Source organism: Hibiscus syriacus, unplaced genomic scaffold, assembly GCF_006381635.1.
Source record: "Hibiscus syriacus cultivar Baekdansim isolate YM2019G1 unplaced genomic scaffold, ASM638163v2 tig00110332_pilon, whole genome shotgun sequence".
NCBI classification, from domain to species: Eukaryota; Viridiplantae; Streptophyta; class Magnoliopsida; order Malvales; family Malvaceae; genus Hibiscus; species Hibiscus syriacus.
Genome location: NW_024062688.1, coordinates 5,666,167 through 5,810,345, shown reverse-complemented (window position 1 = coordinate 5,810,345; position 144,179 = coordinate 5,666,167). Strand labels below are relative to the sequence as shown.

Genomic DNA, 144,179 nt, shown 5'->3' with positions numbered 1-144,179 from the left:
TGACATATCATTTGTCACATGATGTGTAGCACTAGTGTCAGGATACTACAAGGAGTCAGTCAATGCTGATGAACTGGCCCTAGAGTTCGTTGGAACAGTGGACACATATGCTGCTGAACTGGGTGTCAAAATAGAAGGAGATGTGCCATGAGGACCATAAGAAGCATTAGAAGCAAATCCAAGAGAGAAGCCAGGAAAAGATTAATATCCAGGAGCATATGGGGAGGTAAAGTAAACTGGAGGGGGAACAAAGTTTGAACGAGAAGGCATGGAGGTTATGGTGTGAGCATAGGGTTGTCCACCAGATTGCACATGTTTAGCAGAGTTCCCTACACCAGTGGACTTCGAGCCATTCTCAGTCAACGATTCAGATCCAGCCACACCAGTGTAGTCTCTATCAAAACGATGATAACACTTTTGGACCACATGTCCAAAACGGCCACACAGCTGACATTGAGGACGATTATTATTACGCCCTCGACCTCGACCACGATAACCATTCGATTGACCACGAGATAAATGATTCTGTGATGACCCAGTATTAGCATCCTGATTTCCACAAGAATCAGTTTCAACAACAGCACCTTTCGAGAGTGAATAACAAGATTTGCAGAAAAACCTTCACTCAAGAACACCTTCTGTCGAGCCTCGCAGTCTAACAACATTTAAGTAAGAACATCAAGAGAAAAAATTTCTCGTGACGCAATTGCAATAATGGACTCAAATTCCATTGTAAGTCCAGCTAACACAACATTAACATGTTCTTGCTCAGTAACCACACTACCTGAAGCGTTTAGCAAATCACAAATGGATTTGACCTTAGCAAGATACTCCCTAATCGTCAAACCAGTCTTTCGCTGGGAATAAAGACTATACCGGAGAGAAGAAACCTTGGCACTAGAACGAGCACCAAACAGACGAGATATAGTGTTCCAAATTGACATCGCAGTTGTAAGTCTAGTAAGGTGAGGCAGAACCTCTGTACTCACAGTAGTTAAAAGCCAGGAAGCAAGCGGTTTATCTTGCTGACAATGAGCTGCAAACACTGGATTCTCTTCAAGTTGTCCTGACGCATTAGTGATGAACTCATCTGGTGTAACAGAACCGACCGAGATGAACCTCAACAACCTATAACAATCAATTATCAAAGCCACTTGATGCTTCCAAAGAATGTATGTAGATTCAGTGAGTTTAGCAGTGTCATGCTTTGGTATGTGTTGAACGCCAAACAAACCTCGAGAAGTTCCCGGATTCAGGGAAGAAGAGTTTGGAGACACATCCTCGGGATCAACCGTCAAATCAACCATGATGCCAAGAATACGCAATGTGAGAACTTAATCTCGTGCAGCTACTGGAAAAAAGAAGAAACAGCGAAAGAAAACACCCAGGAATTGGCGAAAGATACCATGATAAAATAGCACTTCAGCTGTCTAAGAAAGCAAGAAAGAAACTGAAATACTCTGTAATCTTTATTAACAAGAAGCTGAACTCTCTTGAGTTAGAGAACAATATTTATACAAGCAAAGAGATGAGCATCAACTGCTATAACAAACTATTAACAGCTCTAACAAATTAACTGTTTAAAACAACTAACAAACTATTCTAGAACTCATGCATAGGCACGTGTTCATAACACTAACACCCAATATCCCATATAAATGATGCAAGTATATTTCAGAAATACTTTGAGCCAGAAACATAATTTTGGTTCTACTAATTGTTCATGAATGAAAACTTGGTCTACCCTATGTTACTGAAGACGGCTATCGGATAGAGCAAAATCGCAACTGATAATTTGAGAAAATAAAAATGAAGATAAAAGAGACACAAAATTTACGTAGAAAACCCCTGAATAATATAAGGTAAAAACCACGGGCACCGGTAGAAGAATTTCACTATGAGAAAATAGGAATTACAACTTCTCTCAATCGACTAAGGAGAAAACAATAATAATTCTCTCTTGATAAAAAAGAAGAAAACAACTCTCAAGAAACTCTCTAAATTCTCTCTAGTATTGGAAGAAAGCTAGAATGCTTTAGGATGATTTTGAAGCTAAATGAGCTAGGGTATTTATAGTTGAAACCTAAGGACTAATTTGTAAATACCCTAAAGTTTAATGACTAAATTATGATTTAGCCATTATCCAAAAATCAACAATTTGGTGCCAATTAATGCACATGCACCGAAAGATTTTTTGTCCACCGAAAGGTTGCCATCAACTTGCATGTTAAGTTGAATTTTCAACAATCTCACACTTGAAGATTTAATTGGAACAATCATATCTTCACACCATTCTTTCTACCTTGTACCTTCATGTTGCTTACATTTCTGACAGGCCACAAGAGGATCGACATCAAGTAAATTTATCAGAATTGATTGCCTTCGTCATGAAATCTGCTATGTTGTCTTTGGTATGGATCTTCTGCATATCTACAAATCTTTTTCTGCCTTCCACGGTGGTTGACGCTTCACAGCATAGAGCATCTCCATCATCTGAAGTGTTTGCGGTATTACCTTGTGGTTTGGAGTTTTTATTTAGACTCCAACAATCCTTCTTCAATTGACCCTTTTTTCCACAATTATAGCACTTTAAATTCTTCTTGTTTCTCAACTTTGATCTACCATGTTTGTGACTGTTGCTTTGGTCACGTTCTGTTGATCTCCCTCTCATCGTTGTCATCGTTGTTAACGCTTTTGCTTGTTGCAGATTTACTTGTCTGTATTCTTTGTTCTTGCGCTGATTTTCTTCTTGTAGAACAGCAGCTGCAACGTCATCGAAGACTAGACTGGTGACATTACTGTTTGTCAAGTTGATGATGAGTTGATCAGACGAATCTGGTAGACTTTGAAGTAGAAGTTCAGCACGTTCTTGTTCTCCTATTTTACAGCTTAAAGATGTAAGCTGAGAAAATAAAGTGTTCAGTGTATTTAAGTGCTCTGTCACTGAAGTATATTCTGGCATACGGAGAGTGTACAATTTTCTCTTAAGGGAAATTTTATTGTGCAGCGATGTGGCCTCGTACAGTTTGGTGAGATGATCTCATATCTCCTTAGCTGTCTTTTTCTCCTCGATGCTTGACAATACTTCATCTGCTAATGTTAGATGAAAGTTTGTCATAGCATTTCCGTCCATTTCGATCCATTTGCTGTCATCTGTAAAATCCATCGGCCTTTCACTGATAGCCGCTAGACACACGTCTTTCCTCAGGATGGCCTTCATCTTTAATTTCCATAATGAGAAATTTCTCCCATTAAACTTTTCAATATCGAATTTCGTTGCCATAGCTTCTTTTACAGATACCTCCTACTATTTCACTATCGTGAATAATTCTCTAGAACCTTCAAAGAATGTGTAATAACTTCTTACTTTCTTATGTTTGAGGATCCACCTTTTGGTGGCAACCACAAAGACAATAAGCAGATATTACACACTCTAATCTAGCTCTGATATCAATTGTTGCTGAAGACGACTATCGGATAGAGCAAAATCGTAATTGATAATTTGAGAAAATAAAAATGAAGATAAAAGAGACACAAAATTTACGTGGAAAACCCCTGAATAATATAGGGTAAAAACCACGGGCACCGGTAGAATAATTTCACTATGAGAAAATAAGAATTACAACTTCTCTCAATCGACCAAGGAAAAAATAATGATAATTCTCTCTTGATAAAAAAGGAGAAAACAACTCTCAAGGAACTCTCTCTAGTATTGGAAGAAAACTAGAATGCTTTGGGATGATTTTGAAGCTAAATGAGCTAGGGTATTTATAGTTGAAACCTAAAGACTAATTTGTAAATACCCTAAAGTTTAATGACTAAATTATGATTTAGCCATTGTCCAAAAATCAACAATTTGGTGCCAATTAATGCACATGCACCGAAAGATTTTTTGTCCACCGAAAGGTTGCCATCAACTTGCATGTTAAGTTAAATTTTCAACAATCTCACACTTGAAGATTTAATTGGAACAATCATATATTCACACCATTCTTTCTACCTTGTACCTTCATGTTGCTTACATTTCTGACAGGCCACAAGAGGATCGACACCAAGTAAATTTATCAGAATTGATTGCCTTCGTCATGAAATCTGCTATGTTGTCTTTAGTATGGATCTTCTGCATATCTACAAATCTTTTTCTTCCTTCCACGGTGGTTGACGCTTCACAGCATAGAGCATCTCCATCATCTGAAGTGTTTGCGGTATTGCCTTATGGTTTGGAGTTTTTTATTTAGACTCCAACAATCCTTCTTCAATTGACCCTTTTTTCCACAATTGTAGCACTTTAAATTCTTCTTGTTTCTCGACTTCGATCTACCATGTTTGTGACTGTTGCTTTGGTCACGTTCTGTTGATCTCACTCTCATCGTTGTCATCGTTGTTAACGCTTCTGCTTGTTGCAAATTTACTTGTCTGTCTTCTTTGTTCTTGCACCGATTTTCTTCTTGTAGAACAGCAGCTGCAACGTCATCGAAGAATAGACTGGTGACATTACTGTTTGTCAAGTTGATGATGAGTTGATCATACGAATCCGGTAGACTTTGAAGTAGAAGTTCAGCACGTTCTTGTTCTCCTATTTTACAGCTTAAAGATGTAAGCTGAGAAAATAAAGTGTTCAGTGTATTTAAGTGCTCTGTCACTGAAGTAGATTCTGGCATACGGAGAGTGTACAATTTTCTCTTAAGGGAAATTTTATTGTGCAGCGATGTGGCCTCGTACAGTTTGGTGAGATGATATCATATCTCCTTAGCTGTCTTTTTCTCCTCGATGCTTGACAATACTTCATCTGCTAATGCTAGATGAAAGTTTGTCATAGCATTTCCGTCCATTTCGATCCATTTGCTGTCATCTGCAAAATCCATCGGCCTTTCACTGATAGCCGCTAGACACCCGTCTTTCCTCAGGATGGCCTTCATCTTTAATTTCCACAATGAGAAATTTCTCCCATTAAACTTTTCAATATCAAATTTCGTTGCCATAGCTTCTTTTACAGATACCTCCCACTATTTCACTATCGTGAATAATTCTCTGGAACCTTCAAAGAATATGTAATAACTTCTTACTTTCTTATGTTTGAGGATCCACCTTTTGGTGGCAACCACAAAGACAATAAGCAGATATTACACACTCTAATCTAGCTCTGATACCAATTGTTGCTGAAGACGACTATCGGATAGAGTAAAATCGTAACTGATAATTTGAGAAAATAAAAATGAAGATAAAAGAGACACAAAATTTACGTGGAAAACCCCTGAATAATATAGGGTAAAAATCACGGGCACCGGTAGAATAATTTCACTATGAGAAAATAGGAATTACAACTTCTCTCAATCAACCAAGGAAAAAACAATGATAATTCTCTCTTGATAAAAAAGGAGAAAACAACTCTCAAGAAACTCTCTAAATTCTCTCTAGTATTGGAAGAAAGCTAGAATGTTTTGGGATGATTTTGAAGCTAAATGAACTAGGGTATTTATAGTTGAAACCTAAAGACTAATTTGTAAATACCCTAAAGTTTAATGACTAAATTATGATTTAGTCATTGTCCAAAAATCAACAATTTGGTGCCAATTAATACACATACACCGAAAGATTTTTTGTCCACCGAAAGGTTGCCATCAACTTGCATGTTAAGTTGAATTTTCAACACCCTAAACTCAATACATATTTAAAGTATTAATATTTCCACTTCGTTGTTTCTCAAAACAAATCAGGAAAGAATAGCAAGAGGCTTCAAAGAGAAAATAACCTCAGTGACCAAAAATCTCAGATAATATACGATTTTGATCAACTTTTTTTGGATTTGCGAAAATGACCAACAAAATCGCAATGCGATCTCTAATTCGCATTGCGATCTCAACTATCGCAAATTCGCGTTGCATTTCGCGTTGCGATAATTGAAAATCGCGTTGCGATAGTTGAAAATCGCGTTGCGATTTTCCATTTCGCGTTGCGATAGTTGAAAATCGCGTTGCGATTTTCCAGTTCACGTTGTGATAGTCTACAGTTGTCGTTGCGATTTTCCAAATTCGTTGCGATAGTCTACAGTTGTCGTTGCGATTTTCCAAATTCGTTCGATTTTCCATTTCGCGTTGCGATTTTCCAGTTCGCGTTGGGATAGTTGAAAATCGCGTTGCGATTTTTCATTTCGGGTTGCGATAGTTGAAAATCGCGTTGCGATAATCTACAGTTGTCATTGCGATTTTCCAAATTCGTTGCGATAGTCTACAGTTATCGTTGCGATTTTCCAAATTCGTTGCGAAAAGTCGTTGTGATAGTTAAAAAAAAGATTTTGTTTCTTAAGAATTTTCTCTAAAAAGATAGTATCCGCGCGTACGTGTCGAAGACACGTATTACCACGACCACGACCACGACCACGACCACGACCACGACCACGACCACGACACGACGACACGACACGACACGACACGACACGACACGACACGACACGACACGACACGACACGACACGACACGACACGACACGACCCGACCCGACCCGAGACGAGACGGACGGCGGCGGCGGCGCGCGAGAGTCCCCCTTGTTCTCTATCACTCAACAAGGAAGTGGGAAAGCCAAGCCTTAAATACCATTCTCAATAGTGTTTCCAATACTATGTGGGATTGAGCATTACCAACACTTGTTTCCAATACAATGTGATTATTCAGGAAACAATTAACAATCATGCAACTTAAAACAACTGAATCAGCAACCAATTGCATTAGTATTATACGATTAAATATGTCATAATTAAAAGTCAATCTACAATCAATCGCGATTATTGCAATTTTAAGCAAAACATTCAAAAATAATATCACTATTTAAGGCTCAATCCCACATAGTATTGGGAATAAGTGTTGGTAATGCTCAAATCCCACATAGTATTGGAAACACTATTGGGAATGGTATTTAAGGCTTGGCTTTCCCACTTCCTTGTTGAGTGATAGAGAATAAGGGGGACTCTTGCGCGCCGCCGCCGCCGTCCGTCCGTCTCGGGTCGGGTCGTGGTCGTGGTCGTGGTCGTGGTCGTGGTCGTGGTCGTGGTCGTGGTAATACGTGTCTTCGACACGTCCGCGCGGATACTATCTTTTTAGAGAAAATTCTTAAAAACAAAATCTTTTTTTAACTATCGCAACGAATTTGGAAAATCGCAACGACAACTGTAGACTTTCGCAACAACAACTGTACACTATCGCAACGAATTTGGAAAATCGCAACGCGAAATGGAAAATCGCAACGCGATTTTCAACTATCGCAACGCGAAATGGAAAATCGCAACGCGATTTCCAACTATCGCAACGCGAATTTGCGATAGTGGAGATCGCAATGCGAATTAGAGATCGCATTGCGATTTTGTTGGTCATTTTCGCAAATCCAAAAAAAGTTGGTCAAAATCGTATATTATCTGGGATTTTTGGTCACTGAAGTTATTTTCTCGACTTCAAATGTCCAGAAGATCTGTGACCATCAATGAATGGAAAAATTAAATAATTCATTGGGAAAGGAAACGCTAAAGTTTAAGGGTAAGAAGAGGAGGATCATTCTTTTGTGATAGGATGCTTAGTATAGACATGCATTGCAAATTTAAACCGCACCTTCATGCAGAAATCACTCATTTTTTTGCCAAGGAACTTATCACGCAAATTACCAGCTGATCTACAACTTGGTAAAGTAAATCTGGTAAACCAAGACTGATATTTAATTAGTAGGTTAGTTTTAAGTTAGTTAGAACCTGTTAAGGGTTAACAGTTAGAATCTGTTAAGGTTAACAGCTTATATATATAGGAAGTTGTATCCTCGATTATTAATCAATTCAGTTCTTTGTAAACACTTACGTTTGAGTAATAAACAAGTATTCATTTCACTTCTTTTTCTACATTGTATCAGTGGTTTTATTCTTTTCGCTTCCGTGTTTCTGAAACAAGTTCTTTCTTTTTACATGCAAATCCAGATCCGGAAACGAAAATCATTCTCCAAGGAAAATAAATTTCTCAAAAAATATAAATAGAAAGATAAGAAAAGAAAAAACAAAAAAATACTTGAAACTGAAATAGAAAGATTGGAGATATACGATTACGATCAGTGAGCAGATATCGATCCAAAACCTTGTTAGAAATTTAAAACCGTAATTATCAATTAATTAAATTATATGAATCAATATTAGAAATCAAAATTTCTAACATTCTCCCACTTGATTCATATATGACAAGTATATAACATATTAACATAATTTGTGTTCACTTGGATAATGTATTATACAAATCTCAACTTCGTAAGAACTAAACCGACTGAATCATGGCGGTCACGGGCTGGCAAACGTCTCAATTCCTTCCATATATTACAGGTCAATCCAATTCAAACAGACACAATTTAATAAGTAGACACTCGAAAATATCTTATCCGACAATGTCTTAAAATAAGATCCAATATCTATAATCATAACAAAATATGCATAACTCAAATATGATTCATAGATAAGCAAAATCCAAACAAACATCGATATTTAGAGTATCAAACAAACATAAACGTGCAAGATATATATTCATACATGTATGACTAATCATCCGCTATAGAAGGAATTCGCGACTACTCCCATTTCACTAATATGGCCAATAAATGTCTTAGGAGCTAGTCATTTAGTTAACGGATCCGCAATCATATCATTGGTGCCAATGTGTACTATTTGAACTCTTTGATTTTGCACCTCTTCTTTGACAGATAGATACTTTAAATCCATATGTTTGGCACCCTTGGAGTATCTATCGTTCTTAGAGTAATACAGCTGCCGCATTATCATAATAAATCCTCATCGATTTAGTAATGGTACCAACGATGCCTAAACCATTAACAAAATTGCGCAACCATAACAATTGAACTGTAACTTCAAAGTATACTACAAATTCAACCTCCATAGTGGAAGTAGCAATGACAGACTGCTTACCACTCTTCCATGAAACAACTCCATTAGCTAGAAGGAATACATAGCTAAATGTGGACTTCCTGGTATCCAAACATCTGGCATAGTCCGAGTAACCAACAACCTCAAGGTTACTTGTTAGAATACATAATTAAGTTATATAGAAATTTTAAGATATGACTCATAAATATACCGGTAAAGGTACAAGGTTAATTTTTGTAATTATGTACCTGGTTTTCTATTATAAATAGAGATGTAACCTAAACCTATGAGACATTGAATAAAATTTCTAGCGCCGCCTAGGCACCGAAGACGTAAGCACATTATTGAACCTCGTTAAAATTCTTATATTCTTTCATTTTCTTTGCCCGATTCTTCAACAGAAATTAAACCATATAAAGGTAAATTATACCATTATTCTTAGGTCGAGTCAAGTATTTTCACCTCTAATCACATGAATCTAAATTTTCAAAATAATAAAAAAATATGACCTATAGAGTCGAGTTAAATCCATAATTCGTCACGTCAAATGCAAACCTGTAACTCCAACCCTTCGAACAATTGTTTTAATTTTTCCACCCAATTAAGAGGTGATATGTGTCTTCGTACTAATGGAATTAAATAAAGGCGGTCAAAATGAAATCAAAAACAAACTTTGGTAATTTGTTCATAATTTTTCGGTAACCAAAATGATTTTTTTTATAATCGAGTGATTATATGTACAAGTTTCTAGTACTTAATAGAACTTAAACCAAATTGAACTGGATTAAACTTGAATACTGCAAATTGGCCGCAAAGTAGTGCATTGGCATGTGATTGAGCTACTAATCGTCTCTGTTGAGAAGTATGCAATAAGAAACTGTTCCCAATGAAACGAATGCTTCTTAATTTTTATTTTATTTTTTAAGTTCATAAAAGATAGAAAAGAAAAAAGGCGATGAATCTAAGTCATCAACAAGGTCAGTCTGCATATGGTGATAATCATGTTAAAGTGGATGATAAAGGTAGTCAAAGATTTGGGCACCATTAACCAAGTATATTTTATTCTTGACTAATACTAAAAAAAAGTAATGGCATCATTTCAACCTCTAATCAATATCAAAATACACAATTGATTGAATTAAAATTAACAATTCAACATGTTCAATCAAAAATATAAATTTGATAAAAATATAATGTCAAAATTATCTTACTATGATACATCGATATTACTGTTAATTTTTTAATAATAGGTGATCAAAATCTAATTAAAATATAATTTTCTAAAAAATGAATGAATGATTAAAACAACATCACAAAAGTAATTAAATGATTAAATATGTAATTTGCCCAAAAATTATGACTTCTCTGATTTCGAACTCATCATATATATGTAGTACACCATTTTTCAAAATCATTTAATCTAAATTTTCAAAAGAGAAAATCGCCTCAGTGACCAAAAAAAAGTTATAATATACGATTTTAACCAACTTTTTTTGGATTTGCCAAAATGACCAACAAATTCGCAACGCGAAATAAAAATCGCAACGCGATCCCCAGAATCGCAAATCAGTTTCCAAAATCGCAACGCGATTCTTGAAAATCGCGATGTGATAGTACAAATTCGCATTGCGATTTTCCATAATCGCAACGCGAATATGAAAATCGCAACGCGAACACATAAATCGCAACGCGTATCCGTAAATCGCAACGTGTATCCGTAAATCGCAACGCGTATGGGTAAATCGCAATGCGTATCCGTATATCGCAACGCGTATCCGTAAATCGCAACGCGTATCCGTAAACCGCAACGTGTATCCGTAAATCGCAACGCGTATCCGTAAATCGCAATGCGTATCCGTAAATCGCAACGCGTATCCGTAAATCGCAACGATAATCCGTAAATCGCAACGCGTATCCGTAAATCGCAACGATAATCCGTAAATCGCAACGAGAATCTGTAAATCGCAACGATAATCCGTAAATCGCAACGAGAATCTGTAAATCACAACACTGAAATTTTGGGTATATAACACTGAAATCATAAACTAAATCCCTAAATCGCAACTCATTCCATCTCCATCTATCACTCTCTCCGGCGACATCCGTTCCTATATCCAACGACATCCTTCCCAATCCGGCAACAGGTTTTAGTTTCGCAGCTCGTCTGTTTAGTAAATTAATTTACAACCATGAAATCATCTAATGTTGATCATGTTTGGATAGATTTGTGTTTTGGAGGGTCATGGGATAATGTTCATGGTGTTTTACAATATATGCCTTTACCCATGAATCTTCAACTAAAATTGTCTTTACAAAAGTTAACTTATGAAACTCTAATGCTACGTGTTTCAAATAAATTGAATTTAGAGCCCCTAAGTGGATTTAGGCTATCTTATCAGAGAAATGGTAAAGTTTATTTGTTAACCGACAATGAAGATGTTGAACGATTCATTGCTTACATTAGTGTTTCACAAGATGATGTTACATTGTATGTTGTTGAACCTAGAAGTAGTATTGTTGGGTCAGTAGCGGGTAGTAATCAACTAAGTTTTTCTCAAAACCCACAACCTTTCTCTAATCCAAATCCCAATCAACTTTCAGCACCAAATTCCGGTTTTCGTATTGACCAGTTAGACGATGATGAGCCAACAGAAAAAATTGTGAGTACTAGTCAGTATTCGAAATTTGGTCTTGGTCAATATCCGGACTTTGATATTGGTCAATACACGGATTTTGATGATGTTTCAGAAGAAGAAACAGACCATGCGTGTAATGATATTGATATTGGTCAATACCCGAATTTTGATGATGAAACAGCCGTTGCCGAAGAATGTAATGTTGATGATAATGAGGAGGAAGTTACGACTGTGAATGAACATGTTGAACATCCATTCTGTAATTCATATAATCCTGAAGAAGAAAAAGAAGAAGAAAAAGTCCCCGAAGAAAAGAAAATGCCACGGGCGTATAACTGGAATATGCCAGAATTACTTCAGATACCGGAAGAAGAGTTGATAAAGAAAGCAGTTGATTGTTACACAAAAGTTATTCGTATCAAGAAAGATGATTGTTTTGATACAAAGGAAGACTTGAAGATAGCTTTATATACGAAATGTGTGGAAGATGGCTATCAACTAAAAGTTAACAAATCAAGCAAAGATCGTTTCGAAACAAGGTGTATGATTGACAAAAACTGTACGTGGCGTATGATTGCAAAGAGAATAAAAGATTGCAAAATGTTTCAAGTTAGGACTTTTATTGATAAACATACATGTTCAAGAACCCAAGTTTTTCCTCACCATAGACAGGCAAACAAAAAGGTGTTGGGTGGTTTTCTGGCTGAGTTAATGTTTTTGAATGGCAGGGTATATCGGGGACATGAAATTATGACTGACATGAATGCTCGGTTCAAGATTAGTATATCATATTCTCAAGCTTGGAGAGCCAAATGTTATGCCTTGGAATTGTTGAGGGGGTCGCTAGAAGCATCGTTTGCCCAACTGCCGGCTTATTGTCACAATTTAAAGCTGAAAAATCCTGGGTCGGTAACTCATATCAAAACAGATAGAGATGGACGCTTTGAGTTGCTGTTTATCGCCATTGGTGCTACGGTTAGTAAATCAATATAATTTTGTTGACTCATTTTTGTTAGTTACATGCATTTCACATTTAAATGATTATATTTCTTGTGTATATTATTTGTAGATTCGTTCGTTTATTACTTGCATGCGCCCAGTTATTATAGTTGACGGAGCACATTTGAAAGGTCGATACCTTGGAGTAAACTTATTAGCAGTAGCCATGGATGCTAACAATGGGATATTGCCAATAGCTTACGGGGTTGGCAAATCTGAAACCTCTGATTCATGGACATGGTTTATGGGGCATCTTAGGGATTGCATAGGTCCTATTAGCAATCTGACAATCATATCCGATAGGGCAAACTCAATTGACAACGCTGTTAGAAGGTGTTTCCCAGATGCTTTTCATGGACTTTGTGGTGTTCATTTGTATAGAAATCTAAAATCAAGGTCTGCTGGTATAAAAAAGCACAAATGGACATACTGGAAGGCTGTAAAAGCTTATCGGGAAGTGGATTTCAATAAGCATATAAATTGTTTAAGACGTGTTTTGCCTCAGTGTGCTCAAACACTAGAAGATGTCGGGTTTGAAAGATGGTCAAGAGTACATCAACTTGGAGCAAGATATGGTTTCATGACGTCTAATAGTGCAGAATCAATCAACGCTCTAAGTCGTCATTCCCGGAAATTACCCATTACTATGTTAATGGAGTTTTTTCGAGCCTCTATTCAACAGTGGTACTACAAGAAAAGAAACCATGCAGGTATTATTTCTTTGAATTCGTAACTTATCATATTTATATATTTTACTAAGTATTGTTTATTTAAATTTACAGGAACATTGGAACATCGTGTTACACCATGGACTGAAAAAAAGATAACGAAACGTGTTGTGAAGTCAACGTCATGGAGAGTTGAACCATGTTCAAACACTTTGTTTCAAGTACTGGATAATAACTTAAATGGGCTAGTCGATCTAAATGCAAAGACGTGTAGTTGTATGAAATGGCAAACATCTGGTTATCCGTGTGGCCATGTTATAAAAGTTGCTCTTCATTTAAACCAAGATGATTCAAGCGCATACGCTATGGATTGCTACACTACAGAAGTTTATCGACAGACTTATGCCGAGATTGTCTACCCTATTCCACATCCTTCTGAGTGGGACATACCAGATGACTTACAAACAGTTTTGCCACCAGCCATGGACAGAAGGCTACCTGGCCGACCAAAAAGTCACGATCGTATACCGTCTAAGGGTGAAGAGAAGAAGAGATCGACATGTAGTCGGTGCAAGGAAAGTGGTCATACAAGGTTGACATGTGGATCACCAGTGCCATCAAAATCATCTTTTCCTCTACCAAAATATGGATCCTCATCAAAATCCAAAGCTCATATGGTGTCAAGCAAAAGGCAATCATCTTTAAAATCCCAATCACGATTGGCTTCACCTTTTGAGACTGTTAACTTAGGTGATTTTTAAATGCAAACGTTGTATTATGTGGATTTTATGTGTGAACTTTTAACATTTTCAGTTGAATTAATGACTCAGGCCAACCATTTTGACTTAACCAACTCTTGTTATTCAGTTGTTATCACTATTAGGCATGCATTTGACTATCGCAACACGGAAAATACAATCGCAACGCGAAATGAAAATCCCAACATGAAAATCGCAATGCGGAAATGAAAATCGCAACGAGAGAATCGCAATGCGAAATGAAAATCGCAATGCGAAATGAAAATCGCAACGAGAGAATCGCAATGCGAAATGAAAATCGCAATGCGAAATGAAAATCGCAACGACAGAATCGCAATGCGAAATTAAAATCGCAATGCGAAATGAAAATCGCAACGAAAGAATCGCAATGCGAAATGAAAATCGCAACGAAAGAATCGCAATGCGAAATGAAAATCGCAATGCGAAATGAAAATCGCAACGAGATAATCGCAATGCGAAATTATAAACGCATTGCGATTTTCATTTCCGCATTGCGATTTTCATTTCGCATTGCGATTCTCTCGTTGCGATTTTCATTTCGCATTGCGATTTTCATTTCGCATTGCGATAGTCATTTTTGCCTTCAACATAATGCAGATTGAAATCAACAAAATCAACCATTACATTTCAATCAATTAAACAAGCACAAATAAGAATTATGTTCGCATCAATTACACAAATCAACTTTTACAAATCATCTTTTACAAATCAATTAAACAATCAAAAAATAAGCAATAATTCTTATTTCCGATCATCTACTATTGAATCAACTTTTACAAATCAATTAAACAATCAAAAAACAATCAATTAAACTATTGAATCAACTTTTGCAGCTCGACATCATTTTCACGCAGTTCACTTCTGAGATTAACCTGCAGAAACCAAACATTTGTTCAAACAACACTTTCTACACATCTAAAACCTACAACAGCAAATTATTGAATTCTAGTTACTTAACCAAACATTTTCAAACCAAAAGTATATAAACTTACCAATTGTTTATGGACATTTTTATAACGCGGATGCAGGTAGGCAGCGTCTCGTATATATCGATTTAGCCATATAATGCCGAAACCACAAGCCTACTGCAGCTTTATCTCTATCGGTGGGAGGTAGATACTTGATGCTTCCCGTCGTCAAACGCTCCAACGCCAAGCATACGAGAGGACCACAATCTCCTCTGGCTCCGCTCGTTGTTGTGGCGCGGTCTCGTCTCTAATAACTGTAATATTGAGCTTCTTTGGCTTCTTGTTTCCAGAACGAGTCCAATAATTGATCGCATCCAAGAATTTAGCCAAATGAGAGCTCCATCCCTTAATAACATCTCTTAAATCAGCCAATGATATGTAATTTATCATGCTGTCATACACTATTGTCTTAAGGGATGGGAGCTGAAGCTCGACGAGAATCCAATGTTTACGTTCCAAAACAGGGATAAACACCTGCAATCATAAGTAATAATTCATTCATTTGCGCACTTATTTCATAAAACCTTTAAACTCAATCTAAAATAAATACTAACCTTATCGACCTCCCACCATGCAGGATAAAGTTTAGCTTGTCCATTGCCCAAATCAAATGATTCATCTCGTGCATTCTTCAAGTGAACGGCGTGAAAAGACGTCGGCATTATTGTATATCGTATATTTTTATTTTTCTTAAGTTTTCTTATTATTAGAAGACGTGTCACCCACGCATCGATATGCTGTTTTACAAAAAAAGACATATATTAGTGACTTACATAAATTTAAAAAAAAAATTAATCAAATTGAAATATAAGAAAAATATAAGACTTACCCCCCCATCGAAATAGCCATTGTCTTCGACCCCTAATAATACGCCCCACCAAGGCCGTTCAAGCAACAAAAAGATATCATCGGTGAGCTTGCATATGTCAGTGAAACACCCCTTGCTCCGCTCATGTAGATAAAAATCAACTGCGGTCTTAGCCCAAAGGGTGTTATCCAAATTGTGTCCGGTAGTTGTTCCCTCTCCTCTTCAGATACCGGTATGGTACTGGCCGGTAACTCATACGAGAGCCAACTTGAATCCATCATGTCCGGCACGTCAGAGGGTTTCTCAAGAAGCCTACATATGACGCCATGTGAATCGGGCTCTTGAATGGTGGGAGGGACCTCTTCAATGATGACAGTGGCCTCTTGAACGGTGGGAGGGGACTCTCGAGGAATGATATGGGGGGCCTCTTCAACGATAGGAGTGGACTCTTGAGGGATGACAGGCGAGTCGGGCTTCTTCTTGCGGTGTCTTCGCACTATTGGGGTGTACGGAGACTTAATAGCACGTGCACGCTGTCTGATGCGTGAACTCCGTCGTGCAAGCATAACCCGACGTAAAGCATCCACTCTATCAGGCCGCTAAATAATTAAATACAAAAATCAGTAAATAAACAGACATGATATTTAAACAGTGAAAACAAAGACAAATATGTTTCAAACTTGCATTGTATTCACCCAAGTCATTATTCTATCATAGTTCACAAAATGCATCAGATAACAAAGAAAAATATGTTTCAAACTAATACCCTGAAGTTAGTATTTGTCTTTGTTTTGTCTATTGGTTGAAGTAATGCAATCCATTCAAGTTTCAATTTGCAGAAGAAGAAATAGTTTACTTTCGCAACACGAAACTTAAAATCGCAACGCGAAACCAAAATCGCAACGCGAAATGAAAATCGCAACGACAGAATCGCAATGCGAAATGAAAATCGCAACGAAAGAATCGCAACGCGAAATGAAAATCGCATTGCGATTTTCATTTCGCGTTGCGATTCTTTCGTTGCGATTTTCATTTCGCATTGCGATTCTGTCGTTGCGATTTTCATTTCGCGTTGCGATTTTGGTTTCGTGTTGCGATTTTAAGTTTCGTGTTGCGAAAGTAAACTATTTCTTCTTCTGCAAATTGAAACTTGAATGGATAAATTTACTTTCAACCAAAAGACAAAACAAAGACAAATACTATTTCACAGTGTTAAAGAATACACAGTTTAGCAGAATTGGCAGCAACCGAACAAATTTACTTTCAACCAAAAGACAAACAAAGACAAATACTATTTCACAGTGTTAAAGAATACACAGTTTAGCAGAATTGGCAGCAACCGAACAAATTTACTTTCAACCAAAAGACAAAACAAAGACAAATACTATTTCACAGTGTTAAAGAATACACAGTTTAGCAGAATTGGCAGCAACCGAACAAATTTACTTTCAACCAAAAGACAAAACAAAGACAAATATATTTCACAGTGTTAAAGAATACACAGTTTAGCAGAATTGGCAGCAACCGAACAAATTTACTTTCAACCAAAAGACAAAACAAAGACAAATACTATTTCACAGTGTTAAAGAATACACAGTTTAGCAGAATTGGCAGCAACCGAATAAATTTACTAAGCAATCTAAGTGAAATGGCTAATCTAAGTGAAATTACGAGTAAATTTATCATTAAGTTAAATATGGAAAATCTTAAACTTACCTCGTTGCGTAGAGTATGAACCTCATTCTGCAACGATACTATCATCTCACGTAGAGCGGCAACCTCACCACGTAAAGTTGACACCTCCACACGCCATGCACCATCGTTATCGCGTAGAGTACCGATCTCCTCACGCAAGGCATTGACCTCATCACGTAACTCCCTTGACTCATCCCGTTGAGGTGGAGGTGGAGAACAGGGAGATAGGAGTCGTGGCATCTTTGCCGGTCGCCTATCATGAGGTGATGGTGGAGAAGAGGCTCGATGATGTGACGGGATAGGTGATGGCTCTCGTTCTAGAGGTGTATAGTCGGGTCGATCGGGTGATGGCTCTAGGTGAGGTGATGGCTCTCGAATTGGAGGAAGTGGATGCTGCTCATCATCCGTGCCATCAAAAAAATTCTGACTAGCTTGCCACCAATCAGTGGCAAGCTCTTCCTCCGTGGGTGTCAGTCTTTGTAATGGAATGTTGGCCTCCTAAAATATAAAAACTCAAACAAAGTTAAACGTCTACTATTAATAACTTGTTTATATATTATATGAAAGTATTTGTGTTAACTTACATTATTTATTGTGGCATATGGTATTAAGTCTTCCCAATCCAACAGAGTTTTCCTCTTCCAGGAAATAGCCCTGGGAATATCATTTGACGTTTTTATTGCATATGTACGCATGCTGGGGAAAGCCTCGAATATCCAAATCTACAAACAATATAATAACAAAATTAGTAATTGTTAAATAATTAATTATAATTTTAGAAACATTATATAGAAATTCTTACCTTAAAGGCCCAAACAAAGCCTGACAAAGTGTATTTGGACCCATCGCCCCGCAAACTTTTGCGGTCATCAAAGGCAGACGACAACTTAGTCCAGGTAGCTTTCCATATATACGAACCCCACGGAAACAGATTCCATGCATTCAGGTCCTCTACCAATATTATTAGCTCCCGATGAATAGGTTGTCTGGCCTCTCTGCCTAAAAAGCCGGCATACACAAGTAGTAGAAGGCATACTCGGACAACATCGACGTCTTCCATCCGAGTGAAACCAGCTTTCTTATTAAATAATTTCTTCAGGTCGTCAACATGTAGGTTCGGCTTCTCCATTGACTCATCCGGAAAAACCCGGGATAACCATGATGGGCGGGCGATATGACGAGTGTACCGGCCTACATCATCGTGTCCGAATCGTAGACCAGTGATTAAGCAGAACTCCTTCCGCCCAAAGCAAGTATACGCTGGTGGAAAATGAAACCATATCTCTTCCTCACCACGTTGTATACTGTCGGGTAGATTTGATGTCATGGTCTGAAGCCACAAATGGGTCAAATTAGCATCTCCACCCGGATGCTGTACTCTCAGCCATGGCCCGAAGCAGGTTTCCTCAAACAATTGTCTTTGAGCAGGTGAAAGCTTCTTTGCAATTGTAGTGGCCAGGCTGACTTTATTTCTCAAGGTCAATTGAGCCGAAAAAAATTTCTACAAAAACAATAAACATACCAAGTTAGATATACCAAAAACTACACTGTGAAGATATACCAAAAACAATAAACATAAAAAGTAGTAGTTTATTCTTGAAACTAAAATTTGCAACACTGTTTTGTCTTTTGGTTGAAATGAAAATCGCAACGAGAGAATCGCAACGCGAGATGACAATCGCAACGAGAGAATCGCAACGCGAAATGAAAATCGCAACGAGAGAATCGCAACGCGAAATGAAAATCGCAATGCGATTTTGGTTTCGCGTTGCGATTCTCTCGTTGCGATTTTCATTTCGCGTTGCGATTCTCTCGTTGCGACAGTCATTCTCTCGTTGCGATTTTCATTTATCTCGTTGCGACTCTTCTGCAAATTGAAACTTGAATGGATTGCATTACTTCAACCAAAAGACAGAACAAAGACAAAGACAAATACTAACTTGAAAATCGCAACGAGAGAATAGCAACGCGAAATGAAAATCGCAACGACAGAATCGTAACGCGAAATGAAATCTAAGTGAAATGGTTAATCTATTATTGAAATGACCAGTAAACTTATCATCAGTTTCAATATGAAAAACCTACAATAATGCAAACATTTCAAAATAAAATAAAAAAAAACTAACCCTCGGAGGTTGATTTTCCATTTCTGAATATTGTGAGGGATTTCTGACCGTGAATGGTTGTGAGGGATTTCGCCGGAGATGGGATGGAAATCTTCGGAGATGGGGACGGATTTCTTCGCCGTAGAGAGTGAGAGATGGAGATGGGACTGAGTTGTGATTTTAGGTTTTAGGTTATGAGTTGCGATTACGGGATTTTGTCTTAATATTCTTTTTGTAATTTGAAAATAAAATACGCGTAGCGATTATAATGGCGCTTTAAATATCGCGTTGCGATTTACGGATACGCGTTGCGATTTTATGTATTATCGTTGCGATTTACGGATACGCGTTGCGATATACGGATACGCATTGCGATTTACCCATACGCGTTGCGATTTACGGATACACGTTGCGATTTACGGATACGCGTTGCGATTTATGTGTTCGCGTTGCGATTTTCATATTCGCGTTGCGATTATGGAAAATCGCAATGCGAATTTGTACTATCGCATCGCGATTTTCAAGAATCGCGTTGCGATTTTGGAAACTGATTTGCGATTCTGGAAACTGATTTGCGATTCTGGGGATCGCGTTGCGATTTTTATTTCGCGTTGCGATTTTGTTGGTCATTTTGGCAAATCCAAAAAAAGTTGGTTAAAATCGTATATTATAATTTTTTTTTAGTCACTGAGGCGATTTTCTCTTTTCAAAAAGGGAAAAGGAAATAGAAAGGCCAAAGTGGCAGCTATTGGACAAATTCTTAAGGTCCTCTCTATACACTACACAAATAAATAAAAAGTGGGGTAGGTATAGTTCTCACCCTCTTAGCCATAATCGGGGGGACACACTAAAAAAAACAGTTAATACGGCGTCGTTTAATGCTATAGATTTATAACCTAGCTAATCTAGATGACAATTTTGGTTTTGGTCACAAGAAATTAGGTCCACTACAAATAACTATCTGAATTCTTTTGGGAAAAGGGTTGTTGAGGGGTTGAATACGAGTTTAATGCTAATCGGCTACTCATTTTAACGTAAACTTTCAATTCACATCTAATCTCGAATTCAAATTCTGGGCAACTATCCCTCTCCTATACTGTGCCATATAGCTGGAAGAAAACCCTAAAGGCCGCACAATGAGACGCTCATTATTAATATCTGTTCTGAGCTTGAAACTGATGGCACAACCTGCTGCAAATTATTCTTTCTCTGTGGAGCATTAATTAGGCAACAAAATGTTTAGGTGGTCCATCTGCTCTTGCACTTTATTTAATCCCTCGTTTCGACCATCCAAAGCAACTATCCACATGGAAATGGACTGACCTTGCCTGTGGTATGCACCCACTGTTTTCTAATCTATGTTTTTCTTCATAATATCTCGTTTAGGTTTTTGATCTAGATTACTCGACCAATGAATTAAATACGAATAATTATGTCAAAAAGAAGTTAACATCAATAATTAACCCTAGTAATAATATGGCCCCTAATGATATTACCTACTTATTTTCGACTTTAAATGTACATTGTTGGCTTTTCACCTTCTTGTTGTTTTGTCATAAATGAAGCTTTCGTATATGCAGATTCATGAATCAACTATTTGATAAAACAATGTATACTTTTTTGCATTATAGCATCCATATTTGTTTCGCCATTAATATTTGATTCTAAATTATGTAGACTACCATCTACAAAGGACATCAAGTCATATATAAATACAATTATGTCCCCCAAGAAATCATCTAATTATTTCTTAGGTTCCTGTTAATTTCAGAATCATGTAAATCAAATCTCACTCTTCATTTCTTTTCATTTAAATACTTCTTCGGTCGTTGATAATATTGAAATAGATTAAACTTGAACCACGCTACTTTGATTTATATATGGTTTTGGCCCTTTCAATTCTGGAATTAAACAAATTAGACTCAATCCCTCATATTTTAAATTGATAATTTAATAATTAAAGTTTGACCCTTAATTTACTATGATATATTTATCCCTAATATTTCATCCTGATATACGCTAGTAAAATTGAAAACTCGACGATGATTTTATCGGTATACAGAAAAATGCTGAGCTAAAAAATATATATCAAATACTAGTGGATATATAAATTATGCAATTGAGACATGATTTTATTTTTTATTTCACTGCTTGCGTATAAAATATTAGATAATTTATACGAGCGATTTTAGTGGACAGAGATATAATTATTATCTCTAAAAGTTCTAGGTTCGAGCACCAGCGAATGCAAGGTATTGGAGCATTCATTGTCAAATGGTTGAGAGTATTTATAACAGATACTACCACGTATAATCATCTTATAGTAACAAAAAATAGATAACCTATATTTTTATCGTTTAATTATAAGAAATTTTAATCTGATCGTCAATCTTTTAATTTAGTAATCAGACCACTTAATTATTTAAATAATACTAATTCATCTATATTTTGTTAGACAGAGGAGTCAATATAGTGCTTGACAAAATTAATACAATTATACATTTAATTTCATTGTTTACAAATTTTATCAATTTGATCTTGAATTTAAACATAATACCAAAAACAGCTCCTAATGTATATCAAAATGATCATTTTGACCATTATTTTTCTAGAACATTTTAACCCCTAGCATTTCACTTTGAAAGAGAGTTTATGGTTTTCACCTTTTACCCCTACACCCTTAGACCAATGATCTTTTACCCTACATCCGACAACTATCCAAAAACTAACTTCTCGTATTCAAAAAATGATGACGAACAATCATTGACCTGACTTTTCACCTTCTTGTTGGTTTTCCATAAGAAGAGCGGAAGCATTTTGTATCAAGCAAGCCAGATCAATGATTGTTCTATCATCATTTTTCGAAATGAGAAGTTAGTTTTTGGATAGTTGCCGAGTGTAGGGGTAAAAGGTCACAGGTTTAAGGGAGTTTGCGGTGGTGTTGATCATACGCGTGAATGCTGTGTGAGTTTCAGGTTTGGTACACTACTGAATTGGTTATCTAGCAGTGATGAGTAGAGTGTTGATTATGGTGCTGTAACAGTTTGTTTAAGTTGTTTTGGTGTACTTTTTTTTCTCCAATTAAGATTAGAGAGTTTTTTAACGAGGCCTCAATCTAAGTCGTATGTTTGTGTATGTTTGCTGTTGAAAAAAAACATACAAAACACTCATTTTTTTAAAAAAAAAGGCTCTCCCTATAGATGAAAAAAATTAGTTAACACATGATTAATTCTCCAAAATATGAGCCTTTTTTAAATTAAAATGAAACATTGAGGGCTAAAATGCCCAAGAAAAAAAATAAGGGACAAAGTAATTATTTTATCAATGTTAGAGACCTTTTACCCTAAAATGAAAAGTTGAGGTTAAAATGCTCCAAAAAAATAGGGGGTAAAATTACCATTTTGGTAAATATTGGGGGCTAATTTTGATATTATACCTTTAATTTAATCCTAAAATTTAATCTCTCATCATTATTTTGATTAATCTACGGTGATTATAAGTGATAATATATGTTTTAAAAAAATTTAATCATTTGACAATAAACGTTCAAATATTGAACAATCATTAGTGTTCTAAGAACCTATTAAGAGTAACAATTATCTTTTAACTACTGAAATCACTTGGTTTGTACTCATTGTTTAAATGTTACCGTCAAATATCAATTTAATCCTTATAATTTTTTTTGACAAAATTAAATCCTTAAAATTAAGTATTCACATATGTATAAAATAATTGTCATATATAAGAAAAGTAAGATTTGAAACATTAATTATTTCCTTTAAGAGAAAAGAAGTAATTTAATTTCAGAAAATAGACCGGTCCACTAAATCTTAATGGTTTTTCTTGTATCCTTAAAAAAATGACTTTTCTTGTAACCAAAAAAAAAAAAGTCATTTCTTACAACTATATCACACCTACCGTACAGAAAAAAGAATTCAACAAATTAGTTACTTTTTGGTCCCCCTTTTATAAAACACACATCGCCATCAAAATCTTCTACTGGATAATGGGGACCAAATAAAATAAAATCAAAAATATATTTTTTAAATATATATTAATATATAAAAATACAAATGAAATTGCATGTTGAAACAAATGGACACACCGTTTTTATAGGCACAAATCAATGTCCTGTCTTTAAGATGTGTCTCCGAGTTCCGGTCCGGAACATATTTACTCTTTTTCTTTCTATCTTTTGATATATTTTTTTCATATAATCTTCGATATTAGATTATAATCTTTCGCATTCTTTAGATTTATTAAATTTAATCATTTTATATTAACATTTTATCCGAAAAAACTTTTAAATTTGATTTTTATCATATATATAGCTTGTGTGATTTTTACTCCATATTGTATTGAGGTTTTTCTATTATATAAATTATATCGATTTTATTTTTGTTGATTATAATAATACTTATTCGAATATGATATATAACTTCATTATTATATAAATAACATTTCACTCGAATTTATCTAAAAAGATAATTATAATAAAAATATATAATACAATCAATAAAAACATAAGAGTTGAACTTGACATGACATAGATAATATTATTATGTGATATGTTATTATCAACTATTTTACTGGGATACCTAGAGTGAAATTAAACCATTCTTCATCTCTTTCTCTTACTGTTTTGACTGGGATTCTTTCATTTTTTTTACGACTGTCATTTTCTTCTAAAAGATAGAGCAAATGTATTGAGAAAACATGTGAAGTGAGGTGGCAAACAAACAACGAGAGAGATCTACGAAGGTGTTTTAATGATGGGAACGGTTCAGTTTTACTTTTTGGGATTTATCATATGAATGTAGTTCTTTTCTTAGCTTATTTTCTCTTTTTCGTGACGTTGAAATCATGGGGTTTTAGCTTCAGCTCCTTCGTCCCCCCCCCCCCAAATCAAAAGCTATGATTTTTGAGGGATTTAAAACTTGAAACTCGTGTTCTTTGCATGTTTCAAGCTCTGGGTTTTTTGCCTTCAATCTCATGCATTTGGTGTTAGATCCTGTCAGTACAAAAGAACTCCTTTTCAAGCTTGAATTTATTTGTTTTCAAGTTTTGCATGCTTTCTGTTTGAAGAAAGATCCGTGAGAGCTTCAGGTACGGTGTGGTTTAGCTTCGAACACATTTTAATTTCTGTTGAATAATTTAAGGGGGGAATGCGTGTGATTTTGGCGCGTTTTGTGTAGTCATAACTGATTAGATAGAGATTTGGGGTTTGCTAGATTTAATGAGTTCGATATGTTTTTGAGATTCTGGTTCCAAAAAATGGGAATCATAAATGCTTTTGAATCATGATCAGAGCTGTTAGTATAGATAGAGTACTAAAGGAGGAGGATAGTGATATTAGTGATCATCTACGGAATCATATTCATTTAACTAATTGTATTCACTTGAAGAACCATATGCATAAGCTTAGCCCTTTAATGTCTGACCGATCGCTCGTGAGGGACCTTATGGTTCTTCAACGCTCCCGGTCACTCAGGGATCCTTCTGCTAGTCCCCCTTGTTGCCATTTGCCTTCTGTTGCTGATTTTCTTTCGAAGAAGGATGGTTTTCGGGAGGGGAGAAGGTCTGTCAGTGTCGAGAGGCCGAGGAATGGGAGGAGGCGTTCGATAAGTTCACCGGTTTTAGCTAATTTTCAGACTTCGAAAGTTGCTCCGGGCGGAGAAGGTAGTGTTAGTGACCGTAGTAGTAAGAGTGGGGATAGAGATAGTAGAAGAATTAGGACTGCTATCTCGGGCGAAAATAATGAGCCTGCACCAGAGCAAGATGGTAAGTTTTTGTCTCCTGATGGGAGTAAAAACCGAAAGGGGAAGCAAACACAAGGGATTCGAACGAAGACTTTATCCGAGCAATTGAATGACCTCTCCTTGGATAGTGATGATGTAGCATCTTCCAATGTCCAGGTTTGTGGAAGGCATGAGAAACATCCTGGTGAGGAACGTGAAGTCAGCGTTCGTGGCTATTCAAGTGGGTTAAACAGGGTGCACAGACGCAAGTTTCAAAGGGCAAGAAGATCTCGGGCTGTTCCTCGAGAGGTTGGAGGTTGGAATGAGTTGTCTGTGGATTCTAATTCATTTGGTAAAAGTTCGACGCATCCCAAGTATGATACAGAAGATGAAGAAAACGTATATGATGCGCGAGATGTAACGAGGGCACCTAGAAATGGATGTGGGATCCCTTTAAATTGGTCGAGAATTCATCACAGGGGTAAAACTTTCCTTGACATTGCAGGAAGGAGTTTTTCCTGTGGTTTATCGGACTGTAGATTACGTAAACGTGGTGAAGGTTTCCATGGAAGAAATGCTCCAGAAATACCTGTGGAATCCGATCAGTCGAGCTCATCCACGAAATTCAACACAGAGGCACTGCCTCTTCTAATTGAGGCATCTGGATCTCAGAACAGCACAGACAAGGCTCGTTGGATGAATGACTATTCAGGAGAGTTAGGAATATTTTCCGATAATTTATTGAAGCGCAATGTTGATTCCGACCTTGTTTCCGAAGATAGATCCAGTGACCAAAGCAAGTTAGTTGGGAACCACCAGGGTAGGCACCAAAGTATCACACAAAAGTACATGCCAAGAACTTTTAGAGACCTTGTCGGACAAAATTTGGTATCACAAGCCCTTTCGAATGCCGTTACGAAACAGAAGGTCGGATTGATATATGTCTTCTATGGACCTCATGGAACAGGAAAATCTTCTTGTAGTTGGATATTTGCTCGAGCTTTGAATTGTCAGTCACTTGAACATCCCAAACCTTGCGGCTTTTGTGATTCTTGTATTTCAACTGACATGGGGAAGAATCGAAATATAAGGGAGGTTGGACCAGTCGGTAACTTTGACTTCGAGAGTATCATGGACCTTCTTGATAATATGAACATATCCAAGCTGCCTTCACAGTACCGAGTTTTCATATTTGATGACTGTGATACTTTATCCCCGGATTGTTGGAGTGCCATATCAAAGGTCATTGATCGATCTCCGAGGCGTGTGGTCCTTATTCTTGTATGTCCGAATCTTGATATTTTGCCTCATATAATCATGTCGAGGTGCCAGAAATTCTTTTTCCAGAAACTGAAGGATGCAGATATCATTTATACCCTGCAGTGGATTGCATCCAGAGAGAACATTGAAATCGAGAAAGATGCGCTTAAACTAATCACATCTCGATCTGACGGATCACTAAGGGATGCAGAGATGACACTTGAGCAGCTGAGTTTGCTTGGGCAAAAAATCTCTGTTCAGTTGGTTCAAGAACTGGTATGTTTTCGTAACCGAATTCGAATATCGCTATAATGAGGCAAAATAACGAAAGGAGCTAAGCATTTAAGTTGATTAGCTGATATTTCTATAATTGCTCTAAACTTTACGGATCTGATTCACAGGTTGGGCTTATCTCCGATGAAAAGCTCGTGGATCTTCTAGATCTAGCATTATCTGCAGACACGGTAAACACTGTAAAGAGTTTGAGGCTGATAATCGAAACTGGTGTGGAGCCTTTAGCTTTGATGTCACAGCTTGCTACTGTGATAACCGATATTCTTGCTAGCAGTTACGAGTTCACTAAAGGAAGGCATCGAAGGAAGTTCTTCCGAAGACAACCATGTGAGTCTTAAACGAGTACATTTCATATTATGTTTACATTTATATTAAGTAATTGCCTAAACCACCCGTTTCCTGTCGTGCTCCGGTAATAACTGTCTATCTGCTCCAGTGTCGAAAGAAGATATGGAGAAACTACGCCAAGCTTTGAAAACGTTATCTGAAGCGGAAAAACAGTTGAGGCTATCAAATGACAAACTAACATGGTTAACTGCCGCCTTGCTTCAGCTTGGTCCCAGTCAGCAATATATATTGCCAATTTCTTCCGCTGACACTAGCTCTCGTCATAGTCCGTTGCCTCAAAGTGATGCGGGTGGAACAGATATTCCCCGGGAACGTGGTGAGCTTGTTATGCAGCATGATAACACTAGAGGCTTGTCAATGAATGCCAGGTCGGAAAATCTCCCTGCTGGAAGTCCAGAGGAATTCAAAGCTGATACCATGAATGGCAGGCAGAAATTAGTCAAAAACCGTAAGAGAATCGAAGAAATCTGGTTGGAGGTGCTCGAGAATATTCAAGTTAATAGTCTAAAAGAGTTTTTGTTTAAAGAAGGAAAGCTGATATCGGTCAGCTTCGGTTTAGGTATGTCCTAGTGCGCATATTCTCGTTTTTGCATTATATCATAAGACTGATGCAGCATACATTTAGACTAGAAATGGTATCGTTTTTCGAATATTTCTTTTTGTCAGTGTCATTTTAGCTGACAAAATTAGAAATGGTATGATAATTTTACTCGATACAGTCAATAATGATATACTTTCTTTATGCTCGGTAATTATCGGAATCTCCTTCACCCTTTTGATTGACGTTTCTGTTTTTCCAGCCCCAACTGTACAGCTAATGTTCAGTTCGCATATGACCAGATCTAAAGCCGATGTATTTAGGGGGCATATTTCACAGGCATTCGAATCTGTTGTCGGTTCTCCCCTGACAATTGAAATTAGATGTGAAACAAACAAAGACGCCGCCCCAGCTGGCTTTCGTGGACTTCTCGTCTTACCATCTTCCAGGGATGGTCCATCTCCGGTGGTCATGAATCCGGAGTCCAATTCTCGAAATAGGATGCACGAGGTTGGTTCTGATGATACTAACAAAAGAGTTATGGGAGATAGAGATTCAGGAGTGCATGCGATATCTCCCGAAGCAGGAAGGGGTGGAATTGTCGAAATAGCAACTCCCCCAAGACAAGCCAATGACAATGAACATGATGATGAGGTAAAATCTAACATAAGAGGATCAAAGGTGGCTGACGCTGCAGCTTATCGGAAACCACCATTGGCATGCACCTCAGAGAGACAAAAACCCGGGGAACTAACTCCGAGTCAGAGCATTGTTAGAAGAAAAGTGCCCCTTGCACAGGTAATTCATCACGGAGAAGGATCTACACAGCTGAATGGGCGGCCGGAGCGCAAAGTGGTTTCCATTGCTGAAAAGCTCGAACAAGAGAACCTGTATGTATATCTGTTGCCATTCATTGTCTGCTATACTGTTATTTCGTATTGTTGATAACCTTCCATACAGGAACCTATGCAAATTCATATCTTTATATTTCAGGAAACTTGAACCAAGATCAAGAAGCTTGCTTTGCCTGAAAGCATCTCGAGTAACTCATCGGAAGGTATCTTATATCTAATCTTCTGAAGTTCGCATTATTCCAATGAACTATCGATTGTTCCAATCTTCTTAACTTCTTATTACGGTTTTAACATCGCTCGGTTATCTTTACAGCTCTCCCGCTTGAAGATAGGAACCCGAGGACCACATTCATTATTGAAGCTCGTCTCTTGCGGACATTGTCTTTCTTCTCCGACGATTTCAAACGGTCAGTGCACGAGTTAACTGAATTAGTATTACATTTGTAATTAGCTATTTTTCTCGCCATTTACGAGCCGTAAAATCGTTTTCCTCGAATAAATGTTCAACTTCTTTGGAATGAGAAAATGCAGGCAGGGAACTAATTGATATTCTAGCCATAGTTTTATTGAGATATCATGTTCATGCAATCATCAATCTTGTTGGGCTGTTAGGAGCGCCGGATGCGTGTTATTCTGATGTATAACATATTCATATATTTTTGTTATTTCGCAAATGCAAAATGGCAACAAATAAAAAGATCACTGTATTGAAGCCTAAAATGAAATAGGCATATGAATAACTATAGCTGTATAGTACCTAAAGCTATGGCCGTACTCTATATTTTCACATCAATCTATGATACTTATGTATAATACATCTGAAATCCGGGCAAGAAAGTATTAGTGTCTGACACGTGTATTCGACATATAAGAACACAAACACACAAAACATCATACTCGTATCCTATAGTCGTAACCGAGTCCAAAACATCGAGGCATATCAAGTACTCTCAGCAGGAGTAAGATGCCCCATCTGTTCTGTAAGGCTATTGACGTTCTTCATGTTCCACCAAAATCTGCCGTGATTGGAATCTTTTCCTTCAGACTGACCATCCCGAGTATCGGTTGAACCTGGATGTTCGGTCAAAAATTGTTCCCAGAATACATCATTAACCCCAGCCGGTGCAGGTTGTTCCTTTGCTGTAAGAGGCTCAGAGGCAACCGCAGTTGCGGGCTCGGAGTTCATGTCAATTGGAGAGGATGTTACTAGAGCATCGATGTTAAGTTGCCTGCAAGTTATGGATGGGCTTTCCAGACAACTTGTTAATTCATCCAGGTTCAAACTAAGTTGAATGTTAGTTCGATCGAAATTGTGCACAGCATTCTCCCAAAACACCATGGATGAGTCTAATTGTTCAAGTGGCTGCTCAATGTGGAACAATGATGTGTTATCTGGATTTTCTCCTGTGGTAAGGGAATTTCCTGTCGGATTGTCTTCAACCTCAGATTCATCGTATAAGTAAGCAATGCTTGGAAGTCTTCTCTTTCTGTCATTATCCTCGAATTTTAGAGTTGGACCAATGGGAAACCCTGGTTTCTGCAAGGCTCGAGCCACAGAAGACACCATTACATGCTGCCGCCGCTCCATAGTTCGCATACGCTCCCTCAAAACCCGCATTTGCATCTTGAATCCTTGCCGCTCCTGCTCATGCCTCTCTAACTCTAAAATGAGCGAATTCTTTTCATTCTTAAGTCTCTCGATCTCATCCCTCAAACTCTGTCTCTCTGAATCTGTTATCGGAGAAGCTCCTTGACCTAGAAGATTCTGCATCGAATGGCTATGAACCGGTTTCCTTCTATGTATGTTCTTCAAAAGATTAGGCTGACCTCTTATAAAATCCTCGTTTGCAAACTCCCACTGATCGGGATCGATTTTCCTGAAACCCTGTCGAAATATGGAAACAAATTCAATTCAAGACGCAGCAATAAGCAAACAGGAAAGGTAAACATATGAAAAAGTTGATCAATGCTCACATATGTATTAAGTTGTCTGATAAAGCTAGAAAAGTTGTTGTGCTTGAAGAATCTCGGAAGCAAATCCCTCGCGAATTCCAGCGGATTCCACACAACAAAACTTCTATTACTTGCACTCCAAGACACGATAGAATCCGTCGAACGATCATCCACCATCTCATACGTCTTCGTAAGGAACGGAGGGAGAGAACTCGAGCTACTCGGAGCATCATCCATACTGAAAAATTCCTCTATATGTACACCTAAAACACCCTAACCTCAATCCCCAGCAAGCACATATCAACCAACCCCAATAATCCACCTGAAACTCGAACTCGGATACCTTAACAGACTAATTTCCTCACTCGAAACATCGACCTCAATCATAAGAACAAACCATTGAAGATCTAATAACTAGCAGCCACTAATTCACCCGAAACACAAGCTCGTTAAGAGACTAATTTCCTCACTCGAAAATCGACCTCAATCATAAGAACAAACCATTGAAGATCAAATAACTAGCCACCCCTAATTCAGGACTGAACTTCCCAAAGACTACAAGTTTCAATCTAGCTAGCTAAAAAATCCCTAAAAACTCAATCAAAATCCCATATTTCTCCTCTAAATTTCAATGAAAGCAAAAACCCTTTTGTCTTCCAATTGTTTCCGGAAACTGTGTTGCATTGAAATCGAGGCCAAACATTAAAAACTATAAAAATGAAAAGAAAATGAACTCCTTGATTCTTTTTACGAGCTGGAAACTATCAATTCTAGAACCATAACTGTAACTTTCTTGATTTTCCCAGAAAACAAATGGAAATGGAAAATTTGAAGCAAAAACAACAACAGAAATATGAAAATTGATGAAATGATTCAAAAGCAGTAGTTGAGTTATTGTTTTACCTCAGAGAGGCAGAGACTACGATATATATATATATATATAAGAAAACAATAAGAATTTTCAGAGAACAGGATGAAGATGATGATGACCCACAATTCGAAACCGATAAAATAATTTTATTTTTTTGGAAATTTGACGCTTTTTTTTAAATAACTCCTTTTTTCTCTCAAAATTATGGTTCGAGAATATTTCGGGGTTTCTTGGAACCGCGTAGGAGTAGAAAAAGTTGGAGATTTTCTACGATTCTGTAGTATACTTTTCGGTGTAGAATATATCGAAAATTTACATTAGTTTATGATTTTATCCCTCTTAGCTCTAACATGTTAAACTTAAAATTTAATATCTTTAATCGTATGTAATTAATAATAATTTTATATATTAACACTCAAATAAATACTCAAAATTAGTTTCTTTAAATAAAAAATTACACCATTATTGAAAACCATCGGTAATGTTATCAATTTAGACACACATAATATTAAAGAAATTGAACAAGTATATTTGACTAATTAATCAAGTTATTCATCTTTGCTATACCATATTTTTATGGGTAAGTATTAGGAGTATTCTCCTTACTTTCCTTAAGGTGCTCCCTTCCTCTTCCACCTTAGGTAGAATTAGAATTATCTAGAATTTGTCAAAAAATTAAAAATTATTTTATTTTATTATTAAAATTAAGTAATTAAATTTTAATTTTAATATGTAAAATGATTAAAATCATAATTGATAATTAAACATCAAATTATTAAATTGTGTAAATTGATTCTATATTATTGGAGATGATAACGAGATGAATTGGATCATGTTCTTAGTTAATATGATCCAAGAGTATATTTTGAACTTAACTCTATTCGAGTGTACGGAAATTTCATCTAATTTGAAACCCATACTTGATTTTAAAGTGAAAACTCGTTTCACACTGACTCAAATATGAAAAGTTGTTCTTTTTTGGACAAAATACGAGTATACTTAAAAAAAACTATAATAAGTGATATTATATTAATTATCTCTAAACATGTAAACAAATTTATATCAAATTGAGTAAAATAATGTCCTAAACTCAAAATCGATCACATTCAACCTTATCTTTTACAAAATTTGACACAATACAAACTTATTTAAGAAAAAACTCAATGTTATAATTAAGTTAAAATTTAGTGGGATGAGGCACTAGGTCCCTTAAGTAAGGTCAATGATTCGAATCCTGACGTTTGCGAATGGAGCAAGCTGGATTTGTAGGGTCGCCCTCGTCTCTGCAGTACCCGATCTGGATTAGTCGATCAATAGATCGAATACCAATGATTAATTCAAAAAAATCTATTAATTTCGGAGTCGAATTAACATCCTTGTATATAACTAGCATAATCAATAATGGTATTATAAATTTGAACAAAAAAAATACATTTAAGGGTATATAAAAATAATATAAATTTTAGACTAAAATAATGACGTGGGCGTTGACTGGAAGAGTAATTTGTTTCAATAGAGAGAGAAAGATATGACTTGAGACAATGACATGTAAACATAAGAATTCTGTCTTAATGTTGGGTTGATGACATGGGTGCTTAGGTGAGAAAACCTCTAGAAATTTTAGAAAAAGAAAAGTTAAATTTATTTTATTTTTGGATTAGTGTCTTAACTAATTTTTATTTGATTTTTAATTAGTTTGTTTTAACACATAATTTATTATTAGTCGCAACTTGATATTTCTGAATTTTTTTTTAAATAATGTAGTTCAAGTGATAATATATGAATAATTATATTATAATATTTAATTTACTAAATATTACAAAAGTAATTGTAAGAAAATATAATAACTATCCCGATAATTAGATTAAAACTTTATTAAAATGTTTAAAATTTCGAAAACAATATTTTTAGTAGTTAATAAAATAAATGCAACGTTGAAGTTATCGTGTTCTCGAACTGAGTCTGATTAAATTGCATTTAACATTTAAAGCGAATTTTCCACTTGAGATTTTATTAATACCGGGTTTAATTAATTCTTACAATTTCTCATTCCAAATCTAATCATCATCGTATACGTCATATTCATACGGTACGATACAATAATGTCGAAATTAAGCTAGGATCATTTTGTCCTTGTTTTTAAAATATTTTAATTCATAATGTTTTATTGTTAGGGTAAAAATGTCTCATCTGAATAGGAGTAGTTATTTAACAAATTATTAACATTTCAAAATATGAGTTTTTATTTTAAAATAAAATGTTGGGATACCTAGTGACGAAACTTGGTAATAAAATTCATGGGATAGAATTTTAAATTAAAATTTTCAAAAATTTTGAAGGGTTCACTTTACATTTTCTAAAAAATTTAGGGTATAATTATAATTTTTGAAATTTTGAGAGACTTAATGAGAATTTTTAAAAATTATGGGAGGGATTTAATTAAGAATATTAAAAAATTAAAAATAATATAGATTTCTAAAAATTTGGGAACCAAATTAAATATTTTTATTTTAAAGGTCTAAACTTTAATTTTTCAAATTTTTGGGGCATGACCCTACTAGTCTCTATTACCTACCAAAATGCACCAAAAAGAATAAAAGTACACATGATTATTCAATCAAACGTTAAGTGTATTTTTATTTTAAAATAAAATGTTAAGGGTCAAGATGATCTCAACAAAATGAAGATCGAAAGTAAAATTTTAATAAATGCTGGAAGTTAATTTTGATCTTATTTTAAGATATATTTAATTAAAATTAACTTATATATCATGCAATGAATTTATGGATAAATTATATGTTTAATATTTAAATTATTATTTTAAATTTTTTTTTAAAAAATATATTTAATGTTATATTTTAGTTTTATTTTAATCTATTATGTTAAAAATTGAATGATACAATTTATCTTAAATTTATTTAATAAAATAAAATGTTAATTTTTTATTTCAATTATTTTTTCTTGAAATAATAATTTTAATTCTTTAAATTAGATGTTTAAATTTCAGTGTTATGACACATTTATTAGAAAGTACATGATTTGAAAGCTTAGTGATTGGGATCATACTTTCCACGGCACAATGGCAGAGATGTCATTGTCCCCTTGATTGAATGCAAAAACTTTGGGGATTCATTAACAAAATAGTCATATATATGAGTTGACCTCTAAAATCACTAGGCGGAAATGGCCCTAAATAACATTTGGGCATTCATTTAGTCGATGGTGGATATTTGAAGGCTATGTAAAGCCCATACAAACCTTTTTTGGGTTCTTTGATGAATTCATTTCATAGGCCTAAACTTTGGGTCAAGCAAATACTTTGTTGGTATAATACTTAGGGGCGGTTTGAGAATGCTCGTGGAAGTCATTTTGGTCCAAAATTTAGTTTGAAACGTAAAAGTATTCCCAAACAACTTATTTGCAGTTAAAAGTTTCACCTTTGAAACGTAATTATTGACTTAAATCAAAAAGCTAGAAAAACAATACTTTTGCGTTGAACAAACTCGTATGGAGAAACATTTTCAAACGCTACGAATCACATGACTCACATATGAGGAAGACCACCAGCATAGATGGTGTATGGTTTTCTAATTTGGGTTTTGGAAATTTAACCAAACATTCGGACAAGGAGAGAAATAAAATTGTTTGACGATGACAACGATAAAAAAAAGTTGCTTGATGGTGATGATGATATACGACAATTAGGGTTTATATTTAAGAGAAGGAAAAACAAAGAAATATTTTTGAAAATTGATTGGATTAGATCAAATTATGTCGATAATAAATTTTAAAACGAGTAGAGGAGAGTGCTCTAAATATCAAGATGAATAGAGTAGATTAATTTTTTGGTCAAGATCTAGGCTACTTAAAACTTAACCCATGCTTATCCCTAATGGTAAAGCATTCATATAATCCAACAGATCTGGATTTGAATCTCACAATGTCATGTTTATTTCCTTTGATTTCCACCAATAATATAATCTTTAATAGGAAACACTGTCAACTATCAAGCAAATAAAGGATTTGACTCAATGGTTAGTGCTTTTAATCCCATTCTTCCTCAAGTTTGATCTATTTGTTTCCACTTTGATTTCTTAAATTTTCTTTCAATTAGATGATAACATTAAAATCAAGATTAAATTAATAATTTGTAAAATTAGAAAAAATCAAATGTATAATTATACAATCCATAAATAGGTTTATAACATAAAAATTTATATTTATATTCATAAACACAATTAATAGGCTATTAAAATGGTACCTAAAATTTTTAGGGTAAACTACACGTTTAGTATGCAAGCTATCATTTTTATTCTATTTTAGCACCTAAACTTTAATTTTCTCAAAATTATACCTAATATTTACTTTTTCTTTCATTTTAGTACTCACATTTTAAAATTCAAACATTTTTATGGGTAAATTACATCATTCATCACTTAATTATATTCTCTATCATATTTTGGTCTTTGAATTTTATTTTTTAATTTAATCGCTTAACTTTCAAATTATTCATATTTTAATCACTCTAACTTATTTTATTAATATTTTATATGAGGTTACATCTTTTAATTATTATTTTATTAATATATGATTAAAGTAAAATAAAAAAAAAGGAAGGGAGGAGTTGGAGAGGCTAATAAAAGTGAGGTCGTGAAGGTAAGGTGAGCAGTTTGTGATTTAGGGTTTGAAGTATAATTTTTAGGTTTGGATATATTTTTATTTTTAATTATATAAATATGAAATAATAATAATAATAAAATTCCATGTTATAAAAGTATTAATGAAATAAATTAGAGTGATTAAAACAAGAGCAATTTGAAAGTTGAGTAGTTAAATTGATTTTTTTTTTTAAAATTTTAGTGATCAAAATAAAAGTGAGAAGATAGTTGAGAGGCAAACGATATAATTTATCCATAAAAATGACATGAACATCAATTTAAGTTTTTAACATCGTGTTACTAAAATAAATACAATGTAAATGTTAAATAAATATTTTTAAAATAAAAACTTTGGTACTAAACATGTAACTAACATAAAATTTTATTTTCTAAAATAATTCTCATTTTTATCGTATAGGATAAACACACCGCTAACAGCAACACCTTTTGAAAAGATTTTCTCAAGGAAATATCTTTACTTACACGATATGTTACATGGACTTGTTTCTCTAATGTTGATGTTTTCCAATACCTGCTGCTTTAGTAAAGACATTTTCTTGAATAATATTTTTTCAAAAGATATTATTACGGAGATGCATTTTCGTTCTATGTGATAGAAATAAATGTCATTATGAGAATAAATAATTTTTTATGTTAATTTAGTATAAAAAGAATTATATATATATATATATATATATATATATATATATATATTATTTAATAATTTAGCCCAATTAATATGAGATTGATGATCAATCCCTAATAGGACGAAGATATAAAGCAAAGCCTGAAAGTTGCAAGCGTAGGGAGTAGCCTCGTGGGTGGCCAGCATATCGTGCATCACGTGACCCCACCGGTTTTGGCATAAATAATTAAATATAAAATGCTACATTTAAAAAATGTCAATTTTTTTTATTCATTCTTTATGCTCTAATTTGAAATTTGATCCATATGTCTTAATTTAAAAATAAATTGATCCATATTTTTATAATTTCATTGTTTATTAACTTATATAGTTAATAATATACATCGATATTTTTTTATTAATATGGGATAAGTGTAAGTGATATATATTTAAAGATAATTTTCAACCATTAAAATTGAGCATTCATATCCCTAATATTTATAATGTTTATACCCGGACTCTAAAAATATAACAATTTTTTATCACTAAGGTCGTTTGTTTCGTGCAATATACATCAATATTTAAAATAATTCATAATTAATTAGTTAAATCAATCGATGACATTATAAAAATAAGGAGAAAAAATCTATCAGATTAAAATTGAAAAGAGTTAATATTTAATTAAACATAATATATATACCAAGATATAACCTCATAACTAGCACGAACCAAACGATCTCAATGGTAAAAGGATTGTTGTTGTTCTTTGAGGTTCCGAATTCGAGCACAGAAAATACTAGGGGTGTAAACGTTCAATATCAAACAATAGAGAATTATCTATGAACAAATAATACACTTAGCATAGATTAATAAAAAAAACTTAATAAATAATTCAAGTAAATTTAAACTAACTATAGAATCATACATAATTTACACAAGATGAAAATCGAATCAAGGCCTTAAGAACAACCATTATTTTTAAATTATAAAAAAATTATATGTTAAATTAATTATAAAATAACTAAAAAAATTCAATTCAAATAACCATTATTTTTAAATTTATATTTATGAATCATAACTCATCAAAACACTATAATATATAAAAAAAATTGTCATTTGAATTTTATTATGAGTCCCAAGGTGTATATAAAATAAAACGTAATGTCAATTTTTTGTAGGTTTACACAAATGGTCACTTTATCTCTTTTTTTGAAACATTTTATTCATCTAATGTTTCAATTTTTGGTTAAAACAGACAATGTTAAATGAAAATTATTAGTTGACTAATGGTCAACACATATTGTTAACGTGAAATTTTTATATGTGATCAATTGTTGATGTGATATGTTTTATATCACTAAAATAATTAGATGATATGTATCATGTTTACCAAAATAATGACGTGATGTGTCACCAACGATGAACTCAGGATTTTATGTTAGTGGGGTGAACTTGAACTTATAAAATTTCAAGATGATGAACTTGAAGTTATAAAATTCTATGAAGGCGAAAACAAATTTTTAATAGAAAATACATAAAAAAAATCTAAAATATAGTGATTTTGAATTTTTAGGGGGAAGATTGCTCCTAGCCTCCCTCGTCTAGATCCATCATTGTGTGTCACGTTTCCTAGAATAATAATGTAATATGTGTCACAACATTCAAAACAATAACGTGACATGTATCATATTAACAAAATGATAATATAATATCATGTCAATAATTGAACACGTGTAAAAATATCATGTCAATAATATATGTTAATCATTAATTAACTAATAATTTTAACTAACATAGATTATTTTGATAAAATCAAAACGTTAGGACAAAGTATTCAAAAACTGACAATTTATACAAATGTCTAAAATAATTCTATAATCATACTTAAGAGAAGCCTAAAAAAATTGGTTAGAGCTTACGAAAAGGTTTTCTTGGGAGGCCAAACCGTTTTTGTCTTTAAAACGGTATTGCGTTCTTCATTGTGAATTTGAGATGCCTTTCTGAAAAGCCCAAACACGTGCTCCCCTCGTGATCCCTTTATTTAAATCTAAAATTTAATATTTATTTTGTAATGTAAAATATGTTTAATACTTAGAATGATTATTTTAAAATATTTTAGTGACCATTTTATATTTTAGCTCACCAGTCACACCCTTTTCCCGCACCTCCATCATTCTAACACCACTTTTACCCTTTATTTCAGTTTGTTTCTCGAGAAAATAATAATACTAACAATTATAAGAATTACCAACTCAGCGAACTAAAAGAGAAAATTTTGACGTCGTCGTCGTTGTTTTACTGAAAAGAATCATGACGTCAGGTACGAGAATGCCGACGTGGAAGGAGAGGGAGAACAACAAACGGAGAGAACGGCGGAGGCGAGCGATCGCGGCGAAGATCTTCGCCGGTCTACGGATGTACGGTAACTACAAACTCTCGAAGCACTGCGACAACAACGAGGTCTTGAAAGCTCTGTGCAACGAAGCCGGTTGGACCGTTGAAGAAGATGGAACCACTTACAAAAAGGTACACAAAATTTCGATCTTATGATTTCTGATCAATCGATTTATTACTACCCAACGGTTGAAGTTTCATTTAAAATATGTGATTACGTGAGAAATCACAAAAGCGCTAAGGTCGTCGAAGATTCGACGATAATACACTTCGTCGATCGACGGTAGCATTTCCGGAAAGGTAGTTTCGTCATTTCACGGACGCTATCCATCTCCTAGTTTGAAACTTTTCACTATGCTTTAGTGTAAGCCGTCAAAATTCTAGTTGGAATAATTAAGGTTACTTTGGTAATTTCGATCCAAAGGTTAATTTACTTTTTACCACTCAAATTTCCCGGGATTATTGGCTTCGCGATGCATTTTTAACCAGATGGGTTAAATTATGGTTTTGGTCCGCGTATTATTCTCAAATTTGAGATTTCCCGGGATTATTGGCTTCGCAATGCTTTTTAACTAGTTTGCTCAAAATCTGATCTTGGTCCATCCACTATTTCAATTTAGTAATTTAGTTACACATTATATATTTTTTATAACTTAGTCATTTTATATCACTTTTGTAATGTCATGAGTTAGTCTAAATAATTAACATTGTTAGCTATTTTAATTAAAATGATGATACCAATTTTTTTTAAATCAACACTTATTCCAACAAAAATAATCATATCACAATAATGAGTTGGAACTGATGTTTATAAGAAAAATCTCAAGCCAGCATTTTAATCGTAATAGTTAAAGGTATTAACGATTTAGATTAATCAAGGATGTTATAAAATAGGAGATCAGATTATGTTAGATTGAAATATATGGATTAAATCTTAAATTTGAGTATAATAGAGAGATCTAAATTATATTTTGACCAATATGTTTTAGTGAGAGAGAAAGGGGGACATCAAATCCTTGGATTCCTCCAGCTTTTATGATGAGATTATGTTACACATTTTTAATGTTAAATTTTACATTAAAAATAAACATGTTGGACGTAGGTGATAATATGATTTGAATTTGATGATTTTTTATTTGAGATTATACATTATTTTTAAAACAATCGAGCTTGGATCATGTCAGATATTGTAAAGGGTTAAGGCTAGTTGAGTTTAAGATGAAAATTTGTGACTCAATCATAATAGTATTATAATTTTTTTATATTTTTAAAAATAATTATTATAAATATTTGTTTAATTTGATTTTTATTTTATCGAATAATTTTTATTTATTTATATAAAATTGGATCCAATATGAATTTTTAATCTAAAATTCAAATCAGATAGATTCTCTTTTAATAAGAATTGAATGAAATCTAATTTAAATGAAAAATATTTATTTGTTAAATCAAATCGAATTAATCAAAAATCCTTTTAACCCCACAGATTGTGGTACCTAGTTGAACGAGGCAGCGTGTTGGCAAATGAAATATTATGCTTTATGTAAACGCCGTTGTCTTTGACATTAGATTTTTGGGTAATGCCTATTTTAGGTTAATGTATTATATTTTAATGATTTTTTTAAATTTGTGATGTTTTAAAAATTAAAATTCTTTTATTAAATTTATTAAACTGTTATGAAATAATTATTTGTGATAATATAATAATAATAATAAAATTTGATAAATTTAATGCTTTTTGTAATTTTTGAAGACTAGTGACAAAATATTATTTGAATATAAATTTGATAAAGTATTATATTTGAATGTATTTTATCGTGGATCCCTTTTTCTCTTTTAATCAAAGTTTGTTTGTCGGGTTGCAATGACTACGTTTGCCCCCATTATTGCTTTTGGTCCATCAAATGTGTCCCCATAGAAACCAAAATGACTCATGTGATGTTTGAAAAAAGGAGGACCGGTTAGATTCTAATTATGCCAAATTTGATTTCTTGTTTCATAATTCATCAATGCCTTGTTTTACCTTGTCTTTTTTTTAAAGCCTATTGGTAGAGGCATTTTCGAATCAGGGCCGTTTTTCAGGGACGAAGTCAGAAATTTTTAGGAGCTGCAATGCAGTTTTACCATTGTATGACTAAACCTGCTCCTCCTGGCGTTGTCCCTGCTGTTGAGTTAGCTACTATGTGCATGAACATACTTGTGTTGGATGTATATCTGTATCCGATGTGTTTTTTTTCTCGTTTTCTGCAGGGATGCAAACCAGTGGATCGCATGGACATTGTGGGAGGTTCGGCATCGGTTAGTGCATGTTCATCGTATTACCCGAGTCCCGGCTCGTCTTCCTTCCCGAGTCCAGCTTCATCGCATTACCGAGCCAATGGCAATAGCAAGGCTGATGCCAATTCCTTAATCCCATGGTTGAAAAACCTTTCATCGGCTTCGTCTAAGCTTGCTCACCATCTCTACTTTGCCGGTGGGTCGATAAGTGCTCCGGTCACCCCACCATTGAGCTCCCCGACTTCCCGAACTCCTCGAACAAGAAATGACTGGGACGAAACAACAGCCGGCTCAGCTCGGACCAGGCAGCGGCATTGTTACCTTCCCTCATCGACTCCACCTAGTCCTAACCATCAGGCTTTTCTTGATCCAGGGTGGCTTTCTAGTGGACCAACATCCCCTACCTTTAGCCTCGTCTCTCGAAACCCGTTTGGGTTTAAAGACGAGTCTTTATCGGCCGGAGGTTCACGAATGTGGACTCCGGGACAAAGTGGCACATGCTCACCAGCACTGCCAGCTAGTGTCGATCAAACATCGGACGTTCCGATGTCCGATGCGATCGCTGCTGAGTTCGCCTTTAGGAATCACGCGACAGGGTTAGTGAAACCTTGGGAAGGAGAAAAGATCCACGAAGAATGTGTAGCTGATGATCTTGAGCTTACACTCGGAAATTCAAAAACTAGGTAACGTTGTCATTCCGAAATCTAAGATTTCGCATTCCAATCGGCAACATCATCGAGTTCGAAACCGCATCCCCACACCGCCATCTCTCCACTCGAGCTAAAGAGAAACAGATGATCAAGTTACATATAGCTCATAGCTGTGTATTTCCCCCTTGAAGGGCAGTCCATTCACTCATTTCATATTTGTTTGAAAGTGATTTAAAATGTCTCAGATTTCTCATTGTTGACTTAATATGTTAAGAGTGTTTTCTATGTACTCGTGACATGTTTTAAATTATGATATTTTAGTTTAAATATCAAAATTATGTTTTTAAAATTTATGATGTTTTAGTTTAAAGTATTATAATAATGTTTTTAAAATATAAAATTTAATTGTTAAACTTAATCAATAATTTAAATAACTATTTACATTTTAAATAAATATATTTATATGTATGTGTCCACATATTTTTTGAAAAATAACTATAAACTCGAAATAATATATCAAAATTAATATTCAATAAAATAAGCTTTAAAATGAGAAATAGATGCTGGTTGTTCAATCATTGCTCTGTAGTGGCACAAAATGATCACGCTGTCCTTGACTTTTGCAGCTCTATAATGGGCGATTTAATATAACTTAGACCTTTTAACTCTAATATTTTTTATTTAATATCAATTGATTAATATTTTTCGAAGTAATATCTTTTCGGTTAAAGTGACATAAAGGCGCGTTTCGAGGATGTGTTTTATTGGGGTTTGCTTATGTGGACGTAAGGTGCGTTTACAGGGATAAGCTTTCCAGCCACTTGTAAAAATCAGGTGCTAATATTATAAATGTTTTTAAACTGGTGTCAAATATGTAATTAAATTCTATTAGGGTGATATTTATGTAAAAAATCAACTTTATTTATTTATTTTTTGTTTTGAAAAAAAACTTTATTCGTTAAAATCTTTAAATATTTTATTGTAAATTATTTTATAACTCGATAAATTTTGATTTTTGCATGAAATAATACAGTACGTGTAATCTGGTATAAAAAAACTTTGAAGGTAAGTAATTTAAAATATGAATAATTTTATAAAAATTTTATAACTAGTATTTTTTTACAAAATGATGATGAGAAATATTTTATAATTTAAAAAATTATAAATTTCATATATTTTTGAAAAATTTATTGACTTTTAAAATTAATTGTTTAAAAATATAAAAAATATTAAAATAAACTTTTAATTATAATTGAGGGATAAAATGAATTATTATTCATTAATTATTAATATTTATTTTATATTTTTTAAAATTAATATTATAAAGAATATTTTAAATAAAGAGTTGATATTTTTTAGCTTTACATTATTTTTCATTAGAATTTAATATTTATTTAATATTTTTTAAAATTAATATTAGAAAGAATATTTTTAAATAAAGAGGTGATATTATAATAATTAATGAATAATAATTCATTTGATCTCTCAATTGTAATAAAAAATTTATTTTAATATTTTTTATATTTTTAAACAATCAATTTTAAAAGTTAATAATTTTTTTAAAAATATATGAAATTTATAAATTTTAAATTATAAAATATTTATTATCATCATAATCATCATTATCCTTTTATAAAAAAAAATACTAGTTATAAAACTTTTATAAAATTATTCATATTTTAAATTATTTACCTTCAAAGTTTTCATATACTAGTTTACACGTATTGTGTAATTTCATACAAAAATCAAAATTTATCGAGTTACAAAATAATTTGTAATATAATATTTAAAGATTTTAACGTGGAATTTTTTTTCACAACAAAAAAATAAATAAATAAAATTGACATTTTTACATTAATATCACCCTAATAGAACTTAATTACATATTAGACATCATTTTAAAAAATATTTATAATATTATCACCCGATTTTTACACGTAGCCGAAAATTGCATCCCTGGAAACGCGCCTTACGTAAAGCGCATCTCCGGGGACGAGCACCTCAGCAGAAGGCTGTTAGTTTAAGAAATATTGGTCAAACAGTGTTAGAAAAGGAATATTAGAGTAAATGGTGTCAATTATGTCAAATCGCATTGTTTATCTATTAGCACAGTCACGTGTTTCAGCAAGTTGGCCTGGGTTTTCATAAAGGTAAAAACTTGATTTTAGTCCTTCTACTGGTTAAAAATTCAAAATTCAATGCCGAAAACTTGACATTTTTCAATCTGCTATTTTTATAATATTAGTACTCTGTACAAAACATTAATATCGTTAAACACATCGGACATTTTAATCAAAATAATTAATAATGTAAACTACTGAATTAACTAGTCGCCATGGTCTAAATATCGAATTTTAGTATAGTATAAGTACCATAACCATACTTCGACCTTTCAAAAACTATGTGATCTTGGCTTTAATTTCTGGAATTTTGTGAGGTCAATGTGATGCGTAGGTAGTCAATTCGCGTACACGACACGATTACGTAACATTCAACATTAAAATGGTACGAGAAAACCAAAAAAAGAGGACCTAAAACAATATGTAAAAACACGACACGAATATAAGAATGTGTTGAAATGTATACAATATCTGAATATCCTTCATCATACACATCATATTAACAAGTCAATCTTTCCATTTTCATTCAGGTTTCGACATCCAGGTCCGAGACCGGGTTCAGGTTCTGCCCTTTAGGTATACCTAGAACCCCTATACAATATAAACTTTTACACAGGCAAATGATGATATAGTACGAGATATTAGATTAGCTGATTTACAGAGAACGTAGATAAGATATATTAAGACTCATGCTCCATTGGATTTTCTTCATACCGAATATAGAAGCAATTAGTTTGATTTCCAACTTCGGGCGCTCAACTTAGTGTGTTATATAGATCAGAAAGCGCTCGGTAGAGAATGGCAGCAGCTGGTGGTCGAGGAATGGACCCGAGAAGTATATCTGATGCAGTCATCGACTGGCTGCCATAGAATCGGGAATTCTCTCTTACCCGAGTGGTGACAACGCTTCCTTCAAGTGAACATCCAACAAAAGCACCTACATAATTCAAACAATAATCAAATTAACAGACACTGCTATGTCGATATTCAGCATGATACTGCCATACCCTAAAATATCACTAAGACGGCAAATATGCAACCGAACTGAATTTGATTATGGTAAAGGAAACAGAAAATCTAAGATGGGATGAGTCGATACCTTTACTACAGCTGTATGTATAACAAGCAGCATAACCACCATCGCCGGCTCGTACATCGGCTTCCACAGTCCGTCCAACAATACCAACAGCGGCACTTAAACCGGCTCCAATAGAAAGATGTGCATTGCCGCTAAAAGTCTTAACAGCGTCATTTGTTCTCAAGATAATAATAAAATCTGTCAGTTCTCCCCCTGCCTGCAGATGTATTAATGGTTAGGGAAAAGGTGAAACAAAATTTAATTTCACATGATTGACCCAATGCATCCTACTGTCCACAAATTCCGATTGAGTTCCCCATGCCAAAACATCGGCTATGCCCACATGTCACATTTAAACAACGGAAATCATTTTTGGACAACAACGAACAAAATGATTTTGTTCCATCAACATAATCTAGGAAGAGTAGCAGCCAGGAATTTGAATAGATATATGATTGAATGCTACCATTTGCAGTTTCTTAGGTATGAATATCCAATAGGAAAACTTTAGCATACGAGTCAATGGAGAACAAAGATTCATGTATTCACCTGAGCTCCCCATCCTACACCAAATGAGGAAATGGCAGAAGGTGGAGACCATGTGCCATCCTCTCTACGAGCAATCACAAGTCCAGTACCGATATTATATGTCACCATAACACCAACTTTCATAACAGAGATTATGGCAAGGCCTTTTGCTTCTCGGAGGATGGAGTCCGGAATCGATTTCTCAGGTTTCAAAGTACCAACCTGGCCGGTGAAAAAGAAAACAGTGAGAATTCTGAAAAATATATGTATGGTTTCAATGAGAATTCCAAGTACTAAAATGAACGATCATCAAGAAAAAGCAACTAGCAGAATATCAGGATCTTTATATTCACAGGGAGTTGAAATTTTATGCAAAACACTAAGAGCTGTTTTATAAGTTAACAAGTAATCGATGACAAGTAAACCTCAAAGCTTGATTCTTACCTTTGTAATATAACCACGAATTGTATTTGTTGCCTTATAAATCTCATGTTCCATGGACTGTCCCCAGGGAAAATTAAGCCAAGATCTCAAAGTACTAAGGTCTGTCAGATCATGAGTTGGCAGCTGAGCAGCATTACTAACTTGGTCCATCAAGTATGGCTGGACAGACTCAAGCCGTACACAACATACATCGCAGACACGTTGTGGATCCGTTACACGAAACTTTTGGGGCATTAAACTCCTTCCTTTAGAACACTCACCACAAAATATTCCTCCACAAAACCTGCAATGGTGTCTCGAACACATGATCGGGTGAAACCTCACACCACACAACATACAAGCAGAAGCAGCACTGTCAGCCAACCACTTTGTCGGTTCCGCTTCAAGAATTTCCTTCACGTTACCCATATTCGCTTCATTCAGCGTCTGGGCCATCTCTTGCCAAGCTTGCTCAAGCAAATGACTCGATAACCACGAAACTCCACATCGCTGAATATCACTGGAAGTTAAAGCATTTACTTTCCCACGGGCAGCGAGTATCATCTCGACTATCACATCCCACATGGTCAATTCCTTCTCTTCAGCAAGGAACTCACCCCATCCCATGTCACCTTCAGGGAAATAACCTCCACCGGAAGGAAAACCTTTGGCCCATTGTTCATGATCGCTTTCAAGCATTGGTGGAACCGAGACCGGTATCCAAACCCCCGTGTCCTCAGCAAGAGGGGAGTCATAAAAGAAGTATTTTCCAGTCTTTTTAAGGTCGATTTTCGGTTCTTTAACTTCTTTTTCCTTATCATCCAACCCCTCCATACTTTTAGTTGGCATTGATAATCCATTATCATATTCTCTAGAACAATTAATTCCTTGACCCTCAACAGTAGAATCCTAGAATTAAAATGATTTGGAATAAGCAAATAATCATCAAATAAATATAATATATATATGATGCACTTAGTTTTTAAAACAACTAAATTCAACTTTATTTATATAATTATAGAGAACAATACACCAAACATTAATACAAAATAAAAACACCCAGCTCAGAAAAATCCTCCTAAATTTGAATTTAAAGGGTAAAAAACATTTTTTGTTATTGAGCCTGAATTCAGCAGTAAAGATAGACGCATAATTCAGAAGATCAAATTGAAATTAAAAACCTTAATTTTCTGAATTCGATGATTCTATGATTAATACGACAAGTGGAAACAATTTTAAAGACTTACCGGGATAGAATTCGGGTTCCGATTGCCGGCAGCATCCTCGTTTAGGGAAAGAGAAGAAACCCTATAATCAAAGCCGAAATTTTGATTGGAGCCCTCCATAAAGCGGTTGAACTGAAATTAAATTCTTTAACAAATAAAGGGTATAAATAAATGTTACTAATTACAGATAAAAAATAGAAACTTTTTATGGAGCTGATTTAAAAGATAAATTTTATAGAAAAACTTTTTGAATTGAAATTAATTTCATCAAAATCATCAATCATTGAAGGAAGAGATGAAAGCTGCCTTTAAAAACTTGGGAGAGCCCTCGTTGACGTTTACATCTTCAGACGGCACATATAAGGAGTTTTGCATCACATACACGAAATATAACATGCGGTCAAATACATCACAGATCACTCAACTATTAATAAGAGTATAAATAAGTCACTACATTTCAAAATTTATAAATAAATTACTCACTTAATCGATTGTAAAAAGCATATGTCTCTATCATTAAAAAATAATAATTAAAAAAATTAAAACTTACAATTAATAAATAAATTAGTTAAATGACTCTTTTATAGTTTTCTTGAAAATTTATAATTTATTTATAATTTTAATAATAATTGAATGGTATGTAATATATTTTACTCATAAATACTTATAATATATATAATACGAAGGAAAATTAGTATTTTCTTATTAGTTTGAGACAATTAAAAAGCACTATATATTTAAAAATTTTAATTAATTGACCCTCTATACTGAACCTAAAAGTTATAAAAAAAATTAACACCCTCTTTCATCAATATAATTTATATTCATTTTATGATCTATATTTATAAATTTGTAGTCGTTCTTTTAACTTAATTGTAAATTAATTGATATATGGCCTTGATGTAATGGTGTAGTTGATGTTGTGAGAACTTTAAGATGTTTTGGATTTAGATAGAATGTAAATCGTAATTGGATTTTTCGTATTTATTTTTTTATTTAAATCTTGTTATATGTAAGTTTTATTCATATTTATTTTAATTTAAATATCTGTCTAATTATAAATAAGATTGTGCATAATAAATAATGTATTGAATTTTTTAAAGATAAAATTAAACCAAAATGGGTCGGGGTTTCTATATAGAGTGAAAAAATTATTCAATTTAAAATAATAATATAATTATTTTTTATATATTTAAAAATAATTATAATAATATTTCTCTCTCAATATTTTTAGTTGTCTTTATTTTATCTAATAAAAATAATATATATATTTATATCATATCTTTCAAAATAAATTTTCACTTCAAAATTAAATAGAGTAAAGTCTTCTTATATTTCAATTGAATGATTGATAAGAAAATAGAGTACTCAAATTAAATTTAGATAGGGATGTTCAGCCCTAGCCAAAAAGGACGAGAAGATAAAAAAAAAAAAGTAAACTCAAGCCCTAAATTAATAAAAAGGAAAAAAAGGCAAATCTTTTCCTTAGACTTTTTTTTTTTCTCTCAATCGTAAGATTTTGTTTTTATTAATTCAGACTGATTTACATTATATATCGAATTTTAATAAGTGAGCAGTAGAAATTTTTTATATACAAATACTTAAACTTAAAACCATACCTAAACGATATTCAATTTCTTTCGATATCAGTTGATTTTTCCTTGAAGACTTTTAACAAAGAGAAAAGGCAGCCAAAATGTTGAATCTCTCCATGGAAACCACATCAAGCTCTAAGCTTCCCATCTTCTTCCCAATTCTCTTCCTTTTATTACTATCATTAGCAGCGGCAGCAGAAACTGATAATAGCTTCACCGGCAAAGCCCCTTTAATTCCTTCATGGCGCCGCACTTCCTTTGCAGACTGCACTGAAATGTCCTCGAGATCTCAGTGTTTGCAGAACCCAATGTGCCGTTGGTGTCGAAGTGAAGCTTTAGACGACATGTCCTTCAAGAAGGCCGAAGCTCGGCGCTTGCCCCAACAGGTTTTTCTTTGTAATTGATTGAACTCGTAGTTTGTTTGTGAATGAATTTGAGTTGATTTAATCAATTTGAATATGGGTTCTTGTTACTTTTTGTTCTTTTGTTGATATTTTTCTACTGTTTGATTTGCTGATCTATGTAGATTAGTTGAGAATTGAAATTTGATGAATTTAGAATTTTTGATGAGTTGTGTGAGATTCTGGTTGGGAGCTGATATTTATGTTCATCAATGGTGTTTATCAGATCTATGTTAGCTTAGGATGTGAAATGGTGAAACTGTTTGGCCATTCTGTAGATGTTTTCTTTTGCTGTGTTACTCCAACTCGAATCGGACTGTCCGATTTCGGTATGTTCATTTTTTTCTATGTATTTGGATGCATCTTAGAGGATCAAAGGAGGGACTCAAGATTAAACCATAGAAGAAATTCAAGATTAAACCATAGAAGAAATTTATAGAGACTAATAAATATTTAATTCAAAATTCGAAAGGGTCAATGTTTAATTTAAAAATTATTTAAATTACTATCATTAGTCCACTCAAAATTATTTGAGAGGACACGATTCTTTTTGAAAATTTTAAATTCTCGTATAGTTTGAATATTTTCTTTATTAAAAATCAAATTTTTTCGAATAATGAGTCCTAGGCCATACATCAAATGTTCAGATGGATGGTCAAAAATACTAAGAGAATTAACTTGATATGTCATAAGTTTGGCCGTATGATCAGTGACGAAGTTGTAATCGCCCATTGATAATAATCTTTGAAACCAAAGGTTGCTTGAGATTGATTTTGATTGCCATACGTGCAAACCTGCCACAACGATCATTATCAGTTTGATAATTGATCTTCACAACTGATCCAATTCGAGTACCAATAGCTTCGATCATGCTTCTTTTATAGCAAGTGAACGGTAGTTCTGGAAGGTGAACCCATGCCGTGATACGGCTGGGTAGCGATGGTTTCGGATCAAAGTCTTCGGACCAAGGTTTCACTGAGATATAATGGCCAAAAATGGTCCAGGGGCCATCAGTGAGAGTATTGATGTAATCAATACGTGATGAGAATTTGAGAGTAGTGTAACCCACACGATGTCCCGGGATTTCAAGTACTAGAGTGTATTCCATACTTTTTAGTGTGAGTTCTTGAACCCTCGGTAAGAAGTCAATGAACGGGACTCCGTCGGAAAATCCGACGCAGATATCTTCATCAGTAAGGTTGATATCATCATCGTCGATCAGGATCAGGTCATCATCCGTCGAGTAATCAGAATCACCAGTGACAGCATCTTTGTAGGAGATCAGAGGTTTCGAAGAAATTGGAATAGGGGTGGAATCACAGTCCATATCCGTGGGAGAAGGAACAAGAGGTTTGGGGGTGGAGCCATCCGCGGGATCTTCATCCCGCCGATGTTGCTTTTTGGGAAGGTGAGAATCGTCGGGATTTAGGATTTCTGACATAAAGTTATCGGAAATCAATTTTGATCCTTCTAAAATGTTATAAGTCATTTTATAAGTCGGTCATCTAACTTAATGTCCTACATGATGTCTCTATAGAGTGAAATCCTTGTATAATCATATTTGTTGAATATAAATGTGTTTATGGAATAATTAAGAATGAAAACAACATATCTGTCTTGAGCTTGCTTCTATGTTACTCGGAGTCCAAATGTGATTTTTGGATCCAAGTATTTCTTTTTATGTATTTGAATTCGGGTCTTGAAAGATCGTATTCTTATATTTATGTTTATATTTTGACCGTTGGATCCGGCGATAATCTAAGTATGTTCAATTATTTCATTTCTCCTATGTATTTGGGATTGTTATATCTTGGATTTTATGTATGAAATAAAATACTTGAAGAGAAAGAAAGGGAATCGCAATTACATAGATAATATATCTATGGTTAAGGTGCATATAAGAGTTCAAAAATTAAAATAACTGTGCTATGGTGCTCGGAACAAAATCCATTGTATGTTCTTGCTTTTGTTTCATAAGAATGGTCTGGTATAGATGAAAAATGTGAATCAAATGCATGGTCAGACCCCCAAAAAAAAAGAATTAAATGCACCATTACCTCCTGAAGTATACATTTACACCGAATTATTTCTAAAGTATTTTTTTGGAACGTTTTGCTCCCTTCACTATAAATTGTTATTTTGTTTGCCCAAATCGTTAACTCCGTTAAAAACAAAATAGGGTGACCGATCAAAACAATCGTTAGCACCATTATCTCTTATTTTTTATTATTATTTTTATCTAAATTAATAAAATAAAATAAATAATATACTAAAATTGTCTTTCTTCTCTTCTCACTTTTACCTCCACCTCCTTTTCCTAACCCAACACCTCTTTTTTTTTTTAATCTTTCTCCATTGTATATCCAATCTCTCATAGCTTCTTTTATTCTCTTTCATTTTCGAAGATATATCTCAAATAAAACCCAATTCTTGTTTTTCAAAGTAAATTTATATAATATTTCCCTTCATCGATTTCGTGAACCACATCTTTTATCTATTTTTACTATCAGTGATTATTTTTTAGTTTTTTGAATTTATTTATGATGATATTTATGTTTTTATTTTTATTTATCTTCCAAAAGTATGATAGTATGAATTTATATTTAATTTTTCACTATCTATTTTGGTTGACAAGTTCTTGATAAACCTTGATTTGGCCGTTGCAGAGGGATCGGGGCGGGCGGGCCGAGTTTTTGGCCGCCTAACTTCGATCCGAACGTATATCACTTAAATCTGATTTTGTCCTGCCCCAATAAATTTTAATAACTTTTTTTTTTGGATAAACAAATTTTTATTATCCGATGAAGAAAAGTTCAACAACAAACATCCCAATTGAGAATATAAACATAATACTTACAACAAAAAATGATTAGTCTATACCCCAATAATTACATAGATTAATATTAACATTGTATTGAAGTTTCTGTCACTAAATTTGATTCGAACAAACTCCTTTATGGACTTCAAAACTTGATCAGTAATTCTTGATTCTCTTTTTAAAATTCTTCTATTCCTTTCCTCCCAAATGAAGTAGATGTAAGCAATCCAAACAATTTTCAGAATGGTAGTAAGTAGAGATTTACCCTTTCATTCTTGAGAAGCCCATTCGATCTTTGATTCCCAAATCATGTGTAAGTTGCGCATATTAGTATGACTCATGATAGAGTTCTACAGAGTAGAGGCAAAAATACAATCAACGAACAAATGATTTCTTGTTTCAAGCTCCTCATTGCATAAGGTACATACTCCATCAGAAACAATTCCCATTCTAGAAAGTCTGTCCCTAGTAAGAAGACGGTCCATAATAGTCATCCATGAAACATATTTAGTCTAGGAATGTGAATTGAATATATTAATAATTTAACATAATATATTTTATAATAATATATTTATAATTTTTATTATATTTTAAATGGTTAAAATAAAATATTTTATAATAATTTTTTATATTTTAATTATTAAAGAATATATTTTAATTATATTAAAATAAAAATCTTTAAAATCTTAAATATATTATATATATAAAGATAAATTAATAATATATACTGGGTTGGGTCGGTTTTTTCACCTTACACCCGGCTCCATCCCACCTCGAAGTTATACAACATAACCCATCCCACACCAAATCTCAAATTTTTAAAAAATATCTTTATAGGATCGGATCGAAACCCGTCGTGTTCAGGTATTTTGACTATTCCTACGGTTATTGTTGTTTTCTTAGAATCCCAAGTGGGTTTATCTATTTCTTTTGAGTATTCGTTTTCGAATAATATCTGATGGAATATTTATTAAACTAACCTTTTTTTGGCGTATTGATTCTAATGGGTACTTGTTTTAATCTTAGTTTGATTCTGATCAAATGAAAGCATGCGCTGTGAATGGGAGGGGTTAAACCTGACGCGGATTCCGGTAACATGGGATACTTCTTTTGAAGATAGCAGACTGAAAATTCTAATCAAAGGAAGGAGGGTGGTGTTGATGGGGGAAAATGGTAATTTCGATAGTTTATTTATTTTATTTTATTATTTGATTTTTGTTTATTTAGATAAAGAAAATAAAAATTAAGAATTGATGTGTCTGAATGATCCGTGATTTTTTCTAATAATATTAAAGATTTGGGACAAATAAGATAATGATTTAAAATTAAATGGATAAAACATATCAAAAAATACTTTAAGAAATAATTTAATACAAATAATATAATTAGGGACAATGATGTATTTAGGCAAAAAAAACGACAGTTTTTATGTTCAGTTTATAATTATGATTATAATATTTTATTATAATTTTAATTTTTTTAATAAAATTAGCAAAATTAAAATATAAGATAGGTCTAGAAAATAATTGTACCAACTAGATGCTTAACACGTATCATCCATCAGATGTGACTCATCAGTAAAAATTTACCTGTGCTAGATATTTGGAGTAGTGTATGTGATTCTTTCTGAGTTCAATTGTCAAATAGGTGTTTCTAAAGTCAAATTTAAAGATCAAATAAAAAAACTACAAAAGTCAACTAGGTACATATAGCCAAATTCAAGAATTAAATGGATACGAAAAAATCAATCAAGGTTAACTAGATACAAAGAGCATCAATGAACCAAACAAGGAGGCTGTATATTATTTCTAGGCTTAAAACACTTTTATATTTTTAAACTATAATTCAAATTAACTTTTAGTATCTAAAGATTTTTTTAAAAATAGGTAACTAATGATTTCACTGTTATATTTCTAGGTATCTGTATCACAACGATACTTAACTTTAACCGTTATCTGAAACATGTTACGTATATAAAATTTGAAAAAAAATATTTAAAAGATATTTAAAATTATAATTAAAAAAAAATCAAAATTTCACTTTTGATCAGTGACCATCGGTCCGTGACTATCACCATTGATACCATCATCATCGTCTCGCCGTCGTGACCAAAATTCAATACTCTTCCCATCATGAAAATGCGTCGATCGTCGTAAAAAGCGCCGCGAAGGGTCGTCGATTTTTTAAGTTTTTCTTTGCTATTTTCTGACGATTTTGACGGCTACAATTGGCCATACGTTCACAGCTGTCACAATTGAATTCCTTGCCCTGCTCCGAACAAAATTTAGTCGATGTTGACCCTTCGTTGTTGGAGGTAGGAGGATATGAGGGATAGGGACAATGCAGGGAGGGTTTAATATTTTTTTTGAATTTTTTTTAAAAACAATATGTTTATTATTAAAAAAAATAAAATATAACGGTAAGTACCTAAAAGTAAAGCAAAGAAAACGTTAGACACATATTTTTAGTCACCAAAAGTCAATTTGAAGTATAATTTAGACACCTGTATCTTTCTAAATATTTTTTTTAAAATTTTATATGTCTGACATGTGTCAGATAACAATCAAATTTAACGGTCGTTGTAGTCCAAACATCTAAAAGTGTAAAGTTGAAAAAATTGTGCACATATTTTTAACGAAAATTTATTCAGGCACCAAAAATCAATTTGAAGTATAATTTAGACACCTAAAAGTGTATTAAGCCTTATATTTATAATTATCAATGTATTCGATTCATAGGTCAATTAAATCAAATTGAATATTATAAATACTTATTATAAAGATGAATCTAAATTGGTCTTCAAACTTCTATATATTCCAATTTCATCTCCAAACTATGACCCTTATTCTAAATTAATCCTTAAACTTTTGAATCTCTCAATTTCATCTAAATATACAATCATTTTCAACCATAGTTTAACATAAATTTTATTCTTTTCAAAAATATAATAATAGAGCTTGGCTTAATAGTTTTATTAACAAGGGATGCGATTAACAAACATCGATAATTTGGGATGAAATTGAAATATTCAAAAGTTTGAGGACCAATTTAAAATGAGGGTCATAGTTTAGGGATAAAATTAGAATATCCAAAAGTTTGAGGATTAATTTAGAATGATTCATAGTATGAGTATGAAACTGAAATGTTAAAAAGCTAGTGATCAATTTATAATAAGAGTCATAATTTGAGGACATATGATTCAATTAACACTTCTAATAAAATATTATTATTATTAAATTAAGTATTTAATCCGAACGTTATCTAAATTCAAGTCTAACCATCATACTAGACTAGACTTTTATTACTGTTAACAAGAAAAGAATTTATCATGTGAATAAACAAATCTAGAAACTACTTTTCAACCTTAATTAACGTTAGATAATATTAAGATTAAAAAAATGTTTTCCCTTTGAACAATTAGTTGACAATATCACATGCTTAATTTCATGTTTCCCAGGTGTTTGATAGAATGCCGCCATGAAAAATCTAGTTCATATCAGAGTAGTCTTCATATTAAAACAAAGGCACATGATTCCTGTGCCTGCCACAATCAATTTGAAGATTAGTAAAAACTGTACTCGATTCGGGTTATCCGTTCAAACTCGAAGTTCTGTTCGATATTTTCTCTCATACCCTTCTTTTTTATATATCTTAGGCTTTCCCTTAAATTGGCATGCTTTTGTCAGTTTCATGTTCGCAGTTCTTCCTAGTTTGTTGAAGAGCATAAAGCAATCTTTCTCTGTCTTCTGTATACTTGGCTTTGCTCTCGTTTTCGATCCGAATATCCGATAAAAGTTGGCGATCATGGCTGAAACAGGGGCAGATGCACTAAGCCCCTAGGGTCAAGTGCATCCCATTATTTTGGGATTTAAGAAAAAAAATGAATTTTAGTATAATATGTTAAAGAAAAATGGAAAAAAAATCACACCCCATTATTTGTAAGAAAAAAAAATTAAAATTTTAGATCTCCATTTATAAAATTTTGGATCCGTCACTGGGCTGAAATCACTGAGTCTCGGAATAATGGAAATCATGTTGTCTTGAATGTTAATGGTGAAGCCAATGATCATAGTCCCCCTTCATCATCCCCCAAAACCAAAGAATCTCGCAACTGTTTCTCTGTACCATTCATGCAAAAGGTCACTATATATGTGTATTAATGTCACGAACCGGCTCGAGTTGTCCGCTTTGTGCACTCACAGGTCTCTCAAGGTTCTGAAGGGGTGGCAATCGGTTGGGGAAAACTGAAAATCTTGGGGATCCAAATCGACATGATAGGGAATAATCGAAATCTTCACCTACAAGATGTAGAAGTTTTATCCTCGAAGTTCAAATGGAGATGGGGACAGAGATTATTATATATGAACTGTGGGGATAACCAAACTGTACCTGTATTAATAACCATGAGGATCTCTGAAAAATAATCGTAGAGATCCCTAATATTTTACAAAATAACCGCGAAGATCCTCGAAAAATATATGTGAGATTATGTGTTGTCACTGTTACATCTCAAAAGAACTAAAATTAAAGTTTATATATTTTTTCATTTAATATATATTGATTTGTTGAGATTGAAAATGATTAAGATTATACATATACATTGGGTGTTAGTTGAATATTAACGTTTGAAACTTTCATATTATAGATAGAGACCTGTCGCAACCGTCTTTCGGTTGGGCCCCGGAATTGGGCTTCGACTTAGGAAAATGGATTGGAGTCGCCACCGATCATTTATTTAAAAATAAATGGGTTGATCGGATACCCTATTTCTTACCTGATCTGCATCTTACCAGAAATATGTCGGGCTCGGGAGTCGGTTACGGTCAAGGAAGGATTAGCACCCTTGAACCGCCCTTTCGGTACAACGTAATTTCCAGTTGTCTTAATTAAGAAAAATAACAAGTTAAATTAAAAGGTAAAGTTTCGACCCCAATTACTTACCCTTTATTGATTTGAAAATATCCTTAAAAAATCGAGAAATGTGTTAGATAAACAAGGTAAATAAAACAAATAAGGTAAAAGGGAAAAATAAAATAAATAAATAAGATAAAGGAAAAAAAATAGTAAAGTAATAATTATATATAGTAATATTTGAAAAAGGAAATATATATATATATATATATATATATATATATATATATATATATATATATATATATATATATATACATCAAAGTATTAAAAAATAGAAAAGTTACCCTCTCACTTCACCGAAAGTGAGGGGCTTTAGTCAGAAATAAGATAAAAAATGGGTCCTCTAGGTTAGTAATATATAATATAATGTTTAATAATAATAATGATAAAGACACAAGATTTTTAAAAAAATAATATAATAATAATAAATAAAAAAACGAAAATAATATATATATATATATATATATATATAAAGTTATAAGATATATTACGTAAATAAAAAAATAATCAAATAAAAATAATTAAGAATATATATATATTAATAATAGGTATATAAATCAACCATTAAAAGTATAAAAAATATATGACTAGATAAAGATAATTACAATATATAGTAATAATAGACTTATAAGTAGAATATTAAAGAAATATATATATATATATATATATATATATATATATAATAATAATAATAATAACATAAATAATAAAAATAAATGAATAAAATATCCATATAATAAATAAAGGGACTAATATAGATTTTTAAAAAGCTCTTCCCCTCCTTTAACCGAAAATCAAACCGGTTTTTCAAAATAAGCCTCGGGGTAGATCTAGGTTCGAAACTTCGAAACCCTACCCATTTTGGTCATCGGCGCAACCCACGTTTTGGGTTATTCGAATTAAATCTCAAGAAAAATAACGTGCATATGCAAAAGAAAGAAAAAAGAAAATGCTACCTTTTATTTCCTTTTCGAATCCTTTACAATAGCTTTGCCTTTGTATCTTCCCGTGCTTTCCTCTATGTTTTGTGTGTAAATCGTGTCCTCAAATGGTGAGTTACAATGGCTATTTATAGTGCTTGTAGATCCTATCTTTAGGAATTTAAATAATAGTAGAACTCTATCCTATTTTTTGAATCCTAGCAAAATTCTATCCTATCTTTAGGAGTTTGAATTCTAGTATGACGAAAAGGTGTGTTGACAGCTGCCCCTCTTTGCCCATAGTCGTGTAACGAGGATAGGGCAAAGATTAAAAGACACACTTTTCGTTCGGTGGAGTTGAAAATTGACTCTGATGTTTCAATAACTCCCTGTCGAATTGAGTTACGGATGACTCATCCATCGTGAAGTCGAGTTCATCTTGAAATGATATGAAATTAAAGCCATAGTTCGGAATTTGAATCAGCACGTGGCTTCCCGTTACCCTTCGGTCTTCTTCTCGGTTTAAAGACCTTGGATCGGAATCGAACTCAGAAATCTTCATTGACAGATAGCTTTTTCTTGACTTAAGCTATGCTGTTTGAAAATGGTTGCTTGTCACTAAGGCACGGCTAACCCAGGTCCTCTTCTCGACTTGAAAACCTCGACTGCAACCGGAAAGTAGTGTGATTGATGTGTCATCGAGCTGAATGGAGTCGAACTCGACAATTTTGATGGCAGATAATCTTTCTTTGAGTTGGATATCCTTCGTCGTGAAGTTGAAATCCAAGTAAGTAGCATTGTTCCAAGTCCAATATCCTCCGTCGTGAAGTTGAAATTGGCTCTGGAACCGGGAAATTATTTGTTGACAACCAGTCGTCCCTTCGTTGTGAAGTTGAACTTGTGTTGTCTGGAGTCCAATATCCTTCGTTGTGAAGTTGAAATTGAATCTGAATGAAATTTTGTTGACAAGCAGCGGTCCCTTCGTCGTGAAGTTGAACTTGCGTTGTCTGGAGTCCAATATCCTTCGTTGTGAAGTTGAAATTGGCTCTGAGAATGGAAAGTTGTTGTTGACAAGCAGCGGTCCCTTCGTCGTGAAGTTGAACTTGCATTGTCTGGAGTCCAATATCCTTCGTTGTGAAGTTGAAATTGGCTCTGAGATTGGGAAGTTGTTGTTGACAACCAGCGGTCCCTTCGTCGTGAAGTTGAACTTGCGTTGTCTGGAGTCCAATATCCTTCGCTGTGAAGTTGAAATTGGCTCTGAGATTGGGAAGTTGTTGTTGACAACCAGCGGTCCCTTCGTCATGAAGTTGAACTTGCGTTGTCTGGAGTCCAATATCCTTCGTTGTGGAGTTGAAATTGGCTCTGAAATTGAGAAGTTGTTTGTTGACAACCAGCCGTCCCTTCGTTGTGAAGTTGAACTTGTGTTGTCTCGAGTGCCACGATATCCTCCGTCGTGGAGTTGAAATCGCGGATGGCCCCTTCGTTGTGAAGTTGAGCCTTGACTTGAATATCCTTCGTCGTGAAGTTGAAATCCAAGTATTGTATGTTGCGGGTGGACACAATTCCCTTCGCCGTGAAGTTGAAACCGTGGAGACCCCTTTATTGTGAAGTTTAGCTTCGAGCTAGATATCCTTCGTCGTGAAGTTGAAATCCACTCTCGAGCAAATTGTGTCGCTTTGAGTGCAATATCCTTCGCCGCGAAGTTGAAATTGACTCTAGCTAAAACCTGAAAAAGTTATGCATATATGTGATGTTATGGATGCAATGCTCTTAGGTGTGCCTAAAATGCATATGCAACATATGTTATCTTGGGGCTCTGGAGAGAAATCTCGATCTCCAGTTGCCTGTCTGGAATCTTGATTCTTGAATCTTCAAATTTTGATCCCTGATCTTGAATTCTTCAAATGTTCAAATCTGATGTGCACATTCTATTTTTGATTTGAGAAATGCTTCTCGACCATCTCAAGTATGTGCCTGAGCTGAGTGTAACAGTTCAGATGATGCTTCAAAAGAAGTTGTCTTGAAAGAGATAGAATTCGTTTCAAGGGAAACGATCTCAAAGATATCTGTTGTTTCAAGGGAAACGGTCTTAAGGGAGACAAAATTTTGTTTTAAGAAAAACTGTCTCAAGAGAGATAAAACTTAGTTCCAAAAGAAATTGTCTCACGGGGAGATGAAATTAGTTCCAAGGAAAATATATTCAAAGATGACGCTTCAAGAGAAATTGCCTCAAAAGCGACATAATTCGTTTCAAGGGAAACGATTTCAAAGATATCTGTTGTTTCATGAGAAACACAATTTTGTTTTAAGGGAGATAAATTCAAAGATTTTGTGTTTCAAGAGAAACTGTCTCATGGGAGACAAAATTTGTTTCGAGGGAAACAATCTCAAAGGTTTTGTGTTTCAAGAGAAGCTGTCTCAAGGGAGACAAAATTTGTTTCAAGGGAAATTATCTCAAGAGAGACGAAATTCATTTCTAGGGAAATGTTTTCAATGTTTATGTTTCAGGAGAAACTGTCTCAAGGGAGACAAAATTTTGTTTCAAGGGAAACTATCTCAAGAGAGACAAAATTCATTTCAAGGGAAATGTTTCCAATGTTTATGTTTCAAGAGAAACTGTCTCAAGGGAGAAAAAATTTTGTTTCAAGGGAAACTATCTCAAGAGAGACAAAACTCATTTCAAGGGAAATGTTTTCAATGTTTATGTTTCAAGAGAAACTGTCTCAAGGGAGAAAAAATTTTGTTTCAAGGGAAACTGTCTCAAGAGAGACAAAGTTTGTTTCAAGGGAAACTGTCTCAAGAGAGACAATGGTGAGCACGATTCCCTTCGTCATGAAGTTGAAATCGTGGGTGGCCCCTTCGTCGTGAAGTTGAGCCAGGAATTGGATATCCTTCGTCGTGAAGTTGAAATCCAACTTGAAAATACGAACTGGATCGGTTCTGAATTATCTCTCGAACTCGTCTGAAGTTGATTCTAAGATCTGTCGATCTTTCAATATGTCAAATTGGTTGAAGTGTAGCTTCTTGCTGCTGAGTTAAGCAACCAACATAAATCTTTAAAGGTGCTTTTGATTCGAGTATCCTTCGTCTTGAAGTCGAAACTTGACTCTAAAATCTGCAAAAATTATGTATGTGGGAAAAAATGATGCTCTAAAATGTATGCATAAGATGCATATAACATGAATTGGTTATATTTTATCTCTTGAAAAATGCCTGATAATTCGCATTAGGATGTTGAATCCCCAAAGATGCCCAAAAAATGCTCCAATATTTCATGTTGAATCTTCGAAGATGCCCCAAATGTTCCTCATTTCTTGCTTCAGCATTGATTCTGAGCATGAGTTTTGTGTCTAAGAGTCACATGTCATTTACCAAGATCCACTCTAGAAAGACTGTCTTGTTTGAAAAAAAAATGTTTTTCTTTCTCTTTTATTTTCAAAGTCATGAAAATATCAATTAAAAGAGTTTCAAAAAATGTTTAATCCCAAGTTTTAAAAATATTGCCCCTTTCACGGTTTTACAATTGAGACGAATCATAAAGCTAGAGTTCATTGGATATCAAAGAATTAATTACAATGTTAATCCTTCAATAAATTATAGCTATTTGACAAGTGTCAAGATCAAAGCTATCTTTGAGAGATGGTCAAGTAAGGAAAGGATAAAAAGTCTCAGGTCATTGTGTTTGGTCAAAGGTTTGGCATTTGATGCTCAAAGGTTTGGTATTTGATGCTCAAAGGATTGATGGGGTAGCTTGCATGCTTCTCTACTGGAAGTGTTCTCTGACTCCCAACCTTCGTTGTCACACTTGGATTGTGCGATGCCTTATCAAGGAATTTGTGTGATCACCTCAGTTGCACAATTTTTATATTCGAGCCGCCTTTTCAGGTTTTCAACTCGAATCCTCCTTTGGTTTCAAGACGTTATTCAGGATTTATGTCTTGAATCCCCCTTTGTTATTTTTCTCTACCATACATTAATTACATTGTTTTTTTGCAAACAAAGATTAATCCTGATGGGCGGGATGAAATCTGAAGATAGTCTCTTCTGTTTAGAAATCCATGTATGATTAGAAGGGACTTTTAAGGCACGTAATGTAGGCCAGGGTTCGTGGTTATGAAAGAAAAGGATAAATAGGCCCAAATAACTGTTTCAGGGTATTGAACCAAGGATCAATTCATTCTGATGCCATCAATCTTGTCTTGCTCAAAATGTCTCTTTCTCTTGATGCTCTATGATCTTTGAGTGAAGGGATTCAGTGATTCGGGAATGATTGTGCTTGATCAATCTCATTGAAGCTTGATGCACCATTTGTCTTTAGGGAATTTTGCATGTGCTTTTTGTCCCTTTTTTTTATTTTTGTTCTTTCTTTTTTGTTCTTGTTTTTTCCTTTTTTGCTTCTTTTCTTTTTTCTTTTTGCCCTTTTTGTTCTGATTGAATCATCGCACTTGACATTTGGTTCACCTTTCGGTATCTCATCTGAATCAATGTCTTCACTCATGTGAGCAGATTTTCTCCACCTTGCCCCCCAGTGTGGAGGGTGATCATTGGTTAGGGTTGAATCAGAAGAAAAAAAATACTATAGGCTCAAAAGGGGATGCAAGGGATATATATTTTCTCCTGTTGTGAAGGGATAAAGAAAGAAAGCCGTTCATCATTTCATACATATAAGTCTTCACAGAAGAGGTATCCCCAGGGGGATAGATTTTCAGGATTAATTCTATTCACATGAAAACAGTGCAATTAATGCATGATAGAATTATTTCGAATGAATTATTTTTTCTGCTCCTTGCTCCCAACAGGTCTCAATGTTCAGGCTCCTAGCGAGATGCCCCAAACTGTATCTTGGAAGAATGCTCATGTTCAAATGAACAACTCAATGCCTTGGGTTTTAATGGTAAAAAAGGTTAATTTTGAGTCTAAAAAGACAGTTGTGTGATCTTATTGACTCAAAGAAAGATGTGGGTGTATCAAAAAGATAAAGGTAATGTTCAAGAATTTTAAATGGAGGTAATGTCAAAATTTGGTTTTTTGAGAATGACCATGAGTTATTTTGGGTAAAGAATCAAGGTGTTTTATTCTAGGGTTTGAGACAGGGTAAGAAAGGTCTAATCTTGTCATATGTCAAAAATCTATAATTCTTGAAGAATTAAAAGAATCCTTAATTCATTTAATATTCAAAGAACTAAAGATTAAAATTTGTTCAATTGCTCCACCTTAAAAAGTAACATGAATTCAATCGTTTAAAAGATGTGTTCAAACAAAATAATCCTCTAAGTGCAAATGGTATATGCCATGCCCCCTTCTTCGGCAAACGCCTTACAGTTTTCAGAAGAATGTTTGGGAATCCTTATGTGGCAACAACTTCAACATCGTAGCCCTTAGGAGATGGGTACTCTTTTCTCAGATCATCCTGGCAGGCTTAGTCCTACAATCAGCTGATCCAGCTCCCCCTGTACTGATTTCAGTTTTTCTTTAATTGTTAAAATCTAGCTTCCATGTGGTGTAATGTGGTTAATACAACTTCATCGAATCCTCCGTGATTTAATTTCATGTTTATAAAAATGCTTAAAAATGTAGATGAAGATGCAAGAATGCAAGAATGCATGAAATGTTCGAGGCATTGATCCAAGAAATGTGACTGTTATTATGAATAATCCTTATTGGGGACAAAAATGTTTTATCTTTTAAGAGAAAAAAATATTCTGACAGCTTCTGACATGTTGACTAGTCTTCTGCTTTCGTCTTTCACCGGTTGAATAACCTGTCGAACCGCTCCGGCCTCTCTGGATGAACCGTGAAAATGTTGAGTTGTTTTTTGTACTGGTCCAAGAAGTCTCGAATGATCGCATCTCGAGCATTTACTTTTGTTGAGCCTGTTCCCAACGAATTCGTCATTGGAGCCCTTAATTGATAGGAACTATGTGAAGTTCATTAATCTGTTTCTTGAATTCGCCGATAATGGTCTCCAATTTCAGCTATCATTTTGCCATTGTTGTGTTCAAAGGGACTTCCGAGATACATAACCTTCATCTTGCCCCTGCAACCTCTGCCAGTCAGTTCTTCAAAGATAAGCTTTCATTGTGCTTGATGTAGACCCGGTTCATTTTGGGTCTTTTATAATGCAGCAGAGTGATATACTCTTCAATTGTGGGCACCACGTCTTCTGGATTAAATGTGACACATAGTCGCCTTGTAGACTATCCTCTGTATTTTCATCTCTTGTATTACAACACCTTTGTCCATGGATTCAGATTATTCGAGTTTTAACAAACACGTTTTAGTGGATCAATGACCTCTTTTTAATGATGCAAGTGATGAAAATAAAATAAAATAAAGATGAAAAGAGTTAGTGAGGTGAAAAATAATCAAAAACGATCATAAAAATGAAAGTCCTACCCCACATGATATCTACCCCACATGCTTATTATTCCTACCCGGACATGATCTCTATCCCGTATGCTAATTTCAAACAAATCCTAACCGCATATTTGTCTAGTTCGCATGCTTTGAACAGAAAGTAAAGCATGAAATAAAATAGCCTAGGGTTTGAAGTGAGGTTTTGGGGTGGGCTCTAATTCTCCATAGTCTCCCGGTTTAAGTTCTAAAAAAAATGGTACCCGAGTTCTCCTTGCTGGTGCCCCTTTGGGCTTACCAGACCCTTAGTCCTAAACCCATCACAGGCTTGTGTGGACTACGTTAAACTCGAGAGGACACATTCCCTTATGTCTATGCGGAGAATAAATTCACACGAAGACATAAGGTATATGAATCCCGAAGGCTACTTGCTTGGCATATGCGGTGAATAAATTCACACGAATGCGTCGCTTTCACCCCCACTTAAAACGGGTTCGGAGCTCGGGTTTAGAGCCTTGAATGAAAAAGTTTGGAAAGCTGAAATCACTAGAAAACGGTCAGTTCAACTATTTACTCAAAAAAATATAATCAAATGTAAGTAATAAGGATCGAAATGTTACCTTAAAATTTAAACTTACCCTTTTCGTTAAAAAGACAACTGGAAATTACCTTAGCCTGACTCACTTATCTGTGTCCCCAGTAGAGTCGCCAAGCTGTCGCAACCGTCTTTCGGTTGGGCCCCGGAATTGGGCTTCGACTTAGGAAAATGGATTGGAGTCGCCACCGATCATTTATTTAAAAATAAATGGGTTGATCGGATACCCTATTTCTTACCTGATCTGCATCTTACCAGAAATATGTCGGGCTCGGGAGTCGGTTACGGTCAAGGAAGGATTAGCACCCTTGAACCGCCCTTTCGGTACAACGTAATTTCCAGTTGTCTTAATTAAGAAAAATAACAAGTTAAATTAAAAGGTAAAGTTTCGACCCCAATTACTTACCCTTTATTGATTTGAAAATATCCTTAAAAAATCGAGAAATGTGTTAGATAAACAAGGTAAATAAAACAAATAAGGTAAAAGGGAAAAATAAAATAAATAAAATAAATAAATAAGATAAAGGAAAAAAAATAGTAAAGTAATAATTATATATAGTAATATTTGAAAAAGGAAATATATATATATATATATATATATACATCAAAGTATTAAAAAATAGAAAAGTTACCCTCTCACTTCACCGAAAGTGAGGGGCTTTAGTCAGAAATAAGATAAAAAATGGGTCCTCTAGGTTAGTAATATATAATATAATGTTTAATAATAATGATAAAGACACAAGATTTTTAAAAAATAATATAATAATAATAAATAAAAAAACGAAAATAATATATATATATATATATATAAAGTTATAAGATATATTACGTAAATAAAAAAATAATCAAATAAAAATAATTAAGAATATATATATATATTGATAATAGGTATATAAATCAACCATTAAAAGTATAAAAAATATATGACTAGATAAAGATAATTACAATATATATAGTAATAATAGACTTATAAGTAGAATATTAAAGAAATATATATATATATATATATATATATATATATATATACATATAATAATAATAACATAAATAATAAAAATAAATGAATAAAATATCCATATAATAAATAAAGGGACTAATATAGATTTTTAAAAAGCTCTTCCCCTCCTTTAACCGAAAATCAAACCGGTTTTTCAAAATAAGCCTCGGGGTAGATCTAGGTTCGAAACTTCGAAACCCTACCCATTTTGGTCATCGGCGCAACCCACGTTTTGGGTTATTCGAATCAAATCTCAAGAAAAATAACGTGCACATGCAAAAGAAAGAAAAAAGAAAATGCTACCTTTTATTTCCTTTTCGAATCCTTTACAATAGCTTTGCCTTTGTATCTTCCCGTGCTTTCCTCTATGTTTTGTGTGTAAATCGTGTCCTCAAATGGTGAGTTACAATGGCTATTTATAGTGCTTGTAGATCCTATCTTTAGGAATTTAAATAATAGTAGAACTCTATCCTATTTTTTGAATCCTAGCAAAATTCTATCCTATCTTTAGGAGTTTGAATTCTAGTATGACGAAAAGGTGTGTTGACAAGACCAATTTAAGATAATCTGATATATCTTATAAGTTTTAGGTGTTACATTGATTTCAAAAATATTTGTTTATTTTTTGTATGAGATTAATCGAAACCCGCATAAATACATAAGAGATGGGTATGGGAACAAAAAATCCCCAAAACATATAATGGAGATTCCCAAAATCGTACCCACAAGTATTGGGGACAAATGGATAATGCAAAACCATCCCGTCCTGCCCCGTTGCCACCCCTAAGGTTCTGTCACCTAAGGGACATGTGAGTACACAAAGAAGATAATTCCAGTTCTTCTCGTGACGCGACTGGTCGATTTTGTTATGTTTTCAAGAGATTGAATGGTTTGATTTTGTTTTATAATTTGCAGCTGTTAGCTGAGTTGTTGGGCACATATTTTCTGATATTTACCGGTTGTGCAGCAGTGGTGGTGAATGCCAACAATGACAATGCGGTTTCACGTTCGGGGATCGCCACGGTGTGGGGATTAGCATTGATCGTCTTGTTTTACTCGTTGGCTCACGTCTCCGGTGTCCATTTTAACCCTGCAATCACCATTGCTTTTGCTATCTGCAAAAGATTTCCTCTCGAAAAGGCAAGCGTTTAACCCGAAATTCGACCAAATTTTAAGTACCTGTGAGGGTTAAAAAAAAGGGGTTTCCAATGGTTGATCTGCTTTGCTTTGTTTATGCAGGTGCCAGTTTACATATTGGCTCAAGTTGTTGGATCAACACTGGCGGCTGGGACCCTGCGGTTACATTTTAGCGGACCGCATGATGTCTTCGCCGGAACATCGCCGCAAGGGTCGGATTTGCAGGCATTCGTTATTGAGTTCATCATCACTTTCTACCTTAAGTTCAACATATCCGGCGTTGCCACGGATAACAGGGCTGTAAGTTCTGCCTTTTCACCTCATCCTCTTTCCCTCCAAAACAAGTCATGGAAAAATAGATACAAATGTCTCGTTTGTAGTCGCATGAACCGACCGGATTACTCCCGATTTCACCATATCATTTCTTTCATTGTAAGCCTAAGCCAACGGTTCTCATTGGCATTTGATATCAACCGGGATTTGTAATAGCTTTGATTTATCTTCAGATAAAATTACAATAGAAGTCCCTATACTATATATCGGATTATATTTTGATCCCTCTAATTTGCAGATTGGAGAACTTGCAGGACTTGTCATTGGCTCTGCCGTGCTGCTTAAAGTGTTGATTGTTGGGTATGACCTTTTTCCCCAACCTACTTTAGTATTCTTAATATTCGAGATTATCAGATATGAGACACTGACAGATCCAAAAAATTAAGAATGAATATCCAAAATTTTAATATTTTTTTCTTAAAATTAATGGGTATACAATTTTTTTATTTTTCTTTAATACATTCCATTAAGTTTGATCATTTTCTAAAATAATGGGATGCACTTGATCTCTTAGGGACTTTGTGCATCCGTCCTTATACGAGTATATACACATATGTGTATGTGTTCGATACAATTTAACTTCTCTCATTATTTAATCTTGATTATGTCCCTGTCTAAAACTAAACCTTAAGTAAAAACCCAAACATGTTTTGTGTTTGCCATCGGCGTTCTTTCCTTGCATATGCTGATATATTATGATCATGTTCCGGCAGGCCGATAACAGGAGTATCGATGAACCCTGCAAGGAGCTTGGGACCGGCGATTGTGTCGAACTGTTACAAAGGAATATGGATATATCTTACGTCGCCGATCGTCGGGTGCTCGTGTTTATAACTTGGTTAGATACACTGATAAGCCATCGCTGGAGATCATCAAAAGTGCCTCTTTCCTAAAAAAAATTCATGTAATTGTTGTTAAAACAGATATATTAATTATATCAATTACACGTTGGTCCATATAAGATTTTAAATTATTTTAGTGCAATCATAGGTTCAAATATTAGCATTATGGATGGAATAAATTAAGTCTAGAGGGTTGATCTTATAACGAGTATTTGTAGTGTTCAACTCGAATTAGTTGATAAAAAGATTTATTATTTATTTATTTTGTGTAAATGAACTAGGGATGGGCATGGGTCGGGGTTTTTGGTCCACCCGACCCGACCCGAGAAGAAGGGGACCTCCACCCGTGACCCGACCCGACCCGATAGATAGTTTAAAAAACCGACCCGACCCGACCCGAAATAATAAAAAAATATTTTTATTCAATAAAAATAGTGACTAAATTGAAAAAAAATAATATATGGAGGGGTATTATTGTAATTATTCCTAAATATATAGGGTAAAATTATATATTTTTCCGGGTCGGGTCGGGTCGGATTTTTTTCACCATAAATCCTAACCCGACCCGAACACCACATAAAAAAAACCCGACCCGATCCCAATTTTTTTTTAGAAAAATCCGACCCGATCGGGTTGGGTCGGAACCCGTCGGGTTCGGATTAGATGCCTATCCCTAAAATGAACGTGGTTTCCTTTATTGCTTGATTTTATGTAAATATAATTTAGGGTAAATTATTGAAATGATCACTTATCTTTTAAATTTATACACTTTTGCTCATTTTGAATTTGTGTTTTGATCACTTATGTTATCGTTTTATTGAGTTTTGGTCATTGTGACGTTGAATGCCATTAGTTTGATGATGTGTCACATTAGTAAAATGATTTAATTTTTATTTTAACCCTAACTTTAGATAAAATACTAATTATGGGTCTTTTTGTAAACCTAAAGAAGTTAAGGGTAAATTTTCAACTTACCCTTTCTTTAATTTGCTTTTCATTCGCCGGGCACCAAAACAACAATTTGACCAACAAATTTATATTCCAAACTAATATCACATTTAATCAAGGATATCGAATAAGTTTGAAATTCGAAACCCTATTTCCACAACACCTTCCTTGTAAAAAAGAAATACCTAGAAGACAACGACTTTGTAGACTCAATCCTTAGAACAATTCATGACACTAATGATTGAAATCAAACTTATAACAAGAAGAAAAAGTGTGAATAATCTAATTTTTTTTCTCACCAAAGCCACCTGCACTTCATCGCCTTCGTCGTCAGAGCTGAGCAAGTCGGCTAATATCAATCGGATAAGCATCGGAAGGAGACTGAGCACTGTATGACCTCCTTCCAATGATCACATTTGCAGCCTGGGTTGGATGAAAAGCATCCCAAAACAAATACTCATTCCTATTACTACATGGCCTTTGTAGAGGCAGGCAAGTGATTTGCCCATTGTTCCTTCCAACACCACAACATCCTGCATTTGTTACCCTAAACCCTGAAACATAGCAAGTTAATCGTGTCAGATCGATATTGTTGATCGAAGTCTGTTAATATCATTTTCGATTAGTATTGTTCTTACCGAAAGCCGAAGGATTGCTTGTAATGTCTTGGAAAATCCCATAAACATCAATGTAGATGAACTTTGCATCTGAATCATTGTTATTGAATTGATCAACAAGAGCTTTGAGCTTGTTGTTGAATATTCTATTGGCAGCATTGATTCTCTCCACACAAGTTGTACCATCTCTGCTGTTTTGAGCTAATTCGTTAGGGCTGCATCCGATCTGACCCAACCCGATCAAAACGAACTTCCTCGCCCCATAGTTGTACAATGCCTGAAAATCACCACTCCCATAAAACGATAAGGACGGTGTTCACCTCCGATGAACGCGGTTCGAATACGTAAAGACGAACATGGATAACTAACCTGAAGCTGCTGAGTATATTGTTGGATAAGAACATCAGCGTATTGTTCAGGGTTATAACGCCTACTAGTGGAGTAGAAAAGAGGCATGAAATAGTTGTTGAGGTAGTCATTGCTTCCAAGTCCAATGGAGTAAATACATTTGCTCAAGTAATCTGCTGCGTTTGCTTCACTCCCAAGCAAGTTCACCACTTGTGCAACTGTTTGCCTGTAGTTTCTAACTTGTCCACTGAAACTGATCCGTGCTCCCAGCTGTTGTCCGGTTTCTTCTCGAATTCCGGCAGCCGCTGATGCGTAGTTAACTCCCCCGAGGATTTGTCTACCTCTAGCATTTGAGTATGGAGGAATGTAGTTTTCAAACCCCAAAAGCTCAGCTGTAGATAGAATAGACCCAAAATTTGTTTTTTCAAACAGATGGAAGAAGAAAACATACATACATACATATCAATGTAGTTTTCAAACCCCAAAAGTACAACTGTAGATAGAACTGCCCCAATGCTTCTTTTTGTCAAACAGATGGAGAAAGACAATATATACATAATACATGCATGCAATATATATATGAAAATTTAGAAGCTTACCAACGACATCTACGGTGGTTTTACCATTGGAGAATCTCCCAGTTGGTCCATTAGGGAAATCGATGCCGTAAGGCATGTAATTAGCTTTGGCAAGTGATGATAATCGATTGTTATTTCCATTATCAACCAATGAATCCCCGAATACAAAGTAACATGGAACTTGGGGTGCTCCATTGATTCCCCCAAAGCTCAAACTCAAAACTAAAGCTAACCAAAAACCAAACAGCACACACGATTTCATCATTGTTACTGGAAGATGAAAGCTCAAATAAGAAAGAAAGGATGGGCTGAATTCACGAGATAATGTTCTCGAACTTTTTTATTCACGATATAATGCACATCCCAGATTAATTGTTGAAATGGGGTGAATTCTACAGTGATCTCGTAGGACGCCATGCAATCCAGGCGATCTTGTAGGACGCCATGCAATCCAGGCGACATACGGGGTGACATACGAGCCATACGGGGTGACATACGAGCCATACAAGGCATATACGAGCCATACGAGCCAATGGAGAGATCGAGAGGTCGCCATGCAGTCTGGGCGACCTTGTAGGTCGCCATGTAGTCCCGACGACCTTGTAGGTCGCCATGTAGTCCCGGCGACCTTGTAGGTCGCCATGTAGTCCCGGCGACCTTAGGTCGCCATGTAGTCCTAGCTCACGAGACCATGCATGCACATGTAGCCAAGATTCCTTCACGTGCTCCCCTCCTGCTCCCCGCTGCATGCCTACAGCTATTGATGCATGCATGTGAACCATTTGAGCCGTGATTGGTACAATAATTGAACCATTGCTGTTGGTGAAATAATTGAGGCAGCCGGTTATATATGGGGTGTGCAAATCGCAAGAACATAAAAGAAAGATCTCACATAAAAGAAAGAAAGAAAGGGAGAAGAGATTGCAGCCGAGAAAGAAAGAAAGGGAGAAAGGAAAGTAAGAAGAAGAAAGGGAGATAAGGTAAATTTTTTTATATTTAAATTAGTTTATTATTATAAATGTTAATTAGTTTATTAGTTTAGGGTTATATGATTGTTAGTTTAAGTTATAGTATACATAAATTAAAAATTATTTAATTAGTATATGTTTGATAGTTATATAGTTAAAAAATAATTAATTAGTTTGTTTTGTTAATAGTTAGTTATATAAAAAAATTATTTAATTAGTTTGTGTTAGTTAAATAGTTAAGTAAACTATTGACGTACCAATACCCGTTCCTCTATCGGATATCAAGCAAACTCCATCTTCACGAACGACATATTGACGTAGATTGGTCAGAAAGAAATCCCAAGCCTCTGTTGTCTCTCCCTCAACAATGGCGAATGCAATTGGGAAGATATTTCGCTCACCATCTTGAGCAACTGCCATCAAAAGTACATGCCTATATTGACCATACAACCACGTACCATCTACTTGGATCATACGTTTGCAAAATGGAAATCCTTCAATACATGCCTTGAATGCCTAAAATAGTCTATGAAATATTTTCTTCCCTGGCAGAAGTTGACCTTCTTCGTCATATGCGGGCATGGTTTGAGACTTCACTATAGTTCCTGGGATAAATCGCTTCATTGCTTGTAGCAAATGTGGTAGCTCATTGTACGATGTATCCCAATCTCCATACGTCAACTTCATTGCCTTCATTTTCGCATTCCACACCTTGCCATATTTTACTTGATATCCAAATTGGCTTCGAATAGATGCAGCTAACACTGAACAAGATATCCTTGGATCCTTTTCAACCATCGCATTCACGTATTCACATATTACATCTGAGTCCAATAGTCGGTGGTCTTGTTCGATGGAGTTTCGCAAACATGTGTGCGAACCATTGTACCTCGTGATGACCCAAACATCGTGCCTTTGATTTTTCGACACTCTGATCTTCCACTTGCACTCTGGGCCATATTTTACACACTTAGCGTATAGGGTTTTCTGGTTGGACTCTGCAACATGGACATCAACATGGCATTTGATACAGTACTCTTTAATCGCCAGCGTAGCTTCATTTTTTCCTCTGAATTGCACCCCAACTGAAAATTCACCAGAATTATCGAATGATTCAGTCATTTGGTACGGAGGTAAATGTGGCATGTCTGGGAATTCAGGTGCCCTCATTGCATCATAGTCTATCTCGTACATGTGAGGAGTAGCTTCATACGGTGTCGGAACTTCATCAATTGCACCTCCACCAAAAATATTTTCGTCGCCGCCCAAAACGGGTTCTTCAGTTTCTTCATCTTCGCTTGAATCATCATGAATTTCTCCCCATCGATTTTCAGCGTCAATATCAACAACCAATTTCGGTATGTTTCTCGTCTCATACTCTGCTGCTGTAGATGTCCCCCGACTTCATTTACACTTTTCAATAGTGCCATAAAACTGTTCGGGAACCTGTATGCCGGCTCCTCAAACTGACTATATAAAGCCATTTCAGATGGATTTTGAGCCACACCTCTTGATGACCCAGGAACATCACATATGTTACGCACATCAACAAATAATTCAATAACTGCTATATTGGTTGACTCATGTAATCCAACCATGGTTCCAATATCATCATCTTCTTCAAGTGGAACTGCAGCATATCTGACTGGGTTAGAGCATATCATAAACCTATACCTCAAACCATCAACTGCAGCTCGAATTTTTCTTTCTATCTTATGCTTCATTTCTATAAATGTGATGTCTTTTTTGAACATCATATTTATTGGTTTTTCAGACTGAAAAACTACTCCGACCTCATTTTCCATAATCTGTCCATTATAATGGACAATCGTGAAAAAGTTGTTGCTCATTTTCTCTACAAATAAAAAAATAAATTAATTTAGATTAAAAAATTAGATAAGATAATTTCATAAATTATTAAATATAATATAATATATTATTATATTAATGATCAAATAAAATTTATTATTTAACTTGATTGATTGCTTACTAATAAACCTAATAATGATTTGATAATTACTATTAATCTAATGATTTGATATTTAATGATTTAATAATAATATGATTTAGTCATAATCACTGATAATTATTTATTCTAAATATTTAATGATTTAGATTTGATACTAATCATTTAGTAATTATTACTAATAATAATGATTAGTTTGATAATATTTTTTATTTTTTAAAAATAACAAACAAATTTGTTAGGCAAAACTGTCGAGATAATATTTTTAAAACAACACTAAATATTTTTAAACACAATATTTTTTAAAACGGAAATTATCTCGCACAAATTAGTTTATATAATCTAATATAAACTTACTAACTAACTAATTTACACATACACAACAATAAAAAATGGACAACAAAAAATAATAAATTACTCACGTCTTTATGCCTTCTTCCTTTAGTTTCTTTTCCTGCCTTGTTTCTTTCTTCGAATCAATCTGTGTGTGGGCAAATATTGTGAAATAATGTCCTGTATGTGTAAACAAAATATTTATTTAAACAACAATAGCTCCCACAAATTAATTTTATATAATCTAATATATTATAATATACCTTAAACTAATAAACTATTTCTTTATTATAATATAACTTAGTTAAAATAACAAACTAATTAAGCACTAATTATTTTTTTATAATATAACTTCAACTTCAACGAACAACCTAATATACGTTTAAAAACACTAACAAATTAATTAATATTTTTTATATTTAATAACTTAAACTAAGAAACTAATTAACTAATTTTTTATATAATATAATATATAACTTAAACTAATAAACTAATATAATATAACTTAAACTAACAAACTAATAATTTATACTAACAAACTAATTAACTAGATTTTAGTTTTACCCTAAACCCGAAACTAACAAACTAATAATTTCATATAATAAACTAAATTAAACAATAAAAAAATTACCTCACGAACTATGTTTGAGCCTTTATCTTCTTTTCTTCTTCTTCTTTTTCTTTCTCTCGGCAAAGTTTATATGTGCGGTTTTGCTTGTGCTTCTACCCTAAACCCCATATCCTTTATATTAAGCAACTGAGCGTTGGACAGAGTCATTAAATTTGACTGTTGAAGAAAATAATATTAGCATTGCATCGTATAACTATTGAGCATTGAAAAGCTGCAATTGAACAATAATATTTACTGCATTTGGCAGCTAAATTAACGCTGCAATAACGCAACTATGGATGCAACACATGCAGCTACGGATGCAGGAATCTCCCAGCTATGATGCAACGCATGCAGTTACACAGGAATCTCCCAGAGCTTGGTCGCCGAGACTCCATGGCGACCTACCTACCACGACGACCTACACCGTTCGACGTGCACGTCCCATGCACAGTTCCCACGTCCCATGCACAGCTCCCACAACTCCCCCATGCCCCATGCACAGTTCCCACGTCCCATGCACAGCTCCCACAACTCCCCCATGCATGCTCCAATACTATTTGATTGCATGGCGACCTACACCTGCAAACCACACAGGTCGCCCGGATGCCATGGCGACCTACAAGGTCGCCCGGATGCCATGGCGACCTACGAGGTCACTGTAGAATTCACCCCATTTCAGCAATTAATCTGGGATGTGCATTATATCGTGAATAAAAAAGTTCGAGAACATTATCTCGTGAATTCACCCGAGTGATATATATAGGGAGATGGAGGAGTAGAAGATGATGCAATGATCGTATTGAAATAGAAATAGGCATGCAAGTGATTGCTTTTACAGTTGAAGAAAGTAGGTAAGGCGTATTCATTTCACGCGGATCTTCAACATCTCTACACTTTTATGACAAGGTCAATTAATTTACATTAATGATAAGTAACGTCAAACATATACACTAACGCATGTTAGATCTAAGTGAAACTATTAAAACTATTATGTTATCATATAAAAATATTATGTTGGGATGAATTATATGGATATATTCTCGTAGGTGATGGTTATTGGTTGTATTTTTTATCTACAGGAATTCAATTTGAAAATTAATTTTTTTCATTTCGATCTAGGTCGAGGAATGTTTTAAACGACCCAAAATTCAACCTAGATTTTAACGTTAAAATTCACACCTGATTTGATCCATATACATATATATATATATATATATATATATATATATATATATATATAATTTTGTTAGGTAAAATATGGAGTTAATTAAAAAAATAATATATAAAAAGTATTATTATAATTATTTTTAAATATATAATAAATAATTATAATATTATTTCAGTCAGATCAATTTTTTCACCTTAAATGTTACATTATCCTTCAAATAAATGATGTAATCTGAACTTAAATTAAATAAAGTAAAAGAATAGACTCAACTGATTTAGATCAAATCAGAATCCATTCCGAATAAAATGTATCCCTAATCAATATGGGCTAACACTTTGAAACTATTAAAAAAGTTATGCTTTGATCAATATTTTCATTAAAAATGATTTAATTACGTTTGAAATTTTAATAAACAAATGTTAAAAAAATTAAACGTGAATGACTGAATCTGCTAGTTTTAAAATGCCAAGTTTATCCGTCTAATCATTAATTAACTTTATCCATTATTTATAACTAGATCATCAACATTATTCGTACGCTTATTATATATTAAATTCATTGACATCAATTATAAATAAAGTCAAACTTTAACTCTACTCCATTATGTCATTGGGTTTCCCTCGAAACGAAGATTTTATATATTCACACGTTACGATCAAGCGAAAGCGTTCTTGACTTCGGATTTTATTGATATCAATTTAAAATATTTATAATATGATTTATTTAGTGACGATAAAATTGAATTATAATAAATTTTATTGTACATATTATATATTATTTGATGTATTTTTTTAAAAAAAAAAATTGTTATATTTATCATCTACATAGTAAAAACCTTTCTGTAGCCTTAACAAATATCGATAATCTTGTATCCGAAAATTATATATATAGTTTTTTCACGTATAATTACACCCTATCGAAATAAACAATGAATGAGGAGGTAATTAATGTTACTAGTTGAGCTATTGATTGATGAAGTTCATATCACTGAACACCAATCAAGTCGTTTCTTTGACTCTTTCTTATTATGTTATCAATTTGCCCTCAAGATTTTTCAACTCATTTATATATGGAGTCAAAAAAATATTTCAAATTATATTTTAAGGTTATCGCATAATTAAAAATATTTTCAATATATTATTTTATCGTTATAGTATGTTAAAATACATGTTAATAAAATCCATATATGTATATATATAACTTTACATTTTAGTACAAACATAATTATCATATCATAATATTATTGATGTTAGTTATCAAATACAATCACTTAAATATAATATAATATGATCGTATTAAATCACGTAAATATGAAAGAACGTTTCGAAACACAAGTTCTAGTATTTCCAAACTTATTTTCGTCCTACCAAAAGTCAAAGGGATAGCCTTTATAATCCAAGGAAAAGAACATTACAAAGTCAACTCTAAAAAAGGCTATCAACTTGGTTAAAGAAAATGAAACTCGATCACGTGCCATTAAATCTCTCTTTCTCTCTCTATATGTATATGACACGTTGTGAGCTTTTCATACATATATAGTATCTAGCTTCAATTCTTGTATTTTCATCGTGATATCTAATTGTAAAAAAATAAGTGAAGATTGAAATAGAAATTTCCATAAATCAAAACTAAGTGAGTTTTAAATGCCTTCCTTAAACTTATCATTTCATTTTATTATATTATTTTTATAAATTTCTATTTTGGTCATGTATTCTTAATTTTCTTTCGTAGAAAAAAAATGAATCAAAGCCACCTGCTACGGATGAGCATTTCAGTTTCAATTGCCGATGACTTTACATGTACTATAGAAACATCTCTATTTGACTGATTAATTCGAGATCGTCTCTAAACTAATTCCGATTTTCCACATTTTAATTGAGTCCACTAACAATTTGGTTAATAATTAGAAGCTTGATTGAAACTAATTTGATAAGTTAGTAACCTACTTGACGCATTGCTATGATCAAACACTTGGTAATTAAGGTTACCCTACAAACAAAACTTTTATTGTTAATTTATTTATGGATTTTACTATTTCCTTTATTCTTTTTCTTACGTGATAAATTACTTGCACGAAATCAATTGTTGACGCATGTTGACATCATTGCACACGTTTCAATAAACAATTGGCTTGTAGTATTCAAAAACGTGTACTCGGGGGAGGATAGATATGGTGGACCACGCCACTCTCTTATGCGGCGCATGAGCCGTGGGATACGCTGAGCTGTGGACGTCTAAACTTTACACTTTACGTCTCTTCACCCCAATCATTGGTAGAAAAAAGAGTGTACGTGAGATATTTAGTCCTTGTATTTATTTGAGTATTTTATTTTTATTCTAAAAATATATAATTCTTATTGAATTTTTAATTTTATTTTGTATTAGAAAATGTTTTAAATGATCATCCAGCTCAGTTGGTAGAACAAAAGGTTCTTAACCTTGAGGTCGTGGGATCGAGTCCTACGGAGGGCATTTCATAATTCGGAGGTCTCTTACGGAAGCTACTCTCAACCTAGTGTTGGGGGTAGCCTACTATCTTACCTCCCCCTTACCCCATACATATGGAAAAAGGGACATCCATTAGAAAATGTTTCAAACTCTAATTTAGATTGGAGTTTAAAGTCAAGTATGATATTAATTTCTTAGTTATACAAAATAAATAATCAAATTCCTTAAACAAAATATAAATTAATCAAATTGAATTATATTTAAATAAGGTAAAAAGGTATAAGAAGCCTTTATGCTTTTGAAAAAAATCAACGTAATCATTGGATTATTTTTCACTCGACGTGCTCTCCAACTCAGGAAAAAAATTAATAGGATCATTTGACCAATTTTTTTATCGTTAACAGTCACGATGTTGATGTAGCGGTCCACAGTGGCTGGTGGCATGACAGATGATGTGGCAGATTGTTTTTTTTTCAACAATTTAAGGGGTTTATTTAATTTTAAAAAATAAAATTATTTTAAATTTTGAATATAAAAATATTCTAACATTCAAAAAATTAAATATACAAATACTAAAAATAAAAATTAAATTATAAAATAAATTAAATATATATAATAAAAATACTAAAAATGTATTAAAAACAATATATATATATATATATATATATCATAAACTACATAATCATAAAAAATAAAAAATTATAAAAGTATATTATACTTAATATATACATCTAACATAGGGTCATATTATCAACACTTATACAAAACTTATACAAAGTAATATGACTGAATTAATAGACACTTATAAATTTTGTACTCTAATTATATTGTTTGAAGTACAATTAAATACGTGTATCGATATAAAAAAATATTATTATTTAATTATATATAAATACAAAATTTACAAGCCTACACTAATCTAGAAAGAATACTCTATATAAATATTGATGATATAATTATATGTTACATGCAGGGGCGTATGCAATTTGTTCTCTAGGGAGCAAGTGCCTACACATTATTTTGTATAAATTATTAATTATTGTTAGTATATTAAGAGAATTATGAAAAATTAGAAAATTAACGTACCTATTTTGTTAAAAGGATAGTATTAAAATTTTTGGACTCTATTTTTTAATTTCTGGATCATTCATTGGTTATATGTGTATGTTATGTATAATATATCCTTTTAAAAATATTTTAAATACATCAATAATTTTTAAGTTACTTATGATATATATTTTATTTCTTTTAGTTTTTAATAGTAATTTTAACAAAGATATATTTAATTTTTTAATAATTTATTTTTTATTTTTAGTATTTTTTAGATATTATATATTTTTAAAAAAATCAATTTGATCATCGAACAAGATTAAGAAATTAATTTAACCTATAAACCTTGTCATTAGTCACATCATTAATCATCATTGACCATCACATCAACACTATGAATCTCAATCTCAACATTGTAATGATCAACGATAGAAAAACATTGATAAAAAAGTAACATTAAACTTGTTTTCTAAGTGGAAAGCTAAACTAAGTGAAAAATAGTTCCATAAGATTTTTTACCTTTAAATAATAATCGTTTTGAAATCAAATTGAATTTGATTAAAATGAAACAAAATGTAACTCAATTCATTGGGTTTTTTTGCCTAATACCCTAAGCGGGTTAATTATTTAGGGTATTGGGCCAACATAGATTTTTTTTTTTGAAATTACGATATTCTCTACAGTGAACATCGAACTTGTCACCTCGAGATGACGCGTTTCTAAAGATATTATTTTTAAATTGTCTCCGTGAAGTGGGCCCCACGTGGGTTATTATTTATTATCATTAAAATGACTCGTCACCTCGACGTGACGAGTTCCTTCAAATTCAAAAAGGTAGTTGTTAGTCAACTACTATATGGGCAACGATCATGGCCAACGATCAATTGAAATTAGTCACCTCGAGGTGACGAGTTGGACTGGGTATTTTTCACAACTTGTCGTTTATAGTCGTTGGATGTAAGGCTATAAATAGGGGTTTAGAGTTTTGGTTTCTCACCAAACCCTAAATCCGAGAATATATGTTGCACTTGGATAACATCCATGTTTCGTCGATCATACGCCGGCCGGATGATGAATGGAATATTCGTAAGCGCACGATTACATACGAAGAGTCGCATCAACGGACCGTGATATATCTGCAACAATCTAGTCTATTCCGACCATATTTGCGTATGGCTTCAAAATGTACCCGGAGTTGATTGAGGCTTTGGTAGAATATTGGCGGCCTAAGACGCACATGTTCACTTCTCGAGTGGTGAAGCGACGATTACTTCGGAAGACGTTGCTTACCAACTCGGTGTTCCTGTTAATAGAGCCCCCGTGGTGAGTCAGAACATGTACAACCCTACATCGTTGGTCTACCAAGTTTTGGGAAAATGGCCACCATATGACATCATCGAAGGCTTTTGGGTACGGATAACATGGTTAGAATCGGAATTCCAAGTGACGGACTAGTCTATCGAGGAGGAGGTTATTTTCGCGTCTCGAGCATATATTCTCTAATTAATCGAAGGGGTATTATTATTGGATGATAATTCGATGCACACTCAGTATCTACGATATTTGGAAGACTTCGTTGTGTGCTGTAACTCTAGTTGGGGCTCGACGATTTTAGCCTTTATGTACCTGGAGCTTTGCAAGGCTGCAATTGTCCAGCTTGGTTAAAAAAATGACGTCGCTGGCTGTCTGATACTGCTATTGTCGTGGGCTTGGTATCGATTCTCATTTATGACGCCAATTACAACAACCCATAGCGAGTTTCTTCTAGCTGCAAGGTAAATTATTTTTTTAATATTTTTTTTTTGAATTTCCTAAATTTATTTTATTTTTTATTTGTTTATAATATTTTTTATTTTTAAAAAAATTAGATGGTGTCATAAAATATCCAAGACGAAGTTGGCGGGTGCCACTGCGTGAGATATATGGATGAGGATAGACATCACCAGTTGATATACAGTATGACATATGTTTTTTTTTTAATCTTTTTAACTTTATATATACTAATTTTGATATTTAATATTTACAGTTCTCTTGGCTTTCGTATGTTGACGAGGAGATCAACCAGTTATTGCCAAGGGGAATTTTTTGAGGAGTCCCACTTATGGTGTGTCGTGACGCCGTTATTGCATTATATGATTACTGAGCGGCACAATGTTGATAGAGTGATGTGTCAGTTTGTGTCACGTTAGCCGATTCCTACACGGATAGTTGATATGGACGCGCTCCATAGAATTGATACTCGTGGGAAACATACCGAAATTTGGCCGGTGAAACACGCTATATACATCGACGCATGGAATCAGCGTGAACAATCGCTCCCCCGTCTCGACATTACACCGCTGAACCTAGATTTTGACTATTCTCCATATTTTTGAAATTACGAAGCAAATAAAAAATCATATCTCACGACACCAGAAGAGAGGGGGAAATGTGAATATCATCAAGCTACATGCGCTAAGTCCAAGTCCAAGTCCAAGAAGAAAACATCGTCGTCATCTTCTTCCGCTTCAGCATCTGCAGCTGAAGAGTATTATTATGCATATCAGGCTAGTTTCAATTTTTACCCTCCATTTCATACTTCAGCTGAGACTCGACCGGATTGGGTTGGAGGTTCATGGGATGCATCGTAATACACTAAACATCTTCGACAGAATATGCGGTTACGGGTGAGTGAGACCATATCTTATATGATCAACAAAGTAAAAGCCAAGTCAAATCAGTTACAACAATGATGTCTTCAAATGTCATAAATCCATCAATGCGTTTCGAATGTGGATCACAAAGTGTGCTAAATACACCTCGGCAAGACGACGACGACGTCGATCAAAGCCTACGACCTCGACGTACTCGACCCGCGTCATTATCATTCGACCACTCCGCGACATCGTCAAGAACTTAAGAAATATAAATAAAGTTTCTTTGTAAATATTTATTTTTTTCAATTATTTAATTACTTTGTATTTTTTAAAATATAAACAAATTCATTTTTCTTTTAATTTATTTATTTAAAATTTTATTCGGCTGAATTCGTCACCTCGAGGTGACAGGTTCTAATTGACTGTTGGTCATGACCATTACACACATAGCTGTTGACCGACGACTACTTTTTTGAATTTGAAGGAACTCGTCACGTCGATGTGACGAGTTTCACACAATTTTTTTTTTATAAAAAGTATGCTTTTTTATTATTATTTTTTTATTTTTATAATTTTAAGAAAATGTTTTTTAAACGGGCTCATCACGCCGAGGTAACGAGTCATTTTAATTATAATAAAATAATGGCCTGCGTGAGGCCCACTTCACGAGGATAATTTAAAAATAATATATTCAGGAACTCATCACCTCGAGGTGACGAGTTCGGTGTTCAATGTAGAGAATGCCGTAATTTCTAAATCAAAATCTATATTGACCCAATACCCTAAATAATTAATCTGCTTAGGGTATTGGGCCAAAAGCCCAGTTCATTCGACAATCCGACCTTGTTCCAAAAATCAAATAAAAAATCCTGAATAGATCGAATTTTAAATAATATAAATAAACTCAATCCAGATTTATCAAATTTAAAATAAACTCAATCGGTCTAATTAACGATGATCAGTTTTAGATAATAGTAAGAACTAGATCGATAAATAAACTACTCAGATCATTACTTTTCGATTTAATTGAGTGTAGTCAAATCTCAAAATCAGTTGAACTTATTCATAAAATTATCAAAAATCTTTTTATATTTTTCAAAAGAGTTAATTTCAGCACACGTCCTCAAGCTATGAATCTCATTTTAAATTGTTCTTAAACGTTTTTATTTTCTAATTTCATCCCCAAACTTGGACTCTTATTCTAAATTGATCCTCAAACTTTTGAATATTCCAAATTAATCCTCCATATATGACACTCATTTTATATTAATCCCAAAACTTTTGAATGTTCCAATTTCATTCCCAAAGTTTTGAATGATTTTTGGGGAGGTTATTAGAATGTTCAAAAGTAAGGAATTAATTTATAATGTGGGTCATGGTTCAGGGATGAACTTGGAATATTTAAAATTTTGATAGAAAAATTTAAAATAAGAGTTATAGTTTGGGGATGAATTTGGAACTTTCAAATTTTGGTATTCATTTAGAATGATAGTCATAATTTGGATATGAAATTAGAGTGATCAAACATTTAAGTACTAATGTAAAATGATGATCATAGTTTGAGTGTGTGTGATGCAATTAACTCTAAAAACTGATGATGCTATTATAAAAGGAAAGATGGACTGTACTCAAAACCTTGTGATTGTGGATGACGCCATCTCTTTCTTCTCAATCACCAAACACTGGCTTTTCAGATTCTCTCATAAATTCTTCCCTTCAGTTCCTTCCCTTTTGAATCCATTTCCTCTCTTCGTTTTCACAAATTAGTCCACAAACAATACCTGAATCCAATTTGAATCTTCGATTTCCCAATTCTAATGGCAGAGGAAGAGTTTCAGGAATCAGAGGTTATTTTCTCCAACGGCACACACGACGGCGGCGTAACCATTCAATCCGATGTATTATTCGATCGCCGCCTGCCTACGTTATCCAGGAATTGCCGTTCGGTTCCCGTTAATATCCCGCTTCACCGGATTAATAACAGTATTGTTTTCGATTGCGGTGATGGATTTGATGAAGATCGTGACGATGGCCGCGAAATTGTTCCGCCGCATGTGTTATCGGGGAGGAGAATCGCAGCAAAAATGGCGTTTTCTGTTTGTATAGGCAATGGAAGGACGCTTAAAGGGAGGGATTTGAGTGAAGTGCGGAATTCGATTCTCAAGTTAACTGGATTCTTGGAAGCATAAAACTGGTGAAATCATTTTTCTTTTTCTTTTCTTTTTTGAATTCTTTGGTTTCATCGTTCCAGAATTTCAGAAATTATATGGGTGATATGTTTATATAATTATTTTATTTCAACGATTGTTACTATATTTTCCATTTGCTTGTAAGCTTTTTTTGGCCAATTTCTAATTTTAATGTAATGATTTCTTGGCTCTAGAGGTTTCGACTTTAAGTTAACTTTCTGCAAACTCCATCTTTGTTTCAGTCCTGTTTGGCTACCAGGAAAATGACCCTTTTTTTCAAGCGCATATGAAAACGGTTTCACGTATATATTTGATATATATATGTTTAATATTTCAAAAAAAAAATGTAAGTTTATAAATATACAAAATTTAAAGAGAATATAACGATAAGTATTCACGCAGCTACTTAAAGTTAGAATCTCTATTTTTTTTAATTTTGTTTATCAACTAAATCATTTGATTTTTTTTATTAATCTGAATAAGTATAAAATAACATTTATTTAAATATACTCTTAACCATTTGAGATTAAACACTTATTTTCATGGATTTTTTATACTCTAACCCATAATTCTAAAAAATAACAATAGTTTCTTTAACAACGAAATCGTTTAGTTTATGCATGATTAGGGATGGTAACAGGCCGGGTTCAGGCCGGGTATTGGTCCCCCGTCCCATTTAAAAAACCCATACATGTCTCCGCTAAAAAAATCGTGGTGATTTAAACGGGGATCCCCATCGGGTAATCGAGGAAAACCGCGGGGAAACGGGTATTCTCGTTTAGCATAAACAATTATTTAAACGGATATCGGGTCGGATATATATATATATTTAAATTAAATATATAAATAATATATATATTTTTAATTTAAATTAAATTTATTAATATATATATATATATAATAATTATTTTTAATATTTATCGGGACAGATATCGGGCCGGGTAATCGGGGTGGGGATTGTAACACCCTTAACTCATATCCGACCCGAATACAAGTCCAAGGTGTCACATTGATTTTTCAAACTTTGACTCTTATTGAAAATCCCGGGAATTTTTAAAACTTTCATTAAAATGAAATACATTAATTTACATAAGACCATAAAATACAAAATCGATCAGAGTATTCGTAATTAACACTTATTACATGCCAACATTCTATACATAACCAAATACATACTTTGTCGATTACTTCTGATCTGATCTTCTAGTAATGATACTGTCTTTACCACTTCTATTCTTGCTCTTCTCGTTTCTTGGTACCTACGTGTAAATCACTTACACGCTAAGTCATAGACTTAGTAAGGCATATAAAACATATAATATTTCATATAATATAAAGCATACATAAACATATACCATCATTATCATTAAGAAACACATTTCAAACCACTTACCTTTGATAACCATTTATAAACCCATCGTATACATATCACATTCAATATGTTTGTTTGATCTCTTTATTAGCCCATGTACACTATTGAGAACTTAAGGTATGTGAGTACATTGAGGTTGTGCACCAATGCTGTCACCACAGCTCGTATCAATTCCCTCATGGGGCACCGAACCTTAGTTCAGTATTCGTCCCGAATGACCAGTCCATAGATCCCGAAGAACCTAGGTAAACAGTCCATATGTCCCGAAGAACATAGGTAAACAGACCATATGTCCTGAAGAACATAGGTAAACCCTCGACCCTTGGCATGCCAACTATACCACTAGCTCTCTTATAACTTAACATGGGCATTAACATTCATAACAGTTCAATTTACTTATTCATATCCTTTTTCTTATGAACATATATCTTTTATTTTCAGTCACGTACCAAATGTGCGTGTAATCATTGATCTTATAATCACATGTTCATTCTCTTCGGTCACATACCATATGTATGTGTAAACATATATCTCATATCATATAACACGCATCACAATTGCATGTATTCACATAAATCATTTCTTATAGCTTTATTCATATCACATATTCATATAAGCTCATATCTTATTTCACATATACTTTCCATATAACATATATATCTCATAATCACACAAATCATAACATTGATCACCAATCAAATAACATTTTAGGAGTTACTTCTTACCATAGTAACTCCATCACTGGCTCATCGCAAGCCAAATGTTTATTCAATAATATAAGTACAAATTAAATTGCACTCACCTTAGTTTTGCTTTGATTCAATTCTAATCCTTCAGTTGATTCGGAACGGGATCACGTTCTATATCTACATAATCATACATAGATCTATATCAGTATCATAACTAATATACTCTAATGGTTCACTCTTTAGACCAAGAGAAAAGTCAATTTCATCTTTTAATGAAGATATGCATCGATGCACTACTGATGCATCGGTGAATAAAATGTATTCGATGTTGTATTATTGCTGAGATGCATCGATGCACTCCTTATGCATCGATGCACCAATTGCATTCGATGTTTCATTATTAATGGGATGCATCGATGCACTACTTATGCATCGATGCATGAATTGCGATGTCTTTATTTTAAAAGAGTGCATCGATGCACTACCAATGCATCGGTGCACATTCAAACAATTTCTGGGTTTTAACCTTGATGCATCGATGCACTATGAATGTGCATCGATGCACTCTGCCCATAATCCTCTTTTTGAACCCGAAAGTTCATTCATTTGGATTAAATCCTTCATGTTTAATCCCCTTTTTCATTCTTAACTCTAGTACACATCCTTAAACCAATTTATACTCATTTATTTCATCTTAAACCTCAAAATCCTATCTTCCATATGTAATTTAATAATTACATCAATTTTGCAACATGTTTCAAATCCAATTCTATTACTTCATATCTCTTACTTAGATTGATAACAAGTCAAATCCAACTTTCAATTCTTGTTATGAACTCTATTCCAATATTTCATTTAAGAACTTCAAATCTTTAATCTTCTCTATCTCCTTTATCTTTTGATCTTAAGATAACTTAAGCTTTCCTTAAGCTTAATTATCATCTAATGATCAAAACCCAATCTTAAACTTAACAAATAATTAACTAAGTAGAATACTCACCTTTGAGCTTGGAGATACGGGAGGAGAGGAAGAAAAAGGAGAAGAAGTTATGGAGATCCCTACATGCTTATCTCTTAATAAAGAGATAAGATAATTATCTTTTAGATAAAAAGACCATTTTACCCTTTAATTCCTTTAATTATTACTAACATCTTTTAGGATTTATTTCTAGATAAATCCTTGAACTAATCCATTCTTCTACTTTAATCACCAAATTCTAAAATTTATAATTAAGTCACTAACCCATAGTTTGGGATGTTACAACTCTCCCATCCTTATAAGAAAATTCGTCCTCGAATTTTCATTGCACAAGGAGCTAAAATACTTTCTATACTTCTACTATTCATTTTCACCTATTACTTCTTCAATACATCTTTCGTGATGTCATAAACTTCACTTCATTACTTAATTCTTCTATTAACATTTTCCCTGAATTCTAATGGGACACCTTCAACATATCCTACTTACTCGAACACTCTGCCCTAATAAGGTTGTCATTACTACATCATTATAAATAATTTCTAATTACATTCTCAATTCTTTCACAAAATACTTCTAATCGATGAATATGCAAACCCATGTCAAACAATAGTATAATGTATCTATTATATCGTAGAAAAGTACCTGCTATTATCTTTGGATCATTAAAATCTTCATTAGTATTAATATTATACACTCGAGCAATGGAGCGTATTTCCTGTTAAGTAGAGGATTCAAGTTGGCTTCTGCCTCTACCTCTTCCTCTATGAGACATCGAAGCATATCGCTCCGATTGTACTGACTCTTTTGTTCCTAATGGACAATCTCTTACGAAATGTCCCGTTTCACCACATCGAAAACAAGCTCCAGAAACCATTCTACATATTCCACCATGGTATTTTCCACAAGTCTGACAACGTCTCTGTTGTGTTGTCCTCATCAGATCCTACTGACTGAGTCTGTCTCACTTTCATTTGATTTGATTCTCTAACGGAGGATACTACCGATCCAGATCTTGCCTGAGACTGAAAACCAAAATCTCTACCTCTCTTGAGTGGTGCAGAACTCGATGAAGCCCCCATTCTTTTAGATGGTTGGGTTCTTTGATCCTTAAACCTTTCATTCTGAGCTCTCTCTAGAGCTTTAGCACGATTTATGATTTCTTGAAACGAAGACAAGTTCAACACTATTAACATTTCTTTCAATCTCGGGCGCAAGCCCTCTAATAACCATTCACACGCATCCTTCTCTGTTGGAATTAACTCGGCCGCAAAATGACTTAACTTGTTAAATTCACACTCATATTCATATATAGTGAAATATAATTGCTTCAGATTTAAGAATTCTTGCTTCATTTGTCTGATAAACTGGTCTACTATATACTTGTGCTTAAATTCTTCTAAGAACAAGGACAATATCACTTGGTCATTTGTCATTCTCAGAGTGATATTTTTCCACCAAATTCTCGCTTGCCCACGAAGCAAGGAGACCACTCCATCTAAATTTTCCACATCAGACCAGTGGAGTCCATCTAACATTATTTTCACATCATTGAGCCAAAGGTCCGCAACAACAGGACCTTCCTCAACTTCACCTTTGAATTCAGGAGCTCGTAATCTCTTTAATTCCTTTGCTACATTCATCCTCTGAGTAGGGAAGTAAGAGTTGAAAACGCGTCAGAATAACGTCCAATGTATGAAAAACATCTTGATCTTGTACAGGCACTCCAGTAGGCGACTGTTCTTCACCTTGCCTGGCCAGGGCATGTGAATTACTACTTTCCGCGGGTCGATCATCTCCCGCTTCATTTCTAAAACTACCTTGTTCAGACATCTATAAAAATACAACCATATAGTTCTATTAGCAAAACAGTATACTTACTATTCCATCAGATCAGAAGTTTCCACTATTTTATTGGCATGTATACCTTATAAGACACTCTAGTCTTTGGTTTATACCGAGAATCGACTAAACCGTAGCTCTGATACCATTAAATGTAACACCCTTAACTCATATCCGACTCGAATACAAGTCCAAGGTGTCACATTGACTTTTCAAACTTTGACTCTTATTGAAAATCCTGAGAATTTTTAAAACTTTCATTAAAACGAAATACATTAATTTACATAAGACCATAAAATACAAAATCGATCAGAGTATTCGTAATTAACACTTATTACATGCCAACATTCTATACATAACCAACATACTTTGTCAATTACTTCTGATCTGATCTTCTAGTAATATATTCTTTACCACTTCTATTCTTGCTCTTCTCGTTTCTTGGTACCTACGTGTAAATCACTTACACGCTAAGTCATAGACTTAGTGAGGCATATAAAACATAATATTCATATAATAAAGCATACATAAACATACCATCATTATCATTAAGAAACACATTTCAAACCACTTACCTTTGATAACCATTTATAAACCCATCGTATACAATCACATTCAATTGTTTGTTTGATCTCTTTATTAGCCATGTACACTATTGAGAACTTAATGATGTGAGTACATTGAGGTTGTGCACCAATGTGTCACCATAGCTCGTATCAATTCCCTCATGGGGCACCGAACCTTAGTTCAGTATTCATCCCGAAGGACCAGTCCATATCCCGAAGAACTAGGTAAACAGTCCATATGTCCGAAGAACATAGGTAAACAGTCCATATGTCCCAAAGAACATAGGTAAACAGTCCATATGTCCCGAAGAACATAGGTAAACAGTCCATATGTCCCGAAGAACATAGGTAAACCCTCGACCCTTGGCATGCCAACTATACCACTAGCTCTTATCACATAACATGGGCATAACATTCATAACAGTTCAATTTACTTATTCATATCCTTTTCTTATGAACATATCTTTTCTTTTCAGTCACGTACCAAATGTGTGTAATCATTGATCTTATAATCACATGTTCATTTCTTCGGTCACATACCATATGTATGTGTAAACATATATCTAATATCATATAACACGCATCACAATTGCTATTCACATAAATCATCTTATAGCTTTATTCATATCACATATTCATATAAGCTCATATCTTATTTCACATATACTTTCCATATAACATATATCTCATAATCACACAAATCATAACATTGATCACCAATCAAATAACATTTTAGGAGTTACTTCTTACCATAGTAACTCCATCACTGGCTCATCGCAAGCCAAATGTTTATTCAATATAAGTACAAATTAAATTGCACTCACCTTAGCTTTGCTTTGATTCAATTCTAATCCTTCAGTTGATTCGGAACGGGATCACGTTCTATATCTACATAATCATACATAGATCTATATCAGTATCATAACTAATATACTCTAATGGTTCACTCTTTAGACCAAGAGAAAAGTCAATTTCATCTTTTAATGAAGATATGCATCGATGCACTACTGATGCATCGGTGAATAAAATGTATTCGATGTTGTATTATTGCTGAGATGCATCGATGCACTCCTTATGCATCGATGCACCAATTGCATTCGATGTTTCATTATTAATGGGATGCATCGATGCACTACTTATGCATCGATGCATGAATTGCATTCGATGTCTTTATTTTAAAAGAGTGCATCGATGCACTACCAATGCATCGGTGCACATTCAAACAATTTCTGGGTTTTAACCTTGATGCATCGATGCACTATGAATGTGCATCGATGCACTCTTCCCATAATCCTCTTTTTGAACCCGAAAGTTCATTCATTTGGATTAAATCCTTCATGTTTAATCCCCTTTTTCATTCTTAACTCTAGTACACATCCTTAAACCAATTTATACTCATTTATTTCATCTTAAACCTCAAAATCCTATCTTCCATATTTATAATTACATCAATTTGCAACATGTTTCAAATCCTTCTATTACGTCTATCTCTTACTTAGATTGATAACAAGTCAAATCCAACTTTCATTCTTGTTATAACTCTATTCCAATATTCATTTAAGAACTTCAAATCTTTAATCTTCTCTATCTCCTTTATCTTTGATCTTAAGATAACTTAAGCTTTCATTAAGCTTAGTTATCATCAATGATCAAAACCCAATCTTAAACTTAACAAATAATTAACTAAGTAGAATACTCACCTTGAGCTTGGAGATACGGAGGAGAGGAAGAAAAGGAGAAGAAGTTCTGGAGATCCCTACATGCTTATCTCTTAATAAAGAGATAAGATAATTATCTTTTAGATAAAAGACCATTTTACCTTTAATTCCTTAATTATTACTAACATTTAGGATTTATTTCTAGATAAATCCTTGAACTAATCCATTCTTCTACTTTAATCACCAAATTCTAAAATTTATAATTAAGTCACTAACCCCATAGTTTGGGATGTTACAACTCTCCCATCCTTATAAGAAAATTCGTCCTCGAATTTTCATTGCACAAGGAGCTAAAATACTTCTATACTTGTACTATTCATTTTCACCTATTACTTCTTCAATAATCTTTCGTGATATCATAAACTTCACTTCATTACTTAATTCCATTAACATTTTCCCTGAATTCTAATGGGACACCTTCAACATATCCTACTTACTCGAACACTCTGCCCTAATAAGGTTGTCATTACTACATCATTATAAATAATTTCTAATTACATTCTTAATTCTTTCACAAAATACTTCTAATCGATGAATATGCAAACCCATATCAAACATAGTATAATGTATCTTATATCGTAAACCTTATTAGATATTAATATTAATTATACACTCGAGCAGTGGAGCGTATTTCCTGTTAAGTAGAGGATCAAGTTGGCTTGCCTCTACCTCTTCCTCTATGAGACATCGAAGCATATCGCTCCGATGTACTGACTCTTTGTTCCTAATGGACAATCTCTTACGAAATGTCCGTTCACCACATCGAAAATAAGCTCCAGAAACCATTCTACATATTCCACCATGTATTTCCACAAGTGACAACGTCTCTGTTGTGTTCTGTCCTCATCAGATCCTACTGACTGAGTCTGTCTCACTTTCATTTGATTTGATTCTCTAACGGAGGATACTACCGATCCAGATCTTGCCTGAGACTGAAAACCAAAATCTTTACCTCTCTTGAGTGGTGCAGAACTCGATGAAGCCCCTATTCTTTTAGATGGTTGGGTTCTTTGATCCTTAAACCTTTCATTCTGAGCTCTCTCTAGAGCTTTAGCACGATTTATGATTTCTTGAAACGAAGACAAGGTTCAACACTATTAACATTTATTTCAATCTCGGGCGCAAGCCCTCTAATAACCATTCACACGCATCCTTCTCTGTTGGAATTAACTCGGCCACAAAATGACTTAACTTGTTAAATTCACACTCATATTCATATATAGTGAAATATAATTGCTTCAGATTTAAGAATTCTTGCTTCATTTGTCTGATAAACTGATCTACTATATACTTGTGCTTAAATTCTTCTAAGAACAAGGACCAGATCACTTGGTCATTTGTCATTCTCAGAGTGACATTTGTCCACCAAATTCTCGCTTGCCCACGAAGCAAGGAGACCACTCCATCTAAATTTTCCACATCAGAACAGTGGAGTCCATCTAACATTATTTTCACATCATTGAGCCAAAGGTCCGCAACAACAGGACCTTCCTCAACTTCACCTTTGAATTCAGGAGCTCGTAATCTCTTTAATTCCTTTGCTACATTCATCCTCTGAGTAGAGGAAGTAAGAGGTTGAAAACGCGTCAGAATAACATCCAATGTACTGAAGAAAACATCTTGATCTTGTACAGGCACTCCAGTAGGCGACTGTTCTTCACCTTGCCTGGCCAGGGCAGGTGAATTACTACTTTCCGCGGGTCGATCATCTCCCGCTTCATTTCTAAAACTACCTTGTTCAGACATCTATAAAAATACAACCATATAGTTCTATTAGCAAAACAGTATACTTACTATTCCATCAGATCAGAAGTTTCCACTATTTTATTGGCATGTATACCTTATAAGACACTCTAGTCTTCGGTTTATGCCGAGAATCGACTAAACCGTAGCTCTGATACCATTAAATGTAACACCCTTAACTCATATCCGACCCGAATACAAGTCCAAGGTGTCACATTGACTTTTCAAACTTTGACTCTTATTGAAAATCCCGAGAATTTTTAAAACTTTCATTAAAACGAAATACATTAATTTACATAAGACCATAAAATACAAAATCGATCAGAGTATTCGTAATTAACACTTATTACATGCCAACATTCTATACATAACCAAATACATACTTTGTCAATTACTTCTGATCTGATCTTCTAGTAATGATTGTCTTTACCACTTCTATTCTTACTCTTCTCGTTTCTTGGTACCTACGTGTAAATCACTTACACGCTAAGTCATAGACTTAGTAAGGCATAAAACATATAATATTTCATATAATATAAAGCATACATAAACATATACCATCATTATCATTAAGAAACACATTTCAAACCACTTACCTTTGATAACCATTTATAAACCCATCGTATACATATCACATTCAATATGTTTGTTTGATCTCTTTATTAGCCCATGTACACTATTGAGAACTTAAGGTATGTGAGTACATTGAGGTTGTGCACCAATGCTGTCACCACAGCTCGTATCAATTCCCTCATGGGGCACCGAACCTTAGTTCAGTATTCATCCCGAAGGACCAGTCCATAGATCCCGAAGAACCTAGGTAAACAGTCCATATGTCCCGAAGAACATAGGTAAACAGTCCATATCCCAAAGAAATAGGTAAACAGTCCATAGTCCCGAAGAACATAGGTAAACAGTCCATGTCCCGAAGAACATAGGTAAACCCTCGACCCTTGGCATGCCAACTATACCACTAGCTCTCTTATCACATAACATGGGCATTAACTTCATAACAGTTCAATTACTTATTCATATCCTTTTCTTATGAACATATATCTTTTTTTCAGTCACGTACCAAATGTGCGTGTAATCATTGATCTTATAATCACATGTTCATTCTCTTCGGTCACATACCATATGTAGTGTAAACATATATCTAATAATATAACACGCATCACAATTGCATGTATTCACATAAATCATTTTATAGCTTTATTCATATCACATATTCATATAAGCTCATATCTTATTTCACATATACTTTCCATATAACATATATATCTCATAATCACACAATCATATAAGCTCATATCTTATTTCACATATACTTTCCATATAACATATATATCTCATAATCACACAAATCATAACATTGATCACCAATCAAATAACATTTTAGGAGTTACTTCTTACATAGTAACTCCATCACTGGCTCATCGCAAGCCAAATGTTTATTCAATAATATAAGTACAAATTAAATTGCACTCACCTTAGCTTTGCTTTGATTCAATTCTAATCCTTCAGTTGATTCGGAACGGGATCACATTCTATATCTACATAATCATACATAGATCTATATCAGTATCATAACTAATATACTCTAATGGTTCACTCTTTAGACCAATAGAAAAGTCAATTTCATCTTTTAATGAAGGTATGCATCGATGCACTACTGATGCATCGGTGCATAAAATGTATTCGATGTTGTATTATTGCTGAGATGCATCGAGCACTCCTATGCATCGATGCACAATTGCATTCGATGTTTCATTATTAATGGGATGCATCGATGCACTACTTATGCATCGATGCATGAATTGCATTCGATGTCTTTATTTTAAAAGAGTGCATCGATGCACTACCAATGCATCGGTGCACATTCAAACAATTTCTGGGTTTTAACCTTGATGCATCGATGCACTATGAATGTGCATCGATGCACTCTGCCCAGAATCCTCTTTTTGAACCCGAAAGTTCATTCATTTGGATTAAATCCTTCATGTTTAATCCCCTTTTTCATTCTTAACTCTAGTACATATCCTTAAACCAATTTATACTCATTTATTTCATCTTAAACCTCAAAATCCTATATTCCATATGTAATTTAATAATTACATCAATTTTGCAACATGTTTCAAATCCAATTCTATTACTTCATATCTCTTACTTAGATTGATAACAAGTCAAATCCAACTTTCAATTCTTGTTATGAACTCTATTCCAATATTTCATTTAAGAACTTCAAATCTTTAATATTCTCTATCTCCTTTATCTTTTGATCTTAAGATAACTTAAGCTTTCCTTAAGCTTAGTTATCATCTAATGATCAAAACCCAATCTTAAACTTAACAAATAATTAACTAAGTAGAATACTCACCTTTGAGCTTGGAGATACGTGAGGAGAGGAAGAAAAAGGAGAAGAAGTTCTGGAGATCCCTACATGCTTATCTCTTAATAAAGAGATAAGATAATTATCTTTTAGATAAAAAGACCATTTTGCCATTTAATTCCTTTAATTATTACTAATAACATTTAGGATTTATTTCTAGATAAATCCTTGAACTAATCCATTCTTCTACTTTAATCACCAAATTCTGAAACTTTACAATTAAGTCACTAACCCATAGTTTGGGATGTTACAGGGATTACCAAACCCGTCCAGTCCCCGTTTAGCATAAACGATTTTCCCTATCCCCATCCCCGTTTAACATAAACAATTTTTCCCCGTCCCCGTTTAATTTGATTTTCGATTTTCTTCGTCGGGTTCGTATTTTTTTTTGACATCCCTATGCATGAGATCATTTGATAGATATTGACTACAATAATAAAACATGCAATACTTTCATGAAAGAATTTCAACTTTAAGTATCAAAATCAATATTTTTAAAAGTGTATTTTTCGTAATCTATCAACAATACACTTATACTCTATAAACACAATTGTTTAAATTTAAATTTTTTAAAAGAATAATATTCTATATTATTACTAAAACGATTTAATATGTTTAACATAATTAGAATTGCAATCATATTGTCTTGTTCTTAGTCAAGATTAATAAAAAAAACATAATTAGAATTATTATATTTATCAAACATTAGTGAGTCTACTAAAAAAATTAAATTGTTGATCACAAATATTTAATGAATATTATATTATATAATATTATATACTAAAAATTAATAATTTAGTTAACTTTAATAATGTTTACTTGGAATCGAACCGGATTTTCGTTTTAGTTTAATAAAAAATTTAAAGATTGACAACGAAGCCACGTGCCGTGCATGGGATTTTAGGAATTGGTCAGTGATTATTGTCGGGAAGAAAAAAACTAAGAAAGATCAAATATATTGTGAGATCATCCTATCAATAACGTGGATCACATCATACCCATAGGTTTTAAATATTTTGTATGATACAATACCTAAATTAAAAATTCTCTCAATTTCTTAAATTATAAATAATTGAGATTTTATTATTTTTATTATTGTAATAAAACACAACATTATTTTTTAGTTAGCTCATTTTGATATCTAATGCTCCTTTATTTATTTATTCTAAGAATATAACCCAGTTAAAAAATAACGTTAATTAATAAAAAACGTGACACGTGATAAATGATGTTTTTTATGACATGAACGGGCATATATACAACACGTTTCTATTAGTTGACATTGAGATATTTTTAAATTCAATTATTTTAAAATATTATCAGTTAATCTAAATATTTAAACTAATTAATTTTTATTAGTCTGAGTGAATGCAAAGTAATATTTATTTTAATACTTTATATCATTTAACATGTAACGTTTATACATGCATACATAATACTTGAACACGAGATCTTTAGGGATCACAACAATTCATTAATTACAAAGGTCACTAAATTCGTACTTACACCTCTAAATTTTTAATATAAATTTTTAAATTTACATCTCATATTATAAAATCATACATTTATTTTTACGTATAAAAATTTATTTCTAATAATTCTTTAAATTAAAAAAACTACATAGGAAGCTTTTATAACATACTTTTACGTGAAGGTTTTTGCAATTTGCTCGTTTGATTAAAACAATAATACCAATGTGAAATTGGTTTCTCCATAGGAAGTGTAAACAAAGTTACTTAATCGAGCTTGAGATTAAATATCAAGTAATTAATATATGTTAAGTCGAGTAGTAATAATGTAATATATCTTCAGTAAAATTTTAGATTCAAGTCCTATAATACGTTAATATTTATAAGGGTAAACTACATGGGGACCACTCAACTATCATCTCATTTCATTTTGACAGTTGATGTTTTAGTTTTGTTAATCAGATCACTCTACTATTTAAATGTTTCAATTAAGCCACTTGTAGTTAAAATTTAATGCAGAAAATGATGTGGTAGTTAAATATTTTGATATAATTACACATCTAATCCTTGTTACTTATATATTCTATCAATTTGGTCTTAATTTTAATAAATTTAAATATAAGTAATAAGGACCAACTGTATAATTATACCAAAATATTTAACTGTCACATCATTTTCTCCGTTATATTTCAACAACCTGTGACTTGATTAAACGTTTAATAGTTGGATGGTATGATTGACGAAATTGAAATATTAATGATTAAACGTTATATTTAACTGTCACATCACCTTTTCCGTTCTAAAAGTAAAAGAGTTCGAACTAGTAAAACCAATACAAACACACACGATTAGAATACAATCACTATACCACGATCTTTAGAACAAAGAAAAACCTACACAACTCAGAACAAAACTTAGACAATAACTGAGGCACTAAGGGAAAGCACCTGTCAACACCATGCAGCACTGTATCCATCTACTACAGTAGCCGTGAAAAACCACTTCGGCACCACAACCAATTTGAACCAACATTCAACCTACACACAGCCAATAGATGGCCAAACAATATCTAAAGCATCACGACCACTCCTGAACCCAGCTACCTGCAACCAAATGGAGGAGCAACAGATTGCAAATCAAAACCTCCAGCACATCCGACCACTAGCTCGACACCAAAATAATAATCAACATGCAAACTTCAAAAATCCATGAATCGCAGGCTCCCGCAAATTTGCAGCCTTGGACCAAAACCAGTCCTGAAACTCTATTCTTTCGATCCCATATAAACCGAGCTTAGCCGAGCAGCAGTTGTAACCAGTGGCCCTCGCACAGACAAGATTCCCCCCACTAGCACCCAAGATCTACAAACTGGACACGCAGACGGAAGACAGCTGAATGATCCCTGTTACTGACAAAAACACAACCTGATCAGGCCCCACAGAGCATCTTACTTTGTTTGGTGATACTCAAGCATTTGAACCATAGTTCGACCTTCAATAGAATCCCTTAACACTTTTGGCTACAAGAGTTCGAGCCACGGTCAAAGCTTCTGTCAACCAAATCACAAAAATTGCCAAGCTCCACCGCCCAAAACACCATGCCAGAAAGACCTCAGCTGCTACGTTGTGCAAAATGGTACTTCAGCAAATAAGTCCTCATAGACTCCCCTTACTTGTAGAACATCAATCAATCTCGAATGCAACTAGGATTCCTTCAGACGCCCCATCACCTCATGACTCTTGGGAGATTAACTGCACCAGAACATCAGATCAAGCCCCTGCACGCGACTTCCCCTATTCCTTATCTATATACTCTCACAGTATTTCTAGCCTTGCGAAAACACTCTATGCTCCCACTAGACTCAGTGCACCAGAAATTTAGCTCATACCTTCTGATATTGTCCATCCAGAAAACTGCCCCAAGTACTTCATGATCTTCTTCGGTGGAAGCAAAGCTCATCGGCTATATATACGAGTTTCCTTACACGAACCCTCTTTCCTTCGATCAATGCTTAATAAAACCCCACATACGTAATTTCGAAACCCCTTATCAGCACCCACCAACCACAAACCAGGGCTGCACTCCTATCCTATTCGGATATCGGACAACAAAAAGAAAAGTCTCATGAGTCTGATGAGATTTACCTCCTGAAAGAGATCAATGTGTCTGGCACTCTTCTAACATCACTTATAGGTTGGTAATACTCTGGCCATTTCCAATTACACCAGCAGCTAAATCTAAGCACGGCTGATTCATACAGTTTCTCTTCGCTCCAAGTGCTTTGATTAAATCGAACATCGTTCCACTTACAAAAAAGTAGGGCATTTTTTATATTGAGAATATCCAATTGATTTGATTTTTCTCTGAATAATATTCAATAAACGTAAAATTTTTGTTGAAACTCCATAAATTAAATTTGTATTATTTGTTTATGTTTTAATTTTCAACGATTATACAAGTGTATACTACTTTAATCATTTCTTGATAAAATTAAAAGGTGTTCCAAATAAATGTAATAAAAATTATTTTTAACTAAATATAAATAAATATTAAAATTGTTTACTATTAAATATTAATATTAATTAATATATAATTGTAAGTGATAATCAATTTATTACTATAATTAAATAGGAATAAAGAGATATAATTAAAAATTCTAATTTTATTATTCTATATGACCAAACTTAATAGGACCGAACGTTGAATCTAACTTGAACTCAATTATAAAAGAATCCATGGGCCTCTAGCTGCTCCGCTACAAAGAAAGAGGGAGCTGAAAAGAAATCGAGAGCGAGCATGGGGATCGAAGAAAACCTGAAGTCGTTAAGCATCAACGAGGAGGAAAACAAGAACCCTAACCCTAATTTGAAAGACGAAGAAGACGAGGAGCTTGAGGAAGGGAAGATCGCCGGGGAAGAAGACGATACGACATCGTCTCTTCTTTGAAGGGAGGTGTTGTCGAACAACCTCACCCGCTTGAGCATTCTTGGACCTTCTGGTTCGATAAGCCTCAAGCCAAATCGAAGCAAGCTACTTGGGGTAGTTCTATTCGCCCCATCTACACTTTCTCTACCATCGAACAATTCTGGAGGTTATTTTCTGTTTTTTTATATGTAGGCTGTGGATTTTATCGTTTATCTTGAGTTTTTAGATTCTGAATTTTTGATGATATATAAGATTTTGGATTATTGTTCTGAAAATGAGTTTATTTATTTTCATCCTTTGATTACTGTTTGGGGTTAGAGATATAGGAAATGACCTCGAATCATAGTACCAGAGTGTGATTGTGTTGTTGTGGTTGCGAATGTTGCGGACTTTATGGAACGTAAGACGGTTGTTGCATACGAGAATTGTTTCTTAAAGCTCACAATGTTTTTTTATGCCATTGTAGTGTTGTGATGACCTTGAAAACCGTTATGATGCTTTTTTTATGTTGCATTGCAGCCGCAATTTGGTACTATGCCTCCAATGATACTTCAAATACATGGGAAACCGTAGAGAAGTATAACCATATCCATGTCGAATACATTCTCGCATCTGACACACACACACACGACTAAGTTAAAGTAAAACAGTTGGTGTTTGTAATCTTGTGATTATACACGAACATATATATATGATGGTGATGATGAGTGTAAATCGGATTTGCTTTAACTGTTATAGTGGAAGAATGTGTACTTCATGGATCTTGGAGCTGCCTACTGCAGAGTGATGCTTCCTAGAATCTTGTTTCGTCTTAATTGGATGTTTTCAAACTGTTATTTACTTTCTTTATAATCAATGTCGTAGAAAGCTCTTTTATTGATTTAATCTTTGTTTATTAAAAATTTTGGATTGTTGCTTGACGCCTTAGGTGAATAAATTATGTAATAATAGAAAAAACAACTATTCTGACCGTCTCTATTAGGGGTGTGCAAATCTGGGTACTCGGATTTTCGGGTACCTGATTTCCGGGTAACCGGAACTTCCGGGTCAACGATTTCTCGGCCTGTGTCCCGACCCGGATGTTACGGGTATCCGATAATCGGGTACCCGGATTTTGTGGGTACCCGGTAATCGGGTACCCGATATCCGGTTTTTAATTTTTTATTTTCAAATTATTAATTTAAAAAAATATATACACAAATTTAAATGTTCAAAACTTCGAATTACATACTCTAATATCCGAACATAAAATTTAAAAGTTCAAAATACAAAATATAATAATCCATAATATAAATAATTCATTATATTTTATATAATTATATATAAAAAAATAAAAAAAATAAAAACTAAACGGGTACTCGGGTAACCGGGTACCCGGAAAAACTAGATTTTGTGACCCGGGCCCGACCCGGGAAATGTCGGGCCGGGTACCCGACCCGGCCGGGTAATTTTTTTTAAAGAATTATCCCCTTTTTTTAGATCCAGGTCGGCGGGTCGGGTAATTTTGCACACCCCTAGTCTCTATATCACTGCCTTTGATTACTAATTTCATGTGTCACTTCTTTTTGTTTCTCTTTGTTAGTTAATATCATTTGCCTGATTACAGTCTTTACAACAACATACATCACCCGAGCAAGTTAGCCGTGGGAGCGGACTTTCATTGTTTCAAACATAAAATCGAGCCAAAGTGGGAAGACCCTGTCTGTGCTAATGGAGGCAAATGGACTGTAACCTTCCAAAAGGGGAAGTCAGATACATCTTGGTTGTACACGGTATTATTTCAGATGACATAATGCATTTGCTTGTTTATGAAAACTCAATGCTTAAGTGAAAAATGCGGCCTTATCTCTTATTTATTTTTGCTATACTAGTTGCTGGCATTGATAGGAGAACAGTTCGAGTATGGTGATGAGATCTGCGGAGCAGTTGTCAGTGTGAGAGGCAAGCAGGAAAGGATAGCACTGTGGACCAAGAATGCTGCCAATGAAACAGCACAGGTGAATGGAGTTGCTTTGTTACGGAAAATGACTCGTGCAATTCCATAACTGTTCTCATGGGGTATTTTGTTTTTAGTGGCTTGTCAATTTCTAAAACTTTTTGTTTGTTTGATTTTTGTTGATGCAGATGAGCATCGGAAACCAGTGGAAAGAGTTACTTGATTACAACGAAACTATCGGCTTCATATTTCATGTAATGGCTTCTTTTAGATATATGCCGTTTGTTCTTTTTTGTTCATTTTATTTTATGTCTTGAGTTTTGGCCTATATAAACAAACCCCATCTATTTTCTCTTTCAGGAAGATGCGAAAAAGCACGATAGAGGTGCCAAGAATCGCTACACCGTATGAGTTTTTATAGAGTTTTTCTCTAGTACTAGATGCTGTGCACGACGCAAGATTGCTTTCAGGACTCACTGTAAGCACCTGCGGCTTTACTTTGTTGTTGCCTCAGAGTCCTCGGTTGTTTCACCTATGGCTGTATGAGATGCTTTTCGACCGGAACTTCATTTTGTTATGTTCTTGCTTAAAAGGTATCACAGGGTTTTCTTTTTCACATGACCTCAAACCGTATCGATATGGATTGTTTTGTTATTTTTTTACTTGAGTACCCGAATTTTCTTTCGGGTTTGATCACTAGTTAATTTGAGACCAAACTACATACCCTGAACATCCAATTAAATCAAACCAGTTAGACGAGTTGAACCTGTAACTAGAGGTTTTTGGGTCTTTTATGCATGAGGCCTAAGCATGAATTGTTCAATAGGTTGCATCCCAATGATATGTACATGTAGGATTAGTCCTGCAATTCTGATCCGAATCTTAAAACTTGACCCAATTTATTCGAATCTAACTCGACTATATGAAGTCGGTCATCATTTAAAGTCTTGAACTAGTAAGGATCACATCATTAGTGCCATTTCGAGTTGTTTTTGGTTCAAAACATATTAGTTATTTTCATTTCTATTTTTTTAAAATTATCGATTATTTGAATTGTTGGTCAATTTGAACCCAAATCATTAGTGTCACTTCTAACTGAATGTATTTTGAACATTAATAATTTAATTCAAACATTACTTTCAAAGCTTTACCATCAAATTTGTACAGTAAAATCTCTATAAATTAATAATATCGAAATCATATAATTTTATTAATTTAAAGTGGTATTAATTGATAAATTAATAATTTATAAATTTAAAGAGATTTTTTTTCCCGATTTAACGAACGTACATTATTTTTTATTATTATTAAGCTAAGGTGATTAAAAAGTAATATATGTTTTAAATACTCTCAACCATTTGTTCGAACTCGTGACTTCTAAGAACAACAAAGATTCGCTCGAACTCGTGACTTCTAAGAACAACAAAGATTTCTTTAACTACTGAGGAAGTTAGTTCGTATCAATGAATGTACATTATTCTTCATGAATAAAACATATATATTATATTGACTAATTGAATGATGTTTACGATCACTTATTAAATATGATACATATATCCCTAAAAAATAAAGTTTACTATAGTACGTAGTATTAGTCTTAATGCAAATTCATGTATGATAATGAAATGAACAACTACATAAACATCAAATGTTCATAATTAGTCAATCAAAATCAACCGATCATGGGTTCACATATAAAATGAGTCAAAAAATAACCATGCCTTCACATCTAAAAGGTGTCCAAAAACAACAATAGAATCATATTTTACTAATTTGTTTAATTTATATTTGTAAATTTATAGAATTATTAATTTATAATATTGAAGGGACCATAAACTTATATAAGAGTCTTATGAAAAAAATATTATCTTATCAATTTATCGAAATTACTAATTTAGACATTGGGCCCAAATCGAGACTAAAAAATATTATTTTAGAGGGAATATTAATTTATCGAGCATTAATTTACAGATGTTCTACTGGAGTTCGAAGCTTAAATTTTTGTTATAAAAATATTATCAAATTTATTGAACTAAATTAAAATCATTATTAAATTTATCTAATAGGATTGTGACATGTGTCATCATTTAATTAAATTTGTTGAATTAAATTAAAATTATGAACAAATTGATAGAATATAATGAAGATCAAATGATTTTAACTTGCTAATCAACTTCTCTCTTAAATGTTAACGACAAATGATTTGATTTGTATAATTTATATCATTAAATAACTTGATTGATAAAATTAATAGATCAATGATCATATTAAAATCTCTATAAAATTAAGTGGTCATTCATATAATTTACTCTATTTAATTTGAACTAGGAATATTATATGTTCATTTCCACTCGAATCTATTTGAACACGCTCTATGGACCAACTCGAATAGCCTGCCTAAAAACACTTGAGCATATGTAGATATGTCAATTCTACTCAATCTCAAAAGTCATATCCATATTTTAAGCGTATATTATTCTTCAATTTATAGATATAAAAGAATTTTAGTAGTTTAAATAGACATTGTATAAAAAAATAACTCTAAACTAAAAATAATACTTCTCATAATGATTTAATCTACAAAATTTATTTGGCTTAAACTTAAAATGATCGCGCGAACCAATTTACTTTAGTGGTCAAAGGAATCGTTATTGGTCTTAGATGTCACGGGTTCGAACTCCAATGATTGCAACAGGGTGATTTGCGTTCATTGTCAAATAGATAGCTTAATTGAAAAACGACCTAAATCCAAAAGTAACCCAAATTTAAGATCACATTAAAAAGTTTAAATCTAAGTTCAGTTGGTTTCGTTCCATTAATTTATAAAGTTTGAGAGAATAACTAATTACCACATTTATATATATTGGGCTAAGTATCCATTTGTTCACAAATATTGCAGTTGAAAGGGCTTATATTTTCTACTTTTTCCAATTCAAAATTTAGCCCAACCCAGTGATTAGTTTCCATAAAGATAATTGATATAAAAGAAAATGAATTTATTCTCCATATTCATTTTATCCTCTAGCTTTTTCTGTTTTTCATTCCATTTCCCACAGTTAATAGTTGCCTCTCAATATTAACTGTTTCCTTTCCCAGCATTTTCCCTACATTTTCTCCTTCATTAAAGCTGAAGCATCGTCTGACCTTGAGGTAATCTTTAATTTATTCATTTATTTTTAATTGTTTACTACTTTGATCTGCAATACCCATAATTTCTTTTCCTCAAATGTCAAAATTAATGAGGAAGTTGAACATGAAGTTGCTACTAAAAGTTTATTAATATTGTTTAGGAAAATTGGTACGAGGTAAATCGAGTGATATTATAATTGAATTAGATGATGGGTAGATTTTTTTTTTCGTTTGAAAAATGAATTATATTTTAGCTTAATAAATGGATGATGAATTTTGTTTTAGCTTGCTTTGATTGATAAAACAAGCTTTTGATATCTAATTTCAGCTGTTTGTTGTGTTGAATTTTTCACATCACTTAAAGAAATTACTGTATTTGTTTTGGAAACTAGATGGTGTATCAAGGAGATAGCTCAAAGGTTAGTATGGTTTAGTTCGTGCAACTATCTTATTTATGAGTGTCTGAATGTTGGCTAATGCTGGCTCTTTCTTTCAGTTGTTTTATATATAGAACGTGCCATGAGTGTGAACGAGGATCCTTCGGTTTCTGAAAAGAATAAAATGGAAGTGCCTGAAAGACATAAGCATGTTCCGAGTAGAGATGTCTTGCCTGGGAGCGATCATTGGGCAGATGGGCTGATTTGTGCTTTTGAGTTTGTTCGAGGCAATAAGAAACCGAGGAACTCAAGATATGGTTATAAGGTCCAAGGCAAACAATCGGATGATGAATATGTGAAAGAACAATTGGCAGCCAATAAACCAAATGAGGCTTCTTCTGAAGGATTGGATGGACAGAAATTAACGGAGTCCTCTTTCGGTTTAGAGCCAAGGGATCGTGCAGCTGCTGCTTTTGATGAATACAACACTGCACGTAGCCCTAGGTCAGACCCGTATCATGCTACTGAAAGATTTGATGGAAGTTGTTGGGTTCCCATCGGATGGGAAAGGATTTCAGATCTCGTGAAAAATGTGCAAGTCAATGGAGTCTGGGATTCACAACAGTTCGAATGGATGGATATTGAAGAGGGTTTAACTGTTGCAGATTTAGCAGCCGTATTGGAGCGACAGTGGCCCATATGGTGGTGCCATTTGTCTGCTGGTCACCCCACTGTCGACGCTTTTCTCAACAATGCCCAATGGTTACATCCTGCTGTCAGCCTAGCTTTGAGAGATGAAAGCAAACTGATAAGTGAGCGGATGAAGCATCTTCTGTACGAGGTAATAGTCTCCGACATTCTGTAAGTTAGGTTTATTGCATCCACTAACTCTTATTTTAACAAGTTGTAAGTTAAATTGAGTTACATACTATTTGATTCTCTCAAGTCTCCACTAAGTTCTGATAGAATATTAACTTCTTTTCTATTTGGTTCTGTCAAGTCTAGTTAAATGTTGATAGAATGTTAAATTGTAGCATTTCGAGATATATGTATGAAGAGAGTAAATAGTAGCATGTATACTTTGCTAATTTCTTTTAATGGCTGTTTCATACTGATATCCTACTTGATATCTGTTAAAACATGATAATTAGCATACGGGATATCAGATACGAGCACCTTAGTGACTCCTTTGTGGTCTTTGCTTTTGTTGGAGGATTGATCACTAATTTTACCATTTATAAAGGTCCCAGTTAGGGTGGCTGGAGGGCTGTTATTTGAGCTATTGGGACAATCAGCTGGAGATCCATATGTGGAGGAAGATGACATCCCTGTTGTACTCCGCTCATGGCAAGTGCAAAACTTCCTCCTAACTGTACTGCACATTAAAGGGAGTGTATCCGGTGTAAATGTTCTTGGAATAGCAGAAGTTCAGGTTGTTCGTTCTCGACAAACCCTAATTGACTCCATTGTGACAAAGTTGCTTTCATATAACACCCATACAATCTAACAGTTTCATGTGACTAAAAATCATTGCGTACATTCTGTTCAGGAGCTTCTTGCTGCTGGAGGTTATAACGTGCCCAGAACAGTTCATGACGTGATAGCATATCTAGCTAGCCGCCTTACACGGTGGGATGATAGGTACATATTAATTTTCATATTAGCTCCAATATCAAGATGTCTTTCCTTTAATGTGAATAGATGTGATGTCATCAGTCTCAGATGTAGACATATCAAATGCATGCCTGTCACGGTCTTTTTTCGATTCCAAGTGAGTTTTTTTTGTTTTCTAACCTACATATTGTTTGTTCAAACAAATGGATAAAACAGATATTGATACCCATTTTGCACCTTTAGCATTGTTACGTAGCAGCTGACCATTCTTAATGTTTCTCTTTCATTGAAACCATACCTATATCATCTTCCTGTATCATCGTATTGATTGGAATTTCAGAAAGTCTTGCATGAAGAAAAACTTTGGTTTCATCAATTCGAACATCATTGGAAGTAAAGTTGTCATTGTTGCATTTCAGTATGAAAGTAGATTATTTACATTTGATGCATTTATGCACAATTACGTGGCTTTTAAACTAATTTATGGGTTCTCTTCAATGATTTGAATTCATTAGGTTGTTTCGTAAATCGATCTTCGGGGAAGCAGATGAGATTGAATTGAAGTTTATGAACAGGTTCTTTACTTTTAAAATCATAGAAAACTCTCGTAACAAGGATTTTTCTGATTTTCATGCATAGGTAATTTATGAAAAATAGTTTTATCGTGTAGGAGAAACCAAGAGGACATGAATCTTTTTGCCATAATTTTGAACCAAGAAATCCGAAGATTGTCAAGACAGGTATGATGTATTCCTTCTCGATCAAAATCCATCTTCATAATTGAAAATTGATTATTACCATATATTACTCGGACTCTAGTGTTAGTGTCGGATACATTCAGTTTCTCTTAAAATTTTTCTATTGGAGGGTGATATTCTAATGCCTATATCTAAATATTTATCGAACATGGATGCTTTGAAAAATGAAGAGCGTGAGCAACATAGAGTACAATTGCGTGCTAATGTAAAATGTGAATATGAAGTTGGTTGAAAATACAAACGCTCTCAATTACTTTCAAGATAAAGCATAGTTGCTCAAACTTATTATGATAAGTATTTCTAGTTCTTTAACCCATAAATCAGCGTATTTTTCTTGCGAAATGGCTATAACTTGTAAACTTTACATTAAGCATGAACATCTAGAAATATTGTATAGTTTCTGCAGTAAATGTTAATGAATTTTGTGTTTGCGCCATTTCAGGTTATTAGAGTGAAATGGTCACTCCATGCAAGAGAAGAGATCGTTTTCGAGCTTACGCAACATTTGAGGGGGAATGCAGCAAGAAGCTTGCTGGAAGGAATACAAAAGAGCACAAGACAAATGATCGAAGAGCAAGAAGCAGTCCGTGACCGTTTGTTTACGATTCAAGATGTTATGCAAAGCACCGTACGTGCATGGTTGCAGGTTTGTATAAAAGAAGGGACAAAGTTCATTGATTTCGGAGCCCATCGTATCGTTCCAGAATGATTATACAACTATATTTGCCTAATACTGATTACACTAATGCAGGACAGAAGCCTTAGAGTAACACATAATTTAGCTGTTTTTGGTGGTTGTGGCCTTGTTCTTTCCATCATTGCCGGGCTCTTTGGAATCAATGTTGATGGGATCCCCGGATCACAGAATACGCCATATGCGTTTGGTTTGTTTACGGCCATCCTCATTGCATTAGGAATTGCACTAATCGTGATTGGTATGATTTATCTTGGATTAAAAGAGCCTGTAAATGAAGAGATGGTCCAAGTTAGGAAGCTAGAGTTAAATCAGCTGGTTAAAATGTTCAAACACGAAGCAGAAGCACATGCCCAGGTTCGTAAAAGTACTTATCGGAACAACTTGACTCCAACTACAGGAAATGGCTACCTTAATGAGGCCGATTATTTTCTCATCCAATAGCAATATGCGACTGCTCAAGTATTATAATGTATTCCAATTGTTAGCTTCAACAGTGCTAGCTATTGATTGCCAAAAGTTCCTTCGAAAGACGATCATTTTTGTACTCATAACACAGATGAACAAATGAAATACACAAAGTAATTACAATTACCATCATTTCTATCCCTGATTCCAAATGATTTATTTCTTTGTATGCAATGAGGTGGGGGGGGGGAATGAGATTATTTTTGCCATTATGTAGGGTCAGAACACAAATAGCATCAAGAAAGCAACCTTGTAATAATATCAATGTAACATCAGAAGAGTAATCAGTTCTGCACTCAGAACAGATCAATTATCCTAACCACATCAAATATTGTATCATTACAGAAAGATTTGTCGTCGAGCTTCTCTTGTTCGGTCTGGTTTGGTGTAAATACATTCATAGTTGTAAAAAGCGCGCCTGAGGCGCAAAAGCGCAGAGGTTCACCGGACGGGGCTTTTTCAACACTGAAGCGAGGCACGTAGCCTAGGCGCAGCGAGGCTCTGAGGCGCGAGGCTCAGTCGAGGAGCAATTGAGGCGCGATGTGGGCTTAAAACCTTGTAATTATTACTACAGGGCCTTCTCTTATATGCATACATGGTCTGCAAAATGAACGACTATTTTCGTTATGTTGTTTCAAACAAATAAGCTTTGAAATTGTTTTTGGTCCTTTCTTCACCTAAGTTTATTTATCTATCAGTATTTGATATTTTCTTTTCCGCTCATCAAAATTTGTGACAGTTTAAAAATTAAGCAAACCTATAATAGGAATGCATTGCGATTAACTGATGAAACTCGAAAAGAAAGGGTACTTCTATGTATTAGCATAGATTAAAAAGAATGTTTAATTAACTTAATGATTAATAACTAAGTGAAGGATATAAATCTATGATTTAAAAGTTTTGTGAGTATATATACTTAAATTATTCAAATTTTACTAAAATAATTAAATTTATTTATTTTGAAATCTAATTTAATTATTCTGAAATTTACATTATACTAATTTAAATAATAATATTTCACAGAACACAAATTTTAATATTAAATTTCAAAATAAACTTATCCTATCTTATCTTCATTTTAATTTTTTTAAAGAAAATATTTATTATTATTTGAATTTGATTTGTCTTTTAAGGCTCTAACTACTAAGAGTCTCCTTTTCTTATTTTTTCCTTCTCCTTTCTTATTTAAAAACCCTCAATCTATTGTCAATCGGCCTTCTAATCCATACATACTAATCTATCGATCGTTCGCTTCCTCCTTTTCTTCGACTGGAGACTGCGACGTTGAACAAGAAAGTAGCAACAATTCAATTAATCGATTCACACATTCAATTCTTCCCGTAAGTGATTATGTTCTTCGATTGATCTTTCTATTTATACTGTTAACCATCTGTGTTGAAAGAATTTTGTTTTTCTGAATCAAATTCTCTTGATAATCACCACAATTCGTGCGTATGTGTTTGTTCTTGTTTTTTTTTCTTTTCTTTTCTAAGTATACAGTTATTCGTAATTTCGTATGTATCTGTTCTTGTTTTTTTTTCCTTTTTTAAGTATGCAGTTATTCGTTTGCGTATGTGTCTGTTCTTGATAATCACAGTTTCTCTTATTTAATTTTCTGTTTTCATTTTTCTGGCTTCTGGGACAATATTGCATTTGTTAATCATCAATATTTTGCTTTTGGAAAATCTGATTTGACATTATGACTTCTGAAAATCAGTCATCAACTTCTTCAAAGCAAGATATAGCTTGGAAGTATTGCATTGACATGGGCAAAGGTAAAGTAAAATGTATGTTTTGTGACAAAATCACTTCCGGAGGTATTTATAGGGCTAAACAACATATAGTGGGTGAATACTGGAATAGTACAAGATGTCTAAAATGTCCAGCGCATGTACGCGAGGAGATTAGAGAATACATGGAGAAAAAGTGTCAAAATAAAAAGCGGAAGTTTTATATGATTTTGATGATAGACAACTTTGGGATGACGAGGATGATGAAGTTGGCACATGTGTTTGCAAAAGTGGTAATAGTACTAGTAAAGCATCAAAGAAGCAAAAGGGCATTAAAGGACCAATTGATATGCTTTTCACCCCATCACTCGAACAAGTTGTGAAAAACAGAAAAGATGGGAAAATGAAGCAACCAAGCATCAATGAAGCATGTAAAAGACAACTACGGGAGAAAGCATGTATGGAGTTGTCAAACTGGTTCTTTGATGCTGGATTGGCGTTTAATGCAGCAAATTATGATAGTTTTAAAGTAGCAATGGAAGCGGTGGCGCAATGTGGGACGGGTTTCAAACCTCCTACGTACCACGAAATCCGAGTTCCTTTTTTAACTAAAGCGGTTAAGGCAACCGATGAGATGGTGAAACAAGTACATCACGAGCATTGGCTAATATGGTTGCTCAATCATGTCAGATGGATGGAGAGACTCGATTGCACACAAGACATTATCAACTTTTTAGTCAATTCTCCAAAAGGGTCAGTTTTTATCAATCAATTGATGCTTCGGACATTGTGAAGAATACCGAACATTGTTTATTATGCTTGATGATATGGTTGAGGAGGTTGGTGAGAAGAATGTCGTTCAGGTGTAACCGACAATGCTTCTGCATATGTAGCAGCAGGTGATGAAACGTCCACATTAAATTATTATATTTGTATATATTTATAATTATATAAGACTTGAACTTTTATACTATTTTAATTTTTATATTTTTATAGGACGTTTATTGATGGTGAAACGTCCACATTTATACTGGACTCCATGTGCTGCTCATTTTCTTGATTTGATGCTTGAAGACATAGGAAAGATTTCAAAAATTCGTGTCACGTTGAGAGCAATGGCCTTAAACGGGTTTTATATAGCCGTACAGGTGTTGTAAACATGATGAGGAAGTTTACCGAGAAAAGAGAGTTGGTGAGACCCGCGATAACCAGATTTGCCACCGCTTACATCACTCTTCGTTCAATACAAGTTCAAAAGGCAAACCTTAGAAAGATGTTTACTTCTAATGAATGGAGGAAGAGTAAATACTCAAAAGCATGGCGGTAAAAGAGTCGCATCCATTGTTTTGATGCCTACCTTTTGGAGTACAATTGTGTATATCCTTAAGATGACGGGTCCTCTCGTAAAAGTGGTTAGTTGATGGTGAAAAAAGGCCGGCCATGGGCTATGTATATGAGGCCATGGATAGGGCAAAAGAAGCAATTGCAAACTCCTTTAATAATGTGGAAGACAAGTACAAAGATGTTTGCAATATTGACAAAAGGTGGGAATGTCAACTCCATCAACCATTACACGCGGCCGGGGTGTTATTTGAATCCTCAGTTATTCTACTCAAATCCCCAAATTCAGAGGATAAGGAGGTGATGATTGGGTTGCTAAATGCATTGAGATTAGTGCCGAGTGTTGTGATCAAGGTAAATAGAGGACCAATTGTCACTTTATAGGAACGCCGAATGTATATTTGGGATGGCAATATGCATACGTCAAAGAGAAGCAAAGTCACCAGGTTACTTTCTTTATACATATATAAAATAATATTAATTTAATTTAATTTTTTCTTGTTCTAAAATATATATTTACAGCCGAGTGGTGGGCTTCTTTTGGTAATGATGCACCGGAATTAAAAAAGTTTGCCATCAAAGTCCTCAACCTTACGTGTAGTGCAAGTGGTTGTGAGCGAAATTGGAGTATTTTTAGTCTCGTAAGTAACTCAGATATCATTTAAGAAACATCATAAGTAATGTTTTTGACTCTTGATTATTCTGTTATAATTTGGCAGCTTCATTACAAAAGAAAACCGACTTGCGCAAACTCCTCAATAATTTAGTCTATGTGAAATATAATCGAGCGTTAAAGCGGCGTTATAATCATCGTGATGTCATTGATCCAATCTCTTTGGATGACATTGATGAAAGTAACGAATGGATGAGGATGAAGAAGAAAATGAAGATTATGTGTTTGATGATGACGATTTGACATGGAAGGATGTTAGTATAGCTTCCGGAGCTTATGAGCGTGACCATAATACTAGAAGAAAGAATGTTTCTAGTTCAAGCTCGAAAGGAAAGGAAAAAGCTAGACCACACCTTGTAGATGAAGATGATGAAGTTGTTATGCTAGAGGAGAGTAACACTAAAGAAGAAGACATTGGGATTGTGAGACGGATAAGGAGGAAGATGATGATATACCACTTGACGATGATGATGAGGATTAGTTTGATGTTTGATGATGATTATTAATGACTTTATTTGATGTTTTGTTTTTGCATGTTGAATGTTTTTGTTAAACTTAGTACTTGATTATGCTTGTTGATAACTTTTATGACGTTAGGTTGGTATTTTGAATTTGAGAATAAACTCTATTGAAGCCTAATATTGGGTATCTATGATATTTGAGTTTGATTGCATTAATATATACATGTGTTACAATTTTTTGGATATCATGTGCCTCGCCTTCGTGAATCACGTGCCTTTCATGCGCCTCGCGCCTCAAGGCTCCTTTGATAACTTTGAATACATTACTGGAGGAGAGACCTAGTAAGATGTTCGAATGCCGTAGCCAATGCTTGGGTTATTGTCTGTAGAACACCAACGTTTTTTAATATGGCGGCAGTAATGATTCATATCTCAATGGTTAAAGAAATTCGCCTAGTTCTGCTTTATTATTTTTTTTGGGGGGGGGGGTTCAAGAATGACACTACCCATAGATTTAAGTAAAAAGTTCATATCTCAATGGTTAAAGAAATTCGCCTAGTTCTGCTTTATTATTTTTTTTGGGGGGGGGGGTTCAAGAATGACACTACCCATAGATTTAAGTAAAAAGTCAAACATAAATGACACTACCCATAGATTTAAGTAAAAAGTCAAACACAGTGGTCGAAGAAGCATAGCAAGGGGACAGTTGCTTCTAGTGACTCGTGGCTAGTCTACCTTTTCACTTGATTCTATACCCTAATTTCTATCATTTTCTTTCACAAACAAATAATAAGTGAATTAAACCCCTAATACTAATCTCGGTTTGAGCCAACCATATGTTTAACCTAGAGTATTTGGGGGATGAGGAGAATTAAGAGACATTCCCATCCAAGAACTGTGGCAGAGATGATTTAAAGAAACAAACGAGCAAAGAAAATGTCTACTCAAGAGATTCATGAAACGGAATTCCTTGATCTTCAACTATACTAATACAATGAATGGTAAATCATACCCACCATCGACAATCTCATCAAGGCACAACAGAATAAGATCCAAGTTCTCCAATGCCTTCCTTCTTGTCCTCATTGCCTCTGGAACAAAGGGTAGCGAAAGCAAGGGGAAAGATGCTCAAGTTAATAATATCAAACACAAATGCATAAAAAAGATCGTAATGGTAGAAAGTAAGATAAATAACCTAAGGAGAAATCCAACTGCATCAAAAAAAACCCTGGAGTACTGTGGCCAAGATGATCTCATTTTCATCTTCACCTCCAGAAACAAAAAAGTGAAGGTCTTGAACGAACTTGTGCATGACGACATAGTTGCCAAACATTGTTATTTCAGCTGTAAAGATAAACAAAAGCAAAAATGTCAAAATATGAAACAACACCTAAACCAATGCCAACCAAGAATGTCTTACTTGGATGTGGGGGTGAATATCAAATATAGGTATGTGTCCAAGCATGTTCACCTTTTTTCCTTCTAAAGAACACATATGTAAAGGATGATATTCCCATAACCATATTCGAATATGTTGGAAATAGGTTATTAAAGAAAAATGAGGTCTCGCTGACTCGGAGTAACATATTTTTCATCGACTTAGGAAAATGAAAAAAGGAAAACAATGTCTAGAACAATATATCCAAGGTAAACCCTTTATGCACAAGAAAAGAACCTTTCAAATTCTCAAATTTTAATGAACTGATTCACTCCCTCACTCACCAATCACCATTTATCTGCCTTTTATAAATCCACACGATCTAAATATACACAAGGAATTAAACTAAATGTAATGAAGCATCAACAGAGATAAACAAATCTACCTTCGGTTCAAGCATTAGTCTTCTGGTTTTTGGTAAACACAGCTTTTTCAAGGCTTCCTTAGCAGAATTCGTCGGCCAGTCATCTGAATAATACTTAACAGCTATACGTTTCCGTTCGGAATCCAAAAGAAGAACGTTCTTAATTGAAGGGCACAACTCCTATAAACAAGAAGAATAAGATCAATGAATCCTTCAAATACACTAATTTCAAGTTAAAATACTTTTTTAGCACTGAAGTTTAAGTTAAAGCCTTCGATTCGATTGGATCTGAACCTAACTGTAAGTTAAATTAAAAAAATGAGGCATCTAAATTTAGATCTGCCTTAGAGATAACTAAATATAGCTAAAGCAGATCTTGAAAACACAAATTAGAAAGAAACAAAAGAAAATCTCGTAGGTTCGTGTAATGCGAAATTGAAAGAGTGTGTAATTGAAAGAGAGAAAGAAGGCTAACCATTTCTTCTTCTTCTTTTCCCTTTCGTTTGGCGAGATTTTCTCGGAAATTATCGGGATTTTCGTTTGACAAATTCACTCTTTCTGAAATGCGGCTGTCACTACAGATATAAGGACGAGGATAGATTGTAATTGGTATAAATAATTACCACCAAAATCAATATTCATTATAAATTTAATTCTTCCAATTCTATTTATTCCATCACAAAACTAAATCTCGAGTTATATTTGGTTAGATTAATGTTTTAAGGGTTGATTATGTATAAAGTTTAATATGAGAGAAAGCGTACTGAAAAAGTTTAGACTACTCTTTTAAGGGTTGATTTATCAACGTATCAACATACTTTAATGATTAAAATAATATTACTCTTTTTAAAAAAAATAAATTTGAGTAATAATATTTATAGAATATAAGTACATTGTTAATGATTATGAAAAATTATATACATATTATCATGTAATCTGTTAAAAAAGAAATAAAGATTAATATTTCATGCTACTTGAGTGAGATCAATAATAATATAGTGTTATTTTTTCAAGAATTTTTTTTTGAATAATTATGTCTATAGAGTGTATATATTATCAATAGCTGATTTTTTTTTAAAGAAATATTATGTTTAGTAGTGTTATTAATAGTGGTATTAATTAAAAATGTTGATTCTACGAACCAAACAACCTTAGTGGTTAAAGAGATGATTGTTATTCCTTGAGGTTTCGGGTTTGAGTACCAACAATTATAGAATATTTGAATATTCATTATAAAATAGTTGAAAATATTTAAAATAAATGTCACCCTTTATAATCATCCTAGATTAATAGAAAATATTAATTTAATTTTTATTGCCATTAATTTCTCCCCTAAAGTATAATATTTTTCAAAAAAAAAATTAATCAATTACTCTGAAACTACAATATATGTTATAAAATTTAACAATAAATTTAATTTCTAACATTAATTCATTTTTTCACTTTAGTCTTAATTTTTCTTTCTCTTTTGATGTTTATTTTTCTAATTTAATTATCATTTAAAGTTTTTAGTGATATTGATTTGATAGATCATTTAATAATTCATACATATTCAATTAAAATTTTAACAATTTATTTGAATCTATTGAATCGTCTCAATGATAAAAAAATATTATTTTATTTAAAGAATTTAAATTCGAGTACATGCAATTATATAACACGTGTGCATTATCTATAAATTAAAATACTAGTTAAATTTAATCAGAGTTAATTATATCACATTTCTTCAAATTATAACCCTCATTTTAAATTAGTTTTTAAACTTTTGAACATTCTAATTTTATCCCTAAATTGTGACTCTCATTTTTAGTTAGTCCTTAAACTTTTAAATATTCTAATTAATTCCTTAAACTACGACCCTCTTTCTAAATTGGTCGCCAAACTTTTGATTATTCTAATATCATCCCCAAATTCACCCAAATATGTAACTAGTTTCAACCATATTTTAACCTAAATTTTGTTTTCTTTTCCAAAAATATAATAATATAACTTGGCCTAACAGTTTTATTAACAAGGGATGTGATTGGTATATAGTATAGTTTGGAATGAAATTGAAATGTTCAAAAAGTTTAGGGGACCAATTTAGAAAGATGGTCATAGTTTAGGGATGGAATTAGAATATTCAAATGTTTAAGGATTAATTTTAAATGAGAGTCATAGTTTGGGGATGAAATTGGAATGTTCAAAAGTTTAATTACCAATTTTAAAAGAGGGTTATACTTTGAGGACATGTGATGCAATTAACTCACCTAATCAATTGATTTATGGTTTAATATGTTTGAAATTATATACTCTGGTTTTTAGGGATAAAAATTCGATCGAACCAAGTCAAAAAAGTTTGAGTTATTTGAGTTGATGAGTCGTACTCTATGACTCAAACTTAACTTATTTTTTTTTCGATTCGAGTTTAAAAAGTTTGAGTCGAGTTATTCAAATTGCTATAGAAATTTTATTATAATTATTTACATTATTATGTTAAGGATTGATTCCAAATTTTCGACTTTCTCTAACCATATAATAATATATATATATATATATATATATATATATATATTTCTTTATATTCTTTTTATATTTTAATGTTATTTAATATATCAAATACAATCTAAACTTATAATATATATTTACAACATTATTAAAAATGTCAAAATACTCTCAAAATTTCATTTTTTAAGTAACTCAAATTTTTTAAATTTTAACTTGACTCAAACTCGAAAACTGAATTGATAATTTGAGTTGACTCGAATAATTTGACTCAAATAACTCAAAATTAAAAATAAAATTTTGAGTCGAGTCGAGTTTTGCTCACCCTTACTTGTTTGAATAAATTCAAAAATATTAAATTTAATCAAATAAACTGGGGTAAACTATACAAATAATCTCCTTTGTTTTCAATATGATTGATTTTTTCTTTGATTAAAAAATTAAATGTGTTTGGTATGTTACATTATCGATCTGTTCAATTTTAATCCCTCAACCATTAGATGCCGTTAACACCTTAACATAAATATTACGTGACAATTAAAAATTTCAAAAAAATCATAAAATTGAAATAAAAACTAAAAAAACCAACTTGCACGTCTTCTTCTTTTTCTTAAAAAAAATCATATTGTTTGTCTTCTACTTCTTTTTTTTCTTCTTCTCAGACTTTGTTAATAGGTTAACGGTCAATGGATTTACATCGAACTAATACTTCACAACTAATAATGTAAGAGACCAAACGTTTTTAACTTTTAAACAAAAGGGTTATTCGTATAGTTCACCCAACAAACTAATACTTCACATAATCATATCATCTCTCATTTCATGCTTTCCCCATCCCTTCCTCTACCCCTTCATTGTCCGTCATATTTCACCATCATTTTCACCGCCTTCCTCTTCTACTGCCGGGCACGGGGAACCTACATTTTCTTGGTTTTTGGCAAATATCCCACATTGATTTTGTATAAGGAGGAGGGGAAATTATTTTGTTATAAATAGAGCCCTCCTCCTTTTTAGTTAAGCATCACAAAAATATAAGTTTTCTTCTATATTAAAGGCTATTTATATTCTTTCTTTCTCTTTGTAATATTTCCTCCACTAGTGAAATATTATTTTAGTAGTGTTCGAGGAGGTAGGCATAATTTTGGCCTAACCTCGTTAAATTTTGGTGTTCTCTTTATGTCTATTTAATAGCTATTGTCGGGTATAGTTGTTGTTAATTATTGTCCTATTAAAATTACTTGTCTTGGTAGTTTTGTATAAGGAAAGTGGGTTTTAAGAGGGACCATTGTGACCCCTCCTCTTTCCTGGGAATCTACCTTGGTGTGATTTTTAGTACAATCGTTTTCACACTAGTCACCTAGATAATAGTTTTCAAGGTGAATTTGTTATTATTGGTGGAAATTAACCCGAATTCCACAACAATTGGTATAAGAGCTCTTGGTTTATTTTAGTATGCTCTGTGGTTGCGGCTTAGGCTGATCTTCCACATCAAAAAAATTTTCTTGGGATAATTGGCATTCCGCATTGACAGCTATTAAATATAATTTGTAGCAGAAATGGCGGACGCAACAAAAACGTCCACATCGTCGTCAACAGCTGTGACAAATGTTAGATTTGCAGTGGAGATTTTTGATGGCATCATCCATTTCGGCATGTGGCAAAGTGAGGTTCTAGATGCCCTATTTCAGCAGGGTCTAGACATTGCTATTGAAGGAGAGAAACCAGATGATGTTGAGGAGAAAGAATGGAAGAGGATCAATAGATTGGAATATGGTACTATTCGATCGTGTCTTTCTAGAGAGAAGAAGTATGCATTTTCTAAGGAAACTTCTGCAAGTAAATTGTGGAAGGCACTGGAGGAGAATTTTTTGAAGAAAAGTAGTCAGAACAAGATCTACATGAAAAAGAGATTGTTCCGCTTCAACTATGTACCAGGTACCACTATGAATGATCACATTACTAGCTTTAATCAGCTGATGACTGATCTGATGAATATGGACGTGACTTTTGAAGATGAAGATCTGGCTCTGATGTTGATAGGATCACTTCCTGATGAGTTTGAGTATCTTGAAACTACTCTACTTCATGGGAAAGTTGATGTGTCTCTCAGTGAAGTAACTACTGCCTTGTATAGTTATAAATTGAGAAAGAAAGACAAACAAGAAAACACAAGTGTCGAAGCAGAAGCTCTTGTTATTAGAGGCCGTTCGAAGAGTCAGAATAAAGGAAGGAGAGGGAGATCGAAGTCAAAGTCCAGATTGAGCAAAGATGAATGTGCCTTTTGTCGAGAAAAAGGGCACTGGAAGAAAGAATGTCCCAAGCTAAAGAACAAAGGCAAACCTGAAAGGGGAAAGACTGTCTCAGAATCAAATGTGGTCGAGTATGATGATGCAGATTCAGATTTCACATTCGCTGCTATGCCATCAACCAGCTGTTCTAGTTCATGGCTGTTAGATTCAGCTTGTAGCCACCATATGACCCCCAATAGAGAATGGTTCTTTGATTTTAAAGAACTAAAAGGTGGAATTGTCTATACAACAAATAATTCTCCTCTTGACACACTTGGGATTGGTTCAATTCGCTTGAGGAATCAGGATGGATCAATCAGAACCTTAACAGGTGTCCATTATGTACCAGATTTAATGAGAAATCTCATCTCTGTGGAACCTTAGAGTCAAAAGGTTTAGAAGTGAGGGAAAAAGATGGGATTATGAGGATTATCTCTGGTGCACTGGTGATAATGAAGGGAATCCGGAAAAGAAACAATGTGTATTACTTTCTGGGTAGTACAATTGTTGGGACAGCAGCAGTGGCAGCTTCTACTGATGAACAGGAGTTAGAAGCAACCAGGTTATGACATATGCGCTTGGGGCATGTTGGTGAAAAATCCTTGAAATTGCTGATAGATCAAGGATTATTGAAGGGTACTTGGGCTTGTAAATTAGCTTTTTGTGAGCATTGCATCAAAGGGAAGAAGACGAGGGTGAAATTTGGAACAACAATCCATGATACTAAATGTATTTTGGATTATGTTCATTCAGATGTATGGGGGCCTTCCAAGATAACTTTATTGGGAGGAACACACTATTATGTTACCTTTGTTGATGATTTTCCCCGGAGAGTTTGGATGTATACAATGAAGACAAAGGATGGGGTGCTAGGATTTTTCCTTAAATGGAAAAAGATGATGGAGACTCAAACAGGCAGAAAAATCAAACGTCTCCGTACAGACAATGGTGGAGAGTACAAAAATGATCCATTTCTGAAAGTCTGTGAAGAAGAAGGTATTATCAGGCACTTCATTGTCAGAAGTACACCACAAAAGAATGGGGTGGCAGAGCGTATGAACCAGACATTAGTGGAGAAAGTTTGGTGTATGTTATCTAATGCTGGGTTAGGCAAAGAATTTTGGGCTGAGGCTTTGGTTTATGCTTGTCATCTTGTCAATCGCTTACCACTTTTAATGAAGCAGTCCAAAGTTCAGAACATAAAAAGTGGAGGATCGCCATGAATGAAGAAATGCAATCCCTTCAAAAGAATCAGACGTGGAAACTAGCTAGTCTTCCGAAGGGAAAGAAGGCAATTGGGTGCAAGTGGGTATATGCAAAGAAAGATGAATTTCCTGACAAGAATAACATCCGCTACAAAGTAAGATTGATGGCTAAAGGCTACGCTCAAACGGAGGGAGTTTATTATAATGAAGTATTTTCTCCAGTTGTAAAACATTCCTCCATTAGAATTTTTTTGCCTTTGGTAGCACAGTTGGATTTGGAACTAGTTCAGATGGATGTAAAAATTGTATTTTTACATGGAGACTTGGATGAGGAAATCTACATGACTCAGCCAGATAGATTTAAAGTTGCTAAAAAAGAAGAGATGGTGCGCAAATTAGTAAAATCGCTATACGGATTGAAGCAATCTCCAAGGCAGTGGTACAAGCGATTTGACAAGTTTATGATAGGGCAGAAGTACACAAAGAAGCAAATATGATCATTGTGTGTATTTACACAAGCTACAAGACGGATCCTATATATATCTTCTTCTTTATGTTGATGATATGCGGATAGCTTCCAGGAGTCAGACAGAAATTGCGAAACTAAAGACTCAATTGAACAGGGAGTTTGAGATGAAGGATCTTGGTGAAGCAAAGAAGATTCTAGGCATGGAGATATCAAGGGATAAGAAATTGGGAAGGCTTTGTTTGTCTCAGAAAGAATATCTGAGGAAGGTACTAAAACGTTTTGGCATGAATGAGAAGTCAAAACCAGTTAGTACACCTCTTGCTCCTCATTTCAAGCTCGGTGCATCCATGTCACCTAAGGATGATGCAGAATGGGAATACATGTCAAAGGTTCCATATGCAAGTACTGTTGATAGCTTGATGTATGCAATGGTGTGTACGAGACCCGATATTTCACATGCAGTTGGGGTTGTTAGCAGGTATATGCATGATCCTGGAAAGGAGCATTGGCAAGATGTGAAATGGATTCTGCGGTATATTCTGAACACCGTAGATGTTGGTTTGGTCTTTCAGCAGGACAAACAAGATGGTCAGTGTGTAATTGGGTATTGTGATTCAGACTATGCAAGTGATTTGGACAAGCGTCGATCAACTACTGATTATGTGTTTACTTTTGCAAAGGCACCAGTCAGTTGTAAGTCCACCTTACAGTCAACAGTGGCTTTGTCTACTACAGAGGCAGAGTATATGGCAGTTACAGAGGCTGTGAAGGAGACAATTTGGCTTCAAGAGTTGCTTGGTGAATTGGGAATGGAACATAAGCACATCAAAGTGCATTGTGACAGTCAGAGTGCTATTCATTTAGCAAAGAACCAGATTTACCATGCAAGGACGAAGCACATCGATGTTCGATATCACTTTGTACGAGAGATTCTAGAAGAAGGTGGAGTCATAATCTAGAAGATTCGGACCACTGAGAATCCTGCTGATATGTTGACAAAAGCGGTAACTACGGTCAAGTTTAAACATTGTTTAGACTTGGTCAATATTGTTACAAATTGAAAGATGAATTTGTAGACACTACTGAAGATTGGATTTTTTTGAGAGACGTGTGTGGAATTTGCCAAGGTGAAGATTTGTTGGTTTTTGGCAAATATCCCACATTGGTTTTGTATAAGGAGGATGGGAAATTATTTTGTTATAAATAGAGTCATCCTCCTCCTTAGTTAAGCATCCCAAAAATATAAGCCTTCTTCTATTTTAAAGGCTATTTGTATTCTTTCTTTCTCTTTGTAATATTTGCTCTACTAGTGAAATATTATTTTAGTAGTGTTCGAGGAGGTAGGCATAATTTTGGCCTAACCTTGTTAAATTTTGGTGTTCTCTTTATGTCTATTTAATAGCTATTGTCGGGTATAGTTGTTGTTAATTATTATCCTATTAAAATTACTTGTCTTGGTAGTTCTGTCTAAGGAAAGTGAGTTTTAAGATGGACCATTGTGACCCCTCCTCTTTCTTGGGAATCTACCTTGGTGTGATTTTTAGTACAATCGTTTTCACACTAATCACCTAGTTAATAATTTTCAAGGTGAATTTGTTATTATAGGTGGAAATTAACCCGAATTCCACAACACATTTCCCCACATTAAGTTCGTTATTTTGACAAATAATATTGGCTAAAGTTTTATCCTTGCTCTCTCCCATGAGAGAGGGTTCTTTTTTTTCGAATTATTAAAAACACTATATATAATTTGTTAATTTTACTGTATCTTGGTCTCTCTAAATTTGAAATAATTCGATTTATAGTTTGAATTAAAAATAGATACTCAAATTATGTTTTTTATTTTAAGTACTCAAAATATTTTTTGATAAAATTAAATCCTTAAACTATTATATGTAATCATTTTAAGTGCCTAAATTATTTTTTGTCAAAATAAATTCCTAAACTATACCTTTTTTTTACTTCAAGTCCTTAAACTATTTTTGGGGTCAAAACAAGTATCTGATTCCGTGTGACGTGTAACATCTTATTAATCAAAAAATATTTTTCTAATAGAAAAAATGACGTGACTGAAAATGTTTAAATATAATAATTTAAAATTTTAGTTTAACAAAAAAATAATTTAAGTTCTAAAAACAGAAAAATGCATAGTTTGAATATTTATTTTTTACTTGTAAGCCTCAATTTATTAACATCAGATTTGATAGTTGTAACTATCTTTAAGGTTTTTATAGATTTATTGAGAAGGATGAGATTACAGATGTTAGATTTGATGTATTAAATTGTATGATTATTTTTGGTGTACGACTTCAATAACAATGTATTCATAATTTTTGAATTTGAGTTATAAGACATTTATGTCACTTGACTTCAATAAGTTTTTGTATGTAAAAGTTATCTAGTGATTTCAGATCTTATATTTGAGAAGTTGTATTTGTGAGGTACGTATCTTATTAATAGATTCAGAAAAATTATGAATATGTATTATCTCATAATTATCTTAAATTATTGGTTGTTAACAATTAAATACATGTAAAAATACTACATTGATAATATGTATTAATCATTATTAATTAATCATTTTTATTTAACATGAGTCATTTTGATCAAAAATTAAAATGTTAGTTTATGTCTATATACATAAGTGTTTGTATCGGGTTAGATAGAGTTTTAACCTAAAAAAATAAATTAGATTTCGAATTGGAAATTATTCTCTTAAACATGGATTTGATCATATGAGGACGAAGGATTTTACTTTTAGGATTAGATTTAGATGAATCAAAATCTAATCCGAATAAACTCATAATAATCTATCTATAAAACTTTTAAATTTCTGAAAAAAAGTCAATTAAGTTGATGATTTTTTTTGTATTCGATCAAGCAATAAAATCGAGGAATTGAAGTAATTGTGTCCTGAACGGATGATCAGTTATGATTTTGAATTGAAAAATTAAATGAAGAACCAATAAAATTTTAAAATATAAAAATTTGATAATTTAATTATTATTTTTAAATATACTAAGGCTTTGTGTGGGCCAGAGTGGACCTATTGGACCTTTTCTTATTGTTTTTTTTTTCATTAGAAGCTTACGTACTCGATGTTCATGGCCATTTTACTATATTAAAACTCTTTCAAAACAAGAGATCGACTCGATCCACTGGCGCGGAGTCAAATTTGTTGTTTTACTTTTTAAATTTATTGTGTTCTTCGTTTTTCTTTGTGAATCTGCAATTTTTCTTTCATTTTTCACAGTCGATCTTGTTCGTTCATATGGAAAATGATCCATTGTTACAGTATCCAAGTCCCAGAAAACGAATGCCGCTTTCGAAACTCCATTTCCCTTCGCTCGCCGAATCATTATCGTCATCGTTCAACACACCGAGACAACGTTCATCGTCTTCGGAAAACATCCCGACCCTCCACGAATCTTTTTTACTTCAAAACCAACCGAATTCGCCGATGGCACCGGACCCCAACATCGCTTGGGGGAGAATCAATCTCCACAGGTGCAAAACAGCACCGGCAATGGCTGTTCTAATGGATGCCATCAACAACAACCCTTCGATCCCGACGCCAAAGTTTGGCTCCGAATCTATTGTAAGACAAGCTTTTATCCTTAAAGTAGTGTACTTGTCGTTGGGCGTAGTTATATATTGGTTCAATCATCATGATTTCTTGGGTCTCAAGACACATCCTGTTGTTGATGCTGTGTACTTTTGCATCGTCACTATGTGCACGATTGGTTTCGGTGACATTACCCCTGATAGCACGGCAACGAAGCTGTTCTCGATCTTGTTCGTGTTGGTCGGTTTCGGATTCATCAACATTTTGCTCAGCGGGATGGTTGGTTATGTGCTTTATTTGCATGAGGAATACATGCTGAAAGCTGTTCAACATGATGGAAATAGAAGGGATTTAGCTGTTACTTATATAATTGATGTTAAAAAGGGGAGAATGAGGATAAGGTTGAAGGTTGGATTGGCATTAGGTGTTGTTGTTCTTTGCATTGGAATTGGTCTTGGTGTTATGCATTTTGTTGAGAGGCTTGGATGGTTGGATTCATTTTACCTTTCGGTTATGTCCGTAACGACAGTAGGGTATGGTGATAGGGCGTTCAAGACGTTGCCTGGTCGGATTTTCGCTTCCATTTGGTTGCTCGTTTCGACGGTGGCCGTCGCCCGAGCGTTTCTGTATTTGGCCGAGGCTAGAGTTGCTAAGAGGCAAAGGAGGATGGCCAAGTGGATTCTTGGGCAGGACATGACTATCTCGCAGTTCCTTGCTGCTGATACCGACAACAACGGTTTTGTCAGGTATGCTGTCATTATGAATTTCAGTTAATGATCTAATTGTGCATCTCCTTCTTGTTAAGTTTCGAGTAGTCGTATGGCATTCATGTATGGATTCAGACACTTATCATCGTAATTTACGCCTTTTCCCCAACAACTTGCTGTCTTCTAGTTCATTAGCTGACATTTTTGGTGTATTGGAACCGATACAGAAACTTGGCGAGTGTGAGGGAAATACTGTTCCGACATCTGCTCTCCATAGTATGGTCTTCTCGATCGAAATACGATAACCATCTCCAACTTTGATTACCCTTTTCTTGATATGTTTAAACTCAGTGCAATGATGTCTGGAATGGTACCTTTCTGAGGCCTTGAACAGATTACAAAACTGTGTTTTTATCTTATAAATGAGTGCCTTTGAGATACATTGATACGGTTTCGGCATCTTCTCTCCCTAATACAATCTTCTTGATCGAATTACGATAATCATCTCACTTTATACTACCCTTTCCTTGATATGTTCTAACTCAGTACAATGATGTTCGGAATGGTACCTTTCTGAGGACTAGAACAGATTACTAAATTGCGTTTTTTATCTTATAAGTGAGGGCCTTTGAGTTACATCGACTGTTTCGGCATCTGCTCCCCACAGTATGATCTTCCCCATCGAATTTCGGCAATCATCATCACTTTTGATTACCCTTGGCATGTTCAAAACAGTATAATGATGTCCCAGATGGTATTTTTCTGAGGCCTAGAACAGATTACAAAATTTGTGTTTTTATCTTATAAACGAGGACCTTTGAGATACATTGATACAGTCTCGTCATCTGTTCTCCATAGTATGATCTTCTCGATCGAATTACGATACTCATCTTCACTTTTTATTACCCTTTTCAGGACATGTTAAAAAATAGGGTAAAGTATAGTAATGGTCACTGAACATTTCTGAAACTTGCATTTAGGTCCCCCAACATTTAAAACTTGCAATACAGTCCCCCAACATTTATTCCGTTTGCAATATGGTCCCCCAACTTAAACCACAGTTAGAAAATTAGGATAAATTATATAAACGGTCATTGAACTTTTCAGTCACTTGAATTTCGGTCCCCCAACTTTTAAAACTTGCAAAACAGTCATCAATTTCATTCTAAACCCCAATTTCCAAAGTAATTCAATTTTATTCTAAACCCTAAATTCTAAAATACTTCAATTAAATTCTAAAATACTTCAATTTAAGGTAATATAGGCTTGAAGAAAGAGTTCAAGGCACAGACACAACGAATAAAATATATTTATATAATGTATATTTATATTTAGATGTATAAATAAAAAAATATTCATATATTAATGTATGAATCATTTATATTTTTTGAATATTTTATTTTTAAAAAAATTAAAATTATTAATTATATTAGAAATACTCAACTTAAGATTATATATATATCATGATTATAAATATGAAAAATATAATTATTAAATTTAGTTTAAAAATATATAAATCTTAAATTTATTCTTTTAAAATATTGTATCAACTAATATTTAAAAAATATATTAAATCTATCAAACAATTTATCAAATATATATTTTTTTATTGTAAAAAATATAATATTTTCCCATCATTTATTGCTTTCAAATTTTTTGCCGAAGTTCAAATCTCATTATTTCCATTTTACTTATATTCTTTTTTTTCTGGCATTGGTCATACTATATATGTATTATTGTATATCTCTTAACACAAACGATGGTGTTAGCTTAGTGGCTCCACACTATATTTCATTTGCGTGACTCAGGTTTGAGTTTGCCCAAGACCCAAATTTTACTTCTTTGTACTTAATTTTCTTCTAATTAGGAGGTGACATATGTCACCAATAACACATATCATGATCATGTTAACACATGTCAGATCCTGATTAAATGATTAATTTATTAAATTTTATTTAATTTAGGACCAAATTGATAGCATATAATAATTAGGTGGTAACACGTGTCACCAATGACACGTGTCATGATCTGTGCTAACACATGTCAGATCCTAATTAAATGATTAATTTATTAAATTTTATTTAATTTAGGACCAAATTGATTATATAAATAATAAAGACTGAATGTATAATAATGTCAATTCCTTTTAACTGCCACATCATCATTTTATCAATTGGTAACGACTAGTGGCTTAGTTGAAACAGTTAAATAATTATGTGGTATGATTGATAAATTTAAAAGATCGATGACAAAAGTAAAAAGGGCTAGATAGTTAAGTTGTCAACCGAGTAGTTTACACTTTTATTTATACGTCAAAAATAACATTTTATAAATTTAAAATTCGAATTATTTTCAACCTCTTTTATATCCTAACTACTTTTTTTAATTAAAAAATTTCTTCAACAGATAAGAATTATACTATTATATTTATATAAAAAATACGTATCACATGAAATAAGATGAAATTAAATAATAATAACTTTGACATAATTGAATTTCATTTAAGTATCTTGGAATTTAGGGTTTAGAATAAAATTGAATTACTTTGGAAATTGGGGTTTAGAATGAAATTGATGATTGTTTTGCAAGTTTTAAAAGTTGGGGGACCTAAATTCAAGTGACTGAAAAGTTCAATGACCATTTATATAATTTATCCTAATTTTCTAACTGTGGTTTAAGTTGGGGGACCATATTGCAAACGGAATAAATGTTGGGGGACTGTATTGTAAGTTTTAAATGTTGGGGGACCTAAATGCAAGCTTCTGAAATGTTCAGTGACCATTACTATACTTTACCCTAAAAAATACTAGGATAATGTCCCAAATTGTGTAGTTCTTAGGCATAGAACAAATTACAGAACTGTGTTTTTTCTTATATATGAGGTCCTCAGAGATACATTGATACAGTTTCAACATCTGTTCTCAGGAGTACAATCTTCTCAATCGAATTACGATAACCATCTTTTCTTTTCATTACCCTTCATGACATGTTCTAGATAATGTCCCGAATGGTATCTTTCCAAAGCCTAGAATAGATTATAGAACTGTGTTTTTTCTTACATATCAGGGGCTTTTGAGATACATAACGGTACTTTGATTCAACGGTTTATCGAGGTTGTTTGCCGTTGTAAGATTCTAATCTGCTGTTAATTCGTTATCAAGTTTAATATCGGTTTAATTACTCAGCAAATCCGAGTTTCTCATATACAAGCTCAAGGAATTAGGGAAGGTATCAGATAAAGACATTATGCAGATCTCCGAAAAATTCGACAGGCTCGATTCCGGCAAATGCGGAAGGATAAGCCTAGAAGATCTTAAGAACAGTCATCATCGTTAGTATGCAACCTATCCTAGATTAAAAAATCTTCATTACAATACAAAAGAAGTTGCAATAGGAAGAGTCAAGGATGGCATTAAATCATTGAAGTCGAGCCTGTTCATAGTTCGAATTCAAGGCAAGCATCGGTGTTTATACGAACCTTTATTCATCTTTGGTTTGAGCTTTCGTGCATCCGTGCCGATGAATCGTCTGCTGTTCTGATTTAATGACTTTTCTTCTTCTTTTGTTTACGGTTGAAACAGGCCAATGCATTGTTCTGCAACTTGACTCGTGGGTTGCCTTGAAGAAATGGAATGGACAAATCTTCCTGCTGGTAGCACATATATAAACATATTGGTAGTATATATTATGTATATAAGCACATTGGGGATTTTAGCTTTCTTTAACTATTTGTATTTGATATTTGTATGCTATATATATGATATAAAAATATACGATTTTCTAAATATATGGAAAAAATTATATACATATTTATATCCGACAATTATATCTAATTTGGATTATTTAGTTTTCCTACCGTATCTTATTCAGTTTTATCATTAGACCGCAGAACTTTATATCTACTGTTATTATTTGATGCAATATTATTTAAAAGAAAATTTAAAAATAATATTAAAAACAATAGAGATAAATGTTTTGGTGATAGAATGAGTAGTTAATTTAATTCGAATTAATCAATTAATAGACTAAAAACTGTTATTATATATAAAAATATCCCTTACCTATATAATTACATGTATTAATAATGGCAAATGAATTATTTGTTTACAATATAAAAAAAACTCAGCAAGTAGACTAGCATGTGTCATTGTCCTTTTGTGCTCTTTAAATAATCAGTTGATTGAAAATAAGGGAAAAATCAATGAATATAATTGTTGTTCAGGATAGTTTTTTTTAATACCAGTTATTATAATTTATATGTTATATCACAATATAAATTATTAAATATATTATATTTTTAAATAAAATAGAATACATAGAATATATATTGTAAAAATGAATATTTCTTTTAAAAATATTGCAAAGGGCCTGATGCTGGCATTTAATCAGTTCCGTTTCGATTAGATTGTCAATTGTAAGATTACCAAACCATACCATTTTTAATTACCTAACCCAATATTAAAACATTATGAAGCCAAATAATAATGATCGAAAATAACAGTTAGTTTAAATCAGCCCGCTATAACAATAACATAAGAATTAGGTAAGGTTCCTTAATTTGCACTTTTGCATACACTCAAAACAGAAAAAAAAACGATTTTAAAAATATTAATAAAGAAATGTCCTACAAAACAGATTTTTAAAAATATTTTTCCCTTGATATATTCTTGTCAAAAAGATATCGATCAATAATATTATTCTAACACAAAACTTATTTTAAATATTGTTTCTACATATTCGTTCGATATCTTTAAAAAAATAATTTGTTGTGTTTACGTATATACATCTATGTTTTAAATTCTAATAATTTATTTTGTTGACCAAAATGATGTTATTAATTTTATAAACCCGATTTTCTAACAATTTTCTTTCTTTTGTGTATAAATTAATAAGAAAAATTAGATTTTTCCTTATGGAAAATATATTGTAAAATTTTGATGTGATTAGATGTATTAGTGTTGATATGTTGGTAAGTTATTCGAAAAATAAATTACCATCAATATATTGTTTATTATACTATATAGTTTTTTCAATTAAAATTTGAATAATTTGTATTTCTCATTTTTTTTCTTAGATCTCTTACTGGCTTCTACTCTTCTTCTCTCCAACGTCACATTTACACAACGCCCAAAGCCAAAGCTGAAAGCAAAATAGCAACCTCCCACCACCAACAACAACAACAGCAGAAGGCGAAAACGACGTCACATCTGAAACCTTTTCTTTACTCTTCAACCAAGCTGCTGGCTGATAGATCCCATTCTCCCCTTTTTTGTTTTCGAATCTTCGATTTGGCTTTATTACGTTTGTTTTAAGGTGATCGTATTTATGATCACCTCGTAGCTCAACTGCTCTCTATTCCACGCTATTTGCTCTTCTCTCTCTTCGGTAATGTTTCTTTCTTCTTCCTCGTCGTCGTTTTTTACGGATATTTTATGATTTCCTTTTTATTTTACACTTGAAGAAGGTTATTGTTTGATCCGGAGAAGAAATGGTGGTTTCTGGACCAATTACGCCTGGACAGGTACCGTTTTGATTTTTTTTATTGATTCAGTGTTGCTGCTTAAGTTTAAATTTAGTTTTTTGAGATGAACATTGAGCTGGCTTTTTTTTGGCACGTGTGTAGTTTTTTGCTAGTATTGACTTTGTGATTTCTATGTACTGAATTTGAATTCTGTTATTTTTTTATTGAGATTTTGTACTTTTTTTTACTATACTGTTCCAAGCATCATCATTTCTCATAAAGTTTACTATATTGTATTTAAATGTGTGCTTGGTTTTGTGTGTGAAGAGATTTGAAGGCCTGTAGCTCAGTCTCAGCTTAGAGAATGATTTAATGTATTATGCTTGACTGTGATAATACTAGTCTTGAGTTATTGGGAAAGTTTTTTGAAAATGTACTTATATTCGGTGAGATCAACTTATTTGCATTTATTGCGGGAATCTTATTTTTTTTATCAAATAGAGAGGTATTTACATTCTTAAGGCAAATGCCAGAATTCGAACCCACATAAAGTGGGACAACATGAGCATCCTTGGCCACTCGGCCAATTAATGGATCTCAACAGGAATCTTATTTTCATTCAACAATTTACCTGCAATAGGGGTTTCTGTTTTTTCTTCTTTTAATGTTCTTTGACCTATATGTGTATATTTGATTCGTGTATGCCAACTTTTATTTTGTTGTATGCACTAATTTTGCCTGAAACACTTAATGAAACATCTTTTTATTATGTTGCAGGTGTCTTTTCTTTTAGGAGTTATTCCTGTTTTCATTGCATGGATATATTCAGAGTTCTTAGAGTACAAGAAATCTGCATCTCATTCTAAAGTGTAAGAAAAATGCTTCTCTTAGGAGTTAAAATGGATGCACTAATTTGATAAGGCTTGTAGTTGTTGGATTTATTGACTTAATTATTTGCTGATCCTAACGACCGAGTCTCAATTTTCAGCCATTCAGACAATAATCTGACTGAATTAGGATATGAGACAGTTAAAGATGATGATCGGGTTCTTTTGCTTGAAGGAGGTCTCACTAGATCAGTATCTGCTAAAGTCCATAGTTCAACCATCAAAACGAACTTGATTAGGTTGCTTTCTTTTCGTTTCAGTGTTGTAATGAGTTTTCCACTATCAAACTCTTTATATTTATCATACCATTTCCTTATGATTTTCCAGGTTTTTGACTATGGAAGACTCTTTTCTGCTTGAAAATCGAGCAATTTTGAGAGCAATGTTAGTCGTGTGCAGAAATACAGTTTTTTTTGTCAGATTTCTTTTTCGTCTTATGTTTAACTATGCAATCTAATGCAGGGCTGAATTTGGTGCTATCCTAGTGTATTTCTATATATGTGACCGAACAAATTTACTAGGAGAATCTACCAAGGTGCTTTAGTACTTCTTGTTTGTGTTATTGATTGTAATTTGTTTTTCATGATTTCCTCTTTTTTTCTTTTTCTTTTTTTTAATAAAAGCTTTCCAAGTATACTGTTGCATCTGCATGCCTAATAGGGTCTTGATTTTCATTTTCACATGTAATCATATTTTTTTAGTGCTTTCTGGTCATGATCTCATCTTACTTTCTTGTCCGTCTTTATTGATTTCTCCTTCCCTATGGAAAAAAGAAGATTCAATTTGGGTTTCGGGTTTCCTAGTTTTGTAAAAGCTCTGAAAGTCAATTTCTCATTCCAGAACCCTTGGAGCTCATTTTTTTTCTTCATATTTTCCTTCTAGGTGAATGCTATTTGTATAAACAATCTTATTTCTTACCTTTGTACTTGCATCCTTCCTTGAGTACTCAACTTTGGGAGGATATTAATTTGTAATAAGCTGTTTGTGAACACCATGTCCGTGTGGTAATAGTTCAATGTTACATAAATGCAATGCATTGCCTGAAAGGCTGAAATTATTTTCTTCTCTTGTGGTTGGACATGTTTGATGCCTAAGTTTTTCTCTCTTTATATGGTTTTAAATGGATTTATATTCAAGGTTGAGTGCTTTGTTTTCACATGTTGATGAACACTGCAGGACATTATTTATCTATTTTATAGTATTTCTTATGTGTGTTTCATTATGCAGAAGTACAACCGTGACCTTTTCCTCTTCCTCTATGCAATTCTCATCGTAGTTTCAGCAATGACTTCTTTGACGAAACATAATGATAAATCAGCCTTCTCTGGAAAGGCCATGCATTACCTTAGTAGGCATCAGACTGAAGAATGGAAAGGATGGATGCAGGTGAGTGTTTGTCGTTAGACATTCTTTAGATCTGCACTGATTGATACTGGTCAGTTTCTATCTCTATCAGATAACGAGATTATTTGTGTTTGCTGTTCCATTGCAATCCATGCTATCCACTGACCTTTTCTTCTACACCAAATAGTTTTATTTTTGGAGTTTTATCAACTGAACTTACATGTCTATTTTGATTTAACAGGTCCTATTTCTCATGTACCATTACTTTGCTGCAATGGAGATATATAATGCTATTCGCATCTTCATTGCTGCATATGTTTGGATGACTGGATTTGGCAACTTCTCATACTATTATATTAGAAAGGATTTCAGTTTGGCTCGTTTTGCCCAGGTAATATTCTCTCTTTGAGCTGTGATGCCGTATCAGCACTCCAGATGTTCTTCATATTTTTATACCTATCTATGAACCTGAGATCCTCGCATAATTTGATGCAGATGATGTGGCGACTAAACTTCTTTGTGGCGTTTTGCTGCATTGTTCTCAACAATGACTATATGCTTTACTACATCTGCCCAATGCACACGCTTTTCACCCTGATGGTGTATGGAGCTCTTGGGATTTTTAACAAGTATAATGAGAATCCTTCAGTGATGGCCATGAAAATTCTTGCATGCTTTCTCACGGTTATCTTTATTTGGGAAGTTCCCGGATTTTTTGACATATTCTGGAGTCCATTGGCTTTCCTTTTAGGTCAGCAACCTACCTACTTTCTTCTACTTTTTATCTGAAACTTAGAAAGATTGTCCTTATAATCAACTAATGTGAAGTTTCTTCTTCTTGGCTTTGATATGTTGTAGCTGTTATATCTTATCTTTTTCTACCTTCAAATGGCAGGTTATACAGATCCTGCAAAACCCAATCTCCCTCGGTTGCACGAGTGGCATTTTAGATCTGGTCTTGACCGCTATATATGGATAATCGGAATGATATATGCCTACTATCATCCTAATGTAAGTTGTTAAAACTTGTTAGTTACCCGAAAGTCATGTCTCTTGGTGCACAAGTAACAATCTCGTTACAATGTTTTGAATCTTAGGTCGAGAAATGGATGGAAAAGTTGGAGGAATGTGAACCCAAGAGAAAATCCTCAATCAAAGCAAGCATTACCGCAATTTCTTTATTCGTGAGTTGCCTGATCTTTTGATCATTATTATTTCGAGCATGTTTTTTGGTTTTTGAGGGAAGCTTCTTCTTCTTTTGTATATTTTCTTAAATGCTTTAGGTTGGCTATATGTGGTACGAATATATCTACAAGCTGGACAAGGTTACATACAACAAATACCATCCCTACACATCTTGGATTCCCATAACGTGCGTCTGAACGATTTCTTTTTTAATTTGCTTTCGAAGAGTTATATCGAATCACTTTAGTTCGATTTTCGGGATCTTACTATTTTCTTCTCTGCTTTCTTTTGATTCTAGCGTCTACATTTGCTTGCGGAATTGTACTCAGCAGCTTAGGAGTTACTCTTTGACTCTCTTTGCGTATTCCTCTGGACTATAACTAATCCATTCAATCCCTGCCCTCACAAGATTGTGGTTTATTTTTCACTTAACCTACTTATGTTACATTTTCTTGATTCGCAGGTGGCTCGGCAAGATAACTCTCGAGACTTACATTTCCCAGTTTCATATCTGGTTGAGGTTTGTGATCCGATCGATGTTTTGTCATTTAAATTTGTTCCTCAAAATCGATATTTATGACCTGATCAAGTTTCTTGTTTTTCATAATTGAATTTCATGCATGCATGCAGATCAGACATGCCTAACGGACAACCCAAATGGCTTCTTTCATTTATCCCGGAATATCCACTGCTCAACTTCATGCTCACAACTGCCATCTATGTCTTGGTAAGAAAATTTTCTCCGGCCTTCCATATTTCGCCAATGGTTCGATTTGTTCATTTGCCTTTCATCTTGCACTTCTGCAGGTATCTCATCGATTATTCGAATTAACAAATACATTTAAGTCTGCTTTCATACCCACGAAAGACAACCGACGACTACTACATAATTTCATAGCTGGAGTAGCCATTTCCCTGTGTTTGTACTGCACCTCACTCGTTATCCTTCAGATTCCTCATTCAACTGTAAGCTCTTAATCCCAATGAAGCATTAACTAACTTTTACGATAATGTAGCTTCGTCTGAGCAAGTGATTCTCTGTTCATAACCAACATATATTGATTTCACTGTTACAGGCCTGAGAAAGCACGATACATCGAGTTAATATGGAACATAAAAGAAAAATACGTATGTTTCCAACGATTGTTAGTACAAATAGCCTCGATTTTTCGTAGCAACTTCGGCTTTAGATCTTCGTGGACATCTACGATATGGAACAGCCAGGCAGGAGGAAGTAAATCTTATTTTTCTCTTACATTCTGGTGTTACATTGCAGGGAAAAAAGAACTTGCATATAATGTGTTTCCTTTTGTTTGTAATTTTTTTGGGTCATTCATCGATGAAAATGTAGATTCTTTGAGACATAATTCGAAATGCCAAATGCAAATTTTCTTGTTTTCCTCAATTCCAAATTACAATAAAAATCACGTTAGGGTCAAGTTTTCTATAAACCATAAGTTTAAGCAATGTTCCTTGGTTTCCTCAATTCCAAATTAAAATTTATGTTTAGTTAATGAATGTAAATACCGTCATTTTCTCCTAAAAATTCTAAGCTTCTTAAATGCCACATACAAATAGAAGTAATATCATTCACACAAAAACTTACCGTGCTAAAGCATCCCATCACCATTCACCAATCATCACATCAGAAACCAGTGGATGCCCACAATCCTCGACCGTCAGATTCGGATAAGTGTCCAAAAACACTCGCACCGAAACAAAAATCAGAAAATAATATAATCATCGTCCGTTAGATTCAGATTCAATGCGAAGACTCCACAGTAACCACTCGTCAGGTAAAATCACAGCATTTTCAATATTATATTAATATTACTTTTTTTTTAAATTATGCTACGCTTCAGGTTGGAGAAATCAACTTGACATTGATCCTAAGAAAACGGTGATTCTTTCTATTATTTAAATTTTGAAATTCTTTTTACTTTCTTCTTCTCGCGTTCCAAACAAAAATAAAAATTCCATGGAGAAAATTATGGCTGCGAAGTGTTCGATGTGCTTTTTCAACTATGGATTTAACGGTTTGAATAAAAGTAATAAGGATGTTGATGGTCTGAAGAAGAATTTAAATCTGAGGCTATTCTACTCGGCTCCTCGTCGCTCATTTCCAGTTTATTGTAAATTACAGCAACGGAGACTCAGGTACTTTACTATTTAAACTTTCATAGTTTTTTTAACTAATTTCTTAATTTTTTAGCTGTTGAATTTGTTTTGGAAAATATTTTTTGGCCTTATTTTAGCAAAAAGTAGACATTTCTTGCTAGAGTTTGATTCTGCAATGCGTGATACCGCTGATTGGCACCTAATGTTTATGAGAGTATTGCGTGGTTAGCATTTTCCCTTAAATGCCAATACAGAGGAAAAAATGTTTGTGATGATATGCTATTTCATGAACAACTTAATGTCAATTTTTACATCTTATATATATGTAATCAATAACTTGGAATGAATTCTGATATTTGATGTGATGCTACTCTTGTATGATCACCTTGTTTTGATGCTCGCATTAATATATATATGTGTGTATATCTTTATGCAGTTTACATTATAAAAGACAACTAGGGAAGAAACCTCCTTTTGAGCGGATTCGAACCAGAGCAAAGTTGCAGCCGAACAGCGATGATGAATCCAAACCTGAACATTCTGTTCCTAATAATGGAGATGTGGAGCATATCGTTAATCATGAGAAAACTTTTGAGGACGATGTTGACACTAGGGCAGATTTGGAGCATATTGATGAAAAGAATTCCAGCACATTATCTTCCTCTCCTGTTGAGACTAACAGAGATGTAGATCATATCGGTGAAAAGAATTCCGGCACATTATCCGTCTCTGCTGTTGAGAGTAACAGAGAAGTAGAGCATGCTGATGAACAGATGGCTCTATCAAAAGCTTTGGTACTTTCATTTATTGATAAGCTTGTAGTTAATCTGAATGCTGCTGTTTCGTTTTCTTTGACCTATATGCTGCATAGATATTTTAATTTGATTTGTTTATCTTCGTGTGCATTTCCATGAAAGACGAAGTGGGAAGAACACATTCGTCAATGCCTAATTTTTGTGTTTCAGAAATTATGGTAATTATGTGTCCTCAATGATGGTGGATAAATGCCAGAATCAAGGCAGTATATGGAATGATCATATCTTTGTCGAAGTTTGTTAATTAGGATTTTGATGAACTTTCTAAATAGAAAAACTCACTATGGATGTTTCTTTTGGGCAGTTTATTGTTACATTCTCTGGTTGATAGTCATTATAATGTTAATTCTCTTTTAGGTTAGATATATGGAGATATCAAGTGTTGGAACTATTAGATATATGGTCACCTGCTTCTGTTTTCTTCGGAGGGAAAAAATTAATTCAAGGTTTAAAAATTAATGATAAGCCATTTTCTGTTTCGCAGGCCATAAATGGAGAGCAGCTCGCAGATGTTCAACCAGAGGACCTCATAAGCATGATAAAAACTGCAGAAAGAAGTAGGATACATTGCTGTTGAGAATTATTTAAATTTATTTTTAAATGGTAGTCATATTAGAATCCTATTTTTTTTAAGGGATATATTTGCAAATGATTGTGTATATATGTTTCTAAATGTATAGATATTCTTCTTCTCAATCAAGCTCGGGTTCATGCACTAGAAGATCTTCATAAGATTCTTAGTGAGAAGGAGACATTACAGAGTGAAATTAACAGTTTGGAAATGAGATTAGCTGAAGCTAATGCACAGATTAAAGCTGAAGAAAAGGTAAACGTAGAACAACTTGAAGGCCAGTTAGATAAGTTGCGAAATGAGTTGATTAATAGGGGTGATTCTGGGAAGAGTGAGCTTGAGTTGCATGAGAACCAAAATAAAATGTCTAATGAGGAAGCACTTTTTGCACGTGATGGTCACGTTCATTCTATTAGAAAGGAAGTTGATTCATTGAGAACAGATAATCTAGCCCTAAAAAATGACATCCAAGCACTTAAGTCAATGCTTAGCAATTTGGAGAACAATGATGAACGCATGGTAGCACTGGAAAATGAACGCACTTTTCTAGAGTCTACTGTGAAGGAGTTGGAGTCTAGACTGTCAGATTCTCAGCAAGAATATTCAAATATTTCTACTCTAAAGGTTGAATGCAAGGACCTATGGGAAAAGGTAGAAAATTTACAACGCTTGCTGGATAAGGCAACTAAAGAGGCTGATCAAGCCCTTTTAGTGTTGCAGCAAAACCAGGATCTTCAAAAGAAAGTTGATAAATTGGAAGAATCTCTTGAAGCGGCTAATTTCTTTAAGGCCTCATCTGAGAAAATCCAACAATATGATGAACTTATGCAGCAAAAGATAAAACTACTAGAGGAGCGTCTTCAAAAGTCTGATAAAGAGATATATTCGTATGTCCAATTATATCAAGAATCTATAAAGGAATTTCAGGCCACCCTTAATCGTTTGAAAGAAGAAAGCAAGGAAGGGACATTAGATGGACCAGTTGATGATATGCCTTGGGAATTTTGGAGCCGTTTATTGCTTATTATTGATGGTTGGGTGCTTGAGAAGAAACTATCAAACAATGAGGCAGTGCTGTTGAGAGAAATGGTGTGGAAGAGGGATCGACGCATTTGTGATGCTTATGTCGCATGCAAAGAAAAGACGGAGGATGAAGCTATTTCTAATTTTCTCCGGTTGACACCATCACAACCTAGGTATTGATCTTTAACCAGTCAATTTTACTGCATTACTTCTGTTTTCTTTTTCCAAAAATAAAGGAAAAAACTAAAACTTTTCTTTCTTGTTGATCTTTAGTCCAGGATTGCATATCATTCATATAGCCGCTGAGATGGCACCGGTTGCTAAGGTAAGTCTTAGCCCCCTCATTTTTGCTTCTTTCATGGCTAATGGTTATCGAATGTGCATTATATAGATGTCTAATCCTTTTTAGTGTTTTCTTTTTTCAACTTGGCACACTTAACCCGTCTCCATTTTTGATGTTGCATTCCCATTGATGCTATAATACAAGTTAGAGGAACATTTGTACATTTTTAATTCATCTGTTTTTTATCAGGTTGGTGGTTTGGGAGACGTTGTGACTGGTCTTGGCAAAGCATTACAGAAGAGAGGACACCTTGTGGAGATTGTTCTTCCAAAATACGACTGTATGCAACATGACCTTATTCGTGACTTAAGGGTATGTTAGTATAGTGGAGATTTGACAAGTACTACATATAATAGGTCCATGTATGTCAGTGATTTTAATTTTTTGAACAGGCCTTAGACGCGACGGTAAACTCATATTTTGATGGGAAATTATTTCAAAATAAAGTTTGGACCGGTACTGTTGAAGGTGAATTATTTTGCTTTCTCTTCAGCATGCTTGCCTTGTTATTAGCTTTGCATGCTGAATGTGGGATTTAATTCACAGGGCTTCCTGTTTATTTTATCGAGCCACATCATCCTAACAAGTTCTTTTGGAGAGGGCAATATTACGGAGAGCAAGATGATTTCAAACGTTTTTCATTTTTCAGTCGTGCAGCACTTGAGTTGCTTCTTCAAGCTGGCAAGAAACCCGACATAATTCACTGCCATGATTGGCAGACGGCTTTTGTTGTATGACGTTCAACCTCATGTTTCTTTTGGCACCGGATTTGTTGTTCTGTTGCACTGAAGTTTTTCTCACTACTTTCTTAGGCACCGCTCTATTGGGACTTGTATGCTCCAAGAGGTCTGAATTCGGCTCGAATATGTTTTACTTGCCACAATTTCGAGTACCAAGGGACTGCACCTGCTTCAGAATTGGCATCATGTGGTCTGGATGTCTACCAGCTAAACAGACCCGATAGGATGCAGGACAACTCGGCACATGATAGGGTCAATCCTATTAAGGTGCTGCAATCTCTTTTTTGTCTATGAAAAATATATATATTTTTCAATCTAATCATTTTTCTAATTTCCCTTACTTTCAGGGTGCAATTGTGTTCTCTAACATAGTGACAACAGTATCACCTACATATGCACAAGAGGTTCGAACCGCTGAGGTATGAATATTTCGTAGCTTTTCAGTGAACAATTCTAGTTTTGAGGTTAATAAAAATCACTTTTTTTTCTTTGAAGGGAGGAAGAGGCCTCCATTCAACACTTAATTTTTACTCAAAAAAATTCTTGGGAATCTTAAATGGGATCGATACTGAATCTTGGAATCCTGCCACCGATATGTTTCTCAAAGTACAGTATAGCGCTAACGATCTGCAAGGAAAGGAAGAAAATAAAGATTCCATGAGAAGGCTTCTGGGACTTTCTTCTGCTGATGATCGTACGCCACTGGTAATTTTATTTCTCAATTCTTTTTATAAACATACTGAGATGTTTTATATTTTTCTCTACACAATCTTTTGTGTGATGCTGTAATGCACGGACACCTTTTGGTTCTGATAAGATTGCATCAAAGGAGTTCGTTTTATTTTGTTAACCGACTACGCATTAGTTAATGTAACTCATGAATTCCAACTATGGTTTTTTTTTCAATTATCAAAAAGGTCGGCTGCATTACAAGATTGGTACCACAAAAGGGCGTGCACCTAATTAGACATGCAATTTATCGGACATTGGAGATGGGTGGTCAGTTTGTGCTTCTTGGTTCAAGTCCAGTTCCCCACATTCAGGTATATCTCTAGTGTTGTTTTGTCTATGTTCACTGTAACGTTGAAGTTGAACCTGGATAGTTTCAAGGGTTTGACTTGTAGTGAAATAGGAATTGTTTATAGTGGATTATAACATGAATCGGAAACTACCAAAAGGCCTCTTCAATCAGGATAAGACCGAAGTAATTTTGTCCGCATTCCATTATTTTATGTTTGATTTAATTTGTTATTAGACTTTGAGACATACTGGAAACACGGCGCACAGAAATGACTGCATCTTTACTTAATACTGTATTAAAATGGAGACGCTGATTAATGATCTATAAATAATACACAAGAGAAAGCACTAAGAGCATTAAAATCTCCTTTCAGGCTTCTTTCATGCATCGAACAACGATAGTCCTTGTTTTATTTTAGGTTAAATCGTTTTCCTGTTCCATCTATTATTGACACTGTTAGTCGAGTGTGATTCTTTATGTATTTTTATATTGATTCTTTTGCAGAGAGAGTTTGAGGGTATTGCAAACCAATTTCAAAATCACGAACACATCCGGTTAATATTAAGATACGACGAGTCTCTTTCTCGATACATTTATGCAGCATCTGACATGTTTATAATTCCATCTATTTTTGAGCCTTGTGGCCTTACACAGGTATGGTTCAAACTTCACCTTAAGTAGTAATCTTGTTGAACGGAAAACTAGACCAAAACTGTTTGTTTATGCTTGTTACTGCTAACCGTATAAACATCCAAGCCTCCGTTTAAGTTTCCCTTTCCTGCTCTCGTACCAGATGATAGCAATGAGATACGGTTCAGTTCCGATTGTAAGAAAGACCGGTGGTCTAAATGACAGGTGAACTACTTTACCTTGATCATTGATGGCAATTCTCTAACATGAAGTTACTTGTCTGAAAAGTCCTAAGCTTATTCCTTTTATTATTTTCTGCAGCGTTTTCGATGTTGACGATGACACAATACCTAACCAATACCGAAATGGTTTTACATTTACGACTGCTGATGAACAGGTAATCATAATTTTGTTATTGTCGAGACATAATTAACTAGCATTCCGAGTTCACTAATTAGTTTTAATTATCCTAGCATCATGCATCGCCCTCTTTTTCTGTCGGATATTACCGTTTCACTTTTCATTATAACTGACAGGGACTAAACAGTGCAATGGAGCGTGCATTTAGTCTCTACAAAACTGACAACGAGAGTTGGCAACAACTCGTCCGGAAGGTCATGAATATAGATTTCGGCTGGGAGTCTTCAGCATCACAATACGAGGAACTTTACGTGCAATCCGTCGCTAGAGCAAGGGCAGCCGGAAGTCGCACTTAAGTTTCAGTTCTGGAGGTTTTTCTTTTTCGTTCGAGCGAGTATAATATTATCAACAGGGATTACAAGCGAAAGTTTATCCATACATTTACTGCTAATAGTTCAAAAGTATACTTACAGCTGAAGATTACGGCAGAGTTAAAGCTGCATTGGTGAAATCTTTTTTCCCCTTTTTGTAATATTAAACCACATCATTCATAAAGTTGATAAAGCTTTAGTAATTTATGTAATACATATAAATATTGTTATAGCATACGCTTACCATTCTTTTATTATTTCTTTCGGTCGAATTACGGTTGTGGTCCCTCTATGATGTTCAAATTTGGAATTTCGTCTCTGTATGCCATAATTTCATCTCTCTACTAACGTTCATTATTTTTTTCTTTAAAGCATCCTTCTAACTTATCATACCAGGCACAACGGCTTGAACAAAGAATCCAAACATTGAAAACATGGCCAACCTCCCATTCCCTTAACCTTGGGCTCAGCAAATGCCTCTGGGTCATCGGCTAGACCTGGCGGTTTGAAACTACCTCTAGAATACAACGGGTCGGTTGCCTTCTTGGGTACAACTGGTCGGCCACCTCATTGAGCGACCCGATACCCATGGCACTTGTCAAGATAACTTGGCAAACTCATATGACTAATATGCTTTGTTCATGGATCAAGCTTGGGTTAGCCGAAATAGTTAAGCTCACCTTCACTGAAAATTTGTGATCCGGCTTTGAACCGCATGGCCTCACCAAATTTGACCCATTTCTAGCTAAGTCTTTAATTGAATAAAAGAATAGATTAAATATTATAATTCTCTCTTTATATATATAATATATATATGGTTGCAACACTAACTTTAATTGAATAAAATTACACCATATCATGAAGGTTTTGAGAGTCTTTGTATTTACTTCAAATTTCATTTTTCTTCCAATTATTTTTTTACCAAAAGTATCATATTATAAAATTTTTAAATCAGACAATGAAGTTCAAATTATAAACTCTAAATAGAGGATTTGGTAATCCATAAATCTTCGGAAAGAGACTCAAAATGCATGCATATTGAGTGGATCACATAAACGTGAACATTGAGCATTACCTAACCATTCAATCTGTTGGGAAATTGAAAATAAACATTCACCAATGTTTTTTAAAAACAACTACGGTAATTGGAGATTAACATTCAAAATCAAATTCTTGAACTTAGAACTATGTTTTCTCTTACAATATTGACTTCCCACCAAATGACTAAACCAGTGCTTTCGGTTCCAATTCTCTCCCTCTTTGTTCCGTTTTTCGTATTCTACTCGGGTAATTTTTCCTTATTAGTAGCTCTAAATTCTTATAATTTCGACATTGTAATGAATTTTTTCTCACTGGAATCATTAATCCATCGCTTTGATTGAGTTCATGCAGGAAGTTCTCAAACGATGCCTAATGAACAAGTAACCCAATTCTCAAACAAAACCGGTTTAAACCAATAGATTTCACTTGAATTTCACTTTTAACTTTGTTTATTACACTATATCTCATGATGTTTTTGCAGAGAACTTGGTGCATTGCGAATCCATTAGCCAGCAACTCCGCACTGACTGCCAACATCGAATCCATTTGCAGTCGATTGAATTGCAGTTCGATTAACCCGAAAGGTTCTTGCTTCGAACCCAACACTCGAGTTCACCATGCTTCATTCGTTATGAACTTGTATTATCAAGCCAATGGCAGGCACCTTGCTGACTGTAATTTTATAAACTCGGGTTTAGTCTCGTTGATCGATC

At 33.8% G+C, this 144,179-nt stretch overlaps 11 protein-coding genes, 2 long non-coding RNA genes and 1 pseudogene across 14 annotated transcripts; 9 read left to right on the top strand and 5 right to left on the bottom strand.

The window, feature by feature from the left end:
* Nucleotides 1-21,289: 21,289 nt before the first annotated feature.
* Nucleotides 21,290-30,862, bottom strand: LOC120119555 (heat stress transcription factor A-4a-like). The gene is made up of 3 exons (XM_039139371.1): nucleotides 30,567-30,862; nucleotides 29,522-30,477; nucleotides 21,290-21,299 (listed from the first exon to the last, which is right to left on the bottom strand). Exons 1-2 carry the CDS (start codon nucleotides 30,780-30,782, stop codon nucleotides 29,533-29,535), a joined length of 1,161 nt encoding a protein of 386 aa, XP_038995302.1. The 5' UTR covers nucleotides 30,783-30,862; the 3' UTR covers nucleotides 21,290-21,299; nucleotides 29,522-29,532.
* LOC120119557 (protein STICHEL-like 4) lies at nucleotides 24,456-29,176 on the top strand. Its single transcript, XM_039139373.1, has 6 exons — nucleotides 24,456-26,834; nucleotides 26,960-27,179; nucleotides 27,289-27,759; nucleotides 28,001-28,628; nucleotides 28,732-28,795; nucleotides 28,906-29,176. Exons 1-6 carry the CDS (start codon nucleotides 24,861-24,863, stop codon nucleotides 29,014-29,016), a joined length of 3,468 nt encoding a protein of 1,155 aa, XP_038995304.1. The 5' UTR covers nucleotides 24,456-24,860; the 3' UTR covers nucleotides 29,017-29,176.
* Nucleotides 30,863-31,108: 246 nt separating the features above from the next.
* Nucleotides 31,109-31,480, bottom strand: LOC120119558. Its single transcript, XR_005515840.1, has 2 exons — nucleotides 31,449-31,480; nucleotides 31,109-31,218 (listed from the first exon to the last, which is right to left on the bottom strand). It is a non-coding gene; the product is annotated as an uncharacterized LOC120119558 (long non-coding RNA).
* Nucleotides 31,481-38,939: 7,459 nt separating this feature from the next.
* Nucleotides 38,940-42,254, top strand: LOC120119556 (BES1/BZR1 homolog protein 4-like). Its single transcript, XM_039139372.1, has 2 exons — nucleotides 38,940-39,225; nucleotides 41,344-42,254. Exons 1-2 carry the CDS (start codon nucleotides 39,010-39,012, stop codon nucleotides 42,055-42,057), a joined length of 930 nt encoding a protein of 309 aa, XP_038995303.1. The 5' UTR covers nucleotides 38,940-39,009; the 3' UTR covers nucleotides 42,058-42,254.
* A 2,325-nt stretch (nucleotides 42,255-44,579) lies between these two features.
* LOC120119554 lies at nucleotides 44,580-47,536 on the bottom strand. Its single transcript, XM_039139370.1, has 5 exons — nucleotides 47,417-47,536; nucleotides 46,191-47,078; nucleotides 45,768-45,968; nucleotides 45,240-45,435; nucleotides 44,580-45,077 (listed from the first exon to the last, which is right to left on the bottom strand). Exons 1-5 carry the CDS (start codon nucleotides 47,513-47,515, stop codon nucleotides 44,896-44,898), a joined length of 1,566 nt encoding a protein of 521 aa, XP_038995301.1. The 5' UTR covers nucleotides 47,516-47,536; the 3' UTR covers nucleotides 44,580-44,895.
* Nucleotides 47,537-56,213: 8,677 nt separating this feature from the next.
* Nucleotides 56,214-68,293, top strand: LOC120119878 (aquaporin NIP1-2-like). The gene is made up of 5 exons (XM_039139674.1): nucleotides 56,214-56,348; nucleotides 66,905-67,129; nucleotides 67,229-67,426; nucleotides 67,698-67,759; nucleotides 68,173-68,293. Exons 1-5 carry the CDS (start codon nucleotides 56,340-56,342, stop codon nucleotides 68,291-68,293), a joined length of 615 nt encoding a protein of 204 aa, XP_038995605.1. The 5' UTR covers nucleotides 56,214-56,339.
* Nucleotides 68,294-69,514: 1,221 nt separating this feature from the next.
* On the bottom strand, nucleotides 69,515-71,077 carry LOC120119922 (GDSL esterase/lipase At1g29670-like). Its single transcript, XM_039139713.1, has 4 exons — nucleotides 70,814-71,077; nucleotides 70,236-70,606; nucleotides 69,888-70,143; nucleotides 69,515-69,803 (listed from the first exon to the last, which is right to left on the bottom strand). The coding sequence occupies exons 1-4, from the start codon at nucleotides 71,055-71,057 to the stop codon at nucleotides 69,580-69,582; spliced, it is 1,095 nt and encodes a 364-aa protein (XP_038995644.1). The 5' UTR covers nucleotides 71,058-71,077; the 3' UTR covers nucleotides 69,515-69,579.
* Nucleotides 71,078-83,570: 12,493 nt separating this feature from the next.
* LOC120119500 lies at nucleotides 83,571-84,303 on the top strand. The gene is made up of 2 exons (XM_039139312.1): nucleotides 83,571-83,757; nucleotides 83,790-84,303. The coding sequence occupies exon 2, from the start codon at nucleotides 83,792-83,794 to the stop codon at nucleotides 84,161-84,163; it is 372 nt and encodes a 123-aa protein (XP_038995243.1). The 5' UTR covers nucleotides 83,571-83,757; nucleotides 83,790-83,791; the 3' UTR covers nucleotides 84,164-84,303.
* A 15,408-nt stretch (nucleotides 84,304-99,711) lies between these two features.
* Nucleotides 99,712-102,476, top strand: LOC120119956 (annotated as a pseudogene).
* Nucleotides 102,477-104,822: 2,346 nt separating this feature from the next.
* Nucleotides 104,823-109,016, top strand: LOC120119549. The gene is made up of 9 exons (XM_039139367.1): nucleotides 104,823-104,941; nucleotides 105,313-105,339; nucleotides 105,417-106,138; nucleotides 106,541-106,729; nucleotides 106,847-106,938; nucleotides 107,427-107,486; nucleotides 107,582-107,651; nucleotides 108,112-108,315; nucleotides 108,421-109,016. The coding sequence occupies exons 3-9, from the start codon at nucleotides 105,440-105,442 to the stop codon at nucleotides 108,805-108,807; spliced, it is 1,701 nt and encodes a 566-aa protein (XP_038995298.1). The 5' UTR covers nucleotides 104,823-104,941; nucleotides 105,313-105,339; nucleotides 105,417-105,439; the 3' UTR covers nucleotides 108,808-109,016.
* LOC120119550 lies at nucleotides 108,574-114,365 on the bottom strand. 2 transcript variants are annotated; one of them, XR_005515838.1, is made up of 5 exons: nucleotides 114,232-114,365; nucleotides 114,053-114,127; nucleotides 109,175-109,431; nucleotides 108,775-108,817; nucleotides 108,574-108,631 (listed from the first exon to the last, which is right to left on the bottom strand). It is a non-coding gene; the product is annotated as an uncharacterized LOC120119550 (long non-coding RNA). The 2 variants fall into 2 exon arrangements; XR_005515839.1 differs by lacking the exons at nucleotides 108,574-108,631; nucleotides 108,775-108,817; nucleotides 109,175-109,431 and adding an exon at nucleotides 113,625-113,640 and having other exon boundaries at nucleotides 114,049-114,127.
* A 10,190-nt stretch (nucleotides 114,366-124,555) lies between these two features.
* On the top strand, nucleotides 124,556-128,892 carry LOC120120009 (two-pore potassium channel 3-like). Its single transcript, XM_039139773.1, has 2 exons — nucleotides 124,556-125,595; nucleotides 128,742-128,892. Exons 1-2 carry the CDS (start codon nucleotides 124,556-124,558, stop codon nucleotides 128,890-128,892), a joined length of 1,191 nt encoding a protein of 396 aa, XP_038995704.1.
* Nucleotides 128,893-130,963: 2,071 nt separating this feature from the next.
* On the top strand, nucleotides 130,964-135,547 carry LOC120119913 (protein REDUCED WALL ACETYLATION 3-like). Its single transcript, XM_039139702.1, has 16 exons — nucleotides 130,964-131,077; nucleotides 131,795-131,886; nucleotides 132,006-132,143; nucleotides 132,232-132,288; nucleotides 132,367-132,439; nucleotides 133,132-133,290; nucleotides 133,490-133,639; nucleotides 133,744-133,999; nucleotides 134,144-134,259; nucleotides 134,346-134,432; nucleotides 134,532-134,620; nucleotides 134,732-134,794; nucleotides 134,897-134,953; nucleotides 135,064-135,160; nucleotides 135,241-135,399; nucleotides 135,510-135,547. The coding sequence occupies exons 1-16, from the start codon at nucleotides 131,045-131,047 to the stop codon at nucleotides 135,513-135,515; spliced, it is 1,632 nt and encodes a 543-aa protein (XP_038995633.1). The 5' UTR covers nucleotides 130,964-131,044; the 3' UTR covers nucleotides 135,516-135,547.
* A 682-nt stretch (nucleotides 135,548-136,229) lies between these two features.
* On the top strand, nucleotides 136,230-142,617 carry LOC120119548 (probable starch synthase 4, chloroplastic/amyloplastic). Its single transcript, XM_039139366.1, has 17 exons — nucleotides 136,230-136,590; nucleotides 136,988-137,241; nucleotides 137,308-137,345; nucleotides 137,851-137,923; nucleotides 138,047-139,133; nucleotides 139,234-139,285; nucleotides 139,493-139,615; nucleotides 139,696-139,771; nucleotides 139,850-140,034; nucleotides 140,116-140,310; nucleotides 140,391-140,462; nucleotides 140,539-140,748; nucleotides 140,961-141,086; nucleotides 141,569-141,718; nucleotides 141,858-141,919; nucleotides 142,016-142,091; nucleotides 142,231-142,617. Exons 1-17 carry the CDS (start codon nucleotides 136,412-136,414, stop codon nucleotides 142,408-142,410), a joined length of 3,138 nt encoding a protein of 1,045 aa, XP_038995297.1. The 5' UTR covers nucleotides 136,230-136,411; the 3' UTR covers nucleotides 142,411-142,617.
* The last annotated feature ends 1,562 nt before the right edge of the window (nucleotides 142,618-144,179 follow it).

Coding starts and splice junctions, on each gene's coding strand:
- LOC120119554 (XM_039139370.1), bottom strand. CDS start 47,515: ATGGAGGGCTCCAATCAAAATTTCGGCTTTGATTATAGGGTTTCTTCT. Junction 47,079..47,416: donor GGAACCCGAATTCTATCCCG/GTAAGTCTTTAA, acceptor TTTTAATTCTAG/GATTCTACTGTTGAGGGTCA. Junction 45,078..45,239: donor TACATACAGCTGTAGTAAAG/GTATCGACTCAT, acceptor TGAATTATGTAG/GTGCTTTTGTTGGATGTTCA.
- LOC120119922 (XM_039139713.1), bottom strand. CDS start 71,057: ATGATGAAATCGTGTGTGCTGTTTGGTTTTTGGTTAGCTTTAGTTTTG. Junction 70,607..70,813: donor AACCACCGTAGATGTCGTTG/GTAAGCTTCTAA, acceptor TTCTATCTACAG/CTGAGCTTTTGGGGTTTGAA. Junction 70,144..70,235: donor AATATACTCAGCAGCTTCAG/GTTAGTTATCCA, acceptor GGTGATTTTCAG/GCATTGTACAACTATGGGGC.
- LOC120119878 (XM_039139674.1), top strand. Junction 67,427..67,697: donor TTGCCACGGATAACAGGGCT/GTAAGTTCTGCC, acceptor TCTAATTTGCAG/ATTGGAGAACTTGCAGGACT. Junction 67,760..68,172: donor CTTAAAGTGTTGATTGTTGG/GTATGACCTTTT, acceptor ATGTTCCGGCAG/GCCGATAACAGGAGTATCGA.
- LOC120119913 (XM_039139702.1), top strand. CDS start 131,045: ATGGTGGTTTCTGGACCAATTACGCCTGGACAG. Junction 133,640..133,743: donor GTTTGGCTCGTTTTGCCCAG/GTAATATTCTCT, acceptor AATTTGATGCAG/ATGATGTGGCGACTAAACTT. Junction 134,433..134,531: donor TTACCGCAATTTCTTTATTC/GTGAGTTGCCTG, acceptor TAAATGCTTTAG/GTTGGCTATATGTGGTACGA.
- LOC120119549 (XM_039139367.1), top strand. CDS start 105,440: ATGAGTGTGAACGAGGATCCTTCGGTTTCTGAAAAGAATAAAATGGAA. Junction 106,139..106,540: donor TGAAGCATCTTCTGTACGAG/GTAATAGTCTCC, acceptor CCATTTATAAAG/GTCCCAGTTAGGGTGGCTGG. Junction 108,316..108,420: donor CCGTACGTGCATGGTTGCAG/GTTTGTATAAAA, acceptor ACACTAATGCAG/GACAGAAGCCTTAGAGTAAC.
- LOC120119548 (XM_039139366.1), top strand. CDS start 136,412: ATGGAGAAAATTATGGCTGCGAAGTGTTCGATGTGCTTTTTCAACTAT. Junction 139,134..139,233: donor TTGACACCATCACAACCTAG/GTATTGATCTTT, acceptor GTTGATCTTTAG/TCCAGGATTGCATATCATTC. Junction 139,616..139,695: donor ACCTTATTCGTGACTTAAGG/GTATGTTAGTAT, acceptor TTTTTTGAACAG/GCCTTAGACGCGACGGTAAA.
- LOC120119557 (XM_039139373.1), top strand. CDS start 24,861: ATGATCAGAGCTGTTAGTATAGATAGAGTACTAAAGGAGGAGGATAGT. Junction 28,629..28,731: donor AAGCTCGAACAAGAGAACCT/GTATGTATATCT, acceptor TTTATATTTCAG/GAAACTTGAACCAAGATCAA. Junction 28,796..28,905: donor CTCGAGTAACTCATCGGAAG/GTATCTTATATC, acceptor TTATCTTTACAG/CTCTCCCGCTTGAAGATAGG.
- LOC120119555 (XM_039139371.1), bottom strand. CDS start 30,782: ATGGATGATGCTCCGAGTAGCTCGAGTTCTCTCCCTCCGTTCCTTACG. Junction 30,478..30,566: donor TCAGACAACTTAATACATAT/GTGAGCATTGAT, acceptor ATATTTCGACAG/GGTTTCAGGAAAATCGATCC.
- LOC120119500 (XM_039139312.1), top strand. CDS start 83,792: ATGGCAGAGGAAGAGTTTCAGGAATCAGAGGTTATTTTCTCCAACGGC.
- LOC120119556 (XM_039139372.1), top strand. CDS start 39,010: ATGACGTCAGGTACGAGAATGCCGACGTGGAAGGAGAGGGAGAACAAC. Junction 39,226..41,343: donor ATGGAACCACTTACAAAAAG/GTACACAAAATT, acceptor CGTTTTCTGCAG/GGATGCAAACCAGTGGATCG.
- LOC120120009 (XM_039139773.1), top strand. CDS start 124,556: ATGGAAAATGATCCATTGTTACAGTATCCAAGTCCCAGAAAACGAATG. Junction 125,596..128,741: donor GACAACAACGGTTTTGTCAG/GTATGCTGTCAT, acceptor TTAATTACTCAG/CAAATCCGAGTTTCTCATAT.